Consider the following 144,179-nt stretch of genomic DNA (forward strand, 5'->3'; position numbering starts at 1 on the left):
GTCTCCGTCAGGTGGAAACCTCATATGTCCAAAACTGTTACTTTTTAGGATTCAAAAGTAGAAAAAGGAGCAGATCGAAAAGCTTTGAGCGTGCAGATCTGCTACTTTCGATGCTTTTGTTTGACCAAGTAAGGGCATTTAATTACGTAAAAACACAAAAGGTTGTGGCACAGTCGGTAGTGCTGTCGCCTCACAGCTAGAAGGTCCGAAGGTTCGATTCCTGCTGGGGACGCTGTGGGCGTGTTCTCTCCACCGCGTCATCAGTGCCATACCCTAGGTGGGGTTGGCAAAAGGGCCTTTCTGTGTGGACTTTGCATGTTCTCCCCGTGCTACTAGGGTAGGTACCCTCACAAAAAACATGCAGTAATCCTGGTCTCTATACTGCCTCACCCTGGCCAGCCAGGGCGCCTGAAGGAGGGGACAGGAACTGGTTGGAAAAACGTGTTCCTTCTAGAGCCCGACCGATACCATTTTTTCCGACCGATACCGATATCCGATGTTGGAGAGTGCTAGAGCACCGATACCGATACGATACCGATGTTTTGTAAAAAAAAAAAATGATTCATTTAAGATCATTTAATTGACAGCTCGCCCCTCGGATAAATGGTCAGATTATTGCTCAAACTTTAAGTTTGGTCGCAGTTATCAATTTCTATTGCTTGTTGGATGATAATACTTTTTTAATTTGGGGGTTCTGCTGTGTTTTGTCTCGTTTATGAATTAATATGTGTCTTTTATCCAAACCTAAATGCATTGCCAAGCAATTAAACAACACAAGTTCTATAGTCTATAGTCAGACATCTATATTTCTCTGTGGATTTTCACATAGGCCTACACACCTTCCTCCACCGCAACATGAAAAATCAGAGTTAGACAGTGCATGTGGTGAGTGAACGACACACGAGAGGCAGCAGCTCCAGTAGTGTTGGCTTGCATCTTGGACTATTATACTGCACTCTGCTGGATAATTCTGGTATTGCCCACACATAGGCCTATATAACTCAGGGTTTCATGCTCTATCCGCAGACACGTTACAGACAATTAACTCAGTTACTGCCAATTAAATATGCCTTCTTTGGGTTCTCCCTGCCATAAATCTCCATAGACTTCCATGTAATTTATAGTGCACAGATCATGCACGCCCATGCACAGAGCATGCACCATGTTTGTGCAGGCTGTTCACAGCTTTCAAACAAAAAAATCAGATTGGAAATCCGTTCAGGCATTCTTGAGAAAATAGCCATTATGTTTTACGTTTCATGTTATGTAAGCAAAGATGGCTGCCCTGTATGAAAGATGGGGTTGTATGGGGGGTGGAACATGCAAAATCGCGATTGAAATCATGTTTACTAGATTTAATGGGGTAAAAAAAAAAAAAAAAAAATATCGGTATCGGTGGAATAATTCACCGATACCGATACCGATACCTCCAAAACGACCGATATATCGAATTGACCGATATATCGGTCGGGCTCTAGTTCCTTCCACGTGCTACGTCCAACCGGGGATACTCCCCCTGTCAGGTGAAAAGAAGCAACTTGGACTCCTCATTGCATAGAAGGAAGCATGAGGTCAGTCCGTTGTCTCCCCAGGTTGGCAGAGGGAGCGCAGCACCCTTAGGAAATTGGCACCCGGTGAAAAATGGGTTACTAAAATCGGGGGGAAAAAAGATCCCTTGGCGAATATGGGTCGGGCCCGCTCAATTCACCCTTTGTTAGCTTCCTGGTTGGTCCCTGACTGACCAACCAGCAGGCTCTATCTGCCTTGTCCCGCCTTTTTTATGTTGAATGAGCTAAAACATATTTTTTGGAGAAATAAAAACATTTAAAAATATGCTGATTCACTATGCTGCCACTGAGCAGCTCCAATTGACTGAAACAAAGTTTGAAATTAGAATTGAGCACACAGAATAACAATATGAAGCAACTGAATTAACATGGCAGTGGATGGAATGTCCCACTGAATGTCCCTCCAAGACACAGCAACCAATGGGTGTGGAGAGGGGCAGGACAATGGGCGGGACTTGACAAAGGGTGAATTGTGAATCCATTTCCTCTCCCCCAAAATTTGGAGGAACCAATCAGGGCCCAGCATTGGTCTGATCTAACCAATCGTGTCCAGAGCCATTTTTTTAACCCACCCCTTGGAAATGAAAGTTCTGCCCGCGAGTCCACACCAATATCCAATACCTAGTGAGGAATTAGTATGAGCAACGCCAGGCTACTACTTTTGATGCTTTTGTGTGACCAAGAAAGGGCATTCATTTACGTCACTCAAAACACAAAAAAGTTAAAAAGATGGAGATAAGAGGTTTCGGTAACCGACAAGCCGACGATTTCAAGGGTGGTTGGTGTTCTGGCTGAGTGGAGCAGAGCGGAGAGGAGACGGAGGAAAAGATGAAGCAAGCAGAGGGAGGAGGAGGAGGGTGGAGGAGGGAGGGAGGGGGGCAGTGAACCTTTAAGTCCTTGGTACTGTCAGTCAATGCTGATCAAACCTTTTTGTTTCCAAGCTGATTTCCTAGACTGTTTTCCCTCTGAAATGCTAATGTGGCAACTAAGAGAGCCGACGTCAGCCCGTTCTCTACACCGCCGCTCTCACATCTCCATATCTCTCCTCCTGGACCACATCTCTCTCTTTCTCTCTCTCTCACTCAATCTCTCCATCTCTCTATCCATTTATTTCTCTCTTCCCTTGCCCCCCCCCCATCTCTCTCTCTCTCTGGATGTGCACAGCATGAGCAAAGATGAAGCCAAGAAGAGCTTGTTTAAAATGCCCGCAAAGTAAGCAGAGAGGTCATCAGTCCAGCATAGTTTAGATCCTCGGAGACAACCAGGACAAAATAAGCCCCGTTTCATTACAGCAAAATGTGGCTCCCGACTCTTCCAATGTACTCCTGTTAAGAACTGATTGCTAGTGCACTTATGCCCCCCCAAAAAAGTAATCTCAGCTTCAGCTTTCTGCAGTGTCAAAGTTGGAGAAAGACAAGGGTTTAGGCTGTAAGGCACTGGGTGAAAAAATGGGTAACAAAAAATGTTGGAATAAAAATGATAGAAAAAGAAAAGTTGGAGAAAGACAGTGTCGGTAGCGCTGTCGCCTCACAGCTACAAGGTCCTGGGTTTGATTCCTGCCGGGGGACGCTGTGGGCGCTGTGGGCGGGGTGGGGTTGGCAAAAGGGCCTTTCTGTGTGGAATTTGCATGTTCTCCCCGTGTCTCCTAGGGTAGGTACCCTCACAAAAACATGCAGTTATCCTGGTCTCCCGGCCAGCCGAGGCGCCTGATGGAGGGGGAAGGAACTGGTTGAATAATGTGTTCCTTTCACGTGCTACGTCCAACTGGGGACGTAGCGTGTCGGGTGAAAAGAAGCGGCCTGCTCACTCCTCATGCACTGAAGGAAGCATGAGCTCAGTTCGGGGCTCTCCTCAGGTTGGCAGAGGGAGAGTAGCATCCAGGATTACAGTTTACCAGTGTTGTAAAAAGTACTCACATTTTATACTTAAGTAAAAGTATCAATACAGCAATATAGAACTACTCCATTACAAGTAAAAGTCCTGAATTCAAAATGTACTTGAGTAAAAGTATGAAAGTATTGGCATCAAAATGTACTTAAAGTGCCAAAAGTAAAAGTACAAAATGTTTGAAAATAGCAGATCTACAAGCTCACAACGCGTCGCATCGCGGCGCGTTGTGAGCTTGTAGATCGGCTATTTTCAAATAGCCAAGGGATAAAATAAGGCTAAAGTGGTTAACTCTCTCCCAGCCATTTACAATAGGCTTGTGCGCCTATACTGCCAGGAATTTTATTAATTTCCAAGTTAGCTTTAATCTAACCCAACAGGGATCATATTGTTGTTGAATGTAGTACTAGTACTATCCACTAGAGTGTGCCCAACGATAATCTCCTAGAGTCTGGACTAGCGAGTGGACAGCAGTAGACCCATAATGGCGGCGCCCATTGGCGGCCATTATGTCTCCCGGTCCGCCGAACGGGAGCTATAAAACACGATCCGAACGTCGTGCGCACGCCATTTACACTCGTTTTTGCTCTTGAGTGACCAATCTGTCAGTCCAGCCATTTTTTTCCGAATGAAAATCGGTCTAAAAATGGTAAAGTTTGATAAGAAAAACGTCAACATTCAATGCTGTAAAAAGGCCCATTCTATGTTATGGCCGAACGACTTCCGGGTTACGTCATCGATGATGTCACTTCCTTCGAATATGTAACTTTAGACTAAAATTAAGCTAGAAAGGTCATTTATAGCTCAAAAAATGTCAAAAAAATACCAAAATGATCAGAAAATGATCCCCAAGGCGACGTTGGGCGATCTGGCTGCCTCACCCTCCTCAAAATGGCGACGTTTGGCGATTTGGCTGTGAACTAGTTAACACATCTGCCGCCCAGCCCGTTTATAAACGTTCTATTTTGCCCAGCTATTTACCGCCCAGCCCGTTTATAAACGTTCTATAGTCTTTTCATTGTTTTACAATTGATGGTGCTCCGGTGCTGCCTGTGACTTAATACAGTAGGGCAACATCAAAGGGAACCAGGTCATTCACGTGAATGAAGAAAAAAGGTCAAAAAACTGCATTGAAATACATGTTATCAGGCAATCCAAATACAAGAGAGAGAGAGGGAGAAAAGTCTGCAGCTGTTTTAGACGCGACAAGCCAGGCTAGCCAGCTAGCCAGCTGAGGAGAAAAAAGAAAGAAAAAAAAAGATCGGTTGGGTGGCTCGGTTGAGATTTGAATATAGGATATTTATAGTTAGAGTTAGAGTTTAGATAGTGGATTGATAGCCTAGAGATGACAGTAGAATTCGTTTAGATTTGAGTGTATTTAGGTGAAGACACTCTGTATTTATAGTGGGAGAGGAGGAGTGAGTGTGTAGAACGCGCACACACACAGGGGTGTCACAAGGGGGGAGTGCGAGTGGAAACCCTACACTACTAGGGCCCAAGGTGGAGGGGACATAATTATTTTATACTTTAGCTATTGAAAAATAGCAGATCTACAAGCTCACAGCGCGGCACTCTGCGAGCTTGTACATCTGCTATTTTTGAAATCCCCCCTATGAAGAACAATCATGGGGGTCCCGCAGTGAATCCTTGTGGCCAGGGCCCAGATTTTGGTGCGACACCCCTGGCCACACGCAGCAAAACAACATCCATCCATACGACACGACACACAATGAAAAAAACGGAAAAAACCAGGGTCCTACCTGATACACTGTCACCTCCTCCCCCCCAGTGCACTCCTGGCTCGTAAAGATATTCCATTGATAAACAAACAGTCTGCTGGCTCGTAAAACTATAATCCATGTGGCTAAACAACAGTAAGGAAAATGATCCAATGGTCCAGCAAACTTTTCTCTGCATCGATCTGAGTTTCCGTTAGCTAAGAAATCACGTGACATAACACAGGCAGGGGCGTCAATTGGGTATGGCAGGGGTATGCAGCTGCCAATGCCATACCTTGGCTACAGGGGGAAATAATAAAAATGTACTTTTCATCGTGCCTGCACGAGGGCACGCGTGCAAGACACCAGTCATGTTGCCATACCTTAGCTTGTTCTGAACTGACGCCACTGAACACTGTGTGTGTTGTGTGTGTGTGTGTGTGTGTGTGTGTGTGCGCGTGTGTTTGTGTGTGTGCCTGAAATGTCATAGGAGGAGCTCAGGGTGGTCCTTGTGCTTCGTGACGTTCGCGCGTGCGCGTGCATGCGCATGCATGTGTGTGAGTGTGTGCGTGTGTGTTGAGACTGAGTACACAGTGCCACAGTGCCAATTATTGGCTTGAAACAACAAAATCAACCCAATAAGAGACTTATTCATGTTATTTCATAAAAAGCCTTTTTTCTAGCCTTTTTAAACAAATTAGGCCATTTGGGGCAGGCGCAGTAGTCGCTAATAAATTCATTGAAAAATCATCATGGAACATAAAACTCTTGTTTATTTTTTTTTATAAAGTATAGATTTTAATCTTTCCATCGGTATACTCAATTTGTTCATAGACATAGAAACAAATTTTCAAAATATTACATTACAAATGAGTCAAAATGCTCCAAAACCCTGACATGTTTTGGAAGAGTTTAATAAAAAACGTGGGGCAGGCAATGTGTTAATATATGTTTTTTTTATATTATAATGTACTAGAAGCTTCGGGCGGCCCAGCGTCTAGTCGGCGACCTGGCCAACTCGGGAACGATGTAAATAGAGAATGAATGCCCCGCCCTTTAATGCAAACCCCATTATACCTGTTGTCATAGGACCTGTTTTGACCATCTGTTTGCCTGTGTCCATTTATGCCCATATATGGAGATATCTGTATCTGTCTGTCTGTCGGCGTCCATTTTATGTCCATATATGGAGATCACTGCAGATATAGTTCTGGGTCCATTTTATGCCCATATGCCCATATATGGAGATATCTGTCTATTTGCGTCCATTTTATGCCTGCCCCACCCTTTAATGCAAACCCCAATATACCTGTTGTCATAGGACCCGTTTTGACCATCTGTTAGCCTTTGTCCCCACCCTTTAATGCAAACCCCAATATACCTGTTGTCATAGGACCCGTTTTGACCATCTGTTTGCCTTCTGTTAGCCTTTGTCCCCACCCTTTAATGCAAACCCCAATATACCTGTTGTCATGTTGTCATAGGACCCGTTTTGACCATCTGTTTGCCTTCTGTTAGCCTTTGTCCCCACCCTTTAATGCAAACCCCAATATATGGAGATCTCTGCACACACAGTACCGGTTGCGGAAAACTCTGATGTCAGACATCAGCTCCGCATTCGGGGATTCATTTTATGCCCATATCTGGAGAACGCGCGTGCCGGTGGGAAGAACGGTTCTCGAGATTCACATACATACATACACATTCACAGAGATTTTTTGTTGACTCCTGGCGTACGTGATGTCAGAGCCTTTTATGAAGTGATGTCACAATGAGTCAGCGATTGTGCCGATTTCCTCAGGAACAGCCTGATGTTAACAATCAGCTCCGCGTAAGGAGATTCCGAACGTTTCGCGCCGCTTCGGGAAAACCGCATGCCGAGTCGGGCCGAGGCCCGGCACTGCACTCCGCGCCGCAGCGGGGAACGCGCGTGCCGAATCTGAAGCCGGTGGGACGAACGGTTCTCGAGATACGCGGATTACAAACAAACAAACAAACAAACAAACAGACAGAGATTTGTCGCATTTATAGATAGATACCTGCAAAGGAACTAGTAACTAAGGTTTTCAAAAAATGTAGCGAAGTAAAAGTACAATATTTGGATCCGAGATGTAGTGGAGTAGAAGTAAAAGCATTAGAAATTGGAAATACTCAAGTAAAGTACAGATACCTCAAACTTGTACTTAAGTACAGTACTTAGTTACTTTACACCACTGCAGTTTACCGGTAGGCTGTAAGGCACCGGGTGAAAAAAATGGGTTACAAAAAACGGTGGAATAAAAATGATAGAAAAATAAATAATAAAGACGGTGTCCCCTGCGATTGGCACAGGTGCAGAACTGTTCGCGTTCCAGCCTATAAGATGCACACCGGTATACTTTACAGTACTTCTCCCTGGCAGACGAACCTAAACATTTCTTCATCCAAGGAGGAGGAGAAGAACAAAAGTGGCTAGGATTATAACTAAAAGGCTCTCTCGTCGATGAGCCTCCACGAGCCCATTTACATCAGTCAACTCCAATGTATAAGAAGACGGCCTGCTTCAAACGCAGGCATAATCAAAAGGCCTGGAGCTGGTATCCCCTACTGTGCTTGGTCTATCTACGGTATTTTTTTCTAGATTGATATTTCTATGCAATTGATGTATTGATGTTGATGCATTGATGTATTACCTTTGCGTATTGTATTGACACATTTATTACCTGGCTTATTGTAAGTCGCTCTGGATTAAGAGCGTCTGCTAAATGTCTAAACTGTAAACTGTAAATGTTTCTTCATCCCCGAGGAGGAGAAGAACACAAGTGACTACGATTATAACTAACACAAGCTAACACAAGGATGCTGACAGAACCCTCGCTATAAACCCCAGGACAAAAATCCACTCGTCCTAGACAATTTGCCCTCCTGGCCCCCAAACTGTGGAATAAACTCCCTGTCGCACTTAGAATGACGTCAGACTCACTCCCTAGCTTCCAATGTGGCCTGAAGACTCACCTCTTCAGACTCCATCTAAGCTCATAGCACTTGCCATAGCACTCGCCTTTTTTACTGATTAGGTGCTTGGTATACCTACGTTATTTTTCTTCATTGATATTTCTATGCAATTGATGTATTGATGATGATGTATTGATGTATGTATTACCTTGCTTATTGTAAGTCGCTCTGGATTAAGAGCGTCTGCTAAATGCATAAACTGTAAACTGTAAAATGTTTCTTCATCCACGAGGAGAACAAAAGTGACTACGATTATAACTAAAAGGCTCTCTCGTCGACGAGCTTCCACAAGCCCATTTACATCAGTCAACTCCAATGTGTAAGAAGACGGCCTGCTTCAAACGCGGCATTAATCAAAAGGCCTGCATGGTCGTGGAGCTGCATGGTATCCGCTACTGTTGTTGGTGTGTAAACTTCAGAACAGACTTCCCCAAGGAGCCCCAGCTAGGGAGTGACACTTTGGATTAACATCACGAGTGCACCAGGCCCTGCTCTCTCTCTCTCCACTGACTGGACCTGCTCGTTTGGCCAGTCCAGTTACTTAGCCCCGTATTCTATTCTAATGGGAAGCCAGGATTAATGGAGAGCGCATGCAGTCAGACCAACACACACAGCACTCCCCCCCTGGGAACAGCCAGCCAGTAGCAGAGCTGACAGGCGGGGAGCATTAAGCACAGGGGCTCCCACGGCCCAGTGCAGGGGCTCAGTGAGCCATGACGGTGTCATTTCTTTTAAGCCGTTCAGAGCGGGGAAAACGCAAAATCTGTGAACACGTTAGATTTGAAACCGCTATTTTATGCTTTAGCTGTTGAAAAATAGCAGATATACAAGCTCACAGCGCGGCACCGAGTGCCGCGCTGCGAGCTTGTAGATCTGCTATTTTTATGAAAAATCGTGAACATTTGCTGTGCAAGTCTTTGAATATTTTTGACCCGATTCTATAAGTGTCTTCTAAATCCTTCTAAGATTTTTTTGAAAAACCTATGTTTCTATGTCAGTGGTGCTCAAACCCTTTCATGTCAAGGACCCCCAAAATGATATGTATTTGGCCATGGACCCCCATCTGAAAATATTTAGTTCCAGAGACCTCCAGAAGTAAAATTTGAGTAACAAATGTTCGCTTGAAAAATACATATATTCAAAGATTTGCACACATTTTCATGATTTTTTTAAATAAAGGCCTAAATGGGTTAATAGGGCCACTCTCTCTCTCTCTCTCTGTATCTATCTGTCTCTCTTTTACACTCCGTCTGTCTAACTGTTCTCTCTCTCTGTCTCTCTCTGTCTCTTTATCGCTCACTTTCTTTGTCTTTCACTCTCTCTCCTTATCGCTCCCTCTCCCACTTTGTCTCTTCTTCTCGTTCCGTTTTCCAAAGCTCTCTTAAATGTTCTGTCTGGGTCCTCGTTTATTCCACCCCCCCACCCCACCTCAGGCGTCATTTCCCTCCGAAAAGCCGTTTCTCTCCTTCAATTCTCACACCCCTCCTTGCCCCCCTCCCCCTCCCATTGCGTGGACTGTTTAAAATGCAAGTGCGAGCGGGGATGCAGTTTGCTGCAGAAAGAGAGAGACAAACCCCAGTGGTGTGCGGGGAACTCTAATTGGTTTGCTTAACCTTCAGAGCAAAAATGAGCGAGAGCAACGCACAGGCTCATAATTCACGGCCAGGTAATAAAGCTGAAGTAGGGACGTTTACACACACACACACACACACACACACACATAAGCAGGGGCGTCACAAGGGGGGAAAAAGTGGGACTGAGTTACTAGGGTCCAAGGTGGAGGGGCCTTAATTATTCTGTACTTTGGCTATTGAGAAATAGCAGATATACAAGCTCACAGCACGCTGCAAGCTTGTAGATATGCTATTTTTGAAAAGTCGTGAAAATGTGTGCAAATCTTTGAATATACGTGTGTATTTCTTAAGCGAACATCTGTTACTCAAATTTTGCTTCTGGGAGGGTCCCTGGAACTAAATATTTTGAGATGGGGGTCCATGGCCGAATACATATCTTTTTGGGCGTCCTTCACATGAAAAGGTTTGAGCACCACTGACATAGAAACATAGGTTTTTCAAAAAACCTTAGAAGGATTTGAAGAAAACCTTAGAAGGATTTGAAATATTCAAAGACTTGCACAAATGTTCAGGTTTATCATGCGTTTTAATGCGTTCCCAGTCTAAAGGGGCCCACAGTGAATCCTTGTACCTAGGGCCCAGAATTTGGTGCGACACCACTGCGCACACACACACAAACGCCAAACACCTTAAAGACGCCTGCAGCATTAACACGCAGCTGCTGCACGTGGGGGTTTAAACACAACAAGCGAGGAGAGAGTGTGTTTGTCAGAACAAGCTTGTGGACCCTAATAAGGCCTTAAGCTATTCCGCTGTTGAAGGACGATTGGGAGGCGTTCGTTCTTTTACACGGCGAGTGCATTTTGTTTAATCAAAAACATGCAAGAGGCATGGCGACCAGGTGTGGATAATTTAAACATTGCATGCCGGGGGGGTGGGGGTGGGGGGGGGGGGTACTATCGGTCCTTGGTGACAGTTGACGACATAATGTAAACATTTTTGAGCAGTCAGCAGCGCTGGGGCGTCCGACGGCACGCCGTCGACGCGCCTCGATACGAGACGTGGAATTCAACCCGACCGAGACAACTTGACGAACGTAGTACATTAAATATCGTTCGCTGTCGGACAAAAACCTTGTATCTCCATATTTCGTTTTATTAATTATTTTCACGGAAATGTATGTTTTACTTCCGCCATACACAAAAGCAGCAAATAGCAGATCTTCAAGCTCACGGGAGAGGTCTTTCAGTCCGAGTGTATCAAAAAAGCACCTCGGTTAAGGTGGAGACGACCTCTTGTTGGTCCGACCAGGTTAGCATTCACCAGTGTCGGCAGGTTAGCATTCACCAGCGTTAGTTTCACTGAGGTTAGGGTTAAGGTTAGGTTTAGGTGTATCTCTGTCCCCTCGGCTTTCGGCACCTCCGCGCAGCCAATCACAAGCTTCCGCTGCCTTAACCCAGTTGCCTTTTTGATACACTCGGACTGAAATACCTGCAAAAACACTCAAGCTCACAACGCATAACATCATTGGAAAAGAAATTCGTCAGGAAAGTGAAAGTGGTTAATTATGTCTGTCTATGGGTTTTACAAATACTTTACTTTTTTTTTTTACACACATTTATATCCCGCGATTTCGTAAACCATTTTTCACCCAGTGCCAATTGCCCTAAGCTGTAATCCTGGGCTCTGCTCTCCCTCTGCCAACCTGGGGAGAGCCCCCAACTGAGCTCATGCTTCCTTCAGTACCTGAGGAGTGAGCATACCCCTGGTTTTATCTTCTAACTATTCATTTACGGAATGGCTGTCCGCCATCCGTCCCCATGCTGAAATCACTGACAGCCGAATGCTGAAACAATGCCCGACATCACTGACTGACATCATGGAAAAACTATATATGGGCATAAATGGGTTAAACAGTCTGCATGCTGACATCATTAACCATAGTATCAGCTGCATGCTGAAACAATGCCCAAATAATGTCTGACATGATGAAACAAGCGACCAAATTTGGAGATGACTGCTATCACTGACTGACATCACTACAGTGCCCTGTATGGGCATACTGTAAAAGAGAGCCAGACAGACAGAGATACAAGATTGTATATGGGCATGAAAGGGACACAGACAGACAGACAGGGCAATGGGTATTGCACAACTGGACATCAATGGTGACTATTCTGCCCAAGTTTGAGACTTCTCCAACATTTCTTCTGAGACTCCTCAGGGACATTCATTCCCTCATATACCGAGCACTCATATACTGTGCAAACCCCCGGGCACAGGACTAGTAAATAATGAACTAATGAAAAGTATTACCAAACCTGTGTGACTAATGACTACTGTATACTGGATCCACTGGAACCAGTGGTGTAAAGTAACTAAGTGCATGTACTTAGGTACTGTTTTGAGGTACTTTTACTTTACTGGAGTATTTCCAATTTTCAATACTTTTACTTCTACTCCACTACATCTCAGAGGCAAATATTGTACTTTTACTCCACTACATTTATTTGGAAACTTTAGTTACCAGTTACTTTGCAGATGATTATAATTATAAAACATACATTAAATAACTTTAGCCCTACTTTATTCCCAGTCTGTTTGAAGATAGCCGATCTACAAGCTCACAACGCTTCGCATCGCGGCCCGTTGTGAGCTTGTAGATCTGCTATTTTCAAACATTTTTGTACTTTAAGTACATTTTTGATGCCAATACTTTTGTACTTTTACTCAAGTACATTTTGAATTCTGGACTTTCACTTGAAAGGGTGCCCTCACACCAAAATACCTATGAGAGTGGAATCCGCGTTCCGCCAATGCATTTCAATGAGAGTGAAGCCGAGCGGTTTCATGCCAGCAGAGGATTTCTGCAAAAAAACACTCCCTTAGGGTGCCCTCACACCAAATTACCTATGAGAGTGGAATCTGTGATCCGCCAATGCATTTCAATGAGAAGGGAGCGTTTTTTGCTGAGATCCTCTGCTGGTATGAAACCGCTTCACTCTCATTGAAATGCATTGGCGGAACGCGGATTCCACTCTCATAGGTACTTTGGTGTGAGGGCACCCTTATCATTGAAATGCATTGGCGGAACGCGGATTCCACTCTCATAGGTACTTTGGTGTGAGGGCACCCTAACAGAGTATTTCTACATTGCAGTATTGATACTTTTACTCAAGTAAAAATAACTTTTCCACCACTGACTGGAACACAGGTTCGGTAAGCGTTTTGGACATGCTTTACATCTAGGTTTCCACCTGACAGCAGCAATATACTGTACATTCATGCAAGCTAAACGTGAACTCGTGTCAGTTTATTAAAGCGTTGCTGCGCCGCGTGGGAACGTCGGTGGTAATTAATGAGAATAGGCTGTGATGAGGAAATAAGGCCTAAAGGAGAGAAACCATCCCACTGTACTGCATGGGGGACTGAGGGACACTAGTTATCACCATAGGGCAACACTTCCCACAAAAGTGAATTAACTTGTGTGCGGCGTGCGCACTCTGTGTGTGTGTGTGTGTGTGTGTGTGTGTGTGTGTGTGTGTGTGTGTGTGTGTGTGTGTGTGTGTGTGTGTGTGTGTGTGTGTGTGTGTGTGTGTGTGTGTGTGTGTGTGTGTGTGTGTGTGTGTGTGTGTGCGCGCGTGCGTGCGCGCGCGCGCGGCGCGCGCGTGCGTGCGTGCGTGCGTGTGCGTGCGTGCGTGGGTGTTTGTAATACTACCGTCTACTTTTGAGGACCGGACGTTCCCAAAAGTAGAGCCTACAGAAATGGTAGTTTTATGTTTTTGTGTCTTTAGTAAATGACAAAATGGTGCATTCATATAGGAGCTTTACACAGATGGTGCATTACATTCACCCATTCACACACATATTCATACACCGATGGCGGAGGAAACCATGCAAGGCACCAACCTGCTCATCGGGAGCAACTAGGGAATAGGAATATGCATTTAGAAATTATAGATTTACGGGTTGGGCTTATAGCTTCCCCTATCTTATACAGTGCTGAAAAATTGCTTATCTAAAAGCTCACATCGCGTTGCACTGCTTCTCGGCCATTGTTTGGCTATTTGATGTCCTCAAAGTATAGTAATGCAAGCCTGTGTGTGTGTGTGTGTGTGTGTGTGTATGTGTGTGTGTGTGTGTGTGCGCGTGCATTAATGTCAAGCCTCAGTGAATATGAATATGCATTAATACAGTATGTATGTGTGCACTGCACACACACCTGCATTGATAGCAAGTCTGAATGCATGCGCAAATGTGCATGAATATGCATGAATATATGTTGTGTATGTGTGTGCACACACACCTGCGTTGATATTAAGTCTGAATGCGTGCCCATAGACATGAATATGCATGATATACAGTATGTGTGTGCACGCGCCCACACACACACACGCACACGCACACGCACACACACACACACACACACACACACACACACACACACAGTGATATTAAGTCTGAATGTGTGCCAAAATATACATGAATATGCATGACATAATATATTGCCTCTGTCGGGTGGAAACCTCATATTATGTCCAAAACTGCTACTTTTCTTTTCTAAAATCGCGAAAGTAGCAGAACCGCAAGTTTAAATGTGCCGCTTCGCTTCGCGTTTCGAGCTAGCGAATGTGCTACTTTTGATACGTTTGCGCGACGCCGTAGTACGATCAAGTATGGCGTTAGTTTACGAACATACTAAAATAGTTAGAATATGGAGATAAGAGGTTTCTGCACGACGGCGATGATATTGCGTGTGTTTGTGTGCGCGCATGCCCGCCCACGCGTGCATTACTGTGTCTGTGTGTGTGCATGTGTGTGCATGTGTGTGCACGCGTTGATGAGGTGTTTTAATGAGGCGGTGGAGGCAGCTAGACTCCGGGCTGCAGGTTGCTGTGTCAGGGTATCGTCTGCCTTGTTAAGCCATTTCTACCTAAAATAGCAGATATACAAGCTCACAGCGCGGCACCGAGTGCCACGCCGCAAGCTTGTAGATCTGTTATTTTTGAAAGTCGTGAAAATTTGTACAAATCTTTCAATATACTCAACTCAAATTTTGCTTCTAGGGGGTCCCTGAAATTATTTAGAGATGGGGGCCCATGGCCAAATATGTCATTTTGGGGGTCCTTGACATGAAAAGGTTTGAGCACTACTGACATAGAAACATAGGTTTAAAAAAAAAAAACTTAGAAGGATTTAGAAGACACTTATAGAAGACTTGCACAAATGTTCACGGTTTGTCAACAATAGCAGATCTACAAGCTCGCAGCGCGGCACTCTTTTCACTATAACGTTTTAAGTAATAATGCATATAATAGTGCGTTTCCCGGTCTAAATATGTTAAGGGCCCTCTGAATAAGTGATGATATTTGTGGAGATAATGAGATGGAGGGATGGAAGGACAACCGGGACGTGAAGGAGGGACACTTCATCAAGAGGAGAGAGAGAGAGAGAGGGGGAGAGAAAGAAAAAAGAAAAGTCCCCGAGAGAGAGAGAGAGAGAGAGAGAGAGAGAGAGAGAGAGAGGGACGCCGCCGTGACAGCTGTGGAGGGTTGGCGGGGTGACGCGTTTGCGATTCCTACAGGGTCAAACTCACGCACACACACACACACACTGATTGACTCACTGACATGGCCCAAAAACTTTCAACCTCCCTCAAAGCATTTCTTGACGCCGCAGACAAATTGAATTCAGCCCGCTGAGAAAACAAAGCGTTTGGGTGACACTTGGTGACATGCTGGCCTTGACACGACTATAGGCTACAGTGTGTTGGGACAGCGTGTATCTAATACCCACAACAATACAGTCAAGATCCGCGCCAACCGGAGGTAGGGAGCGCTCCGTTGTATCCACTTGCATTTAATTCACCAGCCGTCTTCCAAGATGTTTGTCAGACTGCAAGGCAAGGAAAGGAAAGTTGGACGGTAAAGCACATCTGAACAAGGCAATTCAAAATGCTTTACACAAAACGTTAAGCTTTAATTCACAGAACATACTGTATTATAAACGGACATCTGCGTGGAATAAAGGAAAGATAAGAGAACAGCAGAAGAAATAAAACGCCGTAAAAAGGGCAGTGTCAATTTCAGACAAGTCTTTCAGCTTTGATTTAAAAATGAAACGAGAGTGGAGGCAGACCTGCAGTTTTCTGGGAGGTTGTCCCAGATAGCGGCTGGTGTTTTCAGAAAGCAGACCCGTCCCAGACTATAAACCTCAGACGTCTGGACGGTTCTACGATGTGGGCACGGGATCACAAATGTATGCTGGCCCTAAAACCACTCAACGCCGTTATAAAAAGCAAACAGTAGCATTTTGAAATCAATTCTGTGACAGACATGGCAGACAGGGAGCCCATTCTCAATTATCGGTTCCTTTTCAAACACCTACTGTATTGAACATGATGGACCCTTACGGGTCCATTTGGTTCCGTTTGTACAACTTATGGGGCCCTTGAAATGAAAAAGCTTGAGAACCACTGGTCTATTACATTACCAGTAAGATTCCCTAATCGGGAGATAAGCGACCGTTGGGTCGCAGCGTGATTTTAGGTCCAAAAAAGGTTCAAAAAAATCGCTCTGATGGTGGCGCTATATGGGACAGATCCATGTTGATGAGATGAGTGTAGACATACTGTGTAGCGATTTGTGTGGTTTCAGGGCAAAAACTGTAGGAGCAGTGTTCAAAAATGGCGGGGGTCCCTGGAGCTGCGGGGGTCCCTGGAAGGGTGGAGGTTGTGGATTGGCAGACAAGGAGTGTGTGTGGAAAATTTCACATGGATAGGGGCAACGATGGCGGAGATATAAGTAGGGCAAAAGTGTGACGTGACGTGACAGACAGACAGGCGGTGGAGGTTTTGATAGTAACTATGTTGTGTGCAAGGTAGAAATTGTGGCCTGAGGGTGGCGCTAAAAGTCAGTCAAGTACACTCCATCCACTGTGCACAGCATGTACAACACCCAGTGGACTTTGAGCTATCTTTCGTGCAAGTGGAAATTTAGCCAAGGGGTGGTGCTAGAGGAGAGGCCATGGGGTCATCTAAATGAGTATTTTAAACAAGCAACTCTAAAATGAGCACATCGCTACCCTTAGAGACTCAACCGCCAGCAGGACTGAAAAGAGACTGAGAGAGCAAAAGTAAGTTTGCCCTTAAGCAGGCTTATTTAGTCTCTGTGGCGTTCCCATGCATAAACTCTGTGAAAAAGCCGTCTCTTCAGTCATTTGGAAGGTAGACTGTTCCTGAAATATCCCCGCAGATCAAGACAGCTGCTGTTGATTCACAACACTGCAGCTCTTGTCCTCTCTAATACCGAGTAAGAGGATCATGTGAACTTCAAGTTCTTAGATCTTTACACACTGGGGCTCCCTGTCTGCCATGTCTGTCACACGAATTCAAAATACTACTGTTTGCTTTTTATAACAGCGTTGAGTGGTTTTAGGGCCAGAATACATTTGTGATCCCGTGCCCAACTGCCCACACATCGTAGAACCGTCCAGACTTCTGAGGTTTTTAGTCTGGGAGTGGGTCTGCTTCCTGACAACCCGAGCCGTTATCTGGGACAACCTCCCAGAAAACTGCAGGTCTGCCGCCACTCTCGTTTCATTTTTAAATCAAAGCTGAAAGACTCAGCTGTTTGACACTGCCCTTTTACGAAGTTTTATTTCTTCTGGTGTTCCCTTATCTTTCCTTTATTCCACGCAGATGTCCTTTTATAATACAGTATGTTCTGTGAATTAATGCTGCTTAACGTTTTGTGTAAAGCATTTTGAATTGCCTTGTTCAGATGTGCTTTAAGGCAAGGGTCTTCAACAGGGGGTCCTCCAGACCTTTGTGTGACATAAACTTTTTTTTCTCCTTTTTTATATCAACCACTTGAACCCTAGCGTACATATTCTGAGAACTTTAGCCAAAAATAGACGATCTACAAGCTCAGCACAGCGCGAGGCGTTGTGAGCTCGTAGATCGGCTATTTTTGGCAAAGAGCTTTGGTGTAGAGGGGGAAAAGGGCAGACAAAGTAGAGAGTGAAAGGTCAAGTTTATTAAGTATTGACGGTTCAAGTGGCTAAATATCTGAAAACACAAATTGACATGAATCCAAAATACACTGATGATTGTGCTGTCAAACGATGAAACTATAGGTTGTGGGGGTCCCTGCTTCATCTCTCGCGCAACTAAGGGGTCCTTGGCCTGAAAACGTTGAAGACCCCTGCTTTAAGGTCCAACTTTCCTTGCCTTGTAGTCTGACAAACATGTTATACATCTTGGAAGACGGCTGGTGAATCAAATGCATCTTTTGTTCTACACCTCTCGACTGTGACCTTGACCTTTGAACCTTTCAACCCAAAACGTAAGGATCTTGAGACCGGGAGGTCGGGATTCGATCCCATACCAAAGACTGTACAAATGGGACCCAATGCCTCCCTGCTTGGCACTCAGCATCAAGGGATGGATTGGGGGGTTAGATCAGTGGTTCTCAACCTGTGGGTCGGGACCCCCAGGGGGGCCCCCAAATTACTTTTCGGGGGTCCCCAGATGATTAACTTAATGTTCAACATTGTTTTCTCACTCAACAGTAAACAAACCAACATAAAGTTTAAGTGTAGGGTATCTGCACTAAAGTGACAATTTAAGGACTTTAATACATGTAAAATGAAAAATGTAACAGTGGCCAAATTGTCAAATATTAGAGGCAGAAACCGAGGCGTTGTGACTTGTGAGTATGTAGATCTGCTATTTTCACAATAGATCCGTGTTATACAAATTGTAATGCATCAACTCTTAGTGTTCGTCAGGGTGTGGTGTGTGTGTGTGTGTGTGTGTGGGGGGGGGGGGGGGGGGGGGGGGGGAGGGGGTCCCCAGTTCAAATATGATTATTTTGGGGGTCGCGGTTAGATCACCACTACTGATTTCCCGAGCACGGCACGGCTGCGGCTCACCACTCCAAGAGATGGGTCAAATGCGGAGAATAAATCTCACATACAGCAATGTATGCAACAAGTAGTAGGAAATCTTAATCTTAATTCATCTCTTCTGTGCAGAGCACTGGGGGACAGTATTTAAGGTCTAAGGTGGTTTAAGGTCTACTGTACGGTATATATATAGATTCTACTACCATCCGTTCTCGGTAGGAACAACTAAACCAAGCAAGCATTTCTTTCCACTTCAGAGTATAAACTCTGCAAAAATAAGCGAACTGCCTTATTCAACAGCTTTCAACCTGGGCGGCGTCTCTATTTTGGGCATGTCATTATGGGCGAAGGTTCTGAGGGAGGGAAGGAGGGAGGGAGAGAGAGAAAATGTGAAGTTAGGTGGTGTCAAATGAAAGGTTGTAGCAATAAAAAGATGATATCATATCAGTGTTGAATTATTATTGTAGGACAGAGTGGAGGTTGGTGACATGTAGGAGACACACAGCTCAGTCAGTGGGGCAGAAAGCAGGCAGTAATGGAGACATGAAAGCAAGAAAGAAAGAAAAAACGTGTGTGCGTGTGTGTGTGTACCAGAATATCTTTTGCCCAATATATACTCATGAAGGTCTGATGTACCCACAAGTATAGAGGGTATACACATACATAAATTGAATGGCAAATCGAGTGGCAAAGTGAGTGGCAAAGTGAATTTAACGTCATTTAACGTCATTTAATGCAATAAGATAGGACTTTTCTGTTTGGATGAATGGGCTGTCAAGGCGAGAAAGTAATTATTTGCCATTCAGTAGGCGTTACTGCATAATTTCCGAGTAGGATGATGATGTCACATATATATCGTTTGTAGTCAAACTTTCGAAATGTACATTGTGGGAATTAGTGTTGGGGTTAGATTTAAGTTTTAGGATTAGAGTTTAAAATGACAGACAAAACAGCATTCATATAAATATAGATCCATCCTAAAACACTGCCGTTCTTATACAAGTATAATAATAATAGTTTGTCTGTCTGTGTCTGGATGTGTGTGTCTACCAGACTTTGACAAGGGTGTTGACGAGTTCTTCATGTGGTTTATGGAGGCTGGCTCTCTCTCTCTCTCTCTCTCTCTCTCTCTCTCTCTCTCTCTCTCTCTCTCTCTCTCTCTCTCTCTCTCTCTCTCTCTCTCTCTCTCTCTCTCTCTCTCTCTCTCTCTCTCTCTCAGAGAACATGTGCTTCACCTGAGCATCAGCAACATGGTGGAAAGCATCCAGGAGAACATAGAGAGGCTGTAAAGCACCACACTGCTGCTCACGCACGCACGCACGCACGCACGCTCGGAGGTCGGCAGCATTACAGGTAAGGCCAACATGACTTCTAAATACACATTTCAACATTGCGATTACAACAGCAACATTAACACTACAACTAACTAGATAGTGTTCAATAGGGTTAGGGTTAGGGTTAGGGTTAATAGCGATTCGATACATATCACGATACATGGTTGACGATACGATACTTGTACGATATTCGTTCATTCATGGCGATACGATACGATTCGATTCAATGATTTAAAATCGATATAGTAACTATTTAGCAAAGACATTAAATCTGTGTGAAAGGTGTGGATAGTGCAGGTTTTTAAGGGAAACATGTATTTTTATGGATATAAATAAGTAACACAGTGATTATCTGCCAAATACATGGACATGGTATATTGACAAACCTGCACCTTGACATGAACCCAGAGATTACATACATTTATCGATAGACCAGTGTAGCTATATGGAAAGGAAAAGTAATTAAACCCCTCCTTTTAATTTTTTCTTCTTAAAAATGCCAAATACAATGCCCAAGTAGGTAGTATCGATACAATCGATTCTTTGCACTGCCGATTCGATACGATACAAATTTAAACGATTCGATTCGATTTTAGCTGTTTTCATTTCGATATACTTCGATTTTTTTAGTTAAAAACGATATTTCGATGCAGTTACTATATCGTTACACCCCTAGTGTTCAAGCATGTGTGATGTCTCAAAACATGAGATGGCGGGGCTTGCACTTGAAAATATCCATAACTTTATCGTTGTTCAGACCTTCATAGTCTCTCTCAAACGCTAGGAGACACAGACTATTTAGGCAAGTGGTTGTCATTGAACCTCTGCGTGAACATTTGACTCTTTGTACACACTGGAAAATAAACTTTCAACACTGCATGCCGTCACCTGTACTACAGGTAATGGCCCAAACCCTCCACCCCTGCCACCCCATGCAGACAAAAGCAGAAATTTGCATCCCTATATGGGGCATGGCGACTCTTGGCGAGGGTCGCACTATTGAATGATGACGAATCGACGTGCTGTTAGATCCACCACTTGCAGTAATCCATGAGCAGACGGCTGTGTATACCTACGTTACGTAGATGCGTAAGTTGCGCTAAAAGCATAGTAACCGGAAATCGCCTAAGCTCTGTGGAAAGTAAACACAACCATCTGCTCATGGATTACTGCAAGTGGTGGATCTAACAGCACGTCTCTTGGAACTATAAAAAGAAGATTCATGAAGAAAAAAGTAACTTTAGAACGGGAAAAAATTGCGCATTTGTTAGCCGCTTTTTCGCTGTGAGGATGGGATCGGGACGACTCAGGAGATCTATGAAGAAGGGCAACAATAACAGAAATCCACCAAACCAGGTAGGAACAATCATGATAAAAGGCAAATTAAGGGGGGATGTGGTTTAGCCTGGAATTGCCCTTTAATGCCCTGCCTACTTGATCATACTTAAAGGGCCATTTCACCTCTGGGACAACCAGATCTTATTTTATTGTTGTTTGGGACACATCAGATGCATTTTGCATCATATGATGCAAAATGCATCGCTAGTACATGCTGAAATACAAAAATATCTCAAAACACAGATTGAACACAACAATAAAATAAGGTATTTGTCCCAGAGGTGAAATGGCCCTTTAACCTTGTATCACCAGGCTTTCCACCAAAGCCTGGTATTATGTTTTAAAACTGGCCGTGTGATCCGGTTTAGATTACAAAAAAAGGAAAAAAAAAAGAATTATGGTTCCGGTGGTTGGTTCCGTTGGAGTTCCCCAAGCGTTTACAAATCAATTAGTTTAGTCTCACTAGTCGCGCTACGAGTTAGAAAATAGACATACCGTATGTAACGATTATTATACCAAAAGAAACGAAACGATTATATCAAAAGAAACAAGTTTTAAACTAGAGGAATCATTTTGGAGGTGCAGGGCGCCAGTGGTTCCGGCCACATGATAACGTAAAGTTATCTCCCCTCAGACTGGATCAGAAAGACCAAAATGTTGCTCCCAGGCTAGATCATAGCGTACTACAAGTAGGCTATTTAGTAGGCTATGCACCTGGCCTAGCAGTCCAGGTGCATCCCACATGGGCTCTAATGCATGACAGCGTGTCGCGGGTTCGAGACCCGTTCCCGACTACCTTTGCTGCGTGTCTCTCCCCATCTCTCTACAACACTATATAACAGGGGTCTTCAACGTTTTCAGGCCAAGGACCTCTTAGATGAGAGAGATGAAGCAGGGAACCCCCACAACCTTTTAATAGATTCCATATAGTTTCATTGTTTAACAGCACTATTTGTCAGTATTTTGGATTCATGTACATTTGTGTTCTCAGATATTTAACCACTTGAACCGTCAATAGGCCTACTTAATAAACTTGACCTTTCACTCTGTACTTAGTCTGCTCTTTTTCCCCCTCTACACCAAAGCTCTTTGCCGAAAATAGCCGGTCTATAAGCTCACAACGTCTCGCAGCGTGAGGCGTTGTGAGCTTGTAGATCTGCTATTTTTGGCTAAAGTTCTCAGAATATGGACACTAGGGTTCAAGTGGTTAAAAAAGAGAAAAAAGGATTCCATCAAGATTTGGAAGACCCCCTGTAGTAACTCTGAGGACCCCCTAGGGGTCCCGGACCCCCTTGTTGAAGACCCTTGCTCCAATGCATGACAGCGCGTCGCGGGTTCGAGTCCCGTTCCCGACGACCTTTGCTGCGTGCCTCTCCCCATCTCTCTATAACACTATATCATTTACACACAGATAAACACACACAAAAGGAAGAAAACATCGAAATGTGGAGATACAAGGTTTCCAGCCTGACGGCGACTACACACGACACACATAAGAGATAGATAGAGATAGATAGGCCTACAAGTATCTAGGAGAGCACGTTCCATCCATCCAGCCAGTTACAGTGCAACATGAGCCCTGAGAATCCAGCACACACGCATTCCTCTTACGGTGGAGTTGGCAGCAGACCATGAAAATATCAGTTGGACTAAGGCTCGACATATTTTGATTCCAATTTTTTTTTGCTAAAATTCTTTCCACATATATCCTCCTCCTCCTCCTCCTCTGGCGAGACGTTCCGTGACTTTGAACGCAGGGGGATAAGCAGGGCTTGTGTAACATCGGATGTAATATTTTAATGGTACAACAAGATCCTTATCAGCTCTCCCCCGGCCCCGTCATGTGGTTGATCTCACTGGGCAGCGAGAGAGAGAGCGCGCGCCGGCGCTCCCTCTTGTATTCCGCTGGGATGAGGTCAGTGCTACGGCGGGTGTCAATCATGGCCCCGTGTTGTTCATTAATAAACACAGTTATGGAGGCGTGACTGCGCCAGTGGCGCTCCGCTGTTGCTAGACAGGGAGAGGCCACAGAGGAAATGCTGCTCAAGCGCTGGAGGCAAAAAATAGATCTTTCGCAGCAAAAAACAACTCTGTTTAATAAATTATCTTAAATAGGCAAGAACTTGGCAGTCGGAGAGAAAGTGGGGGGAAGCCGCGGCTTTCAAGGACAAGGCGTCTGTTTGTATAGATGGAGAGGAGTAAAAGAGTGGGAAAACTTTGAAAACAGATTTACCCTATTCTAACCTGGCCTGCAGTGCATCGTTGCTGGCTGTATCTATTTTAGACCAGCCGGTTCTCAGATGTTCTCATGTCAAGGACTCCCAAAACTATATGCGTTATATTTTTGTGCCAGAGACCTCCAGAAGCAAAGATTTGAGTTTAAAAATGTTCACAGTGTAGAAGATTATATTATTATCATGATTGATTATGTGTGACGTTATTAGTTTGTATGATACATCATAAATTATATGGGATAGCTTGTAAGAGTCTAGATGTCTGTATCTAGATGTCTGTATTGTTTTGTTAAAGCTTATCTTGCTATGGTTGAGCTTGTACTTTGAGTACAGTATAACTATGATCCCTGAATATTGCCTCTTGGCAGAACTACTTTACCACTGACCAGAGTGTTAAACTGTACTTCTGTCCATGATATCATGTTACATAAATCATAACCACCACCACCTAATACATTGTCTCGTCTCCTCATTTTCTCAATGATTATTGATTGATCTGAATTCCTCCACAGTATTTACAACGGTATAGCTGCTATTGTTTTTAGTTAGAATGATTGTGAGGCTATAATAAAATTGGCCGGGGACCTCCTGGAACCTCCCCAGCCCCAGGAGGTATGGAATTTGATTAATGGGAGAAGGGGGAGGGGTATAATTGAGGGGGCGCGTAGTGATGTTTTCATGTGCCGTTGTTTCGAGCGGCCAGTAGTCCAAACCGCAGGTGAACGCTAACCTGCCGTCGCTGGTAAATGCTAACCTGGTGAATAAGTCTAAACCTTAACCCAAACACACACACACACACACACACACACACACACACACACACACACACACACACACACACACACACACACACACACACACACACACACACACACACACACACACACACACACACACACACACACACACACACACACAATAAGGTTCGCAAAAAAAAAAAAAGACTAGTAAATAGATCTGCGTGGAGCAAAACAAAACCATTAAAGGGCTGTACACCAAAAGCATTTTCATACAGCATTCACGGTCAGCTGGGAATAAGGGGGGTGTAGCAGAGATGGATGGTGGTCCCAATAGCAGCAAAGTACAGAGAAACGAGGCAAACACAGCCCCCCCCCCCCCCCCCCCCACACATACACACACACACACACACACACACAACTCTTAAGACAAATCCAAAACAATGCAAGTTAATTAATTATCGACTTGGGGCCGCAATGGTGGGATGCTTTTACATTGCACACACAGCAGAATTATACGGTTGGTTATTGGAGTGCGGGCGGGGGTAAGAAGGTTTGCACCACTGGGTTGTAAATGGGACAGAAACACTGGCACTTTGGGCCCTTCATCAATCAATGGGCGGAAGATATGTGTAACAAGTCAAATGACGGGTGCAGAGAAGTATGCAAGGAAAGCAGATACAACAACAAAGCAGCACACGCGTCTGAGGAGACCTTGGCGAGAGCCACTGGCAGCGGATACTGTTTAAGAAGAAGGTAACATTTTTACAATAGTTTGGTGAAGACGCAAGGCCATACAACCTTACACCAAGGGTCTTCAACAGGGGGTCCGGGACCCCTAGGAGGTCCTCAGAGTTACCACAGGGGGGTCCACCAAATCTTTTGAGTGATAGAAACTTTTTTTCTCCTTTTTTATATTATTCAATTGAGCGTCCATATTCGGAGAACTTTAGCCATAAATAGCAGATCTACAAGCTCACAACGCCTCGCGCTGCGAGGCGTTGTGAGCTTGTAGATCGGCTATTTTTGGCAAAGAGGTTTGGTGTAGAAGGGAAAAAGAGCAGACTAAGTACAGAGTGAAAGGTCAAATTCATTATGTTTTGACGGTTCAAATGGTTAAATATCTGAAAACACAAATTGACATGAATCCAAATTACACTGATGATCGTGCTGTCAAACAATGAAACTATATGGAATCTATGAAAAAGGTTGTGGGGGTCCCTGCTTCATCTCTCTCTCAACTAAGGGGTCCTTGGCCTGAAAATGTTGAAGACCCCTGCATTACACAGTAAAATCCTCAGTGTTCCTTGAACTCCTTTAAGTGTACAGATTAAACCAAATGTGTCCATTTGGCTTAATTTGTACAATCTTCGGAGGAGTCAACCACTTAAACCCCAGGCCAGGATCCATATTCTTGGAGGCGAAACTTCCAGCAGTAAAGAGCAAATCGACAAGCTTGTTTGGCTATTTTTTCAGTGAATATATTTGAAGTAGAGTGAGAAACAGAAAAGGCACATTAAATACATTAAAGACAGTTAAATGACCATAATGGAAACACAACCTTTTAGGGCGTTTCGTGTTATCCTTTTAGTACCATTTTTTAATAGTACCACTTTACTATTTGCAAACCGTTCATAAAGTATTCAATCAATCTACTGTATCAACAATACAGAGCACTTGGCCTCTAATGTAGCCCGAGAGCGAATCACAGGTTCGAGTCCCGTTTACGTTCTTTGATACGTTTCTTTTTTTTCTTCTTACATTTTGATCCATCGATTTTATAACCCATTTTTCACCCAGCCAATTGGCAATTGTCTAATGTAATCCTGGGAGCCACAACCCTCTGCCAACCTGGGGAGAGCCTCTATGCACGAGGAGTCCAAGCCGCTTCTTCACACCTGACATGGGAGAGATTCCCCGGCTGGATCTTATCTAACGCGTGAAAGGAACACGTTATTCCAACCAGTTCCTTTCCCCTCCATCAGGCGCCCCGGCTGGCCAGGGGGAGGCAGTATAGAGACCAGGATTACTGCATGTTTTCTGTGAGGGTACCCTACCCTAGGAGACATGGGGAGAACATGCAAACTCCACACAGAAAGGCCTTTTTGCCAACCCCACTTAGGGTATGGGCACTGATGACACAGAGGAGAGAACCCAGGACCTTCTAGCTGTGAGGCAACTGCGTCACCATTCCCCCTCTTTGACACATGTGTCTCTCTCCCATCTCTCTCTCCCTGTTTCTTGTTTCTTGTCCATCTTTAGTACACGATAAAATAAAAGGAGAAAAGCTCCCCAAAAATAAATAAAACCCCACTACAGAGCCCTGAGGGACTCCGTTGGACCATACGGGGCTTTAAGAGGTTAAAGTCACACAGAGGATTTCATTTTGCGGCGGCCAACCCTCTCCCTGGTAAACTGTACGAGAGCGGAGCGCCTATTCGTTCTGCAAACTCTGTCATCTGGCAGGGAAAACCTCTAAATCTTGTTATAAGCTCAGAGAGGATAGAGTGGCACAGCATTTATGAACGGTGCATTAGAGCCATGGGGACATTAGAAGAATTATTCGCGAGGCTTTTCAATGCCAAAAATAATCACAACAATAACGTTTTTTTTTTTTTCTCTCTCTCTTTTTCCTTTCTCGAATGCGACTCGTTCTAAAGCCAAAGCTCGCGGGTCGTTCCTCTGACAAGGCATGCAGAGGAATATAGCGAGGTGACTCATGCAGGCCCGACAGTGGTGGAAGAAGTACTCAGATTTATTATTGTTATTTTTACTTAAGTAAAAGAAGCAATACCACAATATGAAAATACTTACTGTTTTGCTAACCCTGGTTTCATGCCACTCATCTTCCTCCCATTCATCAAGCGTCTAAAACGAAGACCCAGCATTTGTGTGGTTTGAATGACCACTTATTTCATGTATTGTGTTCTATGATTATTTGTCTTTTGGGTTTATTTAGTATTTGATTTGAGCAGCATTCAGTCCTATCCAGTAACTGGAACATAGACAGACTCATTGTAAATATATTCCACTGAGTCCTAATGTGTTTTCTATTATACTACTAAAATAACCTTTCTAAATGTGTCAAAACTTGTCAAAAATACTGTAGCAGATCTACGAGCTCAGTTGCATCCCGGGCGCATTGTGAGCTTGTTGATCGGCTGTTTTCGAATAGCCGGAATATAAATTAGGGCTTAACTGCATGTTGTGTAATAATCTAAATCTCCAAAGTAACTTTGGACTATAACTAAAGATGTCAAATAATTGTAGCAGAGTAAAAAGTACAATATTTGACTCTCAAGATGTAGTGGAGTAGGAAAAATAAAGTAATACTCCAGTAACTTGTACTGAAGTGCTGTACTTGAGCAAACGTACTTGGTTGCGTTCCACCACTGAGGCCCCGGCTTTGTTTATCGTCGTAACCTTTTCCTCCAGGCCATGTGACCTCCTCCGCGCTTTAACCACAAACGACAGCAAACAAATCATTTAACGATAGAAAAGAAACCCGATAAGGTAAACAGCCGAGAGCGACTCTCTCTTTCACGTTAGCTCGGCGCGTAGGCTAGCATATGCAGAGACTCGGGAACCCAACGAAAACAAAATGGATCGAATTAGAGAGGAAAATGAATGTGCACCGACTGTTCCAGGGCCCCGCACAATAATCGGTCTGCGTTCTCAAAGTCATTGTGTTTTTCTGCTTGAATGAAAACCGTGGCAAACATGCTTAGGTTGAGCCCTCAGTCACCATGCAGCCCTGTGAGGGTTACTGTGAATGTCTCTTCTCTCTTCTAGCTGCGCTATCTCGCCGCTTCCAAAGAGAAAGCACACCAAATAAAATGTGCATGGAACATCTAGTCCCTCTTGCCTAGGAGGACCCTTGGTGGAGTCTTAGACATGTTGTGACAGAATGCTTAGTTTGTATTTAATAGCAAGTCACCATGACACTTACCTGTAATATAATAAGAATGAGAAGAACGATCAGATACGGCATATATTTATTAGTGCAGTACCCTGTTATCAGAGTACTCTGAGGCCTGTCTATGACGACAGTAGTGTGACATTGTGTCTACTGCAGTGGCTCCCAAACACCCCTGTAAATAACGTTTTCATCCATGGCACCCCTGAATTACATTCTTTACAGCACCTTTCATTCATGTCATATTACCAGGCCTGGAATGTCGTCATTTTAAGGGGCAAGGCCACTTGGCATTTGGTGTTGTCCATTTTTTGAGGGCACAAAGGGATGATAACCTAATCTGCAGTGAAATAGATAAATGATGGCATTTGCAATCTGATCCATGCTCAGCCCGAGTCCCCATTAGTTTAAAGATGGGGACTCGGCGGAGTTAAAATTTCAGAATCTCAACAAAATACAGTGTCTACATGACAAGAAAGAAACACTGATGTCTTCTGTCTAAATATTGACAAGAAAAGAGACAGAGGAGAAAGTGGTACAGTCAGCTGGGGCATTAAGGCCACTGTGGCCTCAGGGAATGCAATTTTTTGGAGGGGCACAAGGCAAAACTGAGGGGCAATGGAGGCCATGGCCTCCATGGAATTCCTGCCCTGCATATTAAGATACGTAAATATGGTCACTGTCGGGCAGAAACCTTGTATCTCCAAGTTTCAAATTTGTAAGTTTTTTGTAAAATAAGGCACTGCTTCATCGTACATACAAGACTGTCCCACAGAACTAGTGAAAACAGAAGATCTACAAGCACACAACGCCTCGAGGTGCGAGGTGTTGTGTGCTTGTAGATCGGCTATTTTCACTATTTCACTATACAAGGTTTCCACCCGACAACGACGATATGTAACTCTTTCCACCTGAAATACAGTATGTCACAATGCTTCCATTAGGACAGATTGAAAATAACTATACTTGACATTTAACCTCTTGAACTCCACATTCCTATTCTGGGGGGAACATTTGCCAAATATAGCAGATCTATGGCCCGGACAGGTGGCCTCGCGGTTCGAGCATGACATTGCATTGCAGGTTCGAGTCCCTTTCCCGGCGATCTTTACTGCATGTCTCTCCCCATCTCTCTCTCCCTGTTTCCTGTCAATCTCTACAATACGCTATAAATAAAGGTACACAAGCCCAAAAACATAGCGGGCTGCGATACGGTGTGAGCTTGTATACTAAATGTAGTTTGTAAATGCTATTTTTGACAAAGAGATTTATTTGTGTAGACTGAAAAAGATCGCACAAATCACAGTGCAAATAATAAGTATATAGGGTCTAAATGTTTAAGTGATATTCAAAAGATTATCAAAGTATTCTGCCGCACTCCTGGTCTTGCATCACGGCACCCTGGGGTGCCACGTCACCCACTATAGAGAAACGCTAGCCTAGTCTAATGCATTGACATAAATCCACAACAGACATTACTGGAATTCCTAGATTCTTTCTTCTGCTTCTTTTGTAATGTGTAATTGCTGTATTTAGCACCTGTCTTTCTTCAAAGTGCTTCTTCACTGCTTCATCTCTCTCTCAACTAAGGGTCCTTGGCCTGAAAACATTGAAAAGACCCCTGGTCTACAACCCTGTTACTGTGTTAGTGAAACATAAGCTAAAAGTGAAAATGCAGCCATGACAAAGGAGCTGGAGCTTATTGAATTGCATCCGCCTACCTTCATGAGGTGCAGTGGATGATGAGTGCTTAGCACTTTTTCCCACGCAGCAAGAAGGGCGGGTCCTGGTTCAGGTCCCACTGGGGGCTGACTGACTGCAGGGGCCTTCCTGTGTGCAGGACTGACACCACCGTTCCCACCGTGTTGTTCACATGGAGTTCCTCTGGGTTCTCCCGATGTCCCCCTTCACCAGAAGAAGAGCATGTTAGAAACACACTAGTCTTGCGTAGCCAGAAAACTATTCCACAATCTCCGAATGCTATATAGTCTTCTGGAACTACACCTTCCGAAAGGCGAGTCACGGAAGTAGTCACTGCTGCAGGGAACTGTTAGTCCCATTGGAAACATAACAGAAACACACTAGCACAGACAGAGTCATTATAATGAACTGTAGTCCCATTGGAAACATAACAGAAACACACTAGCACAGACAGAGTCATTATAATGAACTGTAGTCCCATTGGAAACATAACAGAAGCACACTAGCACAGACAGAGGCATTATAATGAACTGTAGTCCCATTGGAAACATAACAGAAGCACACTAGCACAGACAGAGTCATTCGAGCGGCATATTGTTGTTATGTGTGTATAGTTTAAGAAAAAAATCTGAAAAAATGAAGATAACATTTGAAAATATCATGGAAGTAACACCAACAACACCAGAGAAAGACGGAATAACGCCACCAAAAATATTTGAAAGAATACATGGCGCTAGGACGTAACCGCTACTGCACCAAGGGAGCGGGTGCACCACATCCTACTCATGATCAGACTTGTGTTGCTCCAGATTGTATGACAGGAGCATTTGCAAATTGGCCACGCGAGACTTGAAACACACTGATGCCAGTATCCTCGACCGGAAGTCACGATTATGACATTTTACATGGCGATTAATAGTCACTCATATAATTGCGATTAACGATTTAATTGTGTTTTTGTCGTTGACATTTACATTTCTGTTTGGCTTGCAGGCTTTGAAGTTGCACATGGCCGATATGACACACAACCTAAATATGCAAAGAAAGAACCGATACCGTATATTTGACAACTTTATACTTAAAAAAAGAACATTAATAGTGGAAATAGCTGATCTACAAGCTCATAATGTGTTGTGACCTTGTAGATCTGCTATTTCCACTATTTTTGAAAATGTTTGAAAATATATGAACATTTTATAAATGGAAACAATTATGTAATAATTGTGTCAGGTCTAACCGGAAGTCACGCAGAGCTGGAGCTTGTCCTATTATTGTGATGAATGAATGGCTGCCCCACTGCTCCTAATGGTGGTGTTGGGTTAACCACTTTCAGCGTGGTGATCATCATAAACATTTAGCAGATCTACCATGATGTCCAGAATGCATCACGATGTGACACATTTGTGGATCATCTCATTTCACCTCACGACTGCTGTGCACAACCACACAGTAAAACCCTTACTGTTCATTAGGCATGTGCACACACAGTCATCAAAGGAGGCTTGAGCCCCTGCCCTTTTACTCATCTGTAAAAAGTGCCCTTTCCTGACCATGAATGCAGCATTTCCCATGGTGAAAGAAATGCAAATGCCCTCTTTCCATGCCATACCTGAAAGGCAGCATTCAAGAGAATTGCCTTGTCCAAACTCTCCTGAACTTGAATGCAGCATCTTGAAAGAATTGCCCTCTCTGTGTAGAAATCCATGCCGTTACGCCACATCTCCAGTATTGACTTGATTATGCTTAGTTTAGTGTGGTATCGAGTACCGAAAATAGCCGAGCTCCAAGCTCACAACGCGACGCGTGATCTTGGAGGTCAGCTATTTTCAATATTTTCAACAAAAGGCACTAGTAAAAATGCAACCAACCAACCTATTTAGTTGTTGTGGTATATTAGTCATGTAGATCAGTGTTTCTCAAAAAAAATTCTGTATGGGCACACGTTTCATGGGCACACCAACATAATAAGGAGGTGTAAATATCGTCACTGTCGGAAAGAAACCATGAATCTCCAAGTTTCAAATTTGTACATTTCTTCGCAAAGTAAAGCCCTGCTTCATCATACAAGGCTGTCGCACAACAGTAGTGAAAACAGCCGATCTACAAGCACACAACGCCTCGCGGTGCGAGGCGTTGTGTGCTTGTAGACATTTTTAAAATGATAAATACAATACTGGCTTTCAAGCAGTTTCAAGGGGCACACCAAAGGTCCCCAGGCACAGTGGTTGAGAAACACTGATGTAGATGTTCACATAGGCCACCCCAAATTAGTCTTCTGTGTTTAACCATCCTAGTGTTCAACTATCAAACAGCACCCAGGGAGAAGCTGGGGTTCAGTGTCTTGCTCAGGGGCACTTCAACGTAAAGCCAGGAGGAGGAGCCGGGGATTTAACCGGGAACCTTCTTGAACCTTGTGAGTCACCGCTGCCCCCTAGCTGGCAGTAAACAAACTGCATGTGTTACATACACAGTGCTCAGTAAGTTTGTTCTGTGACTGTGTGGGACAAGAAGGAGACAGCAGCATTTCAGTGATATTGATTTATGGCTTGGCAATGCTGCCCTTCAGTGGCAGGCCACTAGAATGACTTTTCACTGCAGTTCAGTGGGAGGTTTTAGAGTATATGAATGAACTGTGATGCTATGGTGTTGATAGCAGATAAGGATGCCAGCTTAATAACTTTAACACTGGTGTCCCTATTTTTGGCAAATCTTTAAAAATAAAATGCATTTTAGCCTGATCTACAAGCTCACAACGCGTTTCATCGCAACGTGTTGTGAGCCTCTGGATCAGCTATGTTTCGTATGGCGAAGTATATAGGGCTCAAGTGGTTAAAATATCTACTCACCTGCTACAGAAAGACTCATAAGTAGACAAAGAGTGCTCTATTGAATCTATCTATCTATTGTATCAATTGAATTTCAAGACAATAACATTCTACCCATTAGCCATATTCACATCATGGCCATCTTGGATCACATGACCACATGGGGTGGCAAGCAGCCAAACAGAAGCCACAGAAGCCTGAGCTTCTGATTGGCTTCTGAGTGGTCATGTGATCCAAGATGTCCACGGTGTGAATATGGTCAATGGGGTACCTATATTTACTTGACCGGAGTACACCAGGGCTCTATACTAGGGCCGCTAGCATTTGCCTTTACACCAAAATAGCTGTTCTATACAAGCTGACTGCAACGCATTGTGAGCTGGTATACTATACATCAGGGGTGCCCAAAAGGTAGATTGTGATCTACCAGTAAATCACCAAGGGTGTACAGGTAGACCACATGACATGCCTATAAAGATATATGATTAAAATATAAAAAGAATATGGCAATATGACATCAAGAAGGGCCTGTCAGCTCCCTCCATGGCTTCTAAAGTAGGCAAACCTCCAATGCAATACTGTTCAAGAGTCAGTAGTAGCATTACAAAGAACCCCAAAATCTACCACTTCCATACAGAATGGGATGGAGACATTTCCCCCAGTATTTCCCATTTATTTCCCCCTTACAGTAAGTGTGTTTGTTTAAAATGTACTGTAACGCCAGTGCTGCTATTCCAAAGCCCCACTCAGGCCCTCAACTAAAACGTTTTGGATGGGTAGATCATGTTGAGCTAGTCATTTTAAAAGTAGATCTCACGTCAAAAAAGTGTGGGCACCCCTGCTGTACATAATGTCAGGCTATTCTCGCCCAGCGTTCGTCACAGAATAAGGACGATAGGGTTCAAGTGATTAAGCTGATCACATGGACCAGATCTTATTTCATTAAAGGAATGATAGAAACCACTGTCATCCCTATCATCTCTGTCGGCTGGAAGGAAACCTTATAGGCCTGTGTCCAAAACTGTTTACTTTTCAGGTTTCAAATTCAGAAATAGCAAAAATGGTATAGGTCAACAAGCTCAAAATGCATCGCACCACGTTTTGAGCTTGTAGTTCTGCTATTTTCGATGCTTTTGTGTGATACTATGATCAAGCAGGGCATTCATTTATGAGAAAACACAAAAGGTTAAACCATGGAGATAAGAGGTTTCTGCCTGACAGCAACGATATCCTCGTCCAAAGGCACAGGCTGGAAGACAAAAACACTGCTAGAACACCTTAGTTAAAGAAATCAGGGTTATGTCACCAAGTGTTCAAAATGTAATATGAACTTGTTTCTTTTGCATTGTTCGAGCTCTGCAAAAAAAAAAAAGTTTTGTTATTTGGACCAGTTTTCATTTTCTGCAAATACATGTTCTAAATTGCAATAGTTGTATTTGGAATTTGGTGGAAATGTCAGTAGTTAAGGGTACACATTTGTGTGTATTACCCCCTCAGACCAGGAACACATTTCTGTGTATTACAGTACGTGTACAGTATGTAGTACAGTAATGCTTGCACAAATATTTGTTCAGAATTTTTTCTACGAAAGCCAAAGGTGTGAGCTATCAAATAGGTTTGGAATTTTGTTTCTAGCTGCTACAGAGGCTGAGTAATACGTTTTCCAGAAAAATAACAGTGGGTAATTTTCAAATATGACAAAGGCCTTTAAGGGTTTTTTTTCAAATCGGACTTAGGCCTAAGACAATCTGGCGAGCCATTCGTCAAAGTAAGGGGGACGCCCACTCGGTCTGTCTCTCTTAGCGACTCTGAGGCTGTCTCGAGAGATTAGGTTAAGAGAATAAACACAAATGTTCATTTCACTCAAACACCTACAACAAAAATGGTAAACCAGAAGAACTGACCATTTAAATAAATAGATATGAATAAAAAAAACAGTTAAATGTTCATACTGTACACACAAACACACACGCACACACACGCATTATTCAATGACTTGTCTGTCCGTGATAGGAGCACATGATGAGTGTAGTACCTCTCTGTAGGCCAGGACAAGTGCACGCAAAATGTCAGAAGTTGGCCAAGAGAAATAAAGACAGATGTTTTGTGGCAGCTGTCTGAAAAATAAACTGAGTGGGCAATCCATCAAGAGCCCCAGAGTTCCAGCTCTGCTTAGTGTACAAGGTTTCATCATCCGTGGCTCAAGGACAGAGTAATCCACGCACGCACACACACACACACACACGCACACACGCACACACGCACACACGCACACACACACAAACAGCCTACCTCTGCTTTTCCCCCCATGCTTCAGAGATCAAAGTGTCTGCGTCTGAGGGAGAACAAAACGAAAGTCCAGCTTTGAATCCTCAAAATTGAGAAAACACGGTGTCACAGTCAATCTAGTTAAAACCATGTCCTCAGCTGGCCCCCCTTTGGTACCCGAAAAGATGTCAAACGCTTTCTCGAGTCGGGGGTGACTGACGCGTGTTTAGAGAATTTGATGTTTGTTGTACACAAGAGCCGCGCTGTGCTCCGAGTGATCATTACCCTCCCCTCCCTCACCCCCCCTTCTCTTCCTGTTATCATAACGTTGAGCCCTGACAGGGTCCACATGCAATTAGACATAATTATGTTCATGTATGTACTGCCGGGGTCTGCTGCTGCATGCACACTATGCATTCTATATGGGGGGAAAAGTTGGAATAAGCCCCGGCCAAGTTGTTTAGCGATATCATGATGAAAACGAACTGGGTTTTGTTTTCCTTGCACAACAATATTGTGAAATATTTACCGTATTGAGATTTATACTTCATTTTTCATCTCGGTGGCAGGGCCAAAAAAGGAACACACAAACAGGACCCACGCCCTCTCCCCCGCGTCCCACCTCCTCCCCCCCACACAACCACCCACACAACAAAAGAAAGTGGCAAACAAATATGACAATGAGGAATCGTCTACTTGGCACCCCCGCCCACAATAAAACATGTAGGTAAACAAATATATATCAACAATTATGTTCTCAAAGTGGGCTCTAGGGACCTGGGGTTCCCCAGGCCAACGGTTTTTAATTTCACGATCATTTAACCAGCTACGAGTTGAGCCGGCCATGATGAGAGAATAAGAATGGATATTCACACCATAGGCTTCACGCTCTCACCACTGTCATCTCCACCTACAGTAGCCTATAACAGGGGTTCCCAAACCTTTTTGTCTCAGGGCACCCCTATAAATATTCTGAGGCACCCCTACATTATATTCATAATGTTCACTCACAGAACCTTATATTTATAGCATATTGTAGTGATTATGTTGCAAGGAAAACGTTGAGATAATAGCCATTTTGTTTAGAACTGAATATTTTTGTAAGTGTCCAAATAAATTCCAAATATTATCAAATTACCTCGCCCTGGATTGCCGTCACAGCACCCCAGGGTGCCCCCACTGCCCCGTCACCCACTTTGAAAACCCCTGGCCTATAGACAGTAGACACAGTTGTAGAATTGTAGTTAACTGTGTTAACTCTGATATATGAAAATAGAGGCTGACAAACAGCCAGAAAGGTCACGCACATCCAAGGCCATGTATAGGCTGGGTGCTGGACAAAAATAGTATACAATAAATAAATAAAAAGAGTCTGCACACCAAATGTACTGCTCCCAGTTTAGAGTTTACTTAGGTAACTCTGATATATAACAACAAACATCTTCTCTCACAGAGGGTCCTTTGGCACAAAATGTCCTCTAATCAGGGCCTGATACATATCAATTTCAGGGGTCCTTGGCGTTTTGTGCTGTAGCGCTTTGTTTTGTTTGCTCTGTTTTCTACAGATATGTAATTATCTGTAATTTGCGGATGCCCTTGAAAACGAGATGGTTCATCTCAAGGGTTTATTCCCAATGAAGAACTTCAACACAAAATAATACAAAACAGCTTTAAGACACAAACAGCAACGAGCCAAATTAGAGAAAGCTATTATTATTATTATTACACAATGAAAAGAATATGCGTATACAAGCAGGCCAAAAGAATGTCAGTGATTGAGACAATACATGTAATAACTGATACAGAAATTAAGAAGCAAGAATAACATGGAGAGATATCCAAGAACACTCCTTGAACAAAAATGAATCTCTTTCCATGGTGTCTCCCTTAGCTTTTTGCAAGTACTGGGTTTGTCCAGTAGGTGTCACTAAAACACTGACTAAAATAGAGCCAACCCCATAGACATTTATCTATCTATGGAGAAACCTATGCCCTGGTGAGTGGTTCCCAAACTTTTTTTGAGACCCAAAAGAGAGAACCCAGGGACACAAACTAGTGAAAACAGCAGATCTGCAAGCTCACAACGCGTCGCGTCACGTTGTGAGCTTGTAGTTCGGCTATTTTCACAACTTCTTAAACATTTGTGTTTTATTAAATTCATGGAATTTCTTCGTGAAATTACAGGAAAAAAATTATCATTGAATTTTGTTTTTAATTCATGAAAAAAATTACTTTTTTGGGAATTATTTTTTTGAAAAAAAAAAGAAAAAAAAAAGAATAATAACTATTAAAAAACTAAATATAGAAGAAAAAAAATTGACCCATATAAATCTGTCTGCGACCCACAAACGGGTCCCGTGCCGGCCCCACTGCTTGGGAAACTGGATTGTCTGGGGTTCGTGTAATTGAACCAATCACAGTGTTCGTAGGCGGGCCCCCGACCATTGTTACTACAGATACAACGGAGTAGAGAAGTTTGAGCACCACCAGCGACCGACCGACCGACCTGACAGATTGAACTGCACTGCACTGCACTGGGAAGGCTGCACCTATGATCAGCTCCTATGTAGGCTCCGTCTATGGATCTTATTATAAGCTTTTCATGAAGACCCGCGCGGATAAGAAGAAGGCTGCAACGAATAACCAACCCGATTATAATGCCGAGATAATATTAAACAAATAAAAAAAGTACTTGTTACTTTATTTGGATCCCCAACCACCCCGATGATAATGGCATGCGATAGTTCTCCCAGGGAGGATTTCCCGGACCAAGTGATGATGATGCCCAGATCAGGAGGACACGGACCCCACGGACCCCCTCCTCCTCCTCCGTGCACATGCAACAGCAGCAACAATACGTGCATGATGAAGACCAGCAGGGACCACCACCAGGGACCCCTCAATTCAACCAGCACCAGCAGCAGCACCACTAGCTTCATCTTCTTGGGATTATTCGTGCTGTCGCTCTCGTTGCACGCCGTCACGCTCGTCTGCTACTTGGATCTGCGGTCCGAGGTGAAAAGGGAAATATTCCACCAGAAAAGGGACTCATCATCATCATCATCTAGGGCGATGTTAGGAGCAGCGGAGCTGGTGGTTGCACCGGCCGAGGCGCCGGAGTTAACCGCCGCCGCCGGTAGTAACGGCCGAGCGGAGTCAACGGCCAGTGGCAGCAGCAGCAGCAGCAGCAGCGGTGGAGGAGGTGGAGGAGAGGGGCACGGAGAGGTATGCATCTTCCCATCATCATCATCATCCCACAACGAGATGTTTCTTTTAAAGAACGAAGCCCCGCAGTCAGTTAGGGTGACCAGATGTCCCCCTTTGCGTGGGACAGTCCCACGTTTCCATGACCTGTCAGGCAGGCAGGCTCCAGTGATAAATCAATGCACAGGTGTTCTGTTAACACACATTATTTATTAGTTATTTAAAGCTTGTTTTAAAAGCAATGGTTCAAAAATGAAGTTGGTTTTCCCTTGTAAATCTCTCTCAAGATAGGCTATGTTTTTATTAAGCCTGTTAAAATAACATGAGAGATATCCCTATAGGCTACAGCAGGTTAATTACACAATTAAAGGCGGTATTAGGCCTATGGTCGAATATGACATCAAGGCATTTAATAGAATACTTAATAGCACCCCCCCCCCCCCCCCCCAACACACACACACACACGCGCACGCACGCACACACACACACACACACACACACACACACACACACACACACACACACACACACACACACACACACACACACACACACACACACACACACACACACACACACACACACACCACACACAAGCCCGTCCCACATTGTCCCACACAAGCAGTACTTCTTCTGTCCCTCAACGGTACTGGATCTGGTCACCCTACTATACCTACCACTAGTAGACATTTCTTCTTTCACACATGCATTGTTTCCATTCCGATTCATTTTGTCCAACGGCAGACTTTTCTTTGAGACATGTTTGGTGTTGATTCACCTTCTAGCTCTGCACTTCTCCTGTTCCATGTATGCAGCGCAGGGTGTCAGGTTGTGTAGTAGTGCTGTGTTATGGCATGTTTTTCTGGGCACAGACTCGTGTTCTTTCTTATACAGTAGCTTGTCCAAATAATCATGATTCCATTCCCTTCAGTTCTTCAGGTGCTGCCGCTGCTTGCAAGCGAGATCGGTTTCCATGTCTCAAGATTGCCTCAAACATATTTTGTGAATAAGTAATGCTCTCCGGTTCTCTCTCTCCGCGTTGCGTGTGATTCACAGACTTATTACAACAAGGCAGAGGAGGCACTGGCAATGCAATATAGGCAGCATGTGCTGCTTGCTGTCACCTGGCCAAAGCTCCCCTCTTCTGCCTCCCTCTGATAGACGGTGGTGGAGCACAAGTGATTCTCAAACTTTTACATTTCAATGATTCTCAGTTGTGATATGCATTAGGCAACAACCTATTTAAGCCATTTAAAACATCTGGGACCCCAATTTACACTGTAATTCACACACCAAAACCTGCAGTATTAAGATAACTCTGATGGAAATGGATTTGTACACTCTCTCAAGAGTTACAGACCTGTAATTGGTCCAGTTCGACCCCCTGGTGGTCCCCTGGCCTGATGTTGACCACCAGTGGGGTAGGACACTGTGTGGACACTATAGGACAGTACCAGCCAGGAGTCAACTCTTTGAAGAGTGAAGTTGAAGAGTTTAAAAAGTTCCAATTCCTGACAGAAATAGTTTTGGACTCTGGGCCTACTAATGGAAAGTTAGTTGATAAGTAAGACCAATATTGTTTCCGAAACAAAAACTGTCTAGTCTTGCCCTAGTTGCTTCCAAACACGCACAGATCACCGTGATACACGCAGATCAGGGATGGGACGATAAGCAATATTATCATTTATCGTGATAAAAAAAACACTCACGATAATCGTATATTATCGTAATATCGTCCTCCGTCATGCACTGGGATCAATTCAACCTTTTATTTGCCGAGCTGCACATCCGGTACCACTTAAACCCTCTATAATTGGTAAAAGGTACTTACAATATACATTGATACAGTCTTTTTGTCACTCTTTCGAAAGTCTTTGCCTTTGGCAAACGTTCCGCCCCAGGATAATGGATTTTGATTATCGCGATAGTATCGTAAATCGCAATTTCTTGTCACAATAATCATGATATGAGATGTTCCTATCGTCCCATCCCTAGTGTGGATTAGGGTTCCCACACAGTATCCTATTCGCGCAGCAGAGAGGGGTCAGTCGGTGTACGTGATGGAGCAGGTGGAGGAGGAGGTGGAGGAGGGAGGGAGGGGGGAGATGTACTTAATTACCAGCAGGTGCAGCGCCCCGGGGCTGATGTAAATGCATCAGGGCTCGCTGGCTGGATGGGCAGTTCGTTGGTAACATTACTTGGGCCGCGGCCAGATTCATCTAACATGTGTTTTCCTTTCTGGCACACTGTGGGGCTGATCAAATGTTCATTCTGTGCTCGTCTGCGCCTCAGGTAACTGTTAACCCCCCCAACTAATTTAATTAATTCACAAAACATTGGTAAAAAGTTGCATTACCTGCTCCTTTGAGCTGGTATGTAAACATTAAAAGTATCATCTATTCGGGACGGTAACTGAATTCATAATGTTAGTGCTGATGGTCCTTGCTATTGAATGGCAAGCGACCTAACATTATTTAGGCTACAGTCAAGTTATCTTTAGACAACTCACAAGTGACCAAAGATGCTGACGATCAAATCCCAGAGATCCCAGTTTGGACCTTCTTTGGTTCCGCATCATTTTCCTGTCACAGGGAGGCAACAAGGCAGCCCGATAGGGGCCTATTCATTTAGGCCTTTTCATTTAGGCCCCGCGATGTCCTTTGCTAAGCTTATTTTAGATAGTGGTGGTTTTCCCGGTTGAACCCGATCGAGATGGGTTTGGTATTCGGCCCAGATGGAGATGCTTCATGAGGTGAAAGACTGTGGCCCAGCTGTAAATATTTAACAGCGCTGTGATGCTGTCCTACCCAGATGTCTGCATTAAACAACTCTGATTACACATCCCACAGTTTACATAGTTGGAGAAACAGGAGCATGTGGCATTTGGACGTAGAGGCCGCACTTGTTAGCTTTTGAGACATTTACTTTGAAGATTTCTTTTTTATGGGCCTAAACATTGTTTATTGGATTTTTCACACAAGTCAACATCAAAGGCACGTCAGAAGCATCAATGGGATTCGATGTGATATGCAGGTATACAATCAAGCATAATTGAATACGAAAAGTCTTTTGCGTAGAAAAACAAAGAATAATCCCAAACGGAAAAAACTAAGAAAAGGTAGGGCAACAAACAAACAAACAAGCAGCCTCCAGCGTCCACACGACATGCCGCACATACCACACACACTAAATACATTGAGGGAGGTTACCAACTTACGATGTATAACTGGTTGATCAGTGTGATCTCGAACAAACATTACAAGTCCTAAGACAAATCTTAAGAACAAACAGATGGGAAAGAAAAAGCTTTCATAAACTTCTTTTCATCCTGTATTGACTCTGATATAAGGACAACAGCTGTCTCCCTGTCCCTAAAGGCCAGTCCGTACTCTCTCTGAAACCGAACTTTTCGTCGGAGTGTTCCGACTTTCCGAAGTGCGGCTACCCCAAACTCTTAATTCGGGGGAATGCTTTTCAGAGGTTTCCGAGTGACGTCATTTTGTAGTTGAACCGGACCTTTCCGACAAAAAGTTCGGTTTCGGAGAATGTATGGACTGGCCTTTATGCTCTGGGAGGCAGTGGTGGAAAAAGTACTCACATAAAAGTAGAAGTATCTGCAATGTAGAAATACTCTGTTACAAGTAAAAGTCCGGAATTCAAAATGCACTCGAGTAAAAGTAGAAAAGTATTGGCATCAAAATGTACTCAAAGTACCAAAAGTAAAAGTACAAAATGTTTGAGAATAGCAGATCTACAAGCTCGCTTCGTGACACGTTGTGAGCTTGTAGATCGGCTATTTTCGAATAGCCTAGGTATAAAATAGGGCTAAATGTATGTTAGTTAATGTATGTTTTATACTATTGTAATGTATACCTGCAAAGTAACTAAAGTTTTCAAATAATCGTATTGGAGTAAAAGTACAATATTTGCCTCTGAGATGTAGTGGAGTAGAAGTAAAAGTATTGGAAATTGGAAATACTCAAGTAAAGTACAAATAACTCAAAATTGTACTTAGTTACTTTACACCATAGCTGGCAGGGCATAGAACAGGGGTAGAACTGCGATCCAGTTTTGTGATGGCAACAAGCTCCAGAGCCATGAGGAAAGAACAGCCCAAACACTGTGCAAGCAAGCATGGACCAGGCCAAAACACAGAGGCTGGGTTGAGTTGGGGTGGGTGGTGTGGGGTGACTGGGTTGGTGGGTACAAGTCAACTCTCGCCCCGTCCCGTGATTAGAAAATGGGGAGTTTCGTTACTTTTCACTGGGTTGGTCAGGGTCCAGCATAGGGATGGGACGATAAGCGATATTATCGTTTATCGCGATAAAAAACACTCGCGATAATCCTATCGTGGAGATTTAATATGTCGTGATATCGTCCTCCGTCATGCACTGGGATAAATTCACCTTTTATTTGCCGAGCTGCATATCCGGTACCACATAAACCCTCTATAACTGGTAAAAGTTACTTATAATATACGTACTTGTCTTTTTTTCACTCTCTATCAAATGTCTTTGCCAAAAAAATACACTCCCGCCCCAGGATAATGGATTTTGATTATCGCGATAATATCGTAAATCACGATTTATTTTGTCACAATAATCGTGATGTGACATTTTCATATCGTCCCATCCCTAGTCCAGCACGGATCAGCCCTCCACAACTTAGAGTAAAACTCTTCCCCGTAGTTCCCCTGGTATTTTCTCGGTTGTAAGTGGCGCGCCTCCTAAACAGCTTCAAGTGTTGAGATGTGATGTGAGGAGAGAAGAGTGCTAGATTTGCTCATGAATGAGGTCATGCTGCTTGCTTTGTGGGTAAAACAGTTTTTATGAAGAAGCCAAAAGGTGGGGCCTTCGGAGAGATTGGGGAAAGTAGGCTTCCACAATGGAAAAATATGAATCTGCAATACCTGAAGAATTATGTCTCAGGAGTACATGGCTAAATCCTGACTGTTAGTTTAACTCTGAGTGTGAAAAGGTACCTATAATAGGATTAGGAACATTGTTGGTTTCTGATAGTTGTTGAAAGGATGCAAAGCAGTTCATGATTACTTCATGTAATCCTTTTTAATGGATTAATGTCAAATCCTGTTGATTATTTATTTTCTTCTTTGAAGTTGAAGGACTAGATAAACCTGATCTCAAGCAATTAATGGCTGATACAACTCCCAGCTCAGGGTCTATATTTGTCTCCATACTACACGTTTCTAAATTATTTCTTAATCCTTGGTGCATACAGGTGGCTTTTAAGAGTGTTACCTTAGATAGAGCTCAGAAGTTGTGGAAAGGATGGCAGGAACCGCGTAAGGGATTACTTGCATATGATTTTCAACTAAATGCAACACGAATACTTATGTAAAACAGTGTCAGTGCATCGAATACCCGTTTGCGTGTTAACAAATGTTAATCTCATACTTCTGAAGAGATAAAAGTATCCGTAGAATTTCAAGGTGGCATATTTTTGTCTGATCCGAGTCAAGTTAAAAGTAAAAACAAAAATAGTTGCCAAAATGAATACCTCTTCATTTGCCAGAGAATGCAGAGTTTAGGCATGATTTGTGTGACGAGACAGGCGAAAGGTAGCGAAGTGTTTTTCCTGCTCTAACTGGCATTTCAGCACTCACTCCAACTGCCAGAGAGGGAACAGGAGAAGGCAGGATTTGTGGCAAACCAAGATAAGAGTGGAAGTGTTTTGGAGCCTAAAACTGGCACTTGAACCATTTCCAGACCTGCTTTTAGTGTAACAGAGAATGGACATTACATAAGAAAGAGTATGGTAGGTCACACACTAAGGTCCTCGGTCTTCCAAATCCAGCCAAGCAGTAGGCAAACCACCAACTGAAAAGTATGCCCACGTGTAACCGCCTGGATTCAAACCAAACATCTACTGCTTAGGCCAGGGGGCCACAGGGGGCCCTTTGGCCTAATAGAGAGGCTGGGCTCCTGGGCTACGGGCAGGGCTACTCTGATACAGTCACCCCAATTTGACCTCCATCCAACTAGTGATGGGACGATATGAAAATTTCATATCACGATTATTGTGACCAAAGAAATCGCGATTTACGATTTTATCGCAACAATCAAAATATCCCCAACATCCATTATCCTGTGGCGGAACATTTGCCAAAAAATAGGCAAGCTCACAAGCAATGCATTGTGAGCTTGTAGATTAGCTATTTTTAGAGATTTGGTAGAGAGTGAAAAAAAGACTGTATCAAATACGTATATTATAAGTACGTTTTACCAATAGAGGTTTTAAACGGTACCGGATATGCACCTCTGCAAATAAAAGGTGAATTGATCCCAGTGCATGACGGAGGACGATTTCACGATAAATTCAAACTCCACCATACGATTATCGCGAGTGTTCTTTTATCACGATAAACGATAATATCGCTTATCGTCCCATCCCTCCACCCAACCCTACCGGGAAACCCGATCCGGATGAGTCCCCAGTGTGACCACCTGGAGTTGAACCCGGGTTTCCTGCCTACAGGGAATCCAAACAAAGGGGATTCCCCCCCGCCCCTTGGCCAAAGGGAGACGCTATAGGCTTTGATCTTCAGGCAGGGATACTCTCCGCGACACCACGCCTTCGAGTGATTTGTAAAGTTACAAATGGAATAATGCGGAGGATTAGTCTAATTAGATCGTCAAGCCCGGCCTTGGAAAAGATGGAACCCTTTTAGTAGGATATTGATCCACGCACATCTTAACACAATGTGAAAATATCAAGCCGATGACACATCCCCCGTCTTTGATCCATTGTATCTGTTATGATGAGACTAATGATTTAAAGATGTTGGCAACCTAATCACAGTTCTTCCATAATATGCTTGTCAACAGGACTAGAAACTGGTAGAAACTCAGACAAAATATCTGAAAAGCGGTTGTCATGCCCTACTTTGAAAGTGTTTAGTCTCCCAAATTTAACAAGGTTAACTCGCACAGAATCGTAATAAATCGTAGTGAATGGTCAATTGAAATTTCTACAACAACAGAAACCTATTGCTGGACTTCAGTTCTCAGTCTACAGCAGATAGATCTGTGTGGCCTGCACAGATGTACAATTAAATAGTTTCCATTGGATTGCCTGTTAAATTAATTTGCTATGGGCCCAGCCCCATTGTTATGGCTGAGTGTGTTCAAATCTGCGGGGTTTAGCCAAGTGTGCCATCTGATACAACCGCTAGCTAGCAGGACCTTACCCACCACATAGATGAAGTCTTAAGGCCTGTCCATACTTTGATCGAAATGTTCGGTGAGTTGGACTTTCCGAGTCCGACGTGCAAATTTCCGAACTCTGATTCGGTCTAATGCTTTTCAGAAGTCGCGACTCGCGAGTGACGTAATTTTGTAGTCGAACCGGACCTTTATGTTACAGTAGCCAGAGTGCTCTGCTTTGAGAGACATCGCATGTGTGAAGATGGATGCAGCATGCGTAAATATTGGGGCTGTCCCCTCGATCAGTCAATCGCTGATCAATCGGTTTGGCCTCAAGTCACGTCTCCTGTAATCTCTACACATCTAGGCCTGACCCTTTAATTCTGCCAGTCAATAACTTGATATAGCCAGTAGACATTGTGAAATCATTCAAATCAACATTAAAATGTTCAGTTCGCAACCTCGCCACCATGAAATGTCTGCCTTCTGCATGATTGCATGCAGCAAACATCGTTTGATTTATTGATTCAATAATCAATTCAGTTTGCGGACAAATCCCCTATGACTAATAGCATGTACCATTAGTCAACTAAGAATGTCTTTAAGCGGAGGATAACCCTTAATAAGCAGGAGATGCCCATTTTTTTTACGTATGCAGAGAAGAATGCCTTAGAAATAAGTCTGTGAATGAGTAGGTCATGGGTTTTAAGTCTACAGGCCCTCTGGGGGAAAATGTGGGATGTGGAAGAGAACAAACAACACTTTCCCCTTCATACAGCCGCAGTCAATGTGCCCTTGAGCACTGGCAATAAAGCCCAGCTGTCCAATGGAGAGCTGTGTGTGTGTGTGTGTGTGTGATTCCCAGCACCGAGAGACTGCGGTCGTACTGGTCAGGTTCCAGGTGTGAACGCGAGACCCCTCCCCGCTGGAAAAAAAAAAAAACCTACAGAGAAAGTGTCTTTCTCCGTCATCTTAACGCAGGGTAAATAAAAGTTAATAAAAAAAAGTTGTTTTAGAAGAATGATTAGCTGCCTTTGGTTCAGACACTGTCGATTACTTAAGCCGTTTAGGCCTGGGATTATTTGATACTTTAGCTATTGAAAAATAGCAGATATATAAGCTCACAGCGCGGCACCGATCATTTTTGAAAAGTCATGGAAATGTGTGCAAATCTTCGAATATATGTATTTTTAAAGTGAACATTTTGTAACTCAAATGTTGCTTCCGGGGGGTCCCTGGAACTAAATATTTTGAGATTGGGATCCGTGGTCAAATACATATCATTTTGGGGGTCCTTGAAATGAAAAAGTTTAAGCACCACTGACAGATTTTTCAAAAAACTGAAAAGGATTCAGAAGACACTTATAGAATCGGGTCACAATATTCAAAGACTTGCACAAACTTTCAAAAATGGCAGATCTACAAGCTTGCAGCGCGGCACCGAGTGCCGCGGTGCAAGCTTGTAGATCTGCCATTTTTGGAAGCTTGTATATCTGCTATGTTTCAACAGTTAAAGCATAAAATAACGCGCACCCGGCCTAGGCGGCTTAAGCTTAAGCGTTTTCTCATAACCAGTATATGAAATAATCTCTCCGTCTGATGTTTGCCTTCAAAGTCTCACAAAGAACAGATGCTGGAACATCTGGAGTCTAGTTAACAGCTATTAAAAAGAGTCAAGTTTGATGGGACATAACGTCCTCAGCAGCATACATGCGCTGGGGGGCGCCAGGGGTGCGCTGTCAACCCCATCAACATCTGAGTTAATTGTGACCAGGGCATGATCAGATATAACAACAGTATCGTATGAACACAACACACAGCCACACATGGATTTGGAAAGCGCTTCTATCGTTTCTATCGAATTGATGATCGATGTTCGTTTCGAAAGGTGTGATCGGAGCCAAAGGCAGATGAGTTAAAGGCACCACAGAGACTGAATCATCTTTGGCGGGACCGAGATGTGCGAAAAGCGGGTCAAAGACAAAGTCGCACGCCCCGGCCCTGGCGATATTTTAAAATCTTTTTTTTTTTTTAAGCCGATAAGTGATCATTTTCCCCTCCGTTTTTTTTGGAGGGACGAACCGTGCGAGCGCAAAAATTGCACATCCCTGGAGTACGTTGAAATTTAGTCATATCCTCGGAGCAACAGGGTAGCATGTCCTCGGCGCGCACGCTGCACCCCCCACCACACTTTGAAGATTTAAAGGCTCTCTAATTAATAGGTTTTTTTTTTCTCCCCTCCCGTGCTGAACAATGAAAGGTTTACTCAATAGTTGGCACTTGGCATACATACCAACACATTGTCGTCCTGATTTACTGTAACTCCGCGTGCCTTTGAAGGGGTATAGGAGCTGTAAATACTATAATGGCATGAAATGAAGCAAACAATACCACACCAGTCCCAAAGGCAGTCATATAATAAGGGCGGAGGGGGGGAAAAAATCCTGTGAACTTTGACTTTTTTTCCCCCCTCGTCTGTTTATAGCTTCCATGTAATGTTTATTAAGGCACCAAACAACAGTACTAGCTTGGTAGTAAGTAGCCTAGCAGATTGTTTGTTTGTTTTGTGTTTTTTTTTTTCCTTCTTTTTTTTGATGGGGAGCTTAATCTACGGGGCCCCGAAAATTGGCCCGGCGTTGGAATCGTGTTTGGCTGTCAGAACAGACGAAAGTGTGATGCCATATGCTCGAACATACACCCAGAACCCTTTGAGGGGTAAAAAAAAACCCCTATATGCCCAACAGCTGGACTGAAGATGTGGAGACAGACACCTGCGCACCAAATGAACGGCGAAACGTCGCTCGCTCGCCTCGCACTCGCGCCGAACATCTGGACGCATGTGTGTGCCGATAAAGCGTTCCAACACATAGCTCAGCATCAGGATGGAATTCCCGTGCTTATAACCCATCTAGGCCTAGAATTGTTTAATGCTTTATAACTATTGAAAAATAGCAGATATACAAGCTCGCAGCGCGGCACCGAGTGCCACGCTGCGAGCTTGTAGATCTGCTATTTTTGAAAAATCGTGAACATTATTTTGTGCAAGTCTTTGAATACTTTTGATCCGATTCTATAAGTGTCTTCTAAATCCTTCTTCTATATCAGTGGTTCTTAAACCTTTTCGTGTCAGGGACCCCCAAAATGACATGTATTTGGCCGCGGATCCTCATCTCAAAATATGTTGCTCCAGGGACCACCCAGAAGCAAATATTTGAGTTACAAATGTTCGCTTTTAAAAATAAGCTTAATCTACGGGGCCCCGAAAATTGGCCCGGCGTTGGAATCGTGTTTGGCTGTCAGAACAGACGAAAGTGTGATGCCATATGCTCGAACATACACCCAGAACCCTTTGAGGGGTAAAAAAAAACCCCTATATGCCCAACAGCTGGACTGAAGATGTGGAGACAGACACCTGCGCACCAAATGAACGGCGAAACGTCGCTCGCTCGCTCGCACTCGCGCCGAACATCTGGACGCATGTGTGTGCCGATAAAGCGTTCCAACACATAGCTCAGCATCAGGATGGAATTCCCGTGCTTATAAGGTCAGACATGGTTGGCGGCTGGTCAGGGATGTGGACTTTAACTACTTTCAGCTTGCCTGACACAGCCCTGGTGGGGGTGAGGAGGCTCGGTGTGTGTGTGTGTGTGTGTGTGTGTGTGTGTGTGTGTGTGTGTGTGTGTGTGTGTGTGTGTGTGTGTGTGTGTGTGTGTGTGTACGTTGGGGGGGGGTGACGGGGGGGTGTTCGACATGATACAGCTCATCCCTCTCCTGGGGGGGTTCCACATCTGAGTTGAGGTATAGACAAGACCCGAAACATAACTTTTCCTGTCTGTCTTTCCTATGGGGTCTTTCTTTTTCAGTGGCTGTAGCAGCGTAAAACCACACAAAGAGACCAGCGAGGGGTCACCCCGTTATGCTGGTAGACTACGATCTGTTCTTTGTTGTTGCCGGCGTTGGGGTTAACACGACTATGTTTATGTGACTGTAGCAGATGGAGAGAGAGAGAGAGACGAGAGAGAGGGGGCCTCGCCGTCACTCTCGGCAGGATCGAATTGGGTTCGCGTCCAATTTGGGAAATAAAGAGGTGAAAGTGTCCGTCAGTGAGCCTGCCGTAGGCTAGCCTAGCCTCGCTCCTCTGTGATTCATCCCCAAGCAATAGGATTAAGCCGTTTAGGCCTAGAATTATTTTGTGCTTTAACTATTGAAAAATAGCAGATATACAAGCTCACAGCGCTGCAAAAACTCAAATCTCTGCTTCTAGGGGTGTTCCCTGGAACAACATATTTTGAGATGGGGGGGTCCGCGCCCAAATAAATGTAATTTTGGGGGTCCTTGACATGAAAACATTTGAGAACCACTGATTTTAGAGGAAAGATTTAGAAGTCGGGTCAAAGATCGGGGTCAAAGATATTTCAAGACTTTAGCACTACGTTTTCACGATTTTTTCAAAAATAGCAGATCTACAAGCTCGCAGCGCGGCTGTGAGCTTGTATATCTGCTATTTTTCAATAGTTAAAGCATGAAAATGATGGTTAAAGTGGTTAAAATCTAACGCGACTTGAGCGCGTTGCGTTTCCCGGTCTTTGAGGCTTAAATGATACATCATTATTCATCATTATTCGATTCAGGGCTTTGGGTGCCTGCGCGTGTCAATGCTCCGGAGGATGTCAGTTATACACAAACTCCGAGCAGATGTCCGGTACAATAACAGTTATGGGCCTATTTGTCCTCATGCCATTGACAGGCCTTTGTGTCTACACTCCTTGCCATCACTCTCCCTGACACTCCAAAGTGCGACCGGCGAGTTAGTGATCCTCCTAAAAGATTGCGAGGACTCGACGAAAAGGGCCGCGGCTGGGTGGTCTTGTTGTGTACTGTATAACCAGCGCTAGAGCCGCTTCTTTTGTCTTTTTTTAAAAGTCTCGTTTCTGGGAGCTCTCCCAAAAGATGTGATCACACGCTGGAGCTCTCTAACAGCATGTGACTTTGAACAATAGGACCTCGCCGCCGCTTTTTTTTTTTTTAGGGGGAAACGTACGAGTTTTCTTGCGGCGAAAACCGTTTAACTGTCGTAGTTCGGTCGGTCGCGTTTGCATAAGTGTCGGCGGGCCGGGAGCGGTTACCGCGGGGTCATGAGCGTCGCGCGGAGTTCATGTGAATGTAAGTCGACCAGAGAGAGGCAGTCACATAAGAACACAGGCATGCGGTTTGTCCTGCCACTCACTCCCCCATGGGAACACCCCCCCCCCCCCCCCCGCCCCCGCCCCCCCGTCCCGCTACAGCATAGCCCTTCCTGTTTTTTTCGAGATGAGCTCAGACCCCATAGCTCCTTTCTTCACCTTTCCATTTATTAGCTTATTCATGCCACTTCTGAATAGGACCTTGGAACCAGGTGCCACATGAATGGGGGTATTACTCTCAGATTAACCACAATTCATGTCCTCCTTTTGTAACAAAAAGGTGAATTTTAGAGCAGTCGTGCCCAGGTGACTGTCTCGCAAAAAGCGAAGCGGCGGAGGAGACGACGCAGACAAAAGTGACTTGGGTTACATGGATGGGTTACAACACCGCTGGGGGACAGACAATGGCTTGGCCCCGAATGAGTACGTTTTGGTTGGCACTGTCTCGGAAGCTCTTTTCAAAAGGCCCAAGTTGTCTCTGTGTAAACATTATACCCGTAAGAATAGAGGGAACACTTGTAACGTGGATCTCTTCACTCCTCAAAATGTCCTATCACGTTATGCCCTTTTTGTTACGCGCGATCATTAATCCGCTTAAGCTTTCCTTCCAGAATACTATTCACATTTAGGAATTGCGTCTCTGCAAAAAAAAAGAGGCCCCATGCGCTCTCTCTCTCTGAATATATATCGTCGTATCATGTACAAAACCCTTCGTTTTGCATTTATCATTTAAAAAAAATATTTAAACTAGTGAAAACAGCCGACCTACAAGCACACAACGCCTCGCTGTTTTCACTACTTTTGTGCGACCGCCTTGTATGATGAAGCAGGGCTTTACTTTACGAAATAACCTACAAATTTGAAACTTGGGAGATACGAGCTTTCCGCTCGACAACGACGATACATAACACGTTTCCATCCTCACTCGTGTTTATTGTTTTGTTGTCTTCTTTCAGCAGGAGAAGTTACTACACCGGCACAGTGACTTCCACGCCACAGAAGACAGCCGAGGAATAACTCAGCGATCAAAACGGAGTCCAGGCAAACAATCAGACTCTGGTATGGACTTTTTCTTTTTTCTCCCTTTTTTGGTTCAACCGCTTTTTCATCACTGTTCTTTCTTCTTTTTGGTTGTGAGACCGTGGTTACCTTGGCCCCTCATGTCCCCACAGTAAACCTCCAGTCCACTTCTGTCAAGCTCAAATGACAGAACTCGAGCAGGAGAGACAGACTATCCCAATGTGTGTGTCGCTCTTTTCTGTGTCCAATCAGTCAATACGGAGCTTCAATACCACAGAACCTTGCATTGACGTCAATACACATAATATGTATGTGTCGCTTATATTTTTAAGAACCCTAGCGTCCCTATTCCGGGGGGCAAAGGGCAAACATCTGGCGAAAAAAAAAAAAGCTGGTCTACAAGCTCACAGAGGAGTCACAACGCGACGCCTTGCGAGGTTGTAGATCTGATATTTTCGTCAAAGACATTCGGTTTATTTGGTTTAGAGTTGAAGACAGGCGGGGGCCTAATACAGAGCCCTGGGGGACCCAAGTCAACTAAAGTAGTGGGTTTAGTGGTTAAATACATCAAACCATACATTTCTGGAGGATAGAAAACCTCCCTGCTGGACACACAACATGTGGACACACACATGTACTGTAATTTATGTTTATTCAGAGCCAATTAACGACGGATTCATCCAGCAATAACACTTGATCCGTGACTCCTCTTACCATTGTTTTGTTTGGGGTCGATTCGCTCGACTCCAAAAATCTGTCTTATGGTGGATTTAAGGCTCTTAAATTTTTTGTGCAAACAGTTTGTTAATGGTTTCTCACTTTTTTGTGGAATTGACTTTTTACTGCTCAGTGCTTACTTAACAAAGCAGCTCCACCGCATAATGCTGCTCGGTTTATAGAGCAAAGGATTTAATGGAATGGGATTGATTATTACTTGGATAGCAAACAAGGCAAACAGGGTTTGGGAGACTTTTCACCAATTTGAAACAGACAGCGAAAAGCCTGTGTTGATTTCCCACTCTCAAAATAATATCAATTCCCTGAAATATCTTTTGAATCGGAGCTAGCCCGCCGTATAGACTCGGAACTTGGAACCGGCGGCGTTGTCACTCAGGCCCGCCCGCGACCGTCGGGGAAGATAAAGACGTGAATTTGTGCGGTCGTTTCGGGTGGGGGGGAACCAGGTGGCCATTTAAAAAAAAAAAAGAAAGAAAAGAAAACGCGGGGCTATCATCGGAGGCAGAGAGAGAGAGAGGCTTTGATGGCTTTCATTAATTTTCATTGATTTGATTTATCACAATCAATAGCCCCAAAAACAGAAAACCATATGGCCAATATGCTCAAAAACTTTCTTGTAGCTTTTGTTTAGAATGTGAGCTATGCAAATAAAACAGCAAGCCTTTTGAAGTCCCATGTCTGAGTGCAACAAGTGCAGCATGATCACAAGGCATTCCAGCGTCTGTGGCGTGACACTGAATACTTGGGGGGAAGTTTAGTGATTGTGTTTAAATTAGAAGAAAAAACTCACCTTTGAGACTTTCTACATAAATCAGTAAAGTCCCGAGCCCTCTAAACACTAATCATTACCAGGTCTCTCCTCTCTTGCTCACAGCATACAGACAAAGGCTTTTGTAATCTCAGCCTTAGATCTGCGTGCGTGCGCGTGTGCGTGCGTGCGTGTGTGGTGTGTGAGCGCGTGAGTGTGTGTGTGAGTGAGACATACACACATGTGTGAGAGTGAATGAATGTGTAAGTACTGGGTGTGTGTTCGTGCATGTACTGGGTGTGTGCGTGCCGTGTGCAAGTGTACACACACACACACACGTGCGTGCATTCTCGGCAGTCCTAACGGGCACCAGATTCCAGATAGGGCTGCTCGTTAAGAGAAATCCATGCGGATGCATCCACTCATTTACCCCAGAGGAGAAACGCCGGCCATATGTTTGGGGGTCTCAAACTGTGAGGTTTTAAGGTTAAATGGCCTTTGTAGTTGTAATGACATGGTAAACACAAGAACAGCGAGACGGCTTTTTTGAAAAGGATTCCTTCTTTCAGCTGCGCACACAGCCCCGGTCCTGCACACACGCACAGATGCATGCACACAAGTGCATTCTGTCTTTTCCAAGGCACACTGACGGAGATGCCCCCACCAAAATGTGCGCGCACGCACGCACACACACGCAGCTGTAAAAGTAACACACACTCGGAGCAGACATGCACACACACACACCGCCGTGTACACACACTTTCATCTGCATTCCCCATCTGGGCCTAATTCAAAGAAAAGGATTTTGGCAGCATGAAGTATCTCTCTAATGATCTTCTCCAGTTCCACTGCCTGTGAATGCTTAAGGCACTTGTTCATACAGAGGAGGTGAAACCACACTTACAAATTACTACACTAGAAGATACCACAGACTGACATACCTCCACTCAATTGCTCATTGCCGAGCACATCTGAATCTGTTATTGTAGCCTGTTTAGTATACCTACACGCAACGGGGCTGGATACACTAGACGTTATCCGAGATGATAATTGTTCGGGGGGACCATTTCAGACCTTAATCACTCTGTTTTCGTTTTGCTTTTTTCAGAATCGACGGGAAAGGAGAGAAAGAAAGACAAGAGAAAAGGTAACGTGGAGTACCGGCCGGCCTCAATTCCCCGCCTACGTCGTTTGCCATTGATTAGGTCTCCCCGCCACTGCCTGCCTGCCTGCTCGCTCAGCGGCAACGCACCACCGATGTCATCCAATATGGCATTCAGTTTCTTGTGTGTCGGTCCTCCGGGAAAGCCTAAGCGCGCCAAACAGAGCCCTTAACCTCGGCCCTCTTGCCTTTCCTTGTATCGAGATGTTGCGATCGGATATAGAAACACATTAACACATTGGATGCCCACGACGCGCCCCCCCCACGTCAAACTCTTTGATGTCTCCGAGTGCCCACGATAAGGTTTTATATTAAACTGTACGAGGCAGCCGCGGCTGAAGAGAAACACTCCAATTCCCAAAATGCAACGGGGGATCACGTGATCAGGAAGTCTGGTTCTCTCCATAGAGGCCAGAGTTATGAGATTCACAAAAGTGGATTTATCTCGTAATCTAATCCAGATCACGTTCATGTTTTAAAACGAGCCCTTCTCTACCGGCCGTTACAAAAGCACTGATGACCGCGATTGTCATTTTTCTGTTCCGAGTGAAAGAAAATACTATTGCACGAAAATTCCAGAAATTCAGATTACATTTACTCAGATTACTTTTACTCCTACCCTCCGAAGTAAGGAAAATCTGTAAAATAGCATGGCACTCGGCGATTAAATCAGTGTGTCTTAAACGTTTTTAAGGTTTGTACGATTTTGAGTGCTGACCGACTATTTTGGTATTTTCTTTCTCAACCTTCCCAGGTAGGAAAAGGCCCCCAGGTGCGCAGGGCCCCCCAGGCCCGCCGGGGCCCCCAGGGCCCCAGGGGCCCCCGGGCATCCCAGGGATACCTGGCATCCCAGGGAGCAACGCTGTGGGGCCGGCAGGACCTCCCGGACCCCCGGGGCCTCAAGGACCCCCAGGCCTCCAAGGCCCTGCAGGTATACAGCCTTGTTTTGTGTCACTTATGTCAGTGGTTCTCAACCTTTTCAGGCTGCGACCCCCCAAATAATCATACTCCCACCCTGCACAAGCAGCACTTGTAGGAGTTGGCAGTTGGCATTACATTTAGTTTGACTCGATCTGTTCCATCTGTGAAAATAGATATGCTATTTTCACAATTTCTGTCTCTAATATTTGACAATTTGACCAATGTTTGGTACAGAGGTACTAAAAAGGTCTTTAAAGTCTTTAAAGTGTCAATTTAGAAATGTGAGATACACTTATACTGTATGTTGGTCTGTTAACTGTTGAGTGAGAAAACAATGTTAACATTTAGCTAAACGTCTGGGGACCCCCCAAAGTACTTTGGGGACCCCTCTGGGGGTCCCGACCCACAGGTTGAGAACCACTGTCTTATGTGTTGGTGTGTGCATAACGTAGTTCAACTGTTTAAAGATCATTCTAACCACGAAAATCTGCAAAAGTTGGCAACCTATAAGCTCACAATGCGTGTGGCGTGTTGTTGCTAGCTTGTAACTTGCCAATTTTTGCCAAGGTATGACAATTTTGTATGAAACAGGGCTTGATTGTCGCTAGTTTTGAAATTCACGCTACTACATTCGCCCAAGTTATTAATCATCTAGATGACGCTCCTGGCTCGCTGGAGGCAGTCGCCATAACAAGTCACAGTACTCGGTGAATAATCTACTAGCTGAGGGAGGTTTGGACTCGGTTCGAGAAAACCAGTCAGAGGTTTCAACACACACGTCTTACACAAGAAAAGTCTTCCCCTTCCCACACTACAAGAGGGGTCAAGCTGCCAGAACCAATGAACTCATTGTCATCGCATTAAGTGATTTCAGTGCAAGATGTCAAACATTGTGTGGGAATGCAGTGATCAGGGCCTTTATACTATGTCACCCGCTGTTTTGTTTCAACTGTCATCTCTTCCTTTTTTTTTGTTGTTGGCTACGACATGACGATGTCTCTCTCTCTCTTTCTCTTCTCGTTAGGGGTTGCCGATAAGAGCAAAACAAAGGAATTCCAGGTACAGTGCGTCACGTCTTTACACACACAAACTGTATCCCTTGTGGAATGTACCTAATTGAATGGAATTGTGATTAATTTATTAGTCATCACTATTTCATCACTGATTCTCTGACGATTATTCTCAGACCCGTTCACTCAGATCAGCCAACACAGAGATGATGACATAACCCTTGCTAAAAAACCCCAGGACAAAAATCCACTCATCTGTCTTAGACAATTTGCCCTCCTGGCCCCCAAACTGTGGAATGAACTCCCTGTCGCACTTAGAACAGCAGACTCACTCCCTAGCTTCTGCCGTGGACTCCACTTAAACCCACAGCACTTACTGTAGCACTACCCTTCCCTCCATGACCACACATGAAGCTAGATAGCATTTTTAGAAGTTTCTTTTACTGATTAGGTGCATCTAGGTCCAACTATGTTATTATTATTTTTTTCTAATTTGATATTCCTATGCATTGCTATATTGTTGTTGATGTACTGACATATTACCTTGCTTATTGTATTTGATGTATTAACTGCTTATTGTAAGTCACTTTGGATTAAAACGTCTGCTAATTGCCTAAACTGTAAACTATAATCTCTTCTTTCTTTTTGCAGCCTGCAGTGGTTCATTTACAAGGACAGGAAACCACCATCCAAGTAAGGGAAGGTAAGGACAGAAAGCTAACATTAAGTTCATGAATTTAATATCTTTTATAATGTTCATCTACTGTTAGCATATCTACACTACCAGGCTCTTATCCTAAATACAGTTAAAGCAGTGGTTCTCAACCTTTTCAGGCCGCAAACCCCAAAATAATCATATTTTAACAGGGAACCCCCCACCCTGACAAGCACTAAGAGTTGAGGCATTACATTTTGTATAACACGATTCTATTGTGAAACAATGTTTGCCTCTAATATTTGACAGTTTGGCCAATGTTTAATTTGTCATTTTAGAGGTGTTAAAAAGGGCTTAAATTGTCACTTTAGAAAAGTGCAGATACCCTCTATACACTTAAACTTTATGTTGGTTTGTTTACTGTTGAGTGAGAAAACAATGTTGCACATTAAGTTAATCATCTGGGGACCTGGGGGTCCTGACCCACAGGTTGAGAACCACTGGGTTAAAGCAGCACTTAACCCATGTTCAGCCTATGTTCATATAACTGGTCCTTACCAATGCCTAGCCTCCCCTAAGTAACAAGAAATCTTAATAAAATGTCGTCAACCAATCATCAAGGAAGATGATACACGAAAGAGGGCGAGGTCGCGCCACCTGTCTTGGCCATATATGGATTCTGTTAATGTGGTTCTCCTAACAGGCATCATCTGGGATACAATCCCTTTTATGCTCATATATGGAGATCCCTACTCTGAGTATCTGACATTACTGTGATGTCACCTGTTTATGCCCATATATGGAGATCCCTGCTCTGAGTATCTGACGTCACTGTGATGTCACCTATGATGTCACAGTGATGTGTCAGTGTCAGGCATTACCTGTACGGACGGACGGACGTCTATGGACAAGCTGTGACGGTTCTGATAGTAAACTGTGACCTACAGTCGCAATTAATACAAGAACAATGGCTTAACTCTCCAGGAAGAAAGAGAAACACTATAGTTTCTATATTACCATTGCTTTCAGAACCACTGCTATCAGAACTGCGCCTCGCAGCGCGAAGCGTTGTGAGCTTGTAGATCTGCTATGATTGGCTAAAGTTCTCAGAATATGGACGTTAGGGTTCAAGTGGTTAATATAAAAAAGGAGAAAAAAGGTTTCTATCACACAAAGATTTGAAGGACGCACTGTAGTAACTCTTAGGACCCCCTAGGGGTCCTGAACCCCCTGTTGAAGACCCCTGGGTGTAGTGTCCCAGTTCCAGTTGTCTATCCTCACTTCTTTGTGTCATCAGTTCCAATTTCACTTTCCCGTCTTGTTAGGGCTGTCACGATTATGACATTTTACAAGGCCATTAACTGTCACTCAAACTAATTGTGATTAACGATTTAATTGTGTTTTTGTCGTTGCCAATTACATTTCTGTGGCTTTGAAGTTGCACAATGGCAGATGTGACACATGACCTAAATATACAAATAAATGAACAACTTTATACTTTAAAAAAGAACATTGATAGTGGAAATAGCCGATCTACAAGCTCACAACACAATTGTGAGCTAGTTACAGATCTACAAGCTGCGAGATCTACAATCTCACAACGGTGTGAGCTTGTAGATCTGCCATTTCCACTATTTTTGAAAAGGTCGGAAAATATATGAAAAATGTTCAACTTGGAAACGATTAGGACAAAATGTGATTAGACGATTATGTAACAATTATGACAGGCCTACTTGTGGTATACCGAATTACTTCTCTCTCTTCTCTCTCTCGACCTTGAAAACATTTTTTTCTGTTCACCGAGTCGGCGAGTCCTATTGAACTGAGCAGACGCCCCCTATAGCAATGATTACTATCTACAACGCAGAGCTATTGAAGTGTTCTTTCTGTAATTGACCGCAGCCTCTCGCTTCTTGTCGTGTCTAGACCTATCGGAGGGCGTGCTGAGGAACTGGAAGATGGTGTCCATCCACCACCGCGTCTTCAAGATGCACTCCCGCTCCGGAGAGCTGGAGGTGCTGCTGGATGGGGTCTACTTCATATATAGTCAGGTAGAAGTGAGTACGGTCCTGGACCTAACTCTTCTATTTTACAGCAGTGGTTCCCCACCTTCATCCTTCCAAAGACAGATAGATAGATAGAAAGATACTTCATATATTAGTCAGGTAGAAGTGAGTACAGTGCTGGACCTAACTCTTCTATATTACAGCAGTGGTTCCCCACCTTTATCCTTCCAAAGGACAGACAGACAGATAGATAGATAGATACTTCATATATAGTCAGGTAGAAGTGAGTATGGTCCTGGACCTAACTCTTCTATATTACAGCAGTGGTTCCCTATCGCTCCAAGGACAGATAGATAGATAGATACTTCATATATCGTCACTGTCGGGCAGAAATCTTGTATCTCCAAGTTTCAAATGTGTTAATTTTTTCGCAAAGTAAAGCACTGCTTCATCATACAAGGCCATCGCACAAAAGTAGTGTAAACAGCTGATCTACAAGCACACAACGCCTCGCGGCGCGAGGCGTTGTGTGCATGTAGATCGGCTGTTTTCACTAGTTTAAATCATTTTAAAAATGATAAATACAAAACAAACGGTTTTGGACATACAAGGTTTCCACCCGACAACGACGATATAGTCAGGTAGAAGTGAGTATGGTCCTGGACCCAACTCTACTAAATTACAGCAGTGGTTCTCAACCTGTGGGTCAAATTAGTTTGGGGGGTCCCCAGATGATTAGCTTAATGTGCAACATTGTTTTCACACTCGACAGTAAACAAACCAACATAAAGTTTAAGTGTATAGAGTGTATCTGCACATTTCTAAAGTGACAATTTAATACCTCTAAAATGGCAAATTAAACATGGGCCAAACTGTCAAATAATTAGAGGAAGAAATTGTGAAAATAGCCGATCTACATGTTCACAACACCTTGTGAGCATGTAGATCTGCTATTTTCAAAATGTAATGCCTCAACTCTTAGTGCTCGTCAGGGGGGGGGGGTCCCCAGTTCAAATATGATTATTTTGGGGGTCGCGGCCCGAAAAGGTTGAGAACCACCGTATTACAGCAGGGACCCGCACAAGTTTGATGATAGATAGTTAGTTTATTAATCTATACTTTATTCATAAAGTTTACATATATGATTTTATACAATTTGTTATCTCTGGGACTCCAATGTGTGCATTTCTTACTCTGACAGCCTACAAATAGAACCAAATGTACCCGTGTTTGAGAGCGTACAAATTGGACCCCTTGGAGGTCCCCAGGAACTCATGTTGAGAAACCAGCGTTTTTACAGCCCCTCAGTCAGTCAAGCCATCCGTGGCTGTTGAGTTCAGCCGTTCCCGTCACACACAAAAGCGTTTCTCTCTCTCTCCCTTTGTTGTTTAATGTCTGGCCCTGAACCGTTACGATGTTTAACATGAGGTATTTAAATCATGAATTAATAAATAACTTAATAAATCTCTGTTTTCCCGGCCTCCTCCGCCTCTCTTGGCCCTGAAAGTCTTTAACGTTCATAACTCAAACCATTGTGGGCCGCATTCCACCGGCCCAACATTCCCTATAAATTTCAGAGCGAGCGGTAAAACCATCAATATGAACTTGTCCTATTACCCGTTCACGGGATCTTATTGTGTTTTATGTCTTCCTCCTGCTGCCCCTACTTCTCTCCCTACTCTCCACTCCCAGGTATACTACCTCAACTTCACTGACATTGCCAGCTACGAGGTGATGGTGGACTCCACGCCGTTCCTGCGCTGCACCTGCAGCATCGAGACCGGCCAGCGCAAGTTCAACACCTGCTACACGGCTGGCGTGAGCCTGCTGCGCGCCGGCCAGCGCATCTCCATACGCATGGTGTACGACGACACCCTCATCAGCATGACCAACCACACCACCTTCCTGGGCAGCGTGAGGCTGGGAGAGGCACCCTCTGCTGGACACCACTGATAACTACACTACAGAGTCTTTGCAACAACAACGAACAACAAACCAAAAAAAAAAGAAAAGGAGAAAAAAAAAGAAAGAAAGGCCCACACTACTACAGCACTGGTTCTCAACGTGAGGTCTAGAGCAGGGACCCCCCTAACGGTGTCCTCCTCGAGGGGGTCCCTGGGGTGAGGGTGGGGTTGGTGTTAGAGGTCCTCCTCAGCTAAATAGTTAGGAACCCAAATGGACTCTTACAGGCCTGGAATTTCGTCATTGTAGGGGCAAGGCCACTTGGCCTTTGGTGTTGTCCATTTTTTTTAGGGCACGAAGGTCAAATGCCAGGGCAGGAAGGCCATCAAATAAAACACGTTTTAGTCAATTGATCCATGGTCAGCCCTGCACCAATCAAAGTCACTGGATTGGTATAAAGATGGGGACTCGGAGGAGTTAAGATTTCAGAATCTCAACAAAAGACACTGGTATCTACATGATAAGAAATAGATACCGGTATCTACTGTCTACATATTGACAAGAAAGAGACAGAGGAAAAAGTGGTGCAGTCAGCTGGGGCATTAAGGCCACTGTGGCCTCAGGTCATGCCTTTAGTTTGAGGGGCACAAGGCCAAACTGAGGGGCAACGGCGGCCATGGCCTCCATGAAATTCCTGCCCTGGACCCTTATAGGTCTGCAACTCCGTGAGCGTACACTACAAAATGTAACCAAATGGACCTATAATAAGGGTCCGTTTGGTTACACTTTGTATGATAAACTGAAATTAAAAAGAGCTTGAGAACCAGTGCACATAACAGACTGCTCCCGAAGACGTTGCTCGCGAGGGCAGATCCAGTCCGAAAGAAGTCCCCCTCCCTCCCTCCTTGTAGCTGTTGCTAAGGATTGATTACGTCGATTAGATCTTTGTTTAGAAAGCTACGTTCTAGCGGAAAACCTTTGCTCGCGGCATTACGATGCCCTTTGAGACCCTGTTGAGAAGATACTTTAGGCCCTTGTGTTGATTCCGAGTGAGTTTTTGAGGAGTGACAAAGGGAGGGCCGCGTTGCGTTCGCCCTCTCGGTTTCTCTCTTCTTGAGAGGAAAATAAGAGGACATTTGGAACGAGGACAATCGAAGCTCTTCCCGTGCGACGTTGGCTCCGTGAGAAATAATGACGGAGCCTTGACAAGCCAATTAAAGGTCCTTTTCTCATCATTGGGGGAAAAAAAAAAGAATAGTTCTTATTTATAGCGAACGATTTTGTTTCAAACACATAGACGACATCTCCCTTTATATCAAGGAAGGACACTTGCGCTGACAGATACTTTTATATTTACGTACCTTAAGTGCTGTCGAATGTTAACCTTGTATCTCCAAGAAATAGAAAAAAAACATGTATCCAAGAGAATAATAAGCATTTGTACCGTCAGATTGTAGAACTTGCCTGTACAAAATTAGCAAAAAGAGAGTGAATGGGGTTTCATGGCCTCCAGTTTTCCAGGAAATGACTCACGAACATACAGATAGAAACACGATTACGTCAACCAGTCCATCAAACATTGGAGTTATAAGGTTTTCACATGACAACAGCACTAATGTTTTTGCGCACATTTGCACTACAGCATCCCTGCAGAATATCAGAGTGATATGTTTTGTTACAAATGCTATTTTGTTTAGTAAGTTACCGTATGAATGAATGAATCCATGTCGAAAAAAATGATAGTTATGTTTATATGTCAACTGTATATATTGTATATAAAATGGGATATACTTTTTGTAAATGGATTTGATTGATGGATTAAAAAGTGTTTCATTTTCTTGTCTGACGGCATTTTGTCTGTTTCTTTGGCGTTTTCACAGCTGGTGGTATTGATTTTAAAAGGTTACAACTGTGCTTTCATATTGGACTCGAGTTGGCACGAGTACTGACAAGAACAAATGATGTTCTTTTGAATAAAGCCTTTGTCTATATTAAAATGTGGCTTTTAACTTTGGACCCAGAGTTTCACAATGCGCTGCAAATTTGGCTGTAATCTTCATACAATCTAAATGAGTTCCATGTTGCCGACGCAGAGAGAGAAAGAGAGAGAGGACTCTCGAGGAGATAGTTCCTCATTTAGTATCCTCATTTTGTAAAACTCGACATTTGTGAGTTTCCGGGGGTTAACCGACGACTGTGAGCTCACCCCCTTTTTTCAGTAACTCGAGGACACCCACTCCTTCGAGTGTCAAGATGCTTTACTACACTTTCTTATCAGTAAGTGCCTTGGTGTTTGGTCTCAGCCTCTCCCTGGTGTACCGAGTAAGTGTTTTAGAGAGTGATTTTAGAGCGCTCCGACGGGACATAATTCACCGACTTAACCCGTTTAGAACGGGTACACGTTATTGTGTATCTTTATTTTATGCTTTAACTATTGAAAAATAGCAGATATACAAGCTCACAGCGCGTCACCGAGTGCCGCGCTGTGAGCTTGCAGATCTGCTATTTTTGAAAAAAAAATCGTGAAAATTAGAATTTTGACCCGATTCTATAAGTGTCTTTTGAATCCTTCTAAGGTTTTTTGAAAAAACCTATGTTTCTATGTCAGCAATCTGGCTAGCCATCGTTAAAGAAAAGGCCCTTTTCACTTAACTGGAGCTCAGTTAGTCTGTTCTTGAGAGACTACTATGTCAGTGGTTCTCAAACCTTTTCATGTGAAGGACCCCCAAAATGATTAGTATTTGGCCACGGACCCCGCATCTCAAAATATTTAGTTCCAGTGACCACCCAGAAGCAAAATTTGAGTCACAAACGTCCGCTTAAAAAAATACATAATATGTATTTTTTATATTCAAAGATTTGCACCCATTTTCACGACCTTTTCAAAAATCGCAGATCTACAAGCTCGCAGCGCGGCACTCGGTGCACTCGGTGCCGTGCTGTGAGCTTGTATATCTGCTATTTTTCAATTAGTTAAAGCATTCAATAATTCTAGGCCTAAATGGGTAATCAGCCGCCCTCCTCAGAGGGGCTCATGAGCGACGGGAGAACGGCCAAGACGTCGAAGAAGGCGAGGAGGGAGGTATGTCGCAAGTTGGGGCTGGGATGGAGTCATGTTGGACACTGCACTCAGGGGCGTCACAAGGGGGGTGGGGGTGGGGGGGCGGGAGTGGGAGTGGGACTGGGTTACTAGGGCCCAAGGTGGATGGGCCATTAATTACGTATTTCATAATTTAGCCACTGAAAAATAGCAGATTTACAAGCTTGTAGATCTGCTATTTTTTTTTAAGTTGTGAAAATGTGTGCAAATCTTTGAATATATGTATTTTTTAAAGCGAACATTTGTAACTCAAATTTTGCTTCTGGGGGGGTCCCTGGAACTAAATATTTTTAGATGGGGGTCCGTGGGCCAAATACACATTTTAGAGGTCCTTCACACGAAGAGGTTTGAGCACCACTGACATAGAAACATAGGTTTTTCTGAAAAAGGGATTTATTCAGGAAACATTCAAAGATTCCACAAATTCTTCACGATTATTCAATAGTCAAAGCACAAAATAACGCGCAACAACACGTTTTCTCAGTCTAAACGGGTTAAACCCCCTCCCCCTATGAAGAACATTCATGCGGGGGCCCCGCAGTGAATCCAGGGCCCAGAATTTGGTGCGGTAGACGCCCCTGCGCTTGCACTACTGAGATTTGTGTGCCATTATTATCAAGTACTCGGATAGCCCCTGCAATAATAAATTCTCTTCCCCAACATGCTGTTCTCTCCCAGGACACGAGGCCAAGTGCTTTCCAGCAAACTCAAAAAAAGCTCTCTCTCAGTCTCGAGTCATCCCTCAGGAGGAACAAGCGGGAACCGGGTGGTTCGAGAGGTTGGGTTTTTGTCAGTCGTGGAGAGAGTCAGATGAGAACGTGTCCGTCAGTTTAACCCATTTAGGGCCTAGGATTATTGAATGATTTAAACCGGTGAAAAATAGCAGATATACAAGCTCACAGCGCGGCACCGAGTGCCGCGCTGCGAGCTTGTAGATCTGCTATTTTTGGAAAAAAGTCGTGAAAATGTGTGTAAATCTTTGAATATATGCATTTTCAAAGCGAAGGTTTGTAACTAAAATTTTACTTCTGGGTGGTCCCTGGAACTAGATGTTTTGAGAAGGGGGTCCGTGGCCAAATAAATATCATTTTGGGGGTCCTTCACATGAAAAGGTTTGAGAACCAATGACACAGTAGTCTCTCAAGAACAGACTAACTGAGCTCCAGTTAAGTGAAAAGGACCTTTTCTTTGACAATGGCTGGCCAGATTGCTGACATAGAAACATAGGTTTTTTCAAAAAGTCTTCAAAAGGATTCAAAAGACACTTATAGAATCGGGGTCAAAATTCAAATTTTCACGATTTTTCAAAAACAGCAGATCTACAAGCTCGCAGCGCGGCACTCGGTGCCGCGCTGTGAGCTTGTATATCTGCTATTTTTCAACAGCTAAAGCATAAAACAACGACACACAAAATGTGTACCCCGTTCTGAACGGGTTAAATCTAATCTGGAGGTGAGGCCAAATATGTCATTACTATAATTGCATGTTTATTTTCGCCCCGTTACCCAGCTCCACGGTCATTTCTGCAGTTGTCGGCCAACACCAACAAACAACCATATGTAAGAGGTAAAAGTTAAATTGAAGAACTATTTGGCTTCGGCGGGGAAATGTCTGTCATTGATTTGACTAAGTGTGTTTTACCCTTGTCCCGCAGGAAATGTAACCGTGATCCCTTGGTCCGTTGCCGTCCGGCGTGGACGGGCCGTTTCGCTGAAGGAAAACACGGCTGTTGTCCAAGAGGATGGATATTACATGGTGTTTGGACAAGTACTGTGTGTCACCGCCCGCCTGACTCTTGAGCACAGCCCTAATTGATATTAGATCAAATATGTTCTGACTAGGCTGCCAATGTTCCACTTTAAACCCATTCAGAACGGGTACACGTTATTGGGTGTCGTTGTTTTATGCTTTAACTATTGAAAAATAGCAGATATACAAGCTCACAGCGCGGCACCGAGTGCCGCGCTGCGAGCTTGTAGATCTGCTATTTTTGAAAAATCGTGAAAATTTGAATTTTGACCCGATTCTATAAGTGTCTTTTGAATCCTTCTAAGATTTTTTTTTTTGAAAAACCTATGTTTCTATGTCAGCGATCTGGCCAGCCATCCTCAAAGAAAAGGTCCTTTTCACTTAACTGGAGCTCAGTTAGTCTGTTCTTGAGAGACTACTATGTCAGTGGTTCTCAAACCTTTTCATGTGAAGGACCACCAAAATTATATGTATTTGGCCACGGAGTCACGGACCCTCATCTCAAAATATCTAGTTCCAGGGACCACCCAGAAGCAAAATTTGAGTTACAAACGTTCGCTTTGAAAATACATATATTCAAAGATTTGCACACATTTTCACGACTTTTTCAAAAATAGCAGATCTACAAGCTCGCAGCGCGGCACTCGGTGCCGCGCTGTGAGCTTGTATATCTGCTATTTTTAAATAGTTAAAGTATAAAACAATGATACACAATAATGTGTACACCGTTCTGAATGGTTTAATTCACAGGTCTTGTTCCAAGGCCCAGGCAGCAATGTTATGGGCCACGTAGTTCGTAGCCGGAGTTCCAGTGAGTCAGGGGTGAGATTGACAGAGCTCCTGCGCTGCCTACAAGAGATGCCCCAGGCAAACGCTGCCAATAGCTGTTACACTGCAGGTCAGTAACAGAACTATGCTGCAGGGCTCTTCAGTGGGCTTTTTTTTTTCAAGCCAAGGACCCCCTAGTTGAGAGAGAAAGATGAGGCATGGACCCCTACTACTACATACTGTATTAAATCGTGTTACTGATTCAACTTTTTCATACTTGTTTGACTGTTGACAGCACTGTCATCAGTGTCGTGTAGCGTTGCGTTGGACTCATGTTCATGCGTATTTTAAGTCACCACTTTGCTTTTTTTTCCCACATATGTGAATATAAAAAGGTAAATAAGCACAAAGGCTACAATCCAGGACTCGTTTCAAGGGGATAAAATGGTATCTTTAATGAATATGAGTGGATATAATAAGTAGCTATGTGGTCCACTACCAGCACAGCCCTACAGTATCAGAGCTTCTCTTCTGTGCTGTTTATCTGAACGGTGGTGGTGGTACTGTACTGTACTGTTATGTTGTGACAGCTACGTCTAAGGCTTACGCCCCGAGTCTGAATTGACATCTATCCCCGGCTCACAGGGACAGTGAAACTACAACAACAGGATGGGCTTGAACTGCTGGTTCCTAACAGGCCCGACGACGGCACACTGATCTGCACGGACGCAGACTCGACCTTCTTCGGTGTCATGCTGCTCGACTGACGGGCGGAGGAAACGTGAACGCGTGCGATAAGGACGCAGCTTGCTGCCGCAGGATGTTGAGAAGCCAACGCCGTGCGTGGCTGGCTGCTGGGAGGCTGATAGGGGAAGACAAAAGTGAAAGCCTGTCATCTTAGCCGAAAGAAAGAAAGAAAAGAGGCCGATCCCTGCTGAATTCCTGTGACAGCCCATCCACTCTGTAAAAGACAAGCCACAGTGCTAATAAAAGTCACTGTTAGAGCTGTCTGTGTGTGTTAACATGCATTGCCTGTCACTCCACATTAAAGAAGCACTACAGTACGTATGTAGTGCTATGTTTTATGAATAAAATGTCACTTTGTCCAATCTGTATATGGTAGAGTATATGTTAATAATAGTGGCTTAATATTGATGACATCAGGGAACTCCATATATGGGCATAAAGGGGATTCTGTTAGTGTGACATCACAGTGAAGCCAGAGTGTGATGTCAGAGCGGCAAACCCATTCTGTTAAGAGTGGTTCCCCTGACATCACGGTGACGTCAGAGCATGATGTCAGAGCAACAAACCCATAGAACCACAGTCTCAGGCGTGACAGAGATACATACATACGGACAAGCTGTGACCGTTCTCATAATAATCTGTGACCTACGGTCGCAAGAATATAACTTTGTCTGTGTGTGTCTCTGTCTGTCACGCTTGACACTGTGGTTCTATGGGTTTGTCGCTCTGACATCATGCTCTGATGTCACTGTGATGTCAGGGGAGACACTCTTAACAGAATGGGTTTGCTGCTCTGACATGTCCCTTTTATGCCCATATATGGAGATCGTTGATGTCATCACGAGTCACACTTGCAAATGAATTACGCCCTTGTCCGTTTTATGCCCATATATGGAGATCCCTGTCCCGATGTCATCAATATTAAGCGCATATCTGGGAATACACATATTTGGTAATGCCCATATATGGGCATGTTCTGACATCACATTGCTGACTATGGTCTCCATATATGAGTAACTGGTCCGATATACATCATTGGCCAGATGGCCAAGAATTGGCATGTCGCCTAGTCGTCTTACTAGTATATTATATACTGTATTATATTGATTAGTTTGATTGACTGCTGTGCTGTCAGTCTGGGCCTGCTGTATGCGTGTGTGTTTATCTCCCACTAGGCCAAACTGGTCAACTGTGTTTTTCCCCCACTAATGCCTCATTCACACTACAGATATATAGTTGAACGTTTTGCTTGGTAATTCAATGTAATCTCAATGGAAACCAGCTTTAAAGGCTGGATTCCAAGGACAGCCGACACGCCCAGCCTTTAAAGCTGGTTTCCATTGAGATTACATTGAATTACCAAGCAAAACGTTCAACTATATATCTGTAGTGTGAATGAGGCATAAGCCTACTGGTCAACTGTGTTTGTGTCCCTCTAGACCAGTGGTTCTCAACCTTTCTGGCGAAATAATCATATTTGAACTGGGGACCCCCCACCCTGACAAGCACTTGGAGTTGCAGGAGTTCAGGCATTATTTAGTTTGACTCGGTCGGTTCCATAGATAAATATTTGCCGGGAACCCCTGGGGGTCCCCTGACCTGACGCGTTGGGAGCTTGTAGATCTGCACATTTTCACTAGTTTGGGTCCTGGTGAGAGATCAAACTTTCTCTTTTGGGTCACAATAAAAGTTTGGGAACCAGTGCTCTAGACCAGTGTTTCTCAACCTGTGGGTTGGGACCCCCAGGGGTGTCCCCAAATTATTTTGGGGGGTCCCAAGATGTTTAGCTTAATGTTAACATTGTTTTCTTACTCAACGGTAAACAGACCAACATAAAGTTAAAGTGGGGGTATCTGCACATTTCTAAAGTGACAATTTAAGGACTTTTTAATACCTCTAAAATGACAAATTAAAGGACAACTTTGTTTTTTTACATTAGAGAAAAGAAAAAGTGAGTGTTAAAATGTTTTCATTTGCTTCGTTCTATTGTTTTATCGTGTTTACTGTGCTAAAATGTGGGGCATGTGTACGCATGGGGGCATGCGTACAAGTGGCTAAATATGTCTTTTTAAACACAATAAGCCAGCAGTTGCTATTTACAGTAACACTTCTCGCCCCCATAAGTCACATCCAACCATGAAAGTTTGCGTTGTATCTTGGGAATGTGCTTATTCTGTGTAAAATGACATATGTAGCCACTTGTACGCATGCCCCCAACCACTGAAATAAGAATCTCTAAAACAATAGAAAGAAGTAAATTAAATCATTTTAACACTCATATTTTATATTCTTTACTTACTATCTAAAATATGAACCCTTGTTGTAAAAAACTAAAGTTGTCCTTTAAACATTGGCCAAATTGTCAAATATTAGAGGCAGCAATTGTGAAAATAGCCGATCTACATGCTCACAACGCCTACATGCTCACAAAATGTTATGCCTCAACTCTTAGTGCTCGTCAGAGTGGGGGGTCCCCTGTTAAAATATTATTATACTATAGATTATTTTGGGGGTCGCGGCCTGAAAAAGGTTTGGGAACCAGTGCTCTCTAGACCAGTGGTTCTCAACCTGTGGGTCGGGACCCCCAGGGGGGTCTCCAAATTATTTTAGGGGGTCCCCAGATGGTTAACTTAATGTGAAACATTGTTTTCCCGCTCGACAGTAAACAAACCAGTATAACGTTTAAGTGTATAGAGGGTATATGCACATTTCTAAAATGACAATTTATGGACAATACCTCTAAATGACAAACATTGGCCAAAGTGTCAAATTGCGAGGCGTTGTGAGCATGTAGATCTGCTATTTTCACAATAGAACCGTGTTATACAAAATGTAATTCTTCAACTCTTAGTGCTCGTCAGGGTGGGGGGTCCCCAGTTCAGATATGATTATTTTGGGGGTCGCGGCCTGAAAAGGTTGAGAACCACGGCTCTAGACCACCTGGCTGGAAGGCTGTGTTTGCGTGTCCCCACCAGGCCAGTAGGCCTCCTCCTGTACATGTGTGTTTGTGTGCTCTGTCACCTCATACATCTTATCCCTTTATACCTTGTGCTGGGGCCGGGGGGCCTTCCGTCCACCTCCGCACCACAAAGTTTATTTGTTCCTCCTTCTATTTTAGAAAGAAGAAAAAGGAGTGTTTCCGTTTTCCCAAGACTATCGCAGGAAACAAACATTATAATTCACTTCGCTTAGAGGTGATGTTTTCCAGTTGACATGACAAGCTCCCCTTTTTTGTTGTTGCTACAGGGGAGGCCCACCGAATCTCCGTGTGATCACGGGAACTTAAAAGAGAAGAGTTAAAATAATTACTGAAAACCACTTGAATCCTGGCATATCCCTATTCTGGAAGGGACCATTTTGTCAAAGATTGCAGATCTATACAAGCCAGAGCCAAAAGGCCAAGTTATTGCTGAAAATACACATTAAAACCCATTTAGGGCCTAGAATTATTGAATGCTTTAACCAGTGAAAAATAGCAGATATACAAGCTCACAGCGCGGCACCGAGTGCCGCGCTGCGAGCTTGTAGATCTGCTATTTTTGAAAAAGTCGTGAAAATGTTTGCAAAATCTTTGAATATATGTATTTTCAAAGCGAACGTTTGTAACTCAAATTTTGCTTCTGGGGGGTCCCTGGAACTAAATATTTTGAGATGGGGGTCCGTGGCCAAATAAATATCATTTTGGGGGTCCTTCACATGAAAAGGTTTGAGAACCACTGACATAGTGGTCTCTCAAGAACAGACTAACTGAGCTCCAGTTAAGTGAAAAGGACCTTTTCTTTGACGATGGCTGGCCAGATTGCTGACATAGAAACATAGGGTTTTTAAAAAAATCTTAGAAGGATTCAAAAGACATTTTCACGATTTTTCAAAAATAGCAGATCTACAAGCTCGCAGCGCAGCACTCGGTGCCGCGCTGTGAGCTTGTACATCTGCTATTTTTCAAAAGTTAAAGCATAAAATAATGATACCTTAGTCAATTCCAAATGTCATGCGCTCAAATTAAACGTATAAAACAGGGTAATTTGTGACACTAGCACACAACAGTGATTAGAATTAAACCATTTTAAAGGTTTTACATGTGCCTAATGGTGTTTTTAGAACAACCAAAAATCATCATATTTGATTATAATCGATATAAAGACAGTAGGCCTATATTTTCCCCAAAGCAGCCCAGAAGCGACTTTTATATAAATAATAATGCTCCATAAGTGTTGTGCTTATCGTTTGTTCTGTTTATGTGTGTAAATAACACACGTGTCCAACCGAGCCTATCTGATGTCCACAGCTGTTGTTCTTTTTTTGTTGAATCGCAGCTATAAATGGGAGTGTGTGTTGTGTTTGTTTCTCCGTGTGAGATCTGACCAAGACCAGACGGAGTACAGTAGAACAGTATACAGTACGGTAGCAACAGAGAGACAATGGCTTGGCACGGGCTCTCTTGTCTTATAAAGCTGCTCTGGACATTTGGACATGCCATGTGTGCCTCTGGAAGGCAGTATTACAATCCACAGGTAGGTGGGGCTGGTCACGATTATGACATTTGACATGACAATTAATCCATTCAGAACGGGGTACACTATATTGTGTATCATTATTTTATGCTTTAACTATTGAAAAATAGCAGATATACAAGCTCACAGCGCGGCACCGAGTGCCGCGCTGCGAGCTTGTAGATCTGCTATTTTTGAAAAATCGTGAAAATTAGAATTTTGAACCGATTCTATAAGTGTCTTTTGAATCTTTCTACGATTTTTTGAAAAACCTATGTTTCTATGTCAGCAATCTGGCTAGCCATCGTCAAAGAAAAGGTCTTTTTCACTTAACTGGAGCTCAGTTGGTCTGTTCTCGAGAGACTACTATGTCAGTGGTTCTCAAACCTTTTCATTTGAAGGACCCCCAAAATGATATGTATTTGGCCAAGGACCCCAAATCTCAAAATATTTAGTTCCGGGGACCAGCCAGAAGCAAAATTTGAGTTACAAATGTTTGCTTTGAAAATACATATATTCAAAGATTTGCACACATTTTCAAGACTTTTTCAAAAATAGCAGATCTACAAGCTCGCAGCGCGGCACCGTGAGCTTGTATATCTGCTATTTTTCCACTGCATTCAATAATTCTAGACCTAAATGGGTTAATTGTCACTCAACTAATTGTGATTAACAATTTAATTGTGTTTTGTCGTTGACAATTACATTTCTGGCTTGTAGGCTTTGAAGTTGCACATGGCGGATATGACTCATAACATAAATATACAAAGAAATTACTGACATATTTGACAACTTCATACTTTAAAAAGAACATTGGTAGTGGAAATAGCCTATCTACAAGCTCGCAGCACGTTGTGAGCTTGTAGATCTGCCATTTCCACTATTTTTGAAAATGTTTGAACATATATGAAATATATATTTTTAAACATGGAAACATTTATGACGATTATGTCAAATAATTGCGAATAGACAATTATGTAATAATTGTGACAGACCAAGGCCAACTCCGCACGCACGCACGCACGCACGCACGCACGCACGCGCACACGCACACACGCACACACACACACACACACACACACACACACATTGTGCAATGTGTCGTGACTCACAGCGTGGCAAAATCTGAGTTATAAATGTTCGCTTTAAAAACACATTCAAACATTCAACATTTTCATGTTTTTTTTTCTTTTCTTTTTAATTGCAGATCTACAAGCTCACAACGAGGCACTCGGTGCCGCGCTGTGAGCTTGTATCTCTGCTTTTTTCAAAAGTATAGAATAATTCCAGGTCTGGATGGATGAACAGAACCAGATATGTACTCAGCCTCAGACATTATTTGACATCAGTATCATGTCGTTTTGTTTTTATCCATACAATTCTTTTAAAAAATTGCGGATCTACAAGCAATGTTGTGTGGCAATGCGGTGTGAGCTTTCAGATTTCTGAAAACTTTTGTTTGCTTTTTCATTGTATAATTCAAGTTTAAAGTTATTTTCATACGTTGAATAATGCTTTGTTATCTATCAAACATTTAATCAAAAATATTTTGAACTTGTTTTTTTATTTTACAAAATATCAGTCAAGACATCGGATATTGGTTAAATCAGGATCGACATCTGACTTTTTCATGTCAAGGACCCCCAATTTGATATGTATTTGGTCACAGACCCGCATCTGAAAAGGTTTTGTGGCAGTGACCCCCAGACGAACAGATTTATGTAAAAGAAAATCCCAATTTCCAAACATCTTAGATATTTTTCAAATATTTTCCAAGATAGCAGATGTGCGAGCTCGCAGCGCGACACAACATGACATGCTGTGATCTTGTAGATCTGAGAGCCAACATGAATGGATACAGTGGTTAAAGTGATTATGTTAACTACTTTTGCAGGGAACCCCCAGAACGCCCCCATAGGAGACTCGCTGATTGTGGGTTCCTGTGGGAGACTTATAACCTATTTCTCTTATTTGTAGGAACAATCTTGGAAAAACCAGGACCTCAATTCTGTCCCTGATCATTTGGACGTGAGGCTGAGGAGACTGGATATGTCCAATAACTTCATCACACAGTTGCACACACTCGGTTTGCCACACCTGCGGTGCCTGGACGTAAGCTACAACCAGCTGGATTTCATCTCCGAAGGAGCTTTTGTAAACCTGGCGCGGCTTGAAGAGTTAAATCTGGCCAGAAATGCTCTAAACAACAACCTTGGCAGTAACAGCAAAGCCCTCCAATCCGTCAGCGGGCTGAGGGCCTTGGATATATCAATGAACGGTCTGAACGACGAGGCAGTGGAACTCTACCTTCGAAACAAATCCTCACTAGTTCAGCTTAAACTCGCCGGCAACGGATTAACGAGACTGACACGCAACTTGTTCCGAGACAGCAAATGTTTGAGAACCATCAGCATCGATAACAATCTCATAACGCACATAGAACAGGGGACGTTCGAACCACTGAGGAAATTAGAGGCATTAAACTTGGCCAGAAACAATCTCGCCCATATCTGTGATTTTAAATTACATCAGGTCAAATACTTGAATCTGAGTCAAAACTCAATCGAGTTCTTTGTCACACAGGAGGACCACAAGCAGTACCGGCTTGAAACCCTAGACCTGAGTCATAACAAACTCCTATATTTCCCGATCGTTCCAAAGATCAATCGTCTGAGACATCTTTATGTGCAGAATAACATGGTTGGAGCCTCACATTCAGAGGAGGAAACACTTGTCTCAGACGCCACCTCGCTGTATAAAGAGCTAACATCTGGCGAGGACAATGCGGTGGAAAACAATAACGTCTACTCCAACTGGAGGCTCATGCCACTGGTCTACATGGACCTAAGCAACAACAACTTCAGGTCCTTCCCGCTGGAAACCCTCAGTCTTCTCACTTCATTGGAAACCCTGAATTTCAGTAATAACTGTCTGCAAACCATCAGCTATAACATCACAAAGGCGCGGCTGTTGGAATGCCATCGCCAGCCTTCCTTCTCTTCCCTCAGGAATTTTGCCCTGCAAAACAATGGACTCGTGCACATTTCTCCCGTCTTTCTCGAGGCCCTCACAAACCTAGAAACGTTAAATCTGCAGGAGAATTACGTGAAACCGTGCGCCCCTGCGGACCACTTGGGAGCATCCGATTCAGAAGCACAACAAATCACAACATCAAACGTGTCCTCCTGTGTTGCCTTTGGACAAATCAAGACTCTTAAACACCTCAACCTCGAGGAAAATGCCATAAAGATTCTCTACCCAGATGCTTTTGAAAAGAACCCTTTGGTTTCCCTAAACCTCGCGAGAAATCCGGACATGATCGTGCAGGTGGGTGCACTAGAGGGCTTGCAGAGCACTCTGGAATCGCTCAGCATTAGCGAAACCAACGCGACTAGCTCTGGCCTGTCGTTGTTGCCCTGCATGCCAGCGCTAACTCGACTGAACATCTCCAACAACAGACTGGACGCCGTGCCCGGCAGCTTAAGCTGTTCTCGTCTGAGAGAACTGGACATAAGGAACAACGCTTTTAGGTCTCTAAATCATTCTTTGATCAGAGACATATCCGCACACCTTGACGTCCTGTATGTCGGCGGTAATCATTTCAACTGCTGCGATTCGCAGTGGTTGACGATCCTGAACGCGTTGGCGACTAAACTGCCCGACATCGGTGGAGCTGAATGCGTTACGGGCATCCATAACGTTCGTCTGACAGATTATTTGAAAGAGCCTTCCATCTACTGCCCATTTCATATAAAGTCCCAAGAGGTTAGCGTGGGGCAAGCAACTATCATTTTCATATTTGTAAGTGTAGTATTTACAATGCTAATCATATTCATCAGGGAAGGGTTGTGCCACCAAAAGTCCTTTGTAGTGTGATATGTAGTCCAATATTATTTAATAATTATTGCTTATTAAATTCTTGTGCATTATTCTCTTCATAGATGAACGGTGATACTATAACTTTAGAAATAACTGAAAATTATGTCCTATTCATTAGCATATGTCTCTTTCCATCAATGTTTGTATGAATAGAAGGCCTTGAAGGACCATAAATGTCTATTCAGCCATAATATTGTACATAAACACATTTTCTGCCATTTTCCAGCAAATTGCTTTATTTTTTAATTATTTTTTTCATTTTGTGTTTGTTTACAAAAGTAAATAAATGTTACCAAGATATCAGAATGACTGAGTCTGTGTCTAAAAAACATTTTCATTTCAATTGTACTTCAATCTTCTCTCTAGGTACCATTTTCAAATAGAATATTTGTGCTTTAAAATGTATCAAAACGCAAGCATAACATTGACGAGATATAACCCAAATATAGTTGTTTACCCATGCATCTTAAGAAAGTTTAAAGTCTTTGCTATTTGATTTTCAAAGCATACTGAAATGAATTGAACAACAATCCACGGTATGCTTGAGAAAATGGCCGGCCTTAAGTATAGTGTGAGTCATAGTCAATGGACTAAACAAACATGCCAGACCACTGGTATTGTCCCTTAAGCCATGAATAAGCCAATGTTTTTCAACCCAATTTCCAAACGATTTGAAGAACTTCAGTGAAAATGACATCCTTCAGCACTTAGCATGAGAGTGAATCATTTCCTAAATCTCTTGCATATTGGTAAACAATAAACATGTTTAAGAAGAATATGCAATTGCAGTTAAAAGATCAAGTTATTATCAAGCAAAGTTTATTTGCCACCATTTCTTAATTTGGGAATTGTACAGTTGCTTTTTTCTTCTTCTTCAGATATCTCATGCTTTTGACATTATTCCTTTTTTGTTCAAGGTTTCTGTATTATTTGTTTTACTTTTTTGAATACAGCAAGCACACATCACCCATAACCCTCTGCACAACCCTCCTCCGCTGTCCCTGGCCGGTCATTTTAAGACATTTAGGCAAATGTATCTATTTATTAGATGATATTCATCTCTCATGATTATATTTATCAGTTTTCCTCTTGAAGCCATTGAACACCCAAGTATCACACACTCTCACTCTCACACACTCTCACTCTCTCACTCACACACACACACACACACACACACACACACACACACACACACACACACACACACACACACACACACACACACACACACACACACACACACACACACACACACACACACACACACACACACACACACACACACACACACACACAATCAATAAACTTGGAAGAAATAACAGAGGTTGACTCTAAGGCACTTGACAGTCGTGCAAGTACAGGTCATGTTCTAAATGCCCAAAGGTCATACCCACTTGCCCGAAAACTAAATGCAAAATACTTAATGCCAAATAACTACATAGCTATGAATATGACTATGGATTCAGACTTATTCTTTTATATTTTTAAGTGTAGCAACAGTGAAAAGAGCACATTATAGCTCAACATAGTGCTATTATTTTAAATTCCACAGACCAGAAGAGAGATATCTCGTGTTGTGTTTATAGATCGTTGCGTCCCCTCTCAAACGAGCAACTTGCCCGGCCTAAAAGCAAACTCCACCTGCCCAAAGGTTTTATTTACCTGCCAGGGGCAGGTGGGCAACCCTTGGTGTCAACACCTGCAGGGAGCATGAGAAATGGAAGCAGGGACAAACACATGCAGTCTCCTGAGCTACACAGAGCTCTGGTGACAGATGAGAATGGGTTACCAAATGAATCTCGTCCCAAAGAAGATACTATAATCTCTTGCAACTTTCCAGCCAAACGTTTACTTGGGTAACATACCGGGGTAGCCCAGAAGCAACAGATATTGGTGTGAACGGGAAAGTCTGCCCTGGTGCAAATGATGGCAACATGAAAATGTGTAGAAATTACACTTTAAAGGGAATATCCCAACAAATCCTTTTAGTACGTGGGTAAGTAGCAGTACAGCTGCCAGCCACTAGAGGGGTTAACATGTGTCTGTTAGAGCACTGGTTCCAAAACAGTGGGTCGGGACCCATTTGTGGGTCGCGGAGAAATATTTATGGGTCCGTTAATTTTTCGTTTCCTACATTTAGTTTTTGAATATTGTTATTTCAAAGCATTAAAAAAAACATTCCCAAGAATTTCATGAATAAAAAAGCAATGATTTTTCTAAGTAATGTCATTAATGAATAAAAGAAAGATCTAAGAAATTCCATACATTTTAAGTGTTTAAGTAGTAGTGAAAACTCACAACACGGCGCAAAGCGACTCGTTGTGAGCTTGTACGTCTGCCGTTTTCACTAGTTTGGGTCACGGGCAAAAGTCTCTTTTGGGTCTCGAGCTAAAAGGTTTGGGAACCACTGTGTTAGAGGATCTTGTTGAGCAATCCCTTGATCAATGGTAAATTTACACAGAGCTCTGTACGTCAGTGGTTCTCCAGGGGTCCTTCAGGGGGTCCTCAGCAAGTCTAGTCAATATACCATCAAAAGCAGTAAAGTTGACCACTGTAAACCTACAGTATATACCGTACAATACGTCACATGGCATTTGTGAAGAGCTTGCAGATCGGCCATTTGCAACAACAGTAATATTGAACATTTTGAATATTTTCTGAAACATTTTAACATCACAAATCCTTGTATGGGGGTCCCTGGCACCAAATACTTTCTAATGGGGGTCTGCACCTAAATACATTTGGGGGTTCTTTACTTGAAAGTTTGAGAGCCGCTGTTGCACATTATACACAGGACAGTAATGCATCAATTTGACCACTTTTAACCTGGGTTGACCTCCCTAGTTTGGGCATATAAGCATAATAATAATGATAATAAAATACATCAGACTTGTATCACTTTTCTTAAGACACTTTACAGAAGTTTAAATTTCCAAAAGCATTCAAAAATAAACACTAATATCTATAAGTTGTGAGCTTGTTGATAAGCTATTGTTGAACCTTGCTGTTTAATATATGGATAAAATGATGTAAAACACTATTACTCTAATACTTAGTATGCCATGCAGTGTTAAGTCTTCATGTCAGAGGTCACACAAGACCTATTCTATGCAAGTTATACTCAAGGACATTTCCTTCTCGCCCCACCCACAAGATTTACTAGATCAAGTAGCAGCTTGACATGTTCAAGCAAAGAACACTCAAAGAAAAGAACACGGATAGTATTAGCAGTAACACCATAGGAATGCATCATTCATTCATTCTTCGTGGTGTTTTATGTCATTTGGCATGCTTGTGTTACTAGCTGCAGCTTTCTTTAGAAGTGAATACTGCAAATAGACAGACAAAACAAACTATTCATCTTAAATTGTAATGGTTCTAAACTTGTAATTCTAACTACAAGGGCAGACAATGCCCCAAAACTGTTACAAGAGTCAAATTAGTCAATGTCCAAACGAGGACAAATTTTCCTATGTTGCTACATCTTTTAATATACTCAGTCCCATCGAGTCTCACTTCCTCTTATCGTCCACAGCCGTTCATTACCATAGCAATCTATTTGCCAAGATGCCTTGTTTAATCACAGATGAAGCCGCTCACTGTTTGAGCTGCTCTCTTGTCAGCAAAAATCCCACGACTTCCGTCGACACTTCGCTGCTTCAGCAATTCTCTCTCCTTCATCTTTTCATGTACTTCTTGCCTCCTATAGTTCCACTTGGGACTGACACCAAGCTGAATTAAGCACCACATGAACCCCATCTAATATAATCCCTAATCTGGGGGTGGGGGGGCAAACTTTCAGCAAAAACAGCCGATCTACAAGCTCACAACGCAATCGCTCAAGATATTTGGTGTAGAGGGAAAAAAGGAGTGGGGCCAAGTACAGACGCCTGGGGGTTCTCCGGTCAATGCGGTATAAAGCAACGGTTTTCAACAGGAGGTCCGAGATCCCTAGGGGTCCTCAGAGTTACTACAGGGGGTCCTCCAAATCTTGAGTGGTAGAAACTTTTTTTTTAATATATAAACCACTTGAACCCTTGCGTCCAACAAAAATAGCAGATCTACATGCTCACAACGCTTGTAGATCGGCTATTTACGGCAAAGAGGTTTGGTGTAGAGGGGAAAAAGAGCAGACTAAGTACAGAGTGAAAGGTCAAGTTTATTAAGTATTGACAGCTCAAGTGGTTAGATATCTGAAAACACACATTGACATGAGTCCAAAATACACTGACGATCGTGCTGTCAAACGATGAAACAATATGGAATCTATGAAAAGGTTGTGGGGGTCCCTGCTTCATCTCTCTCTCAACTAAGGGGTCCTTGGCCTGAAAAGACCCCTTGTGTATAAAGGGTTCAAAGTGGTTAAAGTTTCCTTTACACAAGCACACTGACTGCTCTCCTTGCATGACTTTAAACCACATCTCTAAAGTCAAATCAGTTCCCCTCGTACGACTGAAACACGACCACATTGCTCACAACAAGTAGCATTACAGTAGAGGACAGGCACGGTTTCAGATGAATCCTCACTGCCAACTTCCCATCCCGATTACCACAAAACCATCTCATTTTCCTATATAAGAAAAAGAAGGTGCGCATCAGCAATGGTTTTCTCAATGGAGTGCTAGACCTAAAGTCAAATATACATAAAAAATAGGAATTAAATTCCAAAAAGGTAGCACATCCCCAATGTTTAAATCAGGAGGACAAAGTACTCACATTTCCACTTATTTATTGGCACACACCAAAAAGGAACGCTTACGCGTTTCGGCTAAGAGCCTTCGTCAGAGCATGCTCTGACGAAGGCTCTTAGCCGAAACGCGTAAGCGTTCCTTTTTGGTGTGTGCCAATAAATAAGTGGAAATGTGAGTACTTTGTCCTCCTGATTTAAACATTGGGGATGTGCTACCTTTTTGGAATTTAATTCCTATTTTTTACATCTCATTTTCCTCTTTCCCTCCCGCGTCCCCTTGTGGATACATGTAAATCTAGCTTCACAGACACCTGCAGCCCTTGCTGAATCATTCCCTGGCGTTTGGCTGACTTTGATCACTGTTAATGTGCCAAACTTTCAGTGAAAAACTTGTCCCACATGCTTTAACTTTCTTTTTCTCCTTCCCCCCCGCTCTAATCGCGATGCCATATTGCCAGCAACAGGCACCAGAGAAGCAGAAGATAAATCAAAGTACCCCACCACCATGCTTTCCCTCCAAAGACTAAAGAAATTGGCCTATAGTATGTGATAATCAGCTGCGCAGGCTCAGCCATTCCATCTCTGTTATTTTTCATGTGGCACACACATTTTCGGAGGCTGAAAGAAAAATTAGGTTGATTTTCTTTTTTTCCCCCCTTTCTTTTTTTCCATGTAAGTAGATCCATTGACATACAAAGAAAGTTTGCACATTATCCGTGTCTGTCAGGCTGCTGAGCGGGCACTGTGCCCTGTCAGCATGCCAGTCATATAAGCAGCACCCACCCACTGGCTCTATCACGCTATATAAATGACTCACACTGAGAACCATGTTTGATATCTGCTGCTACGTGATGTCTCTATTTCAGAGTCGGAGGTACTCTGCCTTTATAGTATGAGTGCACATTATGTTTATTTATTATGTGATACTACTGTTTTAGACAGTGTTTGATACTTTTCAGTAACTGCAATTCGTGGGAAAATAAAAATAATAATAATAACAACAGGGGTCTCAGAGGCACTTACCCGTCGGGCAAGTACAGGTCATGTTCTATTTGCCCAAAGGTCATGCCCACTTGCCCAAAAAGTAAATTGTCCATTATAAAATGATAGGTAAGATTGATTACCACTCAATTTAACACTTATTTCTTACTTTCTGGGGCTGAGTGATAAAAAGAAAATCATACCTCAATATCTCCAAATCCAAATACCTACATAGCAATGATTGAATATGTCTAAGGTTTCACACTTGTTGCATTCCACAGACCAGAAGGCTGAGCGCGCTGGCCACATTTAGGTGTTTAGACAGATGTTGTGTTTATAGACGTTACGTCCCCTACTCAAATAAGCACTTGCCCAGTCGCACAACCTGAAAGCAAACTTCACCTGCCCGAAAGTTTTATTTACCTGCTGGGTGCAGGTTGGCAAGCCTTAGTGTCAATGCCTGATAATAATGTCATCCACTCTTTTACACATGTGACACTGTGATGTTACAAAGTTGAACTCAAAGTTCTGGGTTCTTGCAAAGTCTAATCTTACATACTGTAGGTGTCACCACATCAAAATGTTCAATATAAAGGAAACGTACCACAGTTCAGGATGGATAAGGATACAGGGTGTGAAAAGTGTCAACTTTGACTGTTTTTTGTGTCTGCCCTATCAACTTTTGGTGGTATGCTACATGCTTACCACGGTGACCACGGTTAACAGGGGAATCAGGGTTGAAGTCCAGAGAGGGAGCCTGAGAAACGGCTACCACGTCCAAGGAAGGGCAGGCAGCACAGCAGGCATGCAAATCATCCACTCCAGGCACGGCGGCAGGGCAGTGACGAAGAATAGCAATCCATGGACTCTTTGGAGGCCCTGTAATTGGAATGAGTGGACGTTAATTCATTTTAACAAGCCTATGGCACGCCTGAGCCTCACCAAGCCTAAGGCAGCTTGTCTTCTTTTTTTTTTAGATAATGTTCAGGGCGTTTCTGCCTTTATTCAGAGACAATAGAGAGTACAATAGAGAGTGTGACAGGAAACGGGGAGAGCGAGACACAGAGAGAGCGACACACAGCAAAAGCAGCCAGGCTCGGGAATGAAACGCGCGACTCACTGTCAGGCTGCACTAGTGCCTATGTGTGGTATGCGACCTGACGCTTGCCAACGGGTCTGAGGCCCTAAGCTAGATGCAATAGATATTCTGCAAGATCCAAATTTAGAGTGAACATTTTTAACTCAAATCTTTGCTTCTGTGGGTCCCTGAACAAATTATGTTGAGATGGGGGTCCGCGGCCAAATACATATAATTGTGGAGGTTCTTTACATGAAAAAATAAAAGTTTGAGAATAGATACACACTGCTCAGACCCGTTGGCAAATGCAAGGTCGCATGTGGTATAGGCGTATAAGGCCATCGGCCCCCTTCCAAGCAGGCAACACTTGACATTAGAAATGGACTGGTTAGCAGGGTGATAACCAGCATGCATTGCACTACAAGTCAAAAATGAAGCAAATCTCAGTTACTAAACCCTCAGATCCTAATTTTATACAGTATGCAGTGGGGGTCCCTGCTTCATCACTCTCAGCTAAGGGGTCCTTGCCCTATATAGCCTACTTCTAGCTAAAAATAATAGCCAACAAGCACACAACACACTCTGCACCTGTAGGTACACTATTTTAGCAGCTTTTTAAAGATTCTGGTTATTATTTTTGGGAGAATTTGGAATTTAGATTTGAACATTATTTCACATTTTGAGCATGTTAATGACATGCCCAAAACAGGAACCTCCGGGTTAATGAGGTTAAACTGGATCGATCTGGCTCTTCACACCTTGCGTGATGATGATATTGTCCTGCATGCAAAACCCATCCAGTCTAACCATTCACTTGCTCAGCTCCAAAGAATGTGGAGCAGAATAAGCAATAGAACAGAAACAAGCAACTCGTCCCGTTATGACATAAACAATCCTAAACAACGTTGAAACAACAAACTGTGCTGCCATCTAGTTGTTAGTGAAGTTAGAAGCAGTGCACAGCTGATTGATAGCAGACTTCAATTTAGGTTTTTAGAAATACACAGGAGCAAAAAGGGTGACATTTCAAAATGCAAAATAGGATGATACGTTTAACTACACTGCATACTTACCAGGGACGTGCAGAGAATGTTAGAGAGGCAGGGGTTGTAAAAAAAATTGTAAAAGGGCCTTTTGGTGAAAATATCGAAAATAGCAGACCTCCAAGCTCACAACGCGTCACGCTTCGACGCGTTGTGAGCTTGGAGGTCGGCTATTTTCGGTACTTGATACCACACTAAACTAAGCATAAAAAAAGGAAATTCTTAAGATGCTGTGAGTTTGGACATGGCAATTCTCTTGAATGCTGCCTTCAGGTATGGCATGGAAAGAGGGCATTTGCATTTTTTTCACCATAGTAAAAACTGTATTCATGTTCTGGAGAGGGCACTTTTTTTGACGTAAAAAAAGGGCAGGGGCTCAAGCCCCCTTATGTGTGCACGTGCCTGGTACTTACTACCCACCGCACACTCAGATTACTTTTACCGCCTGCGCAGTTGTCGACCAAAGATTCGCGTAATTGCCTTGAAAAGCGTTGAGAGTTTAATGATTAAATATTTTACACCTTGGAACACTGCATTAGTTCCGCTCTCAAAGGATACTTAGCTCTTTGTTCTGGTTTGATGGAGTAAAGTTCCATCGATTGAGCAGGGCAGTTTCTTAGTAGAAATGTAACTGTTGTTTTGCATTTATTTATTATTTATTTATGTTCAAAGATATCCATGACATTCAAAACACCTATTAAACCGCTTTTAATATGGCCATCTGTATTCAGGCTGTCTGTTCATGTCAGTCACTCTGTCCAAAATGACTCAATATAACTTGCGTCATCATCAGATCACAAGATGGTGTACAGGTGTAGGCCATACTTAGTTGACAGGGGATCCTCAGGGCTCTGTACTAGGACGGTCGGACCAATTCAAATCAATACAATACAAATCTCTTCACTAAAAAATAATTTGTCTGAGCTTGTGGATTTCATATTGTTGCCTAATGTTTGCCCCAGAACAGGGAGACAGAGGTTCAAGTCAATTGCCGGTCAGCGATGAGCCATGCAACTCAAACATGCGCATAACTAGGCTGTCAGACGAAGGTTTCATTTAGCTGTAGGGCTGTCACGATATGACATTGATTTATATGACGATTAATTGTCACTCAAATAATTGCGATTAACGATTTAATTGTGTTTTTGTCGTTGATAATTACATTTCTGTTCGGCTTTAGGCTTTGAAGTTGAACATGGTAGATATGACACATAACTTAAATATACAAAGAAATTACTGACATATTTGACAACTTTCTACTTAAAAAATGACATTGATAGTGGAAATAGCCGATCTACAAGCTCACAACGCGTCGCGATGCGACGCGTTGTGAGCTTGTAGATCTGCTATTTCCACTATTTCTGAAAATGTTTGTAAATGTGTGAACATTTTTCAACATTCACAATTATGACGATTATTACAACATATTTGTGATTATGTCAAATAATTGCGATTAGACGATTATGTAATAATTGTGACAGCCCTATTTAGCTGTTGATGAAATTATAATGCATAAACAAGTAAAACGCCACAATGGCGAGTGGCAACCGTAGGGGCACAATGAAAAGTTATCAAATAATGTGTTTTTCTTTAAAAAAGTGATATGAGGTCAATGAGACATTTATAAACAAAATTATTCAATTCATTTCAGTAACTGTCTGTAAAGCAGTGCTGTGTGACTGTCTATAGCATCTTCAACGTTTTCAGGCCAAGGAACCCTTAGTTGAGAGTATGAGAGAGATGAAGCAGGGACCCCCACAACCTTGTCATAGATTCCATATTATGTAGTTTCATTGTTTGACAGCAAAATCATTTGTGTATTTTGGATTCATGTCAATTTGTGTTTTCAGATATTTAACCACTTGAAGTGTCAATACTTCTCCCCTCTACACCAAACCTCTTTGCCGAAAACAGCCGATCTACAAGCTATTAGGGATGGTCCGATCAGGTCTTTTGGAACCGATCACCGAGCACCGATCACAAAAGTTTGATCACCCGATACCGATCAATCACCGATCCGATCAAGTTATAATTTATATTTTCTAAATGTTAATGTTTTAATTTTAATTCATTCATTCACTCATGAATTCATTTATATATTTGCCTTATAGTTATTTACCAGCATTACTATGTATTTATTATCATAGCAGTAACTAATTATTCCTTCAGCACTGTGGAAATCAATACCCCAAAATGGCCTCAAGTGGGCATACTGAACGGCTGGTTGATCGGATGCACCGATCCAATCGGCTCGGTGAATTTACCTTTTGATCTAAACCACCGATTATCGCCGATCACGCTTTGATCGGCCCGATCCGATCCATTGCCGATTGATCGGTAACATCTCTACTCACAATGCATTGTGAGCTTGTAGATCTGCTATTTTTGGCTAAAGTTCTCAGAATCTGGTTAAGAATCTAGCTAAAAAGGAGATTTTCAATTTGTCTTTCTATCACACAAAGCTTTGGAGGACCCCATGTAGAACAGTAACTCTGAGGACCCTCTAGGGGTCCGGGACCCCCTGTTGAAGACCCTTGGTCTACAGCCCTTAGCCGTTGATGAAATTATAATGAATAAACAATCACCTCATAAATAAGGTTTGTTTGCCAAATAAACGTTGTTGTGGACAGCTGTGGCTGTCCACACGTTTGTGTTGTGGTGGTGATTGACTGCTAATGACACATGGGTTCAAATCAACCAACGCTGGTTGGCAAAAGATCGGCAGCCTAAATAATACTGTATTGACCAGTGAGGAAAAAGACGTCATAAGAACGACTTTTTGATGGACATTTTTATTTGTAACACACTCGACTTCCCAACAATGTCTCCAACCAACTCACTCTGTGTTATACAAAAGGAGGGTGTGCAATGCATTATGCAAATGCCCGTGTCAGCCATGATGATTCTCAACCAAATTGTACACATCAAATAAATACATGGTGAATAAATTATGTAGCGTAAACCTACTGTACACAAGTGCCTCAAACACATTTTCTGTGGCACATTAACTACAGTTATGCAACAATAAAACAACAACAATGTAAGCGCATCCCCAGGGCATGCTAGGAATTCCTACGTACTTAGCCAGTCCAACAGCCCAGGGATGCTACGTAGCCCCCCCCCCCCCCCAGCTCAGGGCTTCTACTGTCCCCAGTGACGTTTCAAAGAGTGGGGTCCAGGGTCCCCCAGGGGTTCTTGAGGGGGATTGTTTTGCTATATGTGTCCATATAGCAAAACAATGTTGACCCTTTAGATTACAAGCTCATACTACAAGTGACTAAATATGTATTTTTGGACACAATAAGACCATTCCCAAAATGCACCGCAATCTTTCATGGGCAGATGTGACTTATGGGCTAATGGGTGTTACTGTAAAGAAATCGCTGGCTTATTGTGTCTAAAAAGACATATTTAGCCACTTGCACGCATGCCCCCACCCACTTAAATCAAGGTCATTAATATTGCTAAAACAATAGAAAGCAGTAAATGAAAACATTTTAACACTGACTCATCTTTTCTAAGTACAATCTAAAATATGAACCATTGTTGTAAAAGTTGTCCTTTAATACACAACTAGTATTGGGGTCCATGCCTGCTGGCACAAAATATTTTTCAGATGGATGTCTGCACTGCGGCCAAATTCATTTGGGTGTCCATGACATGAAACGGTTTGAGGAACCACTGCTGTAACCCACTCAACAACAAACACGAGGTCCTGGGATGCTGAGGCGGCACCTCCCTCCCTCCTTCGCTTCCCCCAAGGCCTGGAGGCTCCGATGCCCAATTGTTAAGAGTCACCCGGTGTGGTGAGGAGAGTCTCTCCATCTGGTTCTCTTCTTTCTAGGGCAACCATAGTTGAATGGGAGGGAGACCACTCAGAACAGAGCGCCTGGGAAACAGATGGTCCCCCGGTTCGTGCTCTGGCCCCAGTCTGTGTGTCGTATGTGTTCCCCGTGCAGGGATACTTAACCCCTCACTGCTCCCTGAGCACTGCCCCCACAGCGCCCTCTGCTCCTAAAGTATACAGTAGCTAGGATGGGTCATCAACCACCTAAACCTTCTAGACTTATTAAACTACTGGACCCGAGTTGGCTTTGTACTTAGCCCTATTCACGGCCCGCCCACTCAGCAACTTCCTGGTGCTGAAGTCTCGTTTTGAAGGGTAAAACCCTGCTAAAAGCCCATAGAGTTAACACAGAAATCGCAAATTTAATGCAATTTCCGAATAGTACAGTATAAAATACGGCTAGCATGATCAAGATACTAAAAGGCACAAAGCGTTATAATTGACTTTACCGTTCGAAATAATGATTTGTTGGCTTTAAGTTCAGCAATATCTGTATTAATTTACCCTTCAAAGCTGACGTCAGCACCATGAAGTTGCTGAGAAATTTGCTGAGTGGGCGGGCCGTGAATAGGGCTTATTGGACCACTTTCTTTCCCCCACGTCGTCGCCAAAAAATAGCCGATCTATAAGCTCACAATGTGTTGAATTGTGACGCATTGTGAGCTTGTAGTTCAGCTATTTTTGCCTAATGTTTCCCCCAGAATATGGACGCTGGAATTCTGCTTAAAGACACATTTCCACAAATGCAAATGTACAGTGACAAATAATACCACCAAAGGAGTGGGGTGATTAATAATACATCTTATTTATAATGCACTTTATATTTGAAACAAATTTCAAAGTGCTACAATCAGGGTAAAACATTTGCATAAAACATCACAAAACAAAAAAAAGTCAAAACAATAAAATCACATGAGGGCATTAAGCCCAGGAGAAAAACAATTGTAGCTTGATTAAAAAGTGCTTAATTAAAAATGTAGGTCGAGGAGCCACAGTACAGAGCTTGATCTTGGCGGTGGAGAAGGGTAGCATTTCCAGAGCGGAGGTTGCGAGTGGAGGTCTGTGGTTCTAGGAGTTCCTTAAAGGTAGGCGGGATCGTTGTCGTGGATGAATTGATGATGGGTCCGGGAGGAGATGGTGAGCCAGTGCAGGTGTGATGTGCAGGTTGTATTTGCGTATTTTGCTCATCCTAGCAGCACTGTTCTGGATGTACTGAAGCCTTTGAAGGCTCTCGCTGGGGATAGTGATGAGAAGTGCATTGCAGTTACCCAGCCTGGAGGAGACCAAGACGTGGACAAGTCTCTCAGAATGAGTGTGGGACAAAGTTTCTGAGGTGGACGGAAGAGGTTTTACTGAGATGTTTGATGTTCATAAAGTTCAGGTCAGGGTCCATTCTAACACCCAGACTGGTTACAACTGATGAGAGGGGGACGTCCTGGGTTCAGTGGTTGAGCTGTCGAGTTGAAGAAAATTCTGTTTCATCCACGCTTTGTGGATGAAGGAGACGACAGGGCTTATTTATTTGAGTGTAGAAGCCATTGCACTGCTTTTGTATTTTTATTGTTGTTACTTTTGTTATTATAGTTGTGGTTATTTTGTATTATTTCGCAAATTAGTTATATTAGGTTGACAAGATAATCGATTTATCAGATGATTTGGGCACCAAGGGCACGCCTCTCCCAAGCCTAATTGATTGACAGGCAGCAAAGGCTTATGTAGGCCCATGTTTCAGTGCCAGAGCCACAGTGGAGAGAACTATGGCAGAACCTGAAAACCTGTTTGCATATGCACTTTATATTGGTGAATTAAACAAGACAAAACTTCAAGTTGCTGTGTGGACAATCAATGTGTGCTTTAAGCCTGCGTACAGCCTGCGTCTAGGACGGTGCATCAGTGGGTTTGTTTGGAACCGACTAACTGCACATTCAATGAGGGTCAAACGGCCACACCCTGACCCTGTGTCAACTCAACAGACCCATTTCTGTCACTGTCGTCATGCTTGGGGCTTCCACACACCTTCTGGTCGGTGCCTGCCCTCGGCAGGTGTTTAAGCGATGAAGGGACATGGATATCCCCGTCCTCTGCAACCATATCTCATCCTGTAGAGCTGATCGGTGCCGGTACTGACCACTGGTCCTGTCGTCTGTGAAGTCAAACCCAACTGGCTGGACTCCCCCGTTGACCCTCACAGCGTTCTGGGTGGGCTGGGCTGGCCTGCTGCATCAGTGCCTCATGCACCTGCAGGCATTGCAGAGTAAAGCGGTTCAACAGTTAATCAAACCGGTCGATTTAAACGATTATACAAAAATAATCCCCTCAAGTCAAGGGGATTATTTTTTATGTTAGGGTATGCGTTATATGTTAGGGTGTGGGTTTGGGATAGGAGTTAGAAAGGGTCAAAATGAACCCCTTGGGGCATGTTTCCAGCCTGTTACCATGCAGCCTGTTAAAAAGAAAAAGAAAAAGAAAAGAAAACATATGTGTATGAACCCCATTACATACATGTGATCTGAACATTTTCTGCTCATTTCTTTCGCAGTTTTCGTCCTGAAATAGAGTCAAGATGTGCTTGAATCTTTAATGATACCCATTTAACCCCTTGGAACATTTTTTTCCAGCCTGGTACCTGGCAGAATCTTAAAAATACACACATCAAGGATTAAAACAGGTGGTGGAAAAATGAAATCCACCCTGTGCTGTGTATGCCCCTTTCCATCTTCTACAAGCTTCATACTTTTGCAGAGTCCAGACAAATTATTAAATCATTAGAGGCTATTCCAACCAAACATGTGATGTGAGGAAGCCAGTGTGCCATCTTGGCCAGAGAAAATGGGCATTCCGAATAATATTTTCCTTTTTTCAATTTAATGCACACAGGCTGACGCAGCAATTTTTCCACATTTTGTTTGATTTGTTCACAACATGCTGTGAATAAAGTAGATAGGCTAATAGCCTACAACTAGTCATTTTATAACGTGGTCATTTCACATCATGACAATCTTTTTTTTTATTTTTTTATCCAAGGAGCTTTGGTATACAGAAAATGTGGCTACTTTGATTATAAACATCAGTTAAATTGGCTGTTGCTAACCTCCCTAATACATAATCCATGGGAAATAAATACATTATAATTTTAGATTAAGGGCCTCAGACTGCCATGTGGCCCCAGCAGTGGTGGAAAAAGTACTCACATTTCTTACTTAAGTAAAAGTAAAAGTAAAAAAAAAAATACTCTGTTACAAGTAAAGGTCTGGTAATCAAAATGTAAAAGTACAAAAGGACGTATTAGTATCAAAATGTACATAAAAGTACCAAAAGTAAAAGTACTCATTATGCAGAATGTCCCATTTCACAAATTTTCAAATGTATGAAAAACTTTAGAAATAGCAGATCTACAAGCTCACATATTGTGTCACATTCTGGGAGCTTGTATACTATTTTCTAAATGGTCGAAAAGTAACCTTGTACCAGTGAACTGTACTGTCATGAAACTACGTTTTCCTATGCAACCTGCAAATAAAATCTTCAATCAATCAATCAATCAATCAATCAATAATAAGGGCTGAAGTGGTTAAAACATGTTTTGTAATAAAAAATACAAATCTACAAATTAACTAGTAACTGAAGTTTTCAAATAAATGTAGTGGAGTAAAAGCACAATATTTGCCTCTGAGATGTGCTGGAGTAGAAGTAAAAGTATTGGAAATAAATACTATAAGTAAAGTACAGTACTTAAGTTAAGTAAATGTACTTCGTTACTTTACAGTTACACCACTGCAGACTGCCCTGATCTAGTTTATTTTCGCTAATAGGAAACAGCTGGACACTAGCAGATCGAGTGCCAAACTGCCAAGGTGGGATCACTGGGATGAAGGGGACGACGGTTCCATTATTTACTATTATTTTATACTTTTGGTGACGCAACGGCGAGGAGAGCAGAGGGGCCTGTTCACATTATTCACATAATAAAGACATAAAGCTGGATGCCAGCCGCCGTAAAACAACAAGAAGATTAACATTCACTCAGCGACGACGGTGTGTAGCAGTGTGCGCCAGCCGCCATAAACCCCCAGAAAGAAGAAGAAAGATTCTCAGGGTAATGTTGATGTTACCTCGTTATACTTTCTTCTTCCACGCGAAGAAACGTTGTTGATGACTTCATTCTTTTCCTTCCGACTCCAACAGAAGGAAGGCGGTCGAGTTGAACTTCTCCTCCGGACCAGAAGAACCAGCCCAGCACCAGAATTCTTTCAAGTGCACCACGGTCTTCTTCAGGCCTTCCTCTTCGGCAGAACCAGAACTTGTGTGGTGCGTTTCAAAAACGCCAGTCACCGAGCCAAACAGAACCAGTCAGAACCAGAATTATTTCAAGTGCCCAAGGAAAAGAAGAGACGCGTGGTCGCCATTACGCACGGTCTCCTTCCAGGCCTCTTCTTGGACAGACCCAGAGCCATTGTCAGTGCGCCATTACGCACGGTTATCTTCCACGTTTCCTCCAGGCAGAACCAGAACTTGTGTGGTGCGTTTCAAAGACCTCCACCCAGAGAGACCAGAGCCAGAACCAGAATTATTTCAAGTGTCCAGTTTGACCAGAGCCGTCTGAATTTGACGAGAAGAGCAGAAGACAACGTGCCAGTCAGTCTTGTGCGCACGCACGAGGGCGGCTACCTGAGCGTGGTGCATTTCACGCTTCCTTCACACCAAAGACAGCGCCAAGAAGCAGAACCACCTGTGCGGTGCAGCTTCATCGATAAACTAACGCACCCCCAAAAAACTACAGAGGACAAATTAGAAGAAGCTGTGTGGAGAGCGAGAGCGAGGGTCTGCTGAGATTTAGGCCCAGACCGGCTACAGTCAGATTTTAAACGACGACGCGCACGGCTCCACCAGTCCTATACCAGCAGCAGAGCACAATCATGGTGACCCGAGCACAGCAACCCCTGAACGGCCCAAAAATGATGTCCGACATGGCGCTGAAGTGCCTGGTGGTCTACAAAGTGGTCCTGTTGGAGAATGCCCGCAGCGCCCTGGAGCAACTGCTGAGAGACTTCACCAGCCAGGTGGGTTGACATTAAAATGCAATGAATGGAGGAACCATGCGTGTGTTTAGCTTGCCTTGGCTAGCAAGTCCACTTCCTACTTGTTCTCACATGACCTAACAAAGGCCTATAGTAGAAATGTTGGCTTTGGCCTTCTCTTGCACAGACACAACGAACATTGTTTTGATTTAATGTATTTTAAAACATCATGGTGAATGTTGTCTTGGAACAATGGGAACTGGTGGTGCCCTTGACACATTTTATGCCATCTTTTGCACATTTCAAATCCCTTTCATGCTTTTTTCTGCAATTGTTTTGTTTGTATACATATTTCACTTTCAGTATAATACAGTAGCAGCTTGTATGAGCAGTCTCTTTTTTTTATTCTTTTTTGTTGTTGATTGAATAGCCTACTTTTATTAGAAAGCACGAGGTTTAGTCAGACATTCAGGCTAAAAGGATAACACAAAAGTCTCATTGTCTGCTACTGTTTTTAAAACTTTTAAATTATATTTGCTTGAGATTACTGCAAATGAGGTTTATTATCCTCAGTACCTATAATCCATAAATAAAGTTTTTACTGCATATTACTATTAATATCGATAACAAGTACAGGTAATTGTAAAGGGTATATTTATCCTTAAGTTTTGAGGCAACTCTAAGAATGTAAGCAAAGTTCTATAATTGTTTTTTTTTTTTTGTGCACATTTTCTTTTGTAATATAACAATATCAATGACACTGTGCATCATTTAAAGATTGTTTAAAAACATTTCAGGCCACTGACTACGTCCAAGGTTTTCTAGAATCACATCTTCCCTCCAAAGTCTTCAATCATGATGACCTTGTCTTGTCACTGGATACCAAATGCCAAGCCCTGGACAAGGTTTTGGGCTTCTTTAAAGAGATCACACAAGGTAAGTTTAAGACAAGTACAACACTAGTCAGAGTAATGCTATAAATGTGATTATTCATAGTAAGTGTATTAAGTGTTTTGCCATACAATTGGGTGATAATGATAAAACAACTATTTGGTTACTTGCAATAATGTTCTTTGCCACTTATGTCTGCTATTAAACGCTATGAATGAGGCAGTAGTATTCTCTTCACTAATCCCTCCATAGAATGACCACTGTCAAATCCTACACTGTAACTAGTTGCAGTGTGTACAGTATATGTGATGTCGGGTGGAAACCATGTCCGAAAACATAAATTTTTATTTATTTTAAAAACATCTTAAAATAGTGAAAATGCTGCGACACATTTGAGCTTGTAGTTCTTCTATTTTCTCTCCTTTTGTGTGACACTCGTGTATGAAGATGTACGCCATTAATGTACGGAATGTAGATACAAGGTTTCTTCCCTGAAAACGACAATACGTAATGTTGAAGTCAACAGCAGATGCTCTCAAAGTTTAGTGGGGGATTATTATTTTTTATAGCTTTTCTGAATCTGAATTCTGAAGCCAAAACAACAAGAGGAGAGATGTGAGATACGGATTAACAGTGTGGAAGACCTCCCTAACAGTTTAATCCATGAAGATCAACAACAATTCCCAGCCTCTCTCGGATGTTTCTCTGCACCAAAGAGGATGAGAACAACCAAAAGATCACACAAAAGAGCAGTGCAGTCCCACAAGGCCTGGCAGTGTGCACACAATAAAATGAAACTACGCTCTCCGCTTACGTCACTCAGAATGGCACAGAAAGCCATGTCTGTGGTAGGGCTGTCACGATATGACATTTTACATGACGATTAATTGTCACTCAAATAATTGGCGATTAACGATTTAATTGTGTATTTGTCGTTGATAATTACATTTCTGTTTGGCTTTTAGGCTTTGAAGTTGCATATGGTAGATATGACACATAACCTAAATATACAAATACATTACTGACATATTTGACAACTTACTACTTAAAAAATAACTTTGATAGTGGAAATAGCCGATCTACAAGCTCGATGCGACGCGTTGTGAGCTTGTAGATCTGCTATTTCCACTATTTCTGACATTTTTTAACATTCACGATTATGACAAAATAATTGCGATAATGTCAAATAATCACGATTAGGCGATTATGTAATAATTGTGACAGCCCTAGTCTGTGGAGAGTCAAACTTTAAAGCATGCACTAACGCATGTAGGCCTACCTGCTCCTAATAGTTACGTTGGGTAAATACAGAGCCTTTGCGCATATGTACTGTGACAAAACGATAACTCAACAGCAACGCATGCACACAACACACTCATTCAGTGATGTCCGTGACACACATTTTACCTTTATTTGCATTGAAAACTGTACCTACAAACATAGGTTGGCAACTAGGGTGGCAATTCATTGTCTTAATGGCAAGATGGCCACTGTGTGAATATGGTCAGTTGAGCTGCCACCGTGAAGGTGATGGCTTGACAGGCTAGAAAGCAGCGACATGCTGGGCCCCTGATTCAGCCCGGGAAAAAGAGTTGGAGCGGCCCTCATTGCTGCTACTCAAAGATTTGTGACAAAGCCAGTGGGCCAATTACATGAGTTATATTTTGTCGTTGTCGGGTGGAAACCTTGTATGTCCAAAACCGTTTGTTTTGTATTTATAATTTTAAAAATGATTTAAACTAGTGAAAACAGCCGATCTACAAGCACACGATGCGAGGCGTTGTGTGCTTGTAGATCTGCTGTTTTCACTACTTTTGTGCGATGGCCTTGTATGATGAAGCAGGGCTTTGCTTTGCGAAAAAATGTACACATTTGAAACTTGGAGATACGAGGTTTCTGCCGGACAATGACGATTTACTTTGTTGGCCGCCCAGCCCCCAAAATGGAACAAAGGCCGACATTTTATTTATTTAAATATTTTTTCTAATGGCCGGCCTGGACCGGCCGGGAATGAACCGGCCGTTCGGGAGTTGTCCCGCTTTTCCCAATGGCCAGCACGTCCCTGCTAGAAACATGTAATCAAGGGAGGCAGGACCTGGCGAAAGGCAAATTATGATGGATATAGCTAGATGACCTATTGTAGTTTTACACTTACCTCAGATGATTAGTACAAGCTGTATCTAATATAACACTTGCATTGCATAATAAATGTCTAGCTATAATTGTCTATGGTATAGATTCTAATCAGTATTAATCTAATTCATTCTCTCTCCCTCTCTTTGTGTCTCTTTCTATCTCTCTACCATATCCTTATTTTTAGCAGCACAGTTGCGTACTGCTAAACCCTCTGGAGATGGAGTTGCAGCAGGGTCGATGACATCAGACGTGCTGAAGATTGAGGCTGTGTTGCAGAATCCCCCGGTGGCCCATAGCCCCATAACCAAAACACAGAAGGTGTTGCTGTCGCAACCAGTGAAACAGTCGCAGATCCCCCCTAAAGCTAAAGCCGCCCAGGGTGGTGATGATGATGATGATGTGATCCGCAGCATTTCATCTAGCCATGATGACACTGTTGTTGAGACTGTCGCTTCTCCGCGTCACTTAAAAGGCGAGGAAAACGATGCCTCATCCTCCTGTCACTTAAAAGGCGAGGAAAAAGATGCCTCATCCTGTCACATGAAGGATCCACGGGTTGAGCCGCCGACCACGGTTCAATGTCCGAAGGATACCGCGGCGTCTGCGCCACCCGTTATTAAACCGTTAAATCCAAAGATCAGTATCCCAAAGCCCAGGGAAATGTTACTGGACAGGGTTGATCGCGTGCAACACCAGAAACAAACCACGGCTCAGCTGTTGCACTTCCTGAAAGCGAGCGCCAGAAACAAGCGTGTGATGGATGTCACTTTTATAGAGTGGAGGAGCAACGCTGATTATTACCGCCCCTCAATCCTCCCGACCCGGCCGGCTTCACCTACCATGAGAGTAAAGAATGAACCACTGGCCCTGAAGAGGAAGATGATCGGAGAAGTGGAGAACCAAGGCCCGATTTTCCAATTGAAGCGAGTCAATTCCAGCGGCACGATGACCTACACCTACGTGAACGCCACAAAGACGGAGCTGTGGGACGTCGGAGACATCTTCACGGACTCGTCCGAAACCAGCAGCACGTCGGGAAGTGACGCAACCGAAGACAGCCAAAGTGAAGGTTCTACACAAAGTGATGGTTCTACTGAGGTGAGCCTCACGCCAGCAGAAACTCGGAACGAGAAGCATTCTGTTGTTTTTGCGAGCGCCGGCGTCACCCACGTCCGCATTCCAGACTTCCCAATCAAGAAGCTGGACGAGATGGAGGTTGTGGTGTCTCATATTGTCAGCCCAGGAAAGTTCCATGTCCAGCATGCAGATGCCAGCACGCGTCTGCAGGCCCATATCTCAGAGTGAGTCATTAGAAACACACATTCTCATTTTTTTTAATGTTTTATACGTTGTTTCTCGCTGTAGCCACGATCTTTATCCCTCTGCTCTGACATGTGACCTCAATGTAAAGTCTCGTATTTAAATTTTTCACATTTGTTGTTTAGTGGGCACTGCACTGGCCTCATAGGTGTTGGCCATGTTCACTGGAGCTAGAATAATTGGCAAAATGTTTCTGGTGGCAGAATAATTTTTCATGTCATTTTTTATAAAAAAAAGAAATTACTTCCTTTTGTATAGGCCTAGCTGCAATACTCTACTTGATTGCTCCAATTGACTGTACATGCTATTTTAGTCTATTCCACATGACACCGATTTTCCTATTTTCATTTCGTTTCGCAGTGACTGGAAAGCCAACAGTTCGTTTGTGGAGCAAAACTGCATTCCAGACATCGGAACTCTCGTAATGGGTTGGATCCCAGAGCAGGAACAATGGTGCAGGGCCTGTGTCACCAAGATATGTGGAATGAGAGGAGGTGAGCCCAGTTCCCATCATGATGTTGATCTAGCAAACGCTTACCCCTAGATGGTGGTAATGTCACTCACTGTGCCTGCAGCCACAGCCACTTAGGATATTAATAGTACACGTGTCCCTGACAAATGCGGCACAGCTAGGTTTTCATTTCTGCAATTGAAAACAGATGGATTTAAGTTATTTATCTGCCTTAACTAATCGTGTGTTCTCTCTCTCTCTCGCTCATCTATTTAAGGGAGGACCGCTGGCAACGATGTCATGGACAGCAGGCCAGACATCGAGGTGGAGGTGAAGAGGCTGGATTATGGAGACACTTGTTGTCTCCCTCTGAGGAACCTCAGAGAGCTGACCCCAGAACTGCTTGTTCTGCCCCTCCAGGCTGTGCAGGTCTCTTTGGCAAATGTAAGTTGGTTGCATAATACACCACGGAAAAACCAAAAATAACTCTCGCTTTGTAGAAGCAGTGGTTCCTTTGGGTCCTCAAATTATTTCCCCAGATGATGAACTTGTTTTCTCAGTTCTCACTCAACAGTAAACAAACCAACATAAAGCTTGTTTAAGTGTATATAGAGGTATATGCACATTTCTAAAGTGACAATTTAAGGACTTTTTAATACCTCTTATCTCTAAAATGACAAATTAAACATTGGCCAAATTGTCAAATAGATCTGCTATTTTCACAACAGAAACATAGTATATACAAAATGTAATGCCTCAACTCTTAGTGCTTGTCAGAGTGATGGGTCCCCAGTTAAAATATGATTATTTTGTGGGTTTAGAGCCACTGGCATAATAGACCACGAAAAACCAAAAATAACTCTCACTTTGTAAAGGAATCGTCCAAAAGGGAGACCAGCTGATGCGTCCGGAGGAGTGGTTCTCAAAACCTTTTAAAATGTTTTGTTTTTGTCTAGTGAATATTCTTTTCATTATCTCAGATCCAGCATCCCGCCAAACCAACCTCCATATTTGGGCAAGACTGATGTTATCAATATGACATCAGAGATCCACTGGGAAGCCCCAGTGTTATTAGACCCTGTCTTGTTTACAAGGTCGTATGGTAACAAAAAGAGAACGGGCATAAACAAACATTTTGATCAAGGGACCATCAGACGGGGCTGTTCCTTTGACCTCATGTAAGCAGCGGTGTGACAAATCACTGCTTCACATCTCCCACAAATGCAGGGACACAACAGCCTTGTGGCAGTGGTGGTAAAAGCACTCGCGTGTTTTACTTGAATAAAAGTAGATGTAGAAATATCCTGTTACTGTACGTAAAAGTCAAGAATTCAAAATGTACTACTAAAAGTATTGGCAGCAATATATACTTCTCCCTATCTCTTCTCTACAGCTTTTTAACCCATTATGAACGGGTACACAAAGTGTGTTACCCCCTCAAGCCGGGAACACATTTTTGTATAGTACAGTAGGCCTACATGTACGGTATGTAGTACAGTATGTAGTACGGTAATTAAAAAAATGAAAAGCCAAAGGTGTAAGCTATCAAATAGTTTTGGAATTTAGTTTCTAGCTGCTACAGAGGCTGAGTAATACATTTATTTTCCAGTAAAACAGTTGGTAATTTTCAAATCAGACTTAAGTCTTTAAGGGTTTTATCAAATCGGACTTAGGCCTAAACACAACATAAAATGTCAGGTGGGTTGCAAAACTTAAGTCTATCAGGAGAGTACGCATTTATCAGCTACATGTCTTTTTATAGTGTTTAGTGTTCTCTCTGAATCTAACCTGATTGGATAAAATTGGTATCCCAGCCTGAACATGCATTTTCTGTTTAATAAAGAGCTGGAGAAGCATTGAGACTCCTGTTACTGAACAAACACTATAGCGATATGTACTACTATCAAAATATAGAGCTATTTTGCTTATTTTAACCAAAGGAAATCACTTGCCCCACCTTGAACCCAGTTTGTGAGAGCTGGGGTAGAATTGTTTGACATGCCAATATAGGCAAAATAATGGCTTCGGCTAAAGCTATAATATATTGCCGCACATGGATTTGTGTATTTTGCATGTGCATTTTATTATTGACCTTTTTATTTAGCCTTTTATTCAACCAGCAGAAAATCCACTGGATATTAAGAATCTCCTTTCAAAGGGAGACCTGGCCAGCCATACCTGGTAGGCAAAAACACTACGTAAAAGGTTAATAAAACAATGCTAAACACTCCGTTATTGTCCCCTCTGTTCTGAAAACACTACATGCGAGCATAGAAGACAAGGGGTTAATATGTTTGTCCTGCTCTGAGAGTTTGTTTAGCCAGGATAATTGGCCTTCAGAAATATGATTAGTCACAGCCTTATCTTTAGGTCAGGTGATAAAGGAAACAAATTAGCAGCAGGAGGAGGACATGGTAGTTTACCGTGTGCATCCCCTCCCCCAGGTGACTCCGGTGGATGGGAGGTACTGGTCGGAGGAAGCGGTGGACTGGTTCAGGGCCACGGTGGACAACAGGACCCTCTACGCCAGGCTGTACCCGCAGGGGCCCGGCGTGGTGGCCGAGCTGTTCCTGGACAGGGGAAAGATAGGAACCATGAGGTACTTTTCAAGTCTGAAACACATTAAATGCATTCCCCGACATGTTGTTAGCTAGCTCCGGATGAAAAGGGATGATTAATGATGTGCGATGGAACTTGATAATATCACCCCGCAGATTTTGGCCCGGTGCTCAAGAGGCATGTCTCATCGCTGGAGATATGCTTTGCGTTTTATTATGCCTGCTGCTGTCATTATGCAAATAACATTTGTTAGGAATGAACAATATATAGTTTCAGCGTCAACATTGTGATGTATGAATGTGCAACATTCACATTGCACAAGGGATTCGCTCAGTCAGGCAAAAGAATTGCCTGACAAGTCTGAAGGGCAAGATCTGCGTTCTTCAGACTGATCCCCAGAGACATTTTGAGGAACAGTCTAATCTGATGAATAACACACATTTATTCTGAATGAATGACTACTTGGTTACTGGTCTTGTCTTGCACATACTGTATGTCATACGCTGCATGTGTGCTCAATGAAATGCCATCACGATATCTCGGGAACATGCTGATTGATTCCTTAAACGTAAAAGCAATTAAATGTAGAATCGTGTGTAACCATTCAAGGTTCAAGTTCAAGGTTGTACTTTATTGTTACGTCTTTTGTACAGGTACATAAGAGTAAAATTTGTTTTTGTTTGGCATCCTTCAGACAATGCAGTCGTATATCAAAAAACAATATAATAACAGCAAACCACATCTAAAAATAATAATACTAATAATCTAAAAAGGTGTAAATAGTAAGATGTAAAAAAAAGAGTGCAAAAGGCAAAGGAGCAACAGGAAAAGAAAAGTGCGTCCTCAGATGTACATGTGCAAAAAGTTTGGCATATTCTATACGCCAACAGTATATTTTTCCAGTAGCTGCTACTGTACTGTACTTAACTTTTGTAAACATCTTCACAGTGTGTTCTATGTGCAACAGATTAATATATTCAACTTCACAGTATGCATGTATGTACAGTACAGTAGGTGCAATTCAACTTCACATTATCCCTTAATCAGTTGGGGGGGAAGTTTCACTGTCTACCAGGGATCTGTACTTGGACCCCTCATTTTTTACCCTCCACCAAATATATTCGCCAGAAACACTTTGCGAGCATGTAAATTGCCTCTATTCTGCGACTATTCACCCAGTTTCACTGAATACTCTGTTTTTATGACATGCCCACAATAAGGATGCTAGGGTACAAGTCAGGTTAAAGTAATCTCGGAGTGCCACATAGTTTACGTATAATCAATCACTAACACCACATTGTTTGTTGTTCATTTCAGGAGGGGTGCGTCGCTGTCCGTGAGGCTGACCCAGAACGGACACGCAAAACATGACAAACTGAAACGATTCAATGGAATGAAGAAAAGAGGTTGGTAGCTTTCACTGTTGTACGTTTCATATTTTCAGCGTCTAGGTGGCAGTATAGTCTTTCCTATGCTCGACGCAGAACTTGCCGTCTCATCCAGAATCTTGTTTTTTTCTTTTCTTTTTCCCCCATTTGTGTAGGTACCTTTAACATTAAAAGACAAGAGTCTCCCTGGGAGGAATACCTCGTCTCTTTCTGTGCTCGGAAGTAGGAAGCCAGCCTTAACTGAAGTGGGCTGTTTGGTAAATTGTTACTGTAGAAACCTCCTCCTCCTAGGATCAATGTAAGCCTGTTTTGTCTCAATTGTCTGAAACGGAGTCTGCACCTTAAGTCTAATCCAAAACCCGCCATATTCGTATAGCAGTCCTGACATATCGGATTTAACCACCGGGAACATTTATGACTCATTCATATTCAAAAAGCCTGGTATTGATCATCTGACTTTGATCATGACCAGATCCATTCAGATGACATCAGTTTACAAGCAAAAGCACGATGGGATTTTAATTAAAGGTCAGATGTGGACGAGCTGCTGTTGTAGTACTTGGTTTTTTACAGCGCTCCGAGGAATCAATAATGTTCAGGCTGGTTTAAATCTCAAGTTGAAGGCAATTGATTTGAAGCAGCGCAAAGTTGAATGGGCCTATAGCGAACGGCATCAACTTTGCATGTGTTTTTGTGTATTAATATTGTAACCGTATCTTGTTAACCGTAGAGTAATTGTGGACCCAGCACATAGTGATTTGTATTCAACGAGGATGAGCTTATTGCCACAGCCTTAATTTAGATTGTATTTTATTTGATTATTTTGACATTGTTACAATACATATCAATGGCTGCATTTACATGGGCACTTGGGCAAGTATATTCCACTTATATTCAAAATGACTGCTCATTTAGAATAAAAATGCTTGTGTAAACACCTCAAAATTCATTCCGAATGAATTTTCATTCGGGTTTGGAGGGGTGGTATTACCTACTAGATCACAGCAATGTTATTTTGCTGTGTTCTAGTACAGTACATACCCAATGAATGTGGCACCATTTCAATTACTTATTAATGCCAGTTAAGTGAGGGGGGAAATACTGTGCATGTATCTAGTAGGTGGTTTGAATCTGAATATACTTTTATTCATGGTCCATGTAAACAGTTGGGTTTGAATCTCTGTTCAGAATGAGTTAATTCTGAATTAATACATATTGTCCCATGTAACCGCAGCCAATGTAAATGCACCAGATTTAGCAAAGATGTTACATTACACAGGGAAAACAAAGCCTAAATACAAGTTACAAAAAAGATCCCATCGATTACACCGTATTTTAAACTCCTAATACATTGTGACTGAATCATCCTTAGAGAAATGTCGCAATGGTGATGTCACAGACAGTAAAATGTGTCAAAACTGCCATTTTGACACATTTACTATGATTGATGCACAGATTGCACACACAAAGACATCAGTGGCATTGGCACATTCCTCTGGAACATTCCTTGTGTGTAAGTTCACTCTGGATTGGGCAAAGGCTTTATCTCCTGGTTCAATCCTTTTTTATTCTGGGAGCTGAACTTGGTCAGAGATGAGCAGTACAGAGCAGTTTCCACCCAGCTGTACTGTTTATAGAGATGTACATAGTATACTGTGACAATGATAATATTCTAAAATTGTCTGCTGTGCGAATGGATATTCATTTAGTTATGGGTTTACTTTTCCCACGTTTAATTAGGATAATGTGATTTTCTTTTCTTTTTTTCTGTTATAGGAAAATGTGCTGTTAAAGTTTGTATCGTTTTCATCAGTAATGTTGATTACTGTTAATTTGGTTTACTTATTTGTTTTGGTAGTTCTAACCCATATGTTTGTCATTGTTTGTATAAGGTATTTTCTTTTTTTTGTATACCAAAAAAATAAAATAAAGTCCACGTGATATTGAAATCATGTCTCAGAAGATTGTTGAGTGTATAGCACGTGCTGAAGGATGATTATAAAATTACGGTTTATTTCATTCAGAGAATTGCCAGGCCACCCATGCCCTCCCACTACCTTACAGAACGTGACGCACAAACAAACCGCCGTGGCATGCCGAACTACCGTAGGTCATGCATGCATGCAACTGCATGGGACACAAACAGCTGCTGTTTGGCTTTTTCCCCTACATTTATTCTCATTTCCTACTGTAAATTTTTAGTGTTTTGAGCTTAGAACGGACTAGTGGTGCTCATCGCTAGAGAGAACTATGACAGCAGTAGGAGTACGGCTGTGTACACTGAGGTCTGGGGGGGCCAAGTGTCAGTGTGTGCCTTCATCCATCATTCTCACAATCTCCCTGTGACCACACAACGCCTTTGCTTGGCTTATTCGTAAGCAGTGTAGAGCAGTGTATTGTTGTAGTACGTCTGGCTGCACTGCTGGCGAGAGGGGTTTATTTATGTAGCACAACAAAAAGTCGCAACGAGCTTTACATAAAACTGAGGACGAGAGAATAAAATAAAACTTGAGGGAATAAAATGACATGGAAAGGTGTTTGTTACAAGTAAATGTCTTGAAAATTCTTGATCAAGACTTTAGCTATTGAAAAATAGCAGATATACAAGCTTGCGTCGCAGCAGTAGATCTACTATTTTTGAGAAGTTGTGAGAATGTGTGCAAATCATTGAATATATGTATTTCTTTTAAGCGAACATTTGTAACTCTTTTGCTTCTGGGGGTCCCTTGAACAAAATATTTTGAGATGGGGGGGGGGGGGGGGGGTCCATGGCCAAATAGTTTGAGAACCACTGACCTATAGAAACAGGTCTTTCAAAAAACCTTAGAAGACACTTATATAATCGGGTCAAAATAATCAAAGACTTGCACAAACTTTCAAAAATAGCAGATCTACAAGCTCGAATGGGTTAAAGATGATACTGTGACAGGGAGCCTAACCTCAGGCAGGTGGTTTCAGAGCCAGCAGACAGAGGCCAGACATGTCCATTTTCCACAGTATGCTGGTTAACCAAGCAAAGCCATGCTCTGTAAACCTGTCCTCTTTCTCCAGTGAATGTCCTGAAGAGCTGAGCTTATGTGTGTTATGTGCAGACAGAGGAGTGTAATGAAATTCAAGCCTTGTCAGCCAAAAGGCCTTGGTTTCATTATGAAAGTTAGTTGAGCACTCCATGCTGCTGAATTTCTTTCCTTTTGATATTAATCTGCTAACAGAGTGTAAAATAATACACTAAAGGAATCAAAGGAAACAAAAAATATCTATTCAAACTCAAAGTAGTAGATGAGAAAAGTGTGGGCCGATTTGTTGCCTCTAATAAAAAACATGAAACTTATTTTAGTGCAATTCCTTGCCTGCCCTGTGGCGTGAAATTGATGTAAAAGTTGCTATCCAGTTGTGGTTAATCAAATTGACAGAGATTGATGTAAGTAATATTCATATCAGCATATTCAATGTATAATGGTATTTTGGTCTGTGGAATTCACTGCCATTAAGAAGCACTAGCTTGAGCCAAAAAGGCCAATGATGAGACGTAACTTCAGATGGCTGCAAATAAAGCCATTGTGTAAAAACCTGCTTTTAATTTCCTTCTATAGAAGTGCTTCAGTTCAGCAAAACCTCCGTCTGGCTGGCTGTCCTCTGCGACAGTGGTGGACTGTAACTAAGTACATTTACTCAAATAATCTTACTTAAGTACAACTTTGAGGTACTGTATGTAAATTTTTCGATACTTTCTACTTCTACTCCGCTACATTTCAGAGGCAGATATTGTACTTTCTAACTCCACTACAATTATTTTGGCTATTTCATGCTATTGTCAAAAATAGTGACGGTAAATCTACGAGCTCATCATGCGCATTGTGACCTTGTAGATTTGCTATATTTGGAAAGGTTTGACATACTTATGATTTTTTTGAGGAAATAAATAGTTAAATAGACAACTATCCATAATGATTACTTTTCCTTTTGTTACTTAATATTTTGAAGCAAACGCTTTTAGATTTTAGTAGTAAAGCATAATTTTCAATACAGTATTATTTTTATATTATAAGTTTAAAAAAACATCTGACTACTTCCTCCACCACTGTCTGTGTGTGACAGTGGACCAGGTCAAAAACACCCTCCGCTCCCCTAGCCCTGCTAAAACACAATAAATAATGTGGCAAGGCTGAGTCCTTTTGTGTCCACACAGATTCTTTCTTTGGCCCGGGGTGGGCGGATATCGAGGCGTTTGATCTGAATTCTAAAGGGTCTTGTTGCAGCCCCATAAAGGGCGCCATTGTATGCAAATAGTTTATATAAGAGCATATGACCGCTAACGGTGCAGGGCACTGGCTAGTGGCGGAGGAATGATTAGCATTTTCCAAACGCATGGTATTCTCAATCCAGCCTTTTCGTTGGCTAAAAAGCACAATATTTTAACTCATTTTCTCCCTTTTTGTACACATTTGTGTGTACCACCACAGCTGAAGGTAAAACAAATACATGCTCTCATTAACCTTCATCAAATCTGTGTTGTTTTGGACTAACATTCGGTGCACAGAGAATATTTGGTGTGATTGATTTACCCCAGACGTATAAGGATAGTGTCTAGGCTGTTGTGTTAAATTATGATTCACATTTAGCAGAACATTTACCAGACACAAAATCATTTAGATCAAACATCTTAGAAAGATCTCTTGGTATGTGTAATCATTTGTATTTATTTTTCATAAGCATAAAAAAAAGAGCAAGTTTATAATCATTCTCATAAACAATACAGGGTCTCAGACTTGGAAAAAAATGTCTCCCAATGAGATGGAGTTCTTCTTGGCAGCTCGCGCCTTGGAGAATTTGGCTGGCATAGTCCGTCGGTCTGTCTGCGACTGAACCCTAGGTCAGATTGGGAGTATTGTATTAATAGAGGGCCAGCGGATCACGTGTGTTCTCGGAATGTTTTGCAATTGGCTTCGATCTGTTACGTGTTGTGACGGTGCACGGCGGTTAGGCCATCGCCCAGGTTCTTATACCGCCAACGGGTGACCTGGCAATTCTCGTTTTGGTTTTTGCTACGCGGCCAATCCAGCTTGATGTCCGGGGGGCGTTATCTGAAGATGGTCAACTTTGGACCTGGCGCCACTTATGCCGCCTATGCCGCCGGCTGAGCTCGGCAAACCCGCTTCCAAAATGATGTTGTAAAAGGTAGACTTTGAAATATTATCTTCATTGTAGTGGTAGTATATTGGGAGTTCAGCAATGGCAATAACATTAAAACTATTCACTGCTTTACAACTTCATATATCAGTGATTTGTTTGTTTTTAAGAATGGCTATAATAGTATATCAGATTTGGTTGTGAAATCACTAACAACATTTGTTGAAAACCCATGCCGCACAATAATGGCCATCTCTCTCGGGATGGCATATGTAATATAGGTTCACCTTCACGGCCTCACTGCATTTTTAACATTTACTCCTTCCAGACCTGGAATCGAAAATGAACTGGGGGTCCTTTTATGCCTTGATCAGCGGCGTAAACAGGCATTCGACGGGCATCGGACGCGTCTGGCTCTCCGTCATCTTCATCTTCCGCATCCTGGTGCTGGTGGTGGCGGCGGAGAGCGTGTGGGGCGACGAGAAGTCCCAGTTCACCTGCAACACGCAGCAGCCGGGCTGCGACAGCGTCTGCTACGACCAGTTCTTCCCCATCTCCCACATCCGCCTGTGGGCCCTGCAGCTCATCCTGGTGTCCACGCCGGCGCTGCTGGTGGCCATGCACGTGGCCCACCGCCGCCACATCGAAAAGAAGCTCCTGAAGCGATCGGGCCGCAACAGCCCCAAGGAGCTCGAGCGCATCAAGAACCAGAAGTTCCAGGTGACCGGCGCGCTGTGGTGGACCTACATGATCAGCATCGTCTTCCGGATCATCTTCGAGGTGGCTTTCCTCTACATCTTCTGGCTGATCTACCCCACCTTCAAGATGGTGCGGCTGGTGAAGTGCGAGTCGTACCCCTGCCCCAACACGGTGGACTGCTTCGTCTCCCGGCCCACGGAAAAGACCATATTCACCGTGTTCATGCTGTCGGTGTCCGGCGTGTGCGTGCTGCTCAACCTGGCCGAGGCGGCGTACCTGATAGGCAGGGCCTGCATACACTGCATCCACGGCTCCCAGGAAGAGTCCAAAGTGGCGTGGATATCGCAGCGGTTGTCCTCCTACAAGCAGAACGAGATCAATCAGATGATAGCGGACCACTCTCTCAAGGCTAAGTTCACCGCGACCAAGAAGAGCCCCGGAGACAAAGGGGAGAGGTGTTCCGCTTTCTGAAGAAGAGAGATTTGCACTTCCCTTCTTCTTTACACATGAAACTAATCAACACTGTCGTGTCCATGGGAGCATGCTGCTGTCGGACTGTCACACTGTCTGCACAGTAATGTCGCATGTGGCCGTGTACTGTATATTGGCTCGTTTTTGGAATATGCTTATTTATGCCGTTTGTAAAGTTGTTTGTCCATATCGTTACCTTTGTTGTTCATACATTCGTTCTTTATTAGGTAGGTAGGTAGATAGATACTGTAGATAGATAGATAGACAATTTATTCATCCCACGGGGCGGGGTGTCAGTCTTGGCAGTACCGCAGTTATGAAACACAGGACAGATACAGACAAAGACATACAGCTATGAGTAACAAATAATAATACAAAAGAGTACGCAGGTAGTGAGGGGAAACCAGGAGATCTAGGTGGGCCTATGCTACAGTACTCTTGCTTGGCCCTCTCCTTCCTCTTGGCCTGGTCTGGGATTTAGCGTGATGTATAAGCTATTAACAGGTGTAAAAAATCGATGATTCCATTTCGTTATTCCATTTTGTTCTACTGACACAAGTGTTTACTTGCCCGTGGAACACGCCTACAATAACGGAGTGGGTTGTAGATTATAGAAGCGAACAGGGTCCTATAGAAATAGAATGCTGGATAGGAGAGAGAACTTCTTAATTGGAATTGAAAATGTGGGTCTAATTGCAGTCGGAGCTGAAGTACACTAAAAGGGCAATTTGTTTATATGTCTTACAGTAATATTACTTGATGCCTGGAGAGAACCAACCCACTTAATTGTATTGGACCACTTTAGTCATTTTATTGTGGGGAAATGGTAGACAGTTATGACTATTGCTGAAATATTACAGCTTTTCTTTTCTTTTTTTGTTTGTTATTTTAACATTAGGGAGTAACAGAAAATGAAGGGAGCTTGTTGAGGACTGTTGACACTAAATTATTATAGTAAATTTAAAAAAAAGTAAACCAAACAAAATTCCCTTTTACTTCTAATAATCCTAAAAGCACTTGAATCCTAGCGTCCCTATTCTTTGGGGCAAACATTTGACGAAAATAGCTGAACTACAAGCTCACAACTCGATTGCGACACAGCACATTGTGAGCTTTTACTGTAGATTGGCTATTTTGGGGCGAAGAGATTTGGCGCTATGTTTGCATCCATGCCTTACCCCTTACTGTATCCCTAAACGTATTCGCATTTTTTACTATCTTGAAAAACATTATAAAATAGTTTAACTAGCCCAGTGGTTCTCAAACTTTGACATTTCAAGGTTTCCCCTTAACTCTTGACAGTATACAAATGTAACCAAATGGACCCTGCATTTGTACACTGTCAAGGTTTCCCCTTAACTCTTGACAGTATACAAATGTAACCAAATGGACCCTGCATTTGTACACTGTCAGAGTTACAGACTTGTATGGGTCAATTTAGACTCCCATAAAGGAACCCACAGAGTCCCTGGCTGGAATCCACTTTGAGAACCACTGAACTAGCCGGTCTACTTCGACCCGTTGTGAACTTGTAGATCAGCTATTTGAACTATTTAAAAATGTTTTTCAAAATAGTAAAAAAGACGAAGAGATTTAGGGATAAGGGGTAAGGCATGGATGAAATTAGGGCCCTTGGTGTAGAGGGGAAATACTTGTGTACCTAATACAGAGCTCTGAGGGACTCCGGTCAACTAAGTACAGTGTAGTGGTTAACAAAATGTGTCACAGACGGAAGGTATTTCTCCGGCTGGACCTTTTCAATGAATTGACTTGTGTGTGAGGAAAAGAAAAACAAAACCAAGTCATTCTTGATTCTTCCCAGGCGGTGCTTCAGTCTCAAAATGGTGGCATTGTTAGAGCTGCCACATGATGTTCAACCTATGAATAGGCAAGATCAGAAGAATTCATTCATTCTTCTTATTCCCTCGTTTGTTTGGGCGGCGGAGCACATTGCTGCCAACACATCTCATCTGGCGCTGGTGACACGGCAAATTTAACTAATCCACTCCTCCTCAGTGACATTTAACCACTTGGACCCTAGCGGCACTAGACTGGGGCTAACATTCAGTGAAAACAGACTCGCTACAACTCTACTGTAGTGCGACTATTTTCTGCAAAGATTTCGTATAGACTATAGCAGTGGTTCTGAATCTGTGGGTCGAGATCCCCAGGGGGGTCCCCAGATGATTTTGGGGGGTCCCCAGATGATTAACTTAATGTGCAACATTGTTTTCTCACTCAACAGTAAACAAACCAACATAGAGTTTAAGTGCATAGAGGGTATCTGCGCATTTCCAAAGTGACAATTTAAGGACGTTTTAATACCTCTCAACTGACAAATTAAACATTGGCCAAATTGTCAAATATCTACAATCTACATGCTCACAACGCCTCGAGTTGCGAGGCGTTGTGAGAATGTAGATCTGCTATTGTCATATTAGAACCGTGTTACACAAAATGTATTGCCTCAACTCTTAGTGCTCGTCAGGGTGTGGGGGCCCCCGTTAAAATATGATTACTTTGGGGGTCACGGCCTGAAAAGGTTGAGAACCAGTGGACTAGAGCAGTGCTCCTCAACCTGTGGACTGGGGCCCACTGGTTGCCTGTGAGAATAATTTTGCGGCCCCCAAATAATTGGCAAAACACACAAGATTCTAATGGCAATACAACATTAACATAACAAATTATGGATGGGCCATGAAGGCTTTGGATATTTTCAAGTGGGCCATGATCGTGGAAAGGTTGAGAACCACTGGTGTAGAGGGAAATGCTAGTGGACCTAGTATAGAGCCCTGTGGGACTGTAAGTGGTTTTTTATATTATTATTATTACTCATGCACCAGTGTTTCAGCTATGAAGCCTTCGTCAGTGTGTTTTTGATTAAAGTAATAATACATTTAGCTATTTAAGCCCAAATTAAAATGACACTTTTGAGTCATAAAAATGACTCAACAGTGGTTTAAACGATACAGCTGTCACTGTCAGAACATGCCCTGATTCTGCCTTTCTTCTCTTTTCCCATCATACAACAGGGTTTTGTCCGTATCTCTCTGGTCCGGTGAAACATTTTAGGCTTTAACTTTAATTTCTCATTGGCTGTTTTATTAATAACACACCTGAATATATTTATAAAAAACAGACAGGCTTGAGTTTGCATATATTAATTGACATCCAGGTAAACAATCCATTCAAAATATGAAAATGACTTGGAATTTTATACATGTATAATTGTATATTGTATGTAAAATATTGTATATTAAACTTGATGATAATTTGACAAATACATTGATACAAACTATTACGCATTCATTTAATGATTTCTTGTCTCACATCATCATGTGGATAACAAAGCTATAGTGGGAGGTAGCACTGTAGCAGTGGCTCGGGAGGTAGAGCCTTGGAGTCGGAACTTTATTTCACACTCACATGGTAGTTATATGAAACCTCTACACAATAATGAATGTATTAAAACTAGTGGTGCAACAGTTAAACTGTTACGTTCCTCTTCTAACACGGATTTGAAACCCATGTTCCTGCGCAAGTGCTGACATTTTTACCGTTGAGCTAATAGAGCAGGCCTGCTTGCTCAGGGGATAAATGGAATGTTGACCATGGCAGATCCTGTGTCTAGGTGAGACAATGACTTTTGGCATAAATGTCTCAATAGAACTCTACCGTATAGATTGGACACAATTCGATTTTATTATTTTAAATAACAAAAAACAGCAGATCTACGATCAAGCTTACAATGTTTCACATTGTGACATATTGTGAGCTATTCTTGCTACTTTGCTCCAAACTGACTTGGGAACGCCTCGGTATACTCCCTGAGGGAGTGGAGGAAGTTGCTCGGGATAAGGAAATCTGGAGGTCTCAGTTGGAACTGTTACCCCTGCGACCCGATTACGGATAAGCGGTTGAAGATGGATGGACTTTAAAATAATCCATTCTAATTAGTTTTACCTTGATTTGTTTAATATGTATATTGTTGCTGTCGGGTAGAAACCTCTGATCTACATATTCTAACTTGGTGTTTTTTAGTTTTTTTTTGTAAATTAACGCCCTATTTGACCATACAGTGTCACACAATAGCATCAAAAGTAGCAGATCCACAAGCTCGAAACACGTTGCGAAGCGGCACGTTTTGAGCTTGTAGATCTGCTCCTTTTGAATTTGAATACGGAAAAGTAACAGTTTTGGACATACCGGTATGAAGTTTCCACCCGACAAAGACGATATTTTATTATCCAAAAAAATGCACACAAAAAGGGTAATCGTTAAGAAGATAATCGACAGTTGCAGCGCTAATTAAAACATCCATCTCACTCTAAATTGGCACTAGATTTCTTGTTTGGAACTTTCAATTCTTATTTTGCGAGTCTGGATGGAATTTAGGGGATACGACGCTTTGGTTTTCAAGGATGTATGTTTGTATTCTGGTAGGAGGTACAGTTGCCAATTTCAAATGAGCAAGAGAGGGACTATAATGTGACCAAGGAGGGTGTTCTCTGTGCTAATGTTTCTGTGGTTTAGGTCAAGGGTCTTCAACAGGGGGTCTGGGACGACTAGGGTGTCCTCAGAGTTATTACAGAGTCCTCTAAAACTTTGTGTGACAGAAACCTTTTCCTCTTATTAGCCACTTGAATCCTTGCGTCCATATTCGAGAAATTTAGCCAAAAATAGACGATCTACAAGAGGATTGAGGATTCGGCAAGAGGATTGGTGTCAAGGGGGAAAAGAGCAGACTAAGTACAGACTGAAAGGTAAAGTTTGAAAGTATTGACCGTTCAATGAATCCAAAATACACTGATGGTTGTGCTGTCAAACAATGACACTTGTTTGAAAGGTTGTGGGGGTCCCTGCTTCATCTCTCTCTCAACTAAGGGGTCCTTGGCCTGAAAACATTGAAGACCCCTGTTTTAGGTCCATCCTAGTGTCACCAGCTCCCCACATCACAGACTTCATTATTCTGTGAGTGTCATTTGTTGTCTGAAGACAAGGAAGGCCCTTCAACTCAGAGTTATGCTATCCTGTCCGTGATAGGAGAGACTCTGCCACTATATTTAGACAACAGTAGCAACCCGTGGCCAGACAGGCTAAGTAGAGCACCTTATTGGCCAACCTGCCCTGTCACTCACTTGTATGAAACGAGTAGGGGGGCTCTGGTAAGTTTACATTAGAGTGTGCCCTGTGCCAAATTTAACCCTGGGGGGTGGGCGGGAGGGTTAGGAGGGGCAGCACAGTCAGAGTTGCTTGTGAGTGTGTCCAGCAGGTTTGTGGCCAGTGGAAGAAGACCCCCAGCCAGGTTCCCTGAATCCTGGTAAAGCCGTGGCCTGTGGCCGTGGTGGACAGAGAAGAGGCCGGAGTCGCTTGGGGGTCCAGCAGAGTGTAACAGCGGCGGCTGAGGACAGCAAGAATCCACTTTTCCTGTCCATTCAAGGGCATTACTGGGAGGCCGGGGACCGGCCTTCCCTCTGAGGCCTGGTGGCGGAAGAAGGAGACCCTCCATGGACCCTCGCAGACACAGAGTGCTCCGTCACAGGGGATGTGTAAGTTGATGAGGTGGGTTCACCAATAAATGTGTCTTCTGTGTGATTCTGAAGCGTGATTGCTGATGTGTGGGTTGCGGTATTAAAGAGCCTGTGATGGAAGGTAATGAATATGTCGTGGTTTGCCACATTTATAAAGCAGAGAATAGCAGCCGTGGCTAATGTCCGTGGTTTGTGGACTACCATGCCTAAGATGAATGTGATAGGAGCTGTGGAATCCTTCATACCCTAGCTGTCAAGTTGGACACAGCTTCTCACACACATTGAGTAGAATCTGTGTCCAAAGTTTTGACTGATAGGGTAATAGTGTTGATATTGTCCAAATTAAGGTCTTGTTTATCTTGGCTGTTTCTTATTGTATTCTCTGTTTTACTTGGTTTTCCAAGTAACATGAAATGACATTTCTCACAAAGCTAAATCTGTGTTGACGGATCCAAATCTCAATTTATTTATGTTTTTCTTATTTATTTTCCAATTCTTGCGCTCTCGCACAGTAGGATATCCAAGGGCACATTGTTCCTCTCCTTCATTGTCCATCAGAATTAGTACAGTAGGTGATTATGTATAACACATAATGTGTCAGGACAGCTTAAAGATCTTTTCTGGTATTGTGTTTCACCTGTCGTGGATCAAGTTACGGTGACTCCTGGCATGAAGGCCATCACTTTCCTGACATGCCTCCTCCTGTCTACACTTGCCAAATATACATCCTCCCCCCTAAAGTAAATATAATCCTGTCTGTGTCCACGTGAAAACGGTCACTACCTGACTGGCGCTTATATATACTCTGACACCAGAGCTTGACTCCCTGGGGACTCGTTTGGTGGGATATAGAAAGGAAGAAATTAATTGTTCAAGGCAAGCAATTGTTTTCATTACCAAAACTCAAAGGAACTGTAAGTGGTGATTTTCGTTTTGTTAAATGGCTAGAGTTTTTTTTTATCATAGCTATAGAGTTTTTGTTCAGTAACAGGGGTCGCCCCAATCTCTGCAGCTCTTTAGCGGGCCGGTGTTCCAACCACCTAAACCTAACTTTAACCCTAACCTCAGTAAAACTAGTTGCGCTGGTGAAATGCTAACCTGCCGATGCTAGTCAATGCTAACCTGGTGATTTTTAACCTGGTCGGACCAACAGCCCGTCGGAAATACGGGTGGACTCCAGTAAACACTGCATGAATTACATTTTTCGTGTCGGGATGCCGATTTCATCCAGTCATGGGAGAGATCTCACCCAGGATACAGGATAAACCAGTGAAATGGAAGTGACGAATTATTAAATAAGTGACCAGACAGAATTGGAATTGGAATGCTATCAAATTGAAGCTGATACTCTCTGCCGCTTGGATGACATTTGTGACCGTCCTGTAAATGTATGTCTTTTCTGTTTACCAATGACCTGGAGAGACGGGTCGGGGAGAGTGTGTTACTGAACAAAGTATTGGGATCAGAATTTACATCTTTAACCTTTTAACAAAACAAACTTTTGTTTAAAACTTTTGTTTTTCAATTAACCTACATGAACAAGATTAAGTCGGTTATTGGTTCTTCATTTCGGTTTTGATTTATCTGTGGTTAATTGCCCATCACTTTTCACTTCAATGGCATTTTGATTAAATGTGAGCACACCGAAGGTATTGTCAAACAATATTGATGCTACTGTATGTGTGCTCACTCTGCTCAACTTATTGATTTGAGTTTTATTTACGGTGTTAACTTTATTTTCCTGCTTGTCTTCTCTATTCCATTATGAGAAGTGTTATTTCTTATCACTCAGACAATGGTGTCTGAGGTTGAAAAAAATAAGAAAAAAAAGAATTTACATCTTTAACCTTTTAACAAAACAAACTTGTTTTAACTAAAACAATACCACTTACACCACAGTTAACTTTAGCCTTTTGCCTTCATAACACTTTTGATTATGAACTCTTGATTATTATTATATATTTTCTTGGCTTGTTTTGTTTTTGTGCAGGTTTTTTTTTGTTTTTGTTCTGGAAAATGTCATTTTGTTGAGGTCATTTACTGATGCTAAGGTGCTCTAAGGTCTCAGTGGTTCTCAATGTTGGGTCCAGGGACAATTAGGGTTCCTTGATGGGCAGGACTGTAACTCTGAGAGTGTACAAATGGAAATGTGTACCAGGGACGTGCAGAGAATGTTAGAGAGGTAGGGACTGAAACTTCTAAAAGGACCTTTGGTGAAAATATAGAAAATAGCCGACCTCCAAGCTCACAACACGTCGCAGTGCGACGCGTTGTTTTGTGAGCTTGGAGGTCGGCTATTTTTGGTACTTGATATCACACTAAACTTATAGCATAATCAAGTGAATACTGGAGATGTGGCGTACGGCATGGATTTCTACAAAGAGACGGCAATTCTCTCAACATAAGAGGCTGTATTCAAGTTCAGGAGAGTTTGGAAAAGGCAATTCTCTTGAATGCTGCCTTCAGGTATGACATGGAAAGAGGGCATTTCCGTCTCTTTCACCATAGTAAAAACTGCATTCATGGTCTGGAGAGGGCACTTTTTATAGACGGGTAAAAGGACAGGGGCTCAAGCCCCCTTTGATGTCTATGTGTGCATGTGCCTGGTCCAGGGACAAATAGGGGCCTTTTCCACAGGCAAAGAACCGGTTCCGGTTCTTTCCCCCGCCTATTTGATGAACCAGAGGTGTGCTTTTCCACCAAGAACCAGAGTTGGTTCGGAACCGTAAAAGTTGGTTCGGAACCGGAACCACAAAATCCTTGGTTTTTGTGGTTCCATTGATTGATTGATTGAAGACTTTATTAGAAGTTTGCATAGGAAAAGGTACAGTTTCATGACAGTACAGTTCACTGGTACAAGGTCTACTAAAAGGAGATCCATGAAAAGACTAAGCTTATTTCCACAGGAAACCATTAAAGTATCTCAAATAACATTGAATGACAGACGAATAGAACACAGTATAATGCAGTAGATATGTAAATAAAATAAAATGAGAGAACAAAAAAAAAGAAAACTGTAAGTCTAAACAAACAGTAAGTATATACAAAGAAGGGGCAGGGGAGGGTAGGGTTGGGCTAGGTTAGTTTTTTTACCAGAGCCAAATCCTTGGCTCTGGTTCAATCTGGTGGAAACACAAGCTAGTTAGCAAGAACGAACCAAGGTTCCCAAGAAAGTTAAACCGGCACTGGTTCTGGAACTGGTTCTTTGCCGGTGGAAAAGGCCCCTTAGGGTTCCTTGAGGGCAGGTCTGTAACTCTGAGAGTGTACAAACGGAACATTTGTACTCTCTCTCTCAGTTATGGGTTTTCCTTTCAAGTAAAGAGTTTCAGAGTCACTTTCTTGACTTGTTCTTTGTGTTGTTTCCTCTAGCTTGGCGGTGGTGTGACAGCATCAGGTAGACCATGGGGGACTGGAACCTGCTGGGGAAGCTCCTGGAGAAGGCCCAGGAGCACAGCACCGTGGTGGGCAAGGTGTGGCTCACCGTCCTCTTCATCTTCCGCATCCTGGTCCTCAGCGCCGCCACCGAGAAGGTGTGGGGCGACGAGCAGTCGGGCTTCACCTGCGACACCAAGCAGCCCGGTTGCGAGAACGTGTGCTACGACATCACCTTCCCCATCTCGCACGTGCGCTTCTGGGTGCTGCAGATCATCTTCGTGTCCACGCCCTCGCTCATCTACCTGGGCCACATCCTCCACCTGGTGCGCATGGAGGAGAAGCACGAGCAGAGGGAGAAGGAGCTGGCGGAGAAGCACGCGCTCATGCCGCACGCGCACAAGCACAAGAAGGCCCTGATAAGGGACGAAAAAGGCCGCGTGCGGCTGCAGGGAGAGCTCTTGCGCACGTACGTGTTCAACGTCATCTTCAAGACCATCTTCGAGGTGGGCTTCATCGTGGCCCAGTACCTCTTGTACGGCTTCGAGCTGAGGCCCATGTACACGTGCGACAGGTTCCCCTGTCCCAACACGGTGAACTGCTACATCTCCCGGCCCACGGAGAAGACCATCTTCATCATCTTCATGCTGGGCGTGGCCAGCCTGTCGCTGTTCCTCAACCTCATAGAGATCTACCACCTGGGCTTCACCAAGTGCAAGCAGGGCATCAGCTACAGGCGGAGGAAAGAGCTGCGCCGGCAGCAGCACTCCCTGGGGTTCGCGTCCAAGCCGCCCAGCGAGGCCGCCGTGCCGTACGCCCCCGCCTACGACGACTACTTCCACCAGGTGCAGCCGGGCACCGGCGCCTACCCGCCGGTGCCCGGCTACAACCTGGCCGAGGAGACGGACTCGTCGTACCACCCGTACCACAGCAAGGCGGCGTACAAGCAGAACAAGGACAACTTGGCGGTGGAGGAGAGGAGCAGCAGCGTGAAGCCGGAGGAATGTGACCTGAAAGCAAAGACGGGAGCGGAGTCGCCCCCCGGGTCGCCCTCCCAGGGCAGGGCCGCCCGCGCCGCCAAACTCAGCAACAACAAGACTAGAATAGACGATCTGAAGATATGAGAGCGGGGTCAGTTGCACTGAGTAAGTCTTACAGTATGTTGCGGCGAGGCGGCTGTAATGTTCCTCCCGGGCATTGAGACATTGAGACCCGAGGGGAAGGTTGTTGACATGTTTGTGAAAATGGAGTCGGTTGCATGATTATCATTTTGAAGTCTTAGATCTGTTCAAGAAAATGTAATTCATGCTGTGACCACTGCCTGCTTTAAATCTGTTGACAGATTCTCTGCGTTGTGCTGTACTGTGCTTTTTCTTCAATGATAGCCTACGAATCTGATGGGATAGTAGGGCTGGGCTATATGACTTCAAACCAATATTACAATTATTTCAATCATTTGCCTCGATTTCGAACACTTTACTTTTTTTGTGAGAATAGCAGATCTACCTATGCGACACATTGTGAGCTTGTAGATCTGCAACTTTCAATATTCTTGTATGCCACAGAAGTATAATACAAAGTGGTTAATCAGACTAATCGATTTTTTAGTCGATTTAAAACTATGCTTTTTTCATGTCAATTTGTTGATATATGTGGAAAGAGACTGCATTTCGATAATTCAATTAACCTACATGAACAAGATTAAGTCGGTTATTGGTTCTTCATTTAGGTTTTGATTTATTTTTGGTTAATTGCACAGCCCTGAAGGATATGACTTTTCACTTCAATGGCATTTAGATTAATGTAAGCACACCGAAGGTATTGTCAAATAATATTGATGCTACTGTATGTGTGCTCACTCTGCTCAACTACTTTATTCTCCTGCTTTGTCTTCTCTATTCCATTATGAGAAGTGTTATTTCTTATCACTCAGACAATGGTTTTTGAAAACAAAATGGATGTCTACAATACAAGTGCATCTTTTCATTTAAAGCATTTTAAAAGCTTCTACCCCGGTAGTTTCCTGCGTAAATGTTGACCTTTTTTTTTACCATTGAGCTAATAGAGCATGCCTGCTTGCTCAGGAGATAAATGGAATCTTGACCTTCAGGTCAAACTTTGTGTCAGATCCTGTGTCTATAGGTGAGAGATGACCTTTGACACGATCTAAATGTCTCAATAGAAGAGCAAGGAGACAATATGTATAGTCTATACAGATTTAACAAAATTACATTTTATTCGTTAAACAGTGCAATACATAGTGCTGTATTGTTCCATGTTAGTTTTTTTTCCCCAGACAATGAGAAAAAAAGAACAATGGCTGTTATTTTATTTTTTTATTTTCCAAGCGCCCGTTTGTTGAAAGGGTCGCGCATGAAGTATAAAGGAGCCTTTATCTGTAAATAACTGTAATTTAAAATAAACATGTTTCCTGAATGCTGTCGTCTTCTGCTTGCTGCTGCATACTGCTTTCTGTTGTCCTTCCTTTAGTATGGCAGGAGAGAGACTCCACCAGCTCCCGAACAACATTTTTTCAGGACTCTTATGGTGTCTAGTTATGATTTCTTCTTGTTGCTGTGGTCAACTAATGTCCCATGGGATTCATTTTTAATGATTTCTTGCACCTACCCATTCACTTACAGGAAAAAAAAAATACCCCGCGGTCCCACAAAACTATGGTTTTGTGATGAAAAGTGATGAGTCTTCACTTTTCACAATTTTGTGGGGTCCATTTTTGGCCCAAGGAATGTTTTTCGTGGAAAACAAATGCTTGCAATAGATTCAGAATCATGAAAAAAACCTTGTTAGACCCCTCACATGCTACTTAAAGAAGATCTTTTTGGGGGGTATTTGTTTTCCTGTATAGTAGCTAAGTGAATGGGTAGGTGCAAGAAATCATTAAAAATGAACCCCATGGGACATTAGTTGACCACGGCAACAAGAAGAAATCATAAATAGACACCATAAGGGTCCTAAAAAAACAGGTTTAGAAAAAGTGTCGTTCGGGTGCTGGTGGTGCCTCTGTCCTGCCCTACTACTTTGGTAACAAAAAACCCAAGCATGCAGGGATTCGTTCAGTCTTGGCCTCCTGCCCTCGTTTGAAGAAACCAGATAGGCCAAATAGTTAAATTTAAACTTCCTCTGCAGCTCCCGAGCTCAGACATGGTTTAGGATTTGAGGAAGCGCAAAGCTGTACTCAGGTGATAACACATTAGGTAACCTGTCAAATGCTACACCGCAATGCTATAAAAGCACACCACAAAATGGCCTTTGGCGTTTCAACTTCCTATTGTATGCTGTTGCTAAGCAGCCTACACAATAATAACTCTGCAAAGATAGCGTTTTAACCACACATATTCAGTTGTATATTATTGAAAATGTATACGTGTATGACTAGAAATCATCATGGAACATTTATTTCGATCATTCAAACAAACAGAACAAAGAAATATGAACTGATAGAAACTAGTCTGTATATGCAGCCCATACTTTATACTTTTGCAGCCCTTTACTGTTATAAAAAATACCAATATGAATATGAAACCTATTCTCCTTTCATGGAAGACAAATTACGAAAACAAGACAAAGTTAAATTAATAACATTAGTGATTAAAGGATCTTTCAACAGACATGGGAGGAGGAAGAATTTGCTTTCATAAATAACAAGCCATCTTGGCCCGAGAAAAAGGGCATTCTGAGTATATTTACCATTCTCTGATTTATTGCAACAGCAACTCGTACCACATTCTGTTCTGTCTCACAGTTTGTGTATAATAATTTCATATCGTGACAACCATTTTGTCCGGCGAGGTTTGGCCTTGCAGATCAACGTGTCTGTTTTATGTGTTTCCTTATTTTAAGACAAGTTGTGCAGTCTGTTAGAAACATCAGTGAAATTATAGCCGCTGTGCACGACCCTAATCCACGTGGCTTGGATCAAACTACATTATAGGTCATGGCCCTCAGACACAAATGCATTTACAGTAGCTTGTGGCCCCTGTCTGAGCAGTGTTAATAGAGTAGCCTATAGTTACAGTGTCCACATGCTTGACCTTTTTACGTCAGAGCAGTGCATTGGTGCAGTGGTGCTCAAACCCTTTCGAGGTCAAGGACACCCACAATGATATGTATTTGGCTGCAGACCCCCATCTCAAAATATTTTGTGCAAGGGACCTCCAGAAGCAAAGTTTTAAGTCAAAAATGTTTGCTTTAAAAACTATATATATAATGTATATTCAAATATTTGCACAAATTTACAAGATTTTTCAAAAATAGCAGATCTACAAGCTCCGCTGATAAAATATGATTAAAGTGGTTAAAATTATATTAAAGGAGCTACGGTCAACTTTTTCTTGAAAAACGGATGCTAAAATAAAAATTATGTTTCGAAAATATTTTATACAAAAATAAGCTTCATATATGTTTTTCTATTCAAAAATGACCACAAAAAGCGTAAAATAATGATAAAATAATCATTTTGGCCATTGTCAGACCGACAGTTTGTTTACATTCTAGTCTATAGACTAGGATGTAAACAAAGTGTCGGCCCTACAATGAAAAAGTTGACTATAGCTCGCTCCTTTAACTAATTTTGCTAGGGACCCTCTGGAAACTTTGAGAACCAATACTTAAGCGAACAACTGCTTTGAAATGCATTTAAGAACATGCATGCTGTTTTCTTTGTCAAGGCCAGCCTATGTAAATAATTACCTGCACCTGTTAAACACTATACAGTTTGAGCTATAGCGAGCGCTTCGTATACTCAGCCTGTGAGGGCGTTGCATTTTCTGCATACCCACACGTGGTACTCATGCTTGCCCGGGAAGCACAGCAGATGGCACCGATGGCATGAAAAACCTTGACATAAGGGAGACGGGGTGATCATGTCTGGGAAGCCGCCCTTACAAGTTGGAGCTGGTATGCTCACAACTTCCAGTAAACTCTATGTGTGTGTCATGGTAAAAAAGTGAATAGCCTATCTGTTTCAGAATCATTTTCAACAACCAGGGGTTCAGGAACAAAGTAATTATATTTGATGAGCTTTTCAAGCTGATGAGCTCATTGCCGTGGTAATAGTATAGATTAGGGCATTCACCAAATATTCGAATATTCGAATATCAAAGTCTCTAGTATTCGACGTTGTTCACCAAAGTTTTTTTTATTGTTTTGTCTTAAGTTGTGAATGCCCCTGGTGGATGAATTTGTTAACGCTCTATACCAGGGGTTCTCAAACCTTTTTAGGCAGTGACCCCCAAAATAAACATATATGAACTGGGGACCCCCACCCTGACAAGAACTTGGAATTGTAGGTATTACATTTAATGTGACTCGGTTCCGCAGATAAATATTGTGAAAATAGCAGATCTACATGCTCACAACACCTCGCGACGCGAGGCATTGTGAGCATGTAGATCGGCTATTTTCACACTGTTTGCCTCTTGCTTACTTAATATTTGACAGTTTGGCAAGTCCTGTTGAACATTCGACTATTCGAATATTTTGAGGTCGAATACTTCGAATACTAAAAATCACTATTCGTGAATGCCCTAGTATAGATAGGCCTACATTCTAAATTTTTTTTTTTTGGAAGCTATCGATTTTGGGGGAAATATTTTAAACATAAATCTTCTCTTCTGGGGGTCCCTAGCACAAAACCTTAACAGATGAGGGGCCACAGCCAAATAGATAGCAATTTTGGGGGTCCTTGGCACCAAATGGTTTGATAACTACTGTATTAGGCTACTGTAAGTTTTACATTAAAAGGTTAGGCTACTGTATTGTAAAGGGACTTTGAATACCAAGAAAAGCATTCATATAAATTCAATGTATTATTATTATTACTAGTAAGACGCCTCCCTGTCTGAACCAGCCACACAGATATGGGCTGTCTTCCTCCATATATGGGCATTCCCATATGAAGTCCTGTTAGATATGGGCTTAATATAGATGACATCAGGAATCTCCATATATGGGCATAACAGGGATTCTGTTATTGGTTCCCAGGACATCACTACATACAATATGTTTTATATTTCCATACATACAATATATTTTATGCCCATACATGGAGATCCCTATATGAACCAGCCATACGGATATGGGCCATGCCTTGGCCATCTGGCCAGTGCGATTACATCAGGGATCTTCATATATGGGCATAAAAGCGATTCTGGGAAATACCCATATATGGACTTTTACATATAATAGGTTATGTCACCTGTGATATCACCTGTGATGTCACAGTGATGTGTCAAGGGAACCACAGTGTCAGGCATGACCTTCTGAGATACACTGATACGTGGACAAGTTGTGCCGGACATCACAGTGACATCAGAGCCTGATGTCAGAGCGGCAACAGGGAATCTGGAGGCCCGTTTCAAGAGCTACTGATTGGTAATTGAATGTTGATATTAAATAATAATCCTTAGTGTTTCATTAGCAATAGTGAGTGACAAAACAGCTTGCCGTGGCTACAGAGGAACGTGCAGTGACAAGTTGCAAGTTGAACAAGGCTTGATGGCTAGCTTTTGGAGGCCCCCTGGTGGCTGAGGCCTGTTTCAATTGAAACTGGTGAAACATAGCTAAGGCCGCCCCTGAGCGGCAAACCCATAGACTGTAAAAATGTGTACACGGACGGACGTCTACACACGGACAAGCTGTGACATTTCTCATGGTAAACTGCGACCTTCAGTCGCAATTATTGTAAGTGGTATTAGGCTACTATAAGAGTTATATTTCAGATAATGTAATGGGCTGGGGAGAGTAGTCCCCCAGGCACGTCAACACACTTTTAAAAAAACTTATTTTAATGCCAACTAAAGATGTCAAAGCACACAAGCATAAATGCCACTATAATGTGCATTATTACCATCAAAAGACTGAACTGGTTGCGTACATTATATATCCAAAAGACATTTACGTGTAAATGCAGAGTTGTTAACACATATACGGGGCATTTTTATAGTTCCTGCAGTGAAGTTGGCACCGATGTGATGATGATCATGGCTCACTCCTAGCAGCATGGTAATAATTCATTGTGTACGTACTGTACTGTACGGTACATCCTGAGGAAGTGATGATAATTATAGTGGAGCTCCAGGAACCACACAGCGGCTGCAGCGGTGTGGGTTTTTATAGACGTTACTGTGTTATGGCTTCTTGTAAATTATGTTCTGTCAAAGTTCTTGGGTTATGCCCGCGATGACGATGCTACAGGTTGCGTGTGTGTGCGCGTGTGTGCGTGTGTGTGTGTGTTAGGGCATTAACGACTTGTGATTTTTGCAAGTCGACTCAACTCAGTAAAAAGTTGAGTTGAAGTTGACTTTATCATTTCATCACATCACACACGACCCCCCAATTATTTTGGGGGGTCCCCAGATGATTAGCTTAATGTGAAACATTGTTTTCTCACTCAACTGTAAACAAACCAACATAAAGTTTAAGTATCTTCACATTTCTAAAGTGCCAATTTAATGACTTTTTAATACCTCTAAAATGACGAATTAAATTGTCAAATATATAGAGGCAGAAATTGTGAAAATAGCTGATCTACATGCTCGCAAGTCGCAACGCGAGGCGTTGTGAGCATGTAGATCTGCTATTTTCACAAAAGTTTTTCTCTGGTGTGAGTCGACTTGTGTAATGAAGTCGACTGAGTCGACTTGTCGACTTTTTCGTTAATGCCCTAGTGTGTGTGTGTGTGTGTGTGTGTGTGTGTGTGTGTGTGTGTGTGGGTGTGTGGGTGGGTGTGTGGGTGGGTGTCGGTGTGTGCGTACGTGCATGTATCACTATACTTGTGAGGACCAAATGAATGTAGTGGAATAATGAGATATAGATCTTGTGAGGCCCATTTTACTGCAAAATAAATTGTGTTGTGAGCTTGTAGATCTGCTTGTAAGGCCTACTAGATTTTTTATATATTTTTTAAGACTTTTTACCCAAAAATAGTGGTATCAGGTTGAAAGTGCTTTGTCAAGAAGTAATTGCGACCGTAGGTTGCAGATTAGTATGTAAACGGTCACAGCTTGTCCGTGTCCGTATGTATCTCTGTCATGCCTGACATTGGGGTTCTATGGGTTTGTCGCTCTGACATCATACTCTGATGTCACTGTGATGTCAGGGGAACCACTCTTAACAGAATGGTTTTGTCGCTCTGACATCACGCTCTGGCTTCACTGTGATGTCACACTAATAGAATCCCTTTTATGCCCATATATGGAGTTCCCTGATATAATATTAAGCCCATATCTAACAGGACTTCATAGGAATGCCCATATATGGAGGCCACATCGGCCACATATACACTAACAGAATCCATATATGGCCAAGACATATGGAAAAGACAGCCCATATCTGTGTGGCTGGTTCTACAGACAGGGATCTCCATATGGGCATAAAAGGGTATGATGTCAGATGTCATAGACATCATAGGACTTTCACATAACAAATAACAGAGTAAGCACTTTTGGGCTCTCACAGCATATCTCCCTATACAGTACATGGATCTCCATATATGGGTACCAGGGGTCTCCATATATGGGTAACTGGTCCGATATACATCACTGGCCAGATGGCCAAGACATGGCGCCACCTTGAGGTCGCATGGCGCCCTGAGGCATCTTACTAGTTATATTATATACAGTAGCCTATATATTCCAGCGGTTCTCAAACTTCCAGGGGTCCGTGACTGTTTCACAGGGGTCCTCAGTCAAATGATTGATGGACTCTAATTGGTCTGTAACTCTGAGAGCGTACAAGTGGAACCAAATGGACCCTTACGGTCAATTTGTGATATTCCAGGCAGCTTGGTGTGGTGTGGTCTCCAGTGGTGGTAATACAGTCCTCTACTGCCATCTCCCTCCCTTACATGTTGTCCCCTCCCTGATAGGGCATTAATATGGGCAGTATCAAGGACCCCCAAATTAATATGTAGCCTATTTGGCCACGGACCCCCATTGGACAAGGTTTTCTTTTTCTTTTTTTCTTTTTTTTAAATAATATTCAAAATTATTCAAATATTACCAAACATGTTGTATGTGTTGTTAAAATGTTCAATAAAAGCAGCTGCTATTTTTAAGTGGTTAAAATGATCCATCACCAAAGTACTTTTGCTGGGGGGACCCCCTGAATGACCCCACTTTGAGAAGCATACTGTACTTAAAATATATTTCTTGGATGATATCATGTACTTTACTTAATAATTAGTACTTGTATTTTTTTATTTCTGCTATTTATTTATTTTTTTACATTTCCGGAAGTTTATCGAAAATGTTGAATCATTTTTATTTTATTATTATTATTTACATTAATCTTCTCTTCTGGGGGTCCTTGGCCACAAACCATTTTCAGATGGGGGTCGGCTGCCACAATTTGGGGGTCCCTTGACCTGAAAAGGTTTGAGAACCACTGCTTTAACTCAAGTACAAATTTCACAGCAGCAGAGCTTTTGTAGTGGAGTAATATTTGACCAGGAGTAGCCATACTTTGACTCGAGTACTGCTGCAGTTGAGTACTTTGTCCACCACTGGTAGTGACAGTGATGGGCAAGCTACTTGGAAAATATAGTAAGCTACACTACTAGTTACTCTTGATTAAATATAGCTCAACTACACTACAAGCTATCCCCAGAGAAATTTACAAGTTACACTACAAGCTACAGGGCAAAAGTAGCTAGCTACATCAACACTACTTCTTTTTAAATCAAGAACAACTTTCCACCAAACAAATGGGCAGGCAAAACATGCTCAGTTTGATTTTTTTATTATAAAACAGACTGAAACTGGAAACCCTATGTCTGGCTTGAAATTAAATGTATACCCCCCTCACTATTGGGGACACTGTAGCCTAATTGTAATGACTGGTCTATTTATTTATTTATTCATTCATCCCGATTCCCGACCGTGATGGCCCAGCTACTTGGAAAATGTACACTAGTTACTCTTGATTAAATATAGCTCAACTACACTACAAGCTATCCCCAGAGAAATGTAGCAAGTTTCCGTTACGCTACTTAGAAATGGAGTTAAGCTATGTAGCTAAGCTATTTGTAGCAAGCTACTACCCATCACTGGGTAGTATAGTGAGGCAACCAGACAGACACCACAGCTCCTCACATAACAGCTAGACCTGCAAGTCTGCCCTCTGCTGGTAACAAGGAAATATGTCCTCTCCCCTTAACTCTGACAGTGTACAAATGGAACCGGGTTCATTTGGTTCCATTTGTAGAGTAACAGACTTGTATGGGTCAATTTCAAGACCCCCCTAAAGGAACCCACAGAGTCCCACAGGAGTCACTTTGAGAACCACTGGAATAGATGATGATAATAATGATGATGATTACAATAATACAATTTATTTTGGATTGCACTTGGAAAATGTGACACATTTGGAATATTTTACCGGAATTCTAAGGGGGTCCCCTGGTACAAAATGGGGGCTCTTGACATGAACATTTTGAGAACGATTAATTCGATTTCTTTATTCATTTATTTACACAAATCTTCTCTCCTGGGTTTTCCTGGCACAGACTTTTCATGTGGGGGTAAACAATACATATTAATTAAAAGGTTAAAGTTGTAGATCCTTCAGAATCAGAATGTGTGCATAGCTTACATACAGTGCTTGCAGCCTTGCACTGAACTTAGTATGTGAAAAAATATTATGTATACCTTGTTCATCAGTCAGATTCTTCAGTGAATGGGTGGATTAAGGGAAGTTTGTTTCTATATCATATGTTATACTGGGGGGCAAATGAAAGGGATTTATAATAAAGGGGGAAAGGCATTTTAAGAGATACTGTATTACTGTAGGACTCAAGGTTACACCACTAGGGGGACTCAAAACCCACAAAATGTAAACCCTACTCATAGGCCTAAATATAATAGGCCATAATATAATTATGTAGCTACCTGTCTATCTTTATTACAATAAACACTGACAACAAAAAGCAATGTGCGTAGCATGTCTGGATGTACCGTCCACAGCATGGCTTCCAGTGCTAGGGTTAAAGTGGTAGCGTTGTCAAGTGTTTAATGTATTTATATGAGATACTTTAATGGTTTCCTGTGGAAATAAGCTTAGTCTTTTCATGGATCTCCTTTTAGTAGACCTTGTACCAGTGAATTGTACCGTCATGAAACTGTACCTTTTCCTATGCAAACTTCTAATAAAGTCTTCAATCAATAAATCAATACCACAATTTGGCTTTTTTGTGTATCATAATTCATTGTCTTTTTAACTCATTGCACTGCTGTACTTAAAGAGTCCCCCCCCCCCCCCCCTCAATAGCTGAGACCCCTGGCCCCCTCCATAGTGACACACACACACACACACACACACACACACACACACACACACACACACACACACACTATTTTTTAAACTTGCTGTAACATTTTGAAACAAGGTTTTCCGCATTACTAGTTGGACTGATGTCACATTGAGAACATACAGGCACAGTGGATGATAGCAAGTAAGTTGTTATTTTGTGTGCTGGAACAACAGGCCTTAATTCGACACAGTTGACCACAGCTTACTTTTTAATAAACTTTTCCTGCTACACTTAAGCCCAATGGTTTATCATGCTACAGTACCTCTCCGACAGGGACAAATTACATCTTTGACGTCTTTTAAGGCCATCATTCAAAGGCTCAGCCTGTGAGTGAGTTGCTTGCAGGGCCCCACAAGGGAGTGTTTTGGGTCCCTAGGTTGTTTTTAATTTATATGAATGACCTGCAAGCTGTTTGTAATGCTGACAACACAGCCAGATGATTATGTGGTAAAGCTACAGTACATTCTTAGTGAGGAATTCAATAATATTAAGATATGGCACACAAGTTATCCACTTGTCCACTGGCCAACACTGAATACATCTTGTTTCCCAAAACCGAGGCTGCACAAATTGGCTTCGCCCGATATCGTCCTCACTCCTCAGGGGCCAGGATTCTTCCTCAGTTATAGCTACCGTGGTTTGCATGTTAGAGTGCACCCTGTGTGAGGTCAAACTAGGGCACCCATTTAGAACAGGTACACATTATTGTGTATCATTATTTTATGCTTTAACTATTGAGCTTGTTGATCTGCTATTTTTGAAAAATCGTGAAAATTCGAATTTTGACCCGATTCTATAAGTGTCTTTAGAATCCTTCAAAGGTGTTTTGAAAAACCTATGTTTCTATGTCAGCAATCTGGCTAACCATCGTCAAAGAAAAGGTCCTTTTCACTTAACTGGAGCTCATAGTCTGTTCTTGAGAGACTACTATGTCAGTGGTTCTCAAACCTTTTCATGTGAAGGACCCCCAAAATGATATGTATTTGGCCACAGACCCCCATCTCAAAATATTTAGTTCCAGGGACCAACCAGAAGCAAAATTTGAGTTACAAACGTTCGCTTTGAAAATACATATATTCAAAGATTTGCACACATTTTCATGACTTTTTCAAAAATAGCAGATCTACAAGCTCGCAGCGCGGCACTCGGTGCCACGCTGTGAACTTGTATATCTGCTATTTTTCACTGGTTAAAGCATTCAATAATTCTAGGCCTAAATGGGTTAAAGATGGGGTGCGACGTTAGTGTAGTGCTTAGTGCCTATACGCTTCGTGCGGAAGGTGAGTGGTTCAAACCCTGCCTAAGCCGACGTCAGCAAGGGGGGAGAAGACCTCCCCTAAGTAACAAGAAATCTTGTGAAATAAAATGTCACCAACCAATCATCAAGGACGATGATACACGAAAGAAGAAGGCATTAAAGGTCACAAGCAAGGTGAAGAGCAGAATCAAATTAGTGGCCAGAATAGCTCTGTTTATGGAAATGGCAGGTCAGCTGGTCTTCTCTTGTTGGACACAGGTCAGCTAGTGCGTTATGTTGTTTTGATTAGGACATGTCAGGGTTCGAACCGCGGGGGGCCATGTTGGACCATAGCACTTCTAGCACCGCTGTCTCCCTCTGGACACTTGGTCAATGGTTCTCAAACTTTTTCATTTCAAGGCCCCCCCAGTTTGATATGCATCAGGCCCCCCACGATCTGTGTACAAATTGTCCAGTGCAGTGAGTTAGAGACCCATAGGCAGGGTTCCCACACATCTTTACCAATTAATTTCCAAAACTTTTCCAAAACCTTTCCAGAATATTTAACCCGATTTCCAGGACAATATATATCAATAATTCAGCTCAACAACGAGTCGCTTACTCCTATGTGCAATGCCCAAAGACAGGTAGTGTATGCCAGTGGTTCTCAACCTTTTCAGGCCGTGACCCCCGAAATATTCATATTTGAAGAGAGTTGAGTAATTTTGTATAACACGGTTTTATTGTGAAAATAGCCGATCTACATGCTCAACGCGAGGCGTAGTGAGCATGTAGATCGGCTATTTTCACAATTTCTGCCTCTAATATTTGACAATTTGGCCAATGTTTAATTTGTCATTTCAGTATTAACAAAATCAATAACGAAAGACAATGCATAGTTATTTTTTTCCAGGACCCTTGATCCAAATTAGCCAAATTCCAAAACTTTTCCAGTACTGGAAAAATATTTTTCTAATTTCAAAATATTTCCAGGAATATCATGACCGTGGGAACCCTGAATAGGGCTCCATTTGTTTACCAATACCAGCTATCAATTGTTTAGCTGGGGACCCCCTCGGGGTTCCCGTACCCCAATTTGAGAACCACTGCGCGGCAGGTCAGTACAATTAGAGCTAAACATGATTTATAAAGCATAGCCCCTGAGGAGCTTATTGTCCACGTCAGTAGAGCTAGTGACCTGTGCCCAGGATTCATAACTAATATGGGTAATTTCTCCTTTAGATATGGTGGAGCAGAAAACACGTTACCTCTGACAAAGAGTGCTAGCGGTCATCTATGAGACAAAGGTAAAATCCTGGCTTTTATAATGGCTTTTTTTATGCGTTATTCTTTTAAACCTAATGAAAAAGGTATCAAATGAAACCAAACCAGACTGACTTGCCGTACAGTGTCTGACCCCCTGCATGTATTGAACAGAGAGTACGAACTACTGCCATCTGGCAGAAGATATAGAATTCCAGAATGCCATTACAATAGATATAAGCACTAATTTGTTCCTATGTCTATTAAAATGTTAAACGATAGACTGAGTAGAGGCAATGTACGTTAGGTGCGGGTGCAGTATGTCTTTTACTTTTTCTGTTTTGGTTTTTGTAATTTATCTTTTTTCCTTTTTGTCTTAAATGTTTTTATGTACAATGCAGATGTGGCTCTGTCTCCAATAAAAAAAATCTCCTGAGGGAGACTAATAAATTTGAACCTTGAACCTTGATACTGTATACTGTATACAAGGACGCTAAGGAGAATTAAGTGAGCACCTCTCCACCAAGCCAGCTAAATTATATTGACAATCACTGGACAGTAAAATTACAAACTGAAGTATTTTTTGTTAGTATCTGTACTTTGAAGTAGTAGTGTATTTTAGAATCATTTTACAATGACTTTACTGGTCATATGAATCTTTTCTTGAACCAATCCATTCCTATTCTTTGCACCGGACTGCTTCACCACACTGATGTACAAAGTCCCTGTGCTTTTCACCAAGGGTTTTGTAAATCAATCTTAAAGGGATATTCCACTTTCAACAGGGAGCAGTGGTAGGGCTTCTCTCCACATACACACCCATTGTAACTTCAAACTCCATTTTAACCAAGATGGATTCATTAAAAACACACATTATTTTTTCTGGAGACTCATTTTACCTTCCTAATACGTGAGCAGGCCGTGTTTTTTCGATAACTTGCTTCATTTATTTTTAATAATTATTTGGAAAAATGGAAAAAATGAAATACATTATTAAAAATAAATGAAAAATGTTATCGAAAAAACACGGCCTGCTCACATATTAGGAGGGTAGTATGAGTCACCAGAAAAAAATAATGTGTGTTTTTAATTAATCTATCATGGTTAAAATGAAGTTTGAAGTTACAATGGATGTCTGTGGGGAGAGGCCCTGGGCCTGGTAACATTTATATCAAATATCTAAATATTCAATCAAGCTAATTAAAAACTGTTCAGGGTGTTCATAAAAGCCTGATTAGATGATAGAATTACCAAAAGTTCTTTTGAAAGTGAAATACCCCTTTAAGAGGTCTTTGGTTTCAGTTTCAGAAGATGCAAGCTATCTATTGATGTGCAGTAATCGATTAAATCGATAAGTTCATCTCTGGGTAACTTCGTGAGACCGACACAGGGAAAATGAACTAGAGTGTGTGGATATTTAAAAAACAAAAGATTCTATGCAAACATACATAGGCCTACATAATAAACATTAAAAGCCATAGGACAATAGGACCACAACATAAATAACTCTCTAGCTTCTTGGTGTTTTATACTTTTGACAGTTATGTACAAATATACAGTCACGTATATATGCATTTTTGTCAATAAAGAATTCCATCAATCAAACGTATAGACAGTTATGTACAAATATACGGTCACGTATATATGCATTTTTGTCAATAAAGAATTCCATCAATCAAACGTATACTGTAAACATGCACGCTCGCACATTCAACGACACTTTTAAATACCCTTAATGCTCCCGCTGTGGCCTCCCTTTGGTCTAGCGTTTCATGAGAGAGAATCATTGCTCACTTGACTGTTTATAGTGTCGAGCAGCAGAAAGTGTGAGTGTTTCTTTTCCATTATCTATTTGTGTCTATCTAGCCCACGTAGGCCTAGAATTATTGAATGCTTTAACTGTTGAAAAATAGCAGACATACAAGCTCGCAGCACGGCACCGAGTGCCGCGCTGCAAGCTTGTAGATCTGCTATTTTTTTTTTAATATATCTTTTCAAAAGCGAACATTTAGGACTCAAATATTTGCTTCTGGGTCCATCCCTGGAACAGCATATTTTGAGATGGGGGTCCGCGGCCAAATACCTGTAATTGTGGGGGTCCTTGACACGAAAAAGTTTGAGAACCACTGATTTAGAAGAAGGATTCAGAAGACATTCATGGAACCGGATCAAAAATATTCAAAGACTTGCACAAAACCTTCACGATTTTTCCAAAAATAGCAGATCTACAAGCTCGCAGCGCGGCACAGAGAGTGCGAGCTTATACATCTGCTATCTTTAAACAGTTAAAGCATAAAATGATGGTTAAAGTGGTTCAAATCTAAACGTGACCCAGATTTGCGTTCGGGCCTAAGTGGTCTAGGCGTGTGGCATGGAGGCAGCATGAAGGATTTCCCATTCTCTCACGCACCCAGAGAGCCTTGTTTTGATGTTCTGGAGGGAGTCGAGAGTAAATACAAACATGTGTTCAGATTTAGTTTTGGGTGAAGAAGCCTATACAACACGCAGCCCGCCAAGCCCCTAGCGTGATACTGCAGTCTGGGAAACACACGGGACCACACCACTTAAGACCTTTTGAACCCATTTAGAATTATTTAGTACTTTAACTATTGAAAAATAGCAGATATACAAGCTCACAGCGCGGCACCGAGTGCCGCGCTGCGAGCTTGTAGATCTGCAATTTTTGAAAAATCATTTTTTTGCAAGTCTTTGAATGCATCTTTTTAAACGCGAACATTTGTAACTCAAATATTTGCTTCTGGGTGGTCCCTGGAACAACTTATTTTGAGATAGGGGTCTTTGGCCAAATACATGCAACTTTGGGGGGTCCTTGACATGAAAAGGTTTGAGAACCACTGATTTAGAAGGATTTAGAATCGGGTCAAAAATATTCAAAGACTTACTCAAAGGTTTAACATTTTTCAAAAATAGCAGATCTACAAGCTGCGAGCTTGTACATCTGCTATTTTTAATAGTTAAAGCATAAAATAATTCATAGTGTTTAAAATCTAGATTTGCGTTAAATGGGTTAAAAGAGAGAGAAAGAAGTTGAAATAGTCAATTTGCAAAGTTCACAGCGCGTCACACTGAGCTTGAAGATCTGCTATTTTCTAAAACTCTTCACCTATAATGACATGGCCATTTTAACCCTGGCAACAACAACGGTGCCTGGGACAAAAGTGGTAAAGCATTTTGAAAATAGATCTTGGTTCCCTTTTTCAAAGGATGCATATACATAAAGATGTTAGTGACGACAGCAACCACATCACAAATAATAAAATGATTAGGTTTTTGGAAATTCATTCATTTTAGAATTCGGCCTTAGCCTTTATTTCCCTTTAGGGCTTATTAAAAATATGCCTTGGTCATCAGTACACTTGTATACTCCCAAACCTAGTGATCCTATAATTAACTAAACTAATAGTACAACTTATATTTGTATTTGTAGTGCAATGTTTTAATTTGTATCTCAAGTAGAAGACAGTGGCAGACAGGGTTTCTGTTCAACTTATCAGGATACGGTTCACTGGGGTTCATTTTTGATCTTTTTGTCAATACAAAACAGGAAATCATTTGACAAAAATAATTTAAATAGTTATCAATCAACTAACAGACAACTATGCTATGGTATACACACACTCACAGAAACAAAAGCTTGAACGTGAAAAAGAAATGACACACGATTTAAACCAAAGTTGTTTCGGGACGGCACGTAAAAAAAAAAAGTGGTAAGCACACACATTCACATGCATGTACAGTAAATGTACAGCACGTGCGCACAGGACTCACACACACACACACACACACACACACACACACACACACACACACACACACACACACACACACACACACACACACACACACACACACACACACACACACACACACACACACACACACACACACACACACACACACACACACACACACACGCTACACACGACACAAGCAACTAAGATGGTTTGCTCCATACAGTAACGACTCTTGTACCGTGGCGATGGCACTAACAGCATAGATCGCTGTTGTCGAACAGAAACCTCGTATCTCCATATTTCAACTTTTTCTTGTTTATTTGCTTGCTTTGGGTAAATTTACGTCCTACATCGCCACACTACTGAATCACACAAAAGTTTGTTTTCAAATGAAAGTGGTTAAGTCTTGTCTGTGGGGTTTTATAAATATTGAACCAATGAAAGGTATTCACCAGACTAAATAATAACTACATTGTCTCCATTGGAACACAGGTTCTTCCCCCCTCCGTCTCCTGAAAATGGACATACAAGGTTTCAACGCGACAACAGCGACGACGGCGTATACAAAAAGCCATTCTGGGATAGCTGAGGGCTAGATGAGGCATCCTAGAAGGACCTCCTCCTCCCATCCCAGAGAGAGAGAGAGAGAGAAAGAAAAAAACAGTAATCACAGACAGGGCATTAACCTCAGTTTCTAAACACCACAGCATCCAAACCAGATCCGCTTAGCCGTCTGGTTGCTAAATGGTGCAATTGGTTTTTGGGGCTTGGATAGCCTGCGGTGGAGGGCTGTGGTCCCCTGTCGCCCCATCATGTCCTTTCTCTTTATTCCGGCGGTTCGGGGGGTTGAGGCGAGGACATGCCTTAGTCATGTTTGCCCTTTACGGCTTTGGGAGAGCCTTCGTTCCACGCCACGTAAACAAACATAGCCAGAACCACATGGACCGCCAGCACCGCCACGATGGCGGCGTAGAAGTAGCTGTCAGAGCTAGACATCTTCATGGAACCTGAGGAGACAAGAAGGGGTTCCAATCAGAGCAGGGGTTGGGTCTCTCTTTTTACTACGGCGTCCTCCTCAGACGAGTCCTCCTCCTGCGTCTTAAAACCCATTCAGAACGGGTATACGTTATTGTGTATCATTATTTTATGCTTTAACTATTGAAAAATAGCAGATATACAAGCTCACAGCGCGGCACCGAGTGCCGCGCTGCGAGCTTGTAGATCTGCTATTTTTGAAAAATCGTGAAAATTAGAATTTGGACCCGATTCTATAAGTGTCTTTTGAATCCTTCTAAGGTTTTTTTTTTAAATGTCAGCAATCTGGCCAGCCATCGTCAAAGAAAAGGTCCATTTCACTTAACTGGAGCTCAGTTAGTCTGAACTTGAAAGACTACAATGTCAGTGGTTCTCAAACTTTTTCATGTGAAGGACCCCCAAAATGATATTTATTTGGCCACGGACTCCCCATCTCAGAATATTTAGTTCCAGGGACCACCCAGAAGCTAAATTTGAGTTACGTGAGACGTTCGCTTTAAAAATACATACATTCAAAGATTTTCACACATTTTCACGACTTTTTCAAAAATAGCAGATCTACAAGCTTGTATATCTGCTATTTTTCACTGGTTAAAGCATTCAAGAATTCTAGGCCTAAATGGGTTAAGTGTCTAGGCCTGGGGCGCTGTGGTTATTGCTGGGTACCGAGATAACAAAATCAACTGTCTGTGTTTACCCGACAAGGGGTTGCGTGACTTCTGTCAAAGTCTATTTTGGGGGTTGCCAGCTAAAAAAGGTTGAGAAAGACTGAAATAAACGATTAAGGGAAGCCATCGCCTTGTTTGTTTTGAAAGAAAAGTGAGTTAAGTTGATGACAGTCTCGGCTGCCGGAAATAGATTTCAAAAATGAAAGTTAGTTTGTAGATTTGGGGGGGGGAACATTTTTTTTTTGAAAAATGTAGCGGTTATGAACCCGACCCCCGTGGTATGCATACATAACCGTGGTATGGCAGTGATGTGGTTGTCGCCCTCATCCCATTACTCCACACATCTGGCCAGCTCGTTTGTGCTTTACGCGACAGTGTCTTTCTTCAGCACATCCCCATATTTAGAGCCAATACTAGCCCACTTAAAGTGATAGTTCACCCCCCCCAAATGAGTTTACTTCGATGACTCACCCCATGGACTCAAAGAGCCTCCATTTGATATCCATCTCCGACTGGACATCATATTATTGGCTTATGAATGTGACAAAAACTAACTTAATCTTGCTTGTGTAGGCTAATCCGATAGGTGAGATAGGTTTTCTCATATAGACAATTCTCATGCTAACGACTTAATCCTGTATTATGATGTTGCACAATGGTGGTGTAATCTTTTTTTTAATAGCCAATCAACAAGGATGTAGATCGGCTCTTTTCACGATTGAATAATAGGCCTAATAATAATCGTCCATTAACTCATTCTTAGCCAAATCGCCTTTCATCGCCATTTTGAGGACGCCAAACCGTGCCAGATCGCCAAACGTCGCCTTGGGGATCATTTTCTGATGATTTTGGTATTTTTTTGACATTTTTTGAGCTATAAATGACCATTCTAGCTTCATATAAGCTTCAGCAAGGATTCTGCGATGGAAGTGACGTCATCGCCGGAAACCGGAAATCGAGCGTGTCAAACATGTACCCGAGCATATATTTTACATTGGAAGCCATTACAGCAACTCGGCTCTATCTCACGTTCTAAACGTCGGATCTTGATCCGGTTTGAAGGCTCTGTGCGTCAATTGGGCATCTAAGGCACATAGTCGATACTTTTTTTTTTTTTTTAAGAGCGCGGATGGCGTGCACGGGTCCCGGGCCGTTCCATGCTAACGCTAATGCTAAGTGAATGGACTGGTTGCTAATTTGAGGCCTTCTAGCAATCGCCAGAGACCTTAATCGCTGGCGACATCTAGTGTACACTATATAGACTACAGCCTACCAAAATGTCATGCATATAAGGGAGATCTACTGTGACTCTGAAAAATTAATAATATTCCTGGCAGTATAGGCGCAAACGCATATTGTAAATGGCTGTGTATGTGTCACAATCGAGGCAAAAGTTAGAAATTATCATATTGATTTTAATTTACATAGCCCAGCCCGACCACAAAGCCAGTGTTACGGCAATGTAATTGTAATTAAATAATTGAATTAGAACATAATTCATTAATTGTATAAATGATGTGAGAGAACAAATTTCAAGACATTTACCGTTACATCTTATGAGCAAAATCCACTAAAATCCACTCGTCCTAGACAATTCGCCCTCCTGGCCGCCCAAACACTGGAATAAACTCCCTGTCGCGCTTAGAACAAGAGACTCACTCCCTAGCTTCCCGCCTACCCTCAATGACCATACATGAAAGCTAGATAGCAGTTTTAAGTTTTATATCAAGTTTTTTACTGATTAAGTTCTTGGTCTACCTATGTTATTTTTTCTAGATTTCTATGCATTTGATGTATTGATGTATTGATGTATTACCTTGCTTATTGTAAGTCACTCTGGATTAAATGCCTAAATTGTAAATTGTACTTAAAACTAGGGATGTCCCGATACCACTTTTTTGCTGACCGAGTACAAGTACGAGTACTTCATTTTGAGTACTCGCCGATACCGAGTACCAATACGAGTACAATTAATAATACAAAATGTCTTATCAGATGTTCCTCACTTTCTGGCTGTATATAACACATTAAATTGCATTGCTTTCCCAGAACATGGCACAACTGCCACACATTTCACTTTTTTTTTCAGGTTTAGCCCATGGAAATTCCTGTACTGTGCATGATCTTCTAGATCTGCTATGCTCATTATGCTGTATGTGTGTATTTTTACTTTTGATACTTTAAGAGAGAGAGAGGCGAAGTGGCGGAACACACAGGGTACTCGGGCGCTTTGTGAGCAGTATCGGATGAGTACCGATACTGCAAAATAGGCCGGTATCGGGGCGAGTACCGATACCACGAGTACCGATACCGCATCCCTACTTAAAACGTACCCTCAAAGATGTAGGCCTTTGATGCAAAGTACAGTCCTATGGGGAACGTGATCATCAGGACTGTGAAAAACAGCAGTGTCTTCAAAGCAGACACCAAGGAGCTCTCGTTTCTGAAGAGACAAACACAATTCAATTCATTGTTTGGATAAAAAAGGGAATAAAGAAAAGAAGACAGCCAGCCAGCCAGGCAGTGACACATGCATCATCTTCAGAGCTTTAGAGTTGAGTAAAAAAAATAAAAAATCATATATACTGTATACAGTAGGCTATTCGTGCATTTTGATGATGGGGAATTCCCAAATACAAGCCTGGGGTTTTGAACAAAATACATTAATTGTCCAATTATGATAGCTATGAATATTACGGTATGATATTCATGAACAATATGAAAAAATATGATATCAAATCAATACATTTACTTTCATTGCTTTCTGCATCCAGTGAAAGCTTAATCAGCAATGTGGTTTCTACACTAAACACTAAATAAACACACAACATATAACGTCCAGGAACGGGGTTCGAACCCGCGACACGCTCGGCTGTCAGGCTGGCATTGCAGCCTAGGGCGCCCGGACCACCACGCTGGCGGCACTATGCAACTTTCCTCTTCTACCCCGGATTTGAACGCATTTTGTGGTCAAGTGCTGACATTTTTACCATTGAGCTAATGAGTCTGCCTACTTGCTCAGGGGATTTAAATGATGGTCGAAATTCGTGTCAGATTCTGTGTCTAGGTGAGACTATGAAACATTATTTAACGGACAGGAAAGATCTGACAGCTATAAGAATGAATACTGGAGGTGTGTGTGTGTGTGTATGTGTGTGAGGGGTAAGAGACTTGAGACGCATGACTTGTGACTACGACTGAAGAAGTAGGGACTAGGGATGTAATGACATCGTAACACATTCTCAAAATACTCTAACTTCTGCTTTTCACAAATTTGAGTGCTTAGAAAAGCACTTAAAAATGCAATCCATTATTATAATTTCAGATCAGATTCACTTTATTTGTCACTTAGATGCACTGGGTACATACATGTGAAAATCTTACGCTCGGAAGCTCCAGTACAATAAAAAACATGATAATAAAAGCATATAAAAGACCTACAATAAAAATACGTACAATAAAACAAACACAAGGTATGGCAATAATAATCAGTCCGATAAAGTGCATAGCGCAAAGTGCAAAGAGTTATTGCACATTCCTCACTTAGCATTTAAAAGTCTGATGGCCTGTGGGGAAAAAGCTGTTCCTCAGCCTGGTGGTGCCAAATACATATCATTTCTACCTAGGGCTGTGACAATTATTACATAATCGTCTAATCGTGATTATTTGACGTAATCGTGATTATTTTTCATAATCGTCATAATCGTTTCCATGTTGAAAAATGTTCATATTTAGAAAGTAAAAAATAGTGGAAATATTTCCACTATCAATGTTCTTTTTTAAGTATAAAGTTGTCAAATATGTCAGTAATTTCATTGTATATTTAAGGTTATGTGTCATATCTGCCATGTGCAACTTCAAAGCCTACAAGCCAAACAGAAATGTAATTGTCAATGACAAAAACACAATTAAATTGTTAATCGCAATTATTTGAGAGAAAATTAATCGTCATGTAAAAGCTATAGCTATTTCTAGCTATTTAAACCTGTGACACTGACACCATGACAATTTGGGGATAAACAAAGGTTGCAGAGTACATGTTGGTCTTATGAAGACTTTACACCTGCTCTGGGGGCTATCATGCAGGCAGGAGACAAACTCCTGAAGGGGGCTTTTTTTTCTAGTTTCAACAATTGCTACAAAATACTAAAATAAAACCTGTGGCTATCCAGTCATTGTGGCATACAGTTGAATGGATACATTTAGGAGGACTGATAATGATGTGATTTATATGAGTTAATAAAAGGACCCCCAGAGGCTTTCTTGCTGTGTTTATCTTTTTAATTGACCTTGTACCAGTGGTAATAGACAAAGCCTATACTTACCTCCCCCTTTCTGCTGTAAATATATTTGATCTATTTTCTTCTATTTTATTTTTCTAATTTTGAGTGTTTTATTTTTCTGTTTGGCTATTTATGATATCCTCTGCATAGTACTGTGTTCTGTTATATGAGCTACAAAAATGTAAATAAGCTGAAAGGCTTTCTTTGGATCTCCTTTTAGTTGACCTTGTACCAGTGAACTGTACTGTCATGAAACTGTAGCATCCAATGCAAACTTCTAATAAAGTCTTTGATCAATCAATCAAAGCTGTACTGCCATGTACCCTTTCCTGTGTAAACTTATAATACTGTAGGTCTTCAATCAATCAATGTTTCATGCATGTTCAAATCATGTATATCCAAAGCAATTTTACATTGAGGTGCCCAGACTTCTCAGAGGCCCTCTGCTGTCTGCAATCTGCATCCTCTCAAAGTGGGGTGCAGGGACCCTCAGGCCTGGTCTTCCATGCACTACTATTCTCCAGCCTCACCTACAGTAGATACTGTGAGGCTGAACTGCACCTATTGTACATAAATATTGTATATATACTGTGAAGTTTCTTTTTAATATTACCAACTTTTTGCACATAGAACACACTGTGAAGTTGTTTTTCAAATAGTTAAAGTACAGTAGCTACTATGGGAAAATAATGCCATTGGAGTATAAAATACACCAAACTTTATGCACATGCACAGCTGAGGATGCTTTTGTTTAATTATTCTCTTTGCTCTTTTTCACTCTTTTTCTTCCTAAGTCATTATTACTTATTATTTTATCTTAGATGTGTTGTTTTCTGTTGTTCTGCTTTATTTTATAATATATATCACTGCATTGTCTTAAAGGAAGCCGAAAAATAATAAGTTGTACGCTTACTTTACAGGTCTGTAACTCTGGCTATGCAGTGGGAGTGTACAAATGGAACCAAATGGAATGAATGGACCCGTAAGGTAAAGAGGGTCCATTTGGTTCCATTTGTACACTCAAAGAGTTATTTGGGTCATTTTGAGAGCCACTCAGAGTCAGGCACATCAACACGTGACATTCATTCATTCACTCACAACAACTTCATGCACATACAGTTAAAGTGTCAGAGAGCAAGTGACAAAGAACTGACAAAAAAATGATATATTGTCGACACATTCAAACCCCTACTGACAAAATGAAAATAAGTCTGGGTTTTCTCAAGTAGCCTATGTAATAGATAGCAATAGTTCTCAATGTGGATTCCAGGGACTCTGTGGGTTCCTTTATGGAGGGCTAAATGGACCCAGACAAGTCTGTGTCTCTCAACATACAAATGGAACCAAATGGACCCGTTCCATTTGTATGCTGTTAGAGTTAAGAGGAGACCTTGAAATGTACACGTTTGAGAAACACTGATAGATAGAACGGCAGAAAAGCCTGGACTAAGCGAGGCATAGCAACCAGAGAGCTAATGCTGCTAACTAAAGCTAGCTCGCTATGATGAAGCTGTTTGTTATATTTTACTGTATTTTATCTCATTCTCACCCCCTGAAATCAGGCGCTGGTCCCGGCTGAGCGGTGTTTAATGAAGACCTGGCCCCTCCGTCCATGGCTGATGTGATATGAACGATAAGAGGATGAATTAAAGTGGAATAAAATGAGATTAGACTGTTGTGTTGTGTTGTGGCTTAAAAGATCCTCTACTTCCCCATGTGGTCATGTGACACGCTGACAGTCAGTCACGTCGCGTCACATGACAAAGCGCTCGCCCGCCACCTACTGTTCAGGAGTATAATGCACAGTGGTTCTCAAAGTGTGGTCCGGGGACCCACCCAAGGGTCCTTGAGGGTGTTCCAGTGGGACTGGGTCCCCAGTTAAATGAGTTACTGGAGCAAGGGTCTTAACAACAGGGAGTCCTCAGAGTTACTACAGGGGGTCCTCCAAATCTTTGAGTGATAGAAACCCTTTTCTTCTTTTTAATATTAACAACTTGCTTGAACCCTAGTGTCCATATTCTGATAACTTCAAACAAAAATAGCAGATCTACAAGCTCACAACACCTCGTTGTGAGCTTGTAGATCGGCTACTTTCAGCAAAGAGGTTTGGTGCAGAGGGGAAAAAGAGCAGTGGTTAAAAATCAGAAAACACAAATTTACATGAATCCAAAATACACTGATGATTGTGCTGTCAAACAATGAAACTATGGAATCTCTGAAAAGGGGGGGGGGGGATAATAATAATAATAAAAACTAAAGAAGTATTGTCAGAGAAGATCACACTAAGGTTAAGCATTCACATTCACTTGATAATTTGTGGGAACGTGCCAGTATATGACCTGATTTTATTTTTGATTTAATTATATCATAGGTGTAAAAATGTCATATTCTTTTGCATTTCTTCAATTTCTTGCCCTTAGTTGCTTCCCTCTATCTATGCGTTCTAAATAGAATAGAATAGACACACACACACACACACACACACACACACACACACACACACACACACACACACACACACACACACACACACACACACACACACACACACACACACACACACACACACACACACACACACACACACACTTGTGTTAATCTTACTTAAAGTCTCCTTAAAATCAGACAGTTGAAAATTACTTTTTGTCTCTGTTGTTATTGCTATTTCTCTGCACTGTTTTTGTCTTGTTTCTTTTAAGCATGTAGGCTGCAGAACCTTTATAACTTCATAGTTTTTAAATCACTCTACCAGGTTAATATCTCGAATATATTATAATGACTGGTGGATGATTGATAAACACTGTGATTCTCTAGCTAATACATGAATGGACATTATATTTCAACTCATATGGACATTGGACAAACCTGCACCTTGACATGAACACAGAGATTAATTTATCGATAGACCAAGAGTAACTGCTTTGTTTAACAATGACAGTGAGATACTTGTTTGCACTAACTAGCATTGACTGCTATGGTCTCTTTTGCAAGACACTTTATGTATATAGGCCTATACTTATATATTATTCGCCCCCTCTATTGATGCACCTTCTCTTGATTGGTACTGTACTGCTCTTGTCTTTGTTTTTGTTTTTTTTCCCTCTTATCTATCTTTTCTTACGTCTCTGTAACTTTGTAAATAACTGTATACTGCTGTGCTACTTCTGGACAACTGAATTTCCCCGTTGGGATAATAAAGGTATCTATCTATCTATCTGATGGAATTTGGATCATATTCCATATGGATAAACAGTTTTTCCCCAATCATAATAAAATACTCCACACACAAGAAAGGATGAATGTCCACACCAGGGAATATGCGTTTTTTTGTGGTGAAGTTTAGTCAGAGTTCAAATTACTGTACAGCAGTACAGTAGAGCAAAATCACCCATAGTATCTCTGAGTACAAAGCATAATGATTCACAGATATATGGAGTTTACAGAATACATTAGTCACATTCTGATTGGACAATTAAACATAACATGGATGGGATGTTGTTGTGACTGAGTCTCATGGACTCAGAAGCCAAGGATGTAGAATGTTTTGGCTTTCCATTATCCCGTGTCCTGGACACTTTGACATTTCGCTGGTCAATCTTTCTGTCCCTGGAGTGGGGCAGATTCTCGTCTCGTGCATTAGTTATCAGATCAAAACATCATGGCATTGACTTTTAACACTGAGAATGATATCTATACCATGTTAAACAACAATAACATATTTTACTATCAATTCCCTCCTGAGATAGCATTTGAAGTGTTAAATGTCAAGGCAGCATAAACAACAAGGGAAGAAAACATGGGTTAAACTTTTTTTTAAGGTATTTGAAACAGAACATAATAATTGAACAATTTAAGTCAAAAACATTTCGATAGTTTTTGAAGAGTAGAGTCAAAAGAACTGTATATTTCCAAAGGTATTTAAATCAGAATATCATAATTGAACTTTGTTTTTGTTTTTGTTTTTTAAGTAGAGGTAAAAGATTTTTATTGTCTTAATTATTAATTATTATATATATGTATTTTACAAAGGTTCAATGTGTCGAAGATTGATTGGAAATTATCCATGTCAAGCAAGATAAAAACACATCAGCATCACGCTCCCGGGTGGTTATTACAATTTGGGGCCGATTTTAGTCAAAACAAGACGAACTTGACTCTTTACCATAATTTAGGTTAAAGACAAAAGCATTCAAAATGTATTTAGACAGCATCCGAAAATCAGCCGTTTGGCGGTCATAATTCGTACACCTCCGAGGTTACCTTTAGGTAATGAGTGGTCTTAATTGTCATTATTGGGAGGTGTCAAACCGGAGCCCCCTTAAAGCCAACTGTCTATTCCTCCTTACCACTACTGGCTTTTGTCCGAGTCAAGGTCTGAAAGAAAACACTTTACAGCGGGAAAACGTGTGTGATGCAGTTTCATACTCACGAAATACATATGGACTTTTCAATCATCCTTTTTGACATTTCCACTTTGGACAGACATGTAGTGAAGTATGTGTCTGTCAAATCATTCTCAATTATCATCTCAAAATATCTTTATCTGTAAGACAAG

At 42.4% G+C, this 144,179-nt stretch overlaps 5 protein-coding genes across 5 annotated transcripts; 4 read left to right on the plus strand and 1 right to left on the minus strand.

Annotated features, from left to right (window-relative positions):
* Nucleotides 1–37,725: 37,725 nt before the first annotated feature.
* eda (ectodysplasin A) lies at nt 37,726–60,764 on the plus strand (the record flags this gene model as incomplete). Its single annotated transcript, XM_080745850.1, has 9 exons — nt 37,726–37,859; nt 37,923–38,226; nt 51,511–51,610; nt 54,166–54,204; nt 54,974–55,150; nt 56,165–56,199; nt 56,802–56,853; nt 58,732–58,862; nt 60,504–60,764. 9 exons carry the CDS (start codon nt 37,726–37,728, stop codon nt 60,762–60,764), a joined length of 1,233 nt encoding a protein of 410 aa, XP_080601976.1.
* Nucleotides 60,765–71,555: 10,791 nt separating this feature from the next.
* LOC308302295 (transforming growth factor beta activator LRRC32-like) lies at nt 71,556–87,275 on the plus strand (the record flags this gene model as incomplete). Its single annotated transcript, XM_080746552.1, has 3 exons — nt 71,556–71,591; nt 73,548–75,335; nt 87,201–87,275. The coding sequence occupies 3 exons, from the start codon at nt 71,556–71,558 to the stop codon at nt 87,273–87,275; spliced, it is 1,899 nt and encodes a 632-aa protein (XP_080602678.1).
* A 19,036-nt stretch (nt 87,276–106,311) lies between these two features.
* On the plus strand, nt 106,312–107,151 carry LOC308301672 (gap junction beta-1 protein-like; the record flags this gene model as incomplete). The annotated part of the gene is made up of 1 exon (XM_080745741.1): nt 106,312–107,151. The coding sequence occupies exon 1, from the start codon at nt 106,324–106,326 to the stop codon at nt 107,149–107,151; it is 828 nt and encodes a 275-aa protein (XP_080601867.1). The 5' UTR covers nt 106,312–106,323.
* An 8,932-nt stretch (nt 107,152–116,083) lies between these two features.
* On the plus strand, nt 116,084–117,178 carry LOC308301658 (gap junction alpha-3 protein-like; the record flags this gene model as incomplete). Its single annotated transcript, XM_080745723.1, has 1 exon — nt 116,084–117,178. The coding sequence occupies one exon, from the start codon at nt 116,084–116,086 to the stop codon at nt 117,176–117,178; it is 1,095 nt and encodes a 364-aa protein (XP_080601849.1).
* Nucleotides 117,179–133,209: 16,031 nt separating this feature from the next.
* vma21 (vacuolar ATPase assembly factor VMA21) lies at nt 133,210–141,331 on the minus strand. The gene is made up of 3 exons (XM_080745707.1): nt 141,174–141,331; nt 137,675–137,784; nt 133,210–134,645 (listed from the first exon to the last, which is right to left on the minus strand). Exons 1-3 carry the CDS (start codon nt 141,236–141,238, stop codon nt 134,503–134,505), a joined length of 318 nt encoding a protein of 105 aa, XP_080601833.1. The 5' UTR covers nt 141,239–141,331; the 3' UTR covers nt 133,210–134,502.
* Nucleotides 141,332–144,179: the final 2,848 nt, after the last annotated feature.

Source organism: Nannobrachium achirus, assembly GCF_963921795.1.
Source record: "Nannobrachium achirus genome assembly, chromosome: 17".
Taxonomy (NCBI): domain Eukaryota; kingdom Metazoa; phylum Chordata; class Actinopteri; order Myctophiformes; family Myctophidae; genus Nannobrachium; species Nannobrachium achirus.

What these genes read in the sequence shown, in the direction of transcription:
- vma21 (XM_080745707.1), bottom strand. Translation starts at nt 141,238, where the DNA reads ATGGACGGAGGGGCCAGGTCTTCATTAAACACCGCTCAGCCGGGACCA. An exon ending in CCAGCGCCTGATTTCAGGGG is followed by an intron (nt 137,785 to 141,173) that starts GTGAGAATGAGA and finishes TTGTCTCTTCAG; the next exon opens with AAACGAGAGCTCCTTGGTGT. An exon ending in AAAGGCCTACATCTTTGAGG is followed by an intron (nt 134,646 to 137,674) that starts GTACGTTTTAAG and finishes TTGTCTCCTCAG; the next exon opens with GTTCCATGAAGATGTCTAGC.